Genomic DNA, 144179 nt, shown 5'->3' with positions numbered 1-144179 from the left:
CCGGGATGGGCGTGAGGTTCTGGGGGCGCTCCGTCTCTGGGCTGGGGCCCTGGCCGGGCCTCGGGGGCTTGAGTCCTGGTTGGTGTGTTGCCGGGGTTGTGGGCGGGTGGGTGCATGGGGGCCCATCCCTGGCGCAGGGTGCCGCCGATGCGTCGAGCCACCTGGGGGGCTCTTCAACTGGTGGGGGAGATTGTCACATCTTGCAGGAGCTTTCCTCTCTTCAGGAACTCCCTCTGCAGGAAGGGGAGATACAGGAGAGGTGGAGGAAGATCTCAGCCTGGGTGTCTATTGTCTTATGTAGTCTGGAAGATGAGTGGATGGTGGGGTGGGTGCAGTTTTCTCTGTGGTGGGGTTGGGTGGACTGTCCCGGGCTTTGTGGGGCCGGGAGGCGCTGCTGCACTGGGCCCCGGTCTGGATGGGCCTGGGCCCCCTTTCCCTGACGGATTGCGGAGTATGGGGTGCCTACTGGGGTCAGTGAGGGAGCTGGCCCCAGGGAGGGGTCACTTGCCCCTCCCTTCCTTCCCTCCCCATCTCCAGCTGCCTCCCTCTTCCCGCTCCACCACAACCACCCACACATGCAGGGCCTTGGAGTAGGGGTATGTCACCAGGGTGCAGAGGAGGCTACCCCCCGCCTCTGTCCCCTTCTGGCTGCCCCTGCCTCAATTTTATCCCACAACTTAGACATTCACATTACTCACACTCTCATTACACATACATATGCCATGATGCCATGATTCTAGCCTACGTCAAAGCGTCATGTGCGCCTTTTACATCCAACACAAAAACTGCAGTCGTGGTGCTTTCGATTGTACTCAGAACTCGGAAATTCTGCCTTCTGAATAGGAAGATGTAGGTAACACCAGACTGCAGATGAGCTGCATACATGGCTGGACTGGGACAGAAAATTGGCCCGGACATTTTGACTAGAGACTGGCCGCCATTATAGCAAAAATCATAAAGCCTTTGAATGAAAATAAACACTGTTGTGACAGTGATGTTCACTGTTTTGATGGTATATATGCATCAATCTATCAATTGTTTGTTGTAAGATTCAGATAATTATTTTTTAAAAGCTAGACATTTTAAATGAGAATAAGAAAGTATTTCTTTGTGCCCCCCTTTCCCTGTTAATGCCCTACCTGCCCCCTGGCAACACTTTGCTAGATCCGCACCTGCACAGTTACCAGCTGTCAGCTACATGAAAAAAGGATCCTGGGGTTATTTGTCTCTCAGAAACAGTTCATAACTTCCCTTCAACTCATTCATGTCACCTAAAAGGTAAACCTGTTTCTCCATCACCTGCTCAGCTCTGATGATCCAGTAAGGACATCTCCTGGTTTCATCTTCATGTTTCCCTCTCACCAGATATCCAAACCATATCATGACCAGCAGCTTTTTTTACAGCTGTGGCTCCAGCAAACATCAGCTGATACTAGAAATTAATGTTAAATAAATTCTAACAATAGCTGATCAAGCTTAAACGTGCTGCTGTTGTTTAACGCGACATCAGCTGGTTTCCTCTTTCTGGCGCAAAGTGGGCGATAAACAAACAAGAGAGCCGATCAGCTGATCATTGATCAGTTTCAGGATTGAAGTAGAAACGGGAGAGGGAGGGGAGAGGATGAAAGGAGAAGAGGCAGCTGTGCAGCAAAGACACAGAATAACTCCAGCTTTGTGTCTTTTTCATTGTAGCTGAATTACGGGACAAACTGTTCCTTTTCACCTCAATAAGAAACGTGTAATATTTTCTCTGAATACCAGACGGGACGGTTGGCAACTCTAATAACTTATGAACAAAATAAAGTGCAACATCAGTAACATCATAGCACCACCCAGCTGTATAGAAACTCCGTCATGCTATCTAGCATGCAGTACGAAAAATCAGCATAACGAAAATAAACTCCGCCTAAACTTGGTTTATATCTGACCCAGAGAGACTGCAGGTCATAACTTCTTACCTGAAGTTCGTTCACACTTGGACCGGCGGCCGCCTCGGGTCTCTTTTCCTTCTGCGTCCCTTTTCCTTCATCCACCTGCTGGCCTCCACCACTTGCTAATGTTACTGAATCTGTGGAAGCCACCACACGAAGTAACGAGTAACGACCCTATCTAAATCCCAGTAACAACTAACGCGTTCCTGATTTTGGCATAATAACTAGTTACCGTGCTCGTTACCACAATAATAACGTAGTTACTGTAACGCGTTACTTAATAACAATGAGCGGGTGGAGGGAGGTTTGGAGTCTTCTCTCTCTGGGGGGGGGGGGGGGGGGCTAGGAGGAGGAGTTGGCCGTCCAACTGCGGTCTGGAGTGTGGGGCCTCCCTGCTGCTGCGGAGTCGGGGCGGTCCGCCTCTCCCCACCGCAGGGAAAAGGGTAACACCACCTGGGTCTGGGTGCAGTTCCCCCCTCCAGGGGCAAGGGTACCTAGACCCGGTTCGTAGAGTACGCTTGGGGAGTGTGATTGTGTGTACAGTGTCTGTCTATGTCTGTCTCCACGTTGGTTGAGTGTGGAGTAAGTGCATATGAGAGCATGAGGGTGGGAATGGATGTTTGTATCTGTGTGTGCCTGTATGTCTGTGTCTATATGTCAGGTTGGGTATCAGACGCCACCTCTCTGGGGACATCTCAGGCCCTCCAAGGTTTGGAGGCCTATCTCCCCCCACCACCACTTCTCCTGCCAGTGGCAGACTCCCTCAGACATCGGTGCGTTGGTGGTTCTTTGTGTCTGGGGATGGGCATCCAGGTACACACCGGCTCACTCCTTGGCGGCCGCTTATCGGGGCCTGGAGCCTGGGGCTCGCTCGGGCCACTTCGGAGGTGGGGTGCCCCCGGCCTCTCGGCCTGGGGCTCGGTCACTCAGGCACAGCTGGCTGCTGGCAGAACTCACGGACGCGTCACTGCAACCCCCCCTGGCTTCTGCTCCGCGGCTGCTGAGTGAGCCCTCATCTGGGACTCTCCTCAGCTCTTTCTGGGACAGTGGCGCGGCTGCCCCTCTGTTGGTCTTCCTTGGTCTCTTGTGTTCTGGGGGCCTCTGGATGTCTGGAGTTTTGATCTCCTCCATACCTGCTTCATGCCCTGGAGGTCGGGGCTGTGGCCCCCCCACACCCTCTAGCAGATCATTACATGAAGGAACCTTTAAAAAAAAAAAAACAAGCGCGTCCATGCTCACAGGTGTACACACGGGTGATCACACCCACAAACTACACCCTTTTTGGCTCCTACCTCAAAGCACACTGTGTTCTGTTGATCTTATGTGCTGCACAATAATGTTTATATTTAGTATTTACTGTCATATTCCCATATATCATTGTGATGTTGTTTATTCTATTACTCTTGTTCTCTTCTGCTTCTTTTCTTTTTTCTTTCTCAACAGGTGATCCAGGTGATTGATATATGCATTTTTTTTTCTGCCCATTCTGTTGGTTTTTGTCTTTTGCCCTTCTCCCCCGTCCCTCTTCTCAGCTGTTTCTCTTTCCCTCTTTCTTTCTCCCCTTCTTTCCTCCAGTCCAGTCTGTCCCGTATTCAGCAAGTGAAAATAAAATAAACAATAAAAGGTGAATCAAATGGACCATTATGGCAAGGCTGGGATGGTCAATTTGGTAAAGTAAAGGTCATCTCATATATGATCCACCCGTTGAAGGGGGACAGAGGGCCTTAGGGGTAAGAAGAAATGAACCCTGCAACACTGGATTGCAAGGTGTAAGTGATCTCTTTAAAAAGAGATCAAAGGGGGAATTGTGAGATTATTATATTATCTTATGCCACGTTAGACCCCTAATTAAAGATTGTGAAATCATTATGTAGTTTTAATTTGCATTATTCTCCTGACTTAGAAGAGGTGATAACTATTACACTTATTAAACTGATTTGTATTACATTAGACTGCTGATTTATTGTGAATGAATGATATTGTTCTATGATGCATGATACTGCTGAGGTATAAGAAATACTGTTTTCAGAGAGTCATCACCTTATTTGTCTGATTAGAAAAGAACAGAACATACCGCACAGGAAGCCAAGGTCATAACTTAGGCTCACTGAGAGAGAGAAAGAACGTGAATGTTTAGGTTTCATGACTAGGTGGAGGGGGGGCTGAAGCTATAAGAATGTGAGGCACGCTCAGGGATTAGGCGGACACCCTCCCGCGCTCATCTCCCCTCCGGATGGTTTATGCTCATAAAGTGTTGAATTGTATGGAATAAAAGATTGTTGATTGAGCATTTATACACAGAGTCTTGTCCTTCCTTCAGCCCAAAGATCAAAAGAATTGGTAGTTGGTCCAGCAATGCATCTGGACCAACTACATAGACCTACCACCTCCACTGGAATATCATAGTGCTTGGTAGGCTTAATTACTCATGTAAATTAGCTGGCAGAATTTTATATTTCCGTGGTATAATATTGCAGTTGATTCATTTTAAACTTGCATTTTATAATTGTCAAAGTAGTAATTCTGATTCAGTATACATTTTTAACTTCTTACAGCTCTAGCATGAGCAGTGTCACATCAGCACCAACAACATTAATCCCACTCACGTGCCTGCCTAAAATACAAATCTCTAGCTAATCTGTCACAGTTTAATTACCTTGAATTGCCCATCTTTTGTTACAGAACTATGCTTATTGGCATAATATTTGCTGTGTTCTAGGATGGTTACCAAGCAAACCAGGCATCAAATTTCCAACGTTTCAAAATGTTAATTCCCTAAAAACATCTTTTACTGAAGCAACATCTTGTCATGGTCAGGGTGAGTGCAGTGTTTTTCCATAGAGCTGGGGCTCCACCTCAGGCCAGAGTCTCCATTAAGCCATCTCACCTGTCTGCAATCAAGCTACCCATATTTAAGACCAGCATACTCAGAAGTTCTCCACCAGATCTACAGCTAATCAGTGTTAGGCTGCCAAGCTAACTTGTGATTTCCTCAGTATTCTCGCTTATTGTGTTTTCTCTTTTCTTGTAACCTGGCTGGTCATCACGTTGCTTTTTTGAACAATACTCAGCTTGATTTTGGACGCCGGTCTTCCTCCAATCACACAGTCTGGTTACGTTCACTTCCCCGCTGCACTCCACCTGCCTGCCTCCCTGCCACAGCTTCTGGAACAGTACATCTTGGGTTCACTCAGGACTGAAACTTCACCCAAACCTTTGGACTGCGCCCCTTCCACACCGTACTCCACTTGCAACGTGTAAGCCATTAGAAACATTTCCCATCATACTTACCGTTAATCACTGGAACCTAGCAGACTCCCTGTTTACTCTCATTCTAGTGACTCTGCACTTCTCTGCCCGTGCCACAGCCCCTTCTTCCCCCATTGGATCACTTTCATGGACTTTTGAATTTAACATTAGTTCACAAATTACGCTTCTCGTTTCTGGTTTAGTCTCATAGTTCACAGTTCATCGTCGATACCTTAAAACTATTGTCATAGTTCACAGTTTATAGTTGTCACCTTAAAGTCTTGTCTCACTTTGTAAATAAAGCACTGTTTTCACATCTACTTGAGCCTCAGGCTACGTCCACACGTACCCGGGTATTTTTGAAAACGCAGATTTTTCTATGCATTTGCATCTTTCGTCCACACGTAAACGGTGTTTTCGGTCACTGAAAACAGAGATTTTTAAAAACTCCGGCCAGGGTGGATATTTTTGAAAACTCAGTTTTTGCATTTATGTGTGGACGACGAAAACGGAGAAAACGCAGCGTCAAAGGTGTGCGCCTTTTTTGACGTCACACTGTGCGCCACGTTATTGTTTCAGTGAAATGAATTTCTACAATACTGTTACTGTTAATTGTAGTCTCTGCAGTGTTTAAATGCTTACATATACACACACAGTTACTGTCCTTCCACACATACGACTCGGTTCTGCTTCTATGCCCCATCCTTGTTTACTATTTCCCACCGAGGCTTCTATTGGCCAACATTTCTACACGGTTAGGAATATATCGCCACCTGTTGCTTTGGCATGTTCCTAGCAGCGTTTTCCTTCATTTCTGCGTTTACGTGTGGACGGGATTATTTTTTTAAAATAATCCGAAAATCTCCATTTTCAAAAATACCCGTGTACGTGTGTACTTTTAAAAAGTCTGTGTCTGCTCTTTAAGTCCTTGCACCTAGTCTGACCTCTCAGTTGTGACATGTCTATCCTTTCCAAATTTCTAAGAGTTACTGCAAGACTATAATATCTGTGTCAAAATTCAATATAATGACTGACAATACTTTGGATCAGATAGTGTTCAAGATAAAAACTGAAAATCCAAATGATAGAGAAGTGATGCTGAGGCGAAGTCTGTGTTCTAAAAACATAGTGGTTCAAAGACAGCATGTAAGAGAGTCACTGTGGAGGGTGTTCTATCTACAGAAAAACTGCAATAGTGAGTTTGCTGTTCACGGTGCATGGTATGTTTCTTCAGTGCTCCAACAATAATCGAGCTGAAACCATTTACTGCAATTCTTGGACGATTTGGCAGACCCCTGCACATCAGGACTGATCATAGAGGAGAGAACCCTCAGATATGGAAGAACGTGTGAGCAAGCAGGGGTGAAGGCTCGGTCTTAATAGGAAGTTCTGTGCACAACTCGGATCGAGCATTTTAACCGACACTTAAACAGCAACTGCAGCCATATTTATGCACCTGTATTTTATGAATTTGAATAGCTTGGTACCCTACAGGGCAGGGATAGCTCAGTAGGTAGAGTGGTTGCCCCATGATCGGAAGGTCGGGGGTTCGATTCCCCTTAACAGCTACCCTGAGGTACCCCTGAGCAAGGTACCGTCCCTACACACTGCTCCCCGGGCGCCCAATGGCTGCCCACTGCTTCACTGAGTGAATGGGTTAAATGCAGAGAGCAATTTCCCCACGGGGCTCAATAAAGTACAATAATGTACACTCTTCTCAGATTTTCCTTCACTTTTACCAGGAAGAAACCAGGCTCAGGGAGCGGCAGCCATCTGCTGTGACTGGTTTAGTTAATTTACCTCTAACATAAAGCGTTTGTAACTGGTGTTTGTATTGCCATATTATGATGAGAGGAGCCTAATTAACATACTTGTGCAGGCATGGTACCAAACAAGCTATCCTGATTTTTGAGCTTGGGAAAAATCGGGTGATTTGTGAATGAAAAACACATCAGGGCCTTTGAAGAGCCAACCACCACTCACTTTTTTCTGGCTCTGTGATAATTAAAATGTTCATTTGTTTTCAAATACAAATATTTGTATGATCATGTATGTTGAAGTTACAATTATTAATAGTATTGCTGCAATTGAGCCAAGTGACTTGATGACTGACAAAAAAAAGTCATGTATTCTTCTTTTTCTTCCAGGCAGCAGTTTATGTGAAGAGAGTCAGTTGAGGCTTCTTTGCCTTCTTTGGAAAAAGCTTCCCTGCGTCAAACAGAAAGATTCATGTCAGCGAACACCGGGGCCCTGTGCCTGCGTCTGTGAATGGGCAAGAAGACCTCTATTATGAGCATACATTGCAGTTAATGAAATTGCTGGCTTATCACATTCACATGTTTTGTGCGTGGAAAATACGTTTTATTAGTAAATTATAGTCAGGAATATAAAATACATTTTTCACATTCATTTGGATAACGTCAGTCTAATTTGAAAATTTTTATGTTCATCATTACTCACCATTAATCATTGCCATTATTCATTTATTCGACATAAGGCATGATTTTTGCTTTAAATTCATGTATAACAATAGTTTTTCATGTTTTCATGGTAGTAATGTGGAAGTAAAATCCTCACATCAAAAATGAAAAAGAAGTGGCAGTTCCGATGGGATAAAGAGCCAAAATAAAGATGCCTGTATACTAGAGAAAACATGGAGTCAGAACGAGTCAAAAGGGAACATCTGTTTATTTTCTTGCAAGAGAATAACTCACAGGTTTCAATACAACCATGCATTTAATAGGAAAACACCAAGCAAGCCATTTAGATATGACACACTTTAACTGATATTTTCCTTTTTTATCTACATCAAGGCTTTTATTACATATTTGCTGTGATTGTTATGCCCCATACTGCCAGTAGCTGTTGAGCTTGAATAACTATGCTGTAACTCGTCAAAGCTTTTGAGGTTTTCATGCAAATGTAAGAAGGATAAATGTTAGTTATTTATTTTTTAAGACTTTTTGGGTGTCTAGAAATGTCATATATCATTTGATGGTATCCCAACGTCTAGGTTTCAGTATAAGGGTGTGGTTTGATGGTTGTACAAACAAAAACAGCTAAGGAATTGCAAGAGAAGATAACTCTATTTGCTGCTCTTTCTCACAGAAAACACTAAATATCCATTATAAATACTCATTACTTGCAGCCCAGCACAGACGTAAGATTAAGAGCTTACACAAATAGGCAACCTCACTTATGATACTATACTTTTACATATTGACATATCTGTTAGCATTATTTTGATGCTCATATTAATACATTGTGTTATTCCAAATAAATCAATTCATCAAATAAAGAAGCTTGAATTAAATATACAATAATTAATGTAAAGTTTGCACCAGCAGGGGGAAGCATAAAACAAACTATTTGGGCAGATATTTCACTCCATCTCAGTACTTCAAGCTCAATAACAGTTTAATCAATAAACATGCATTCAGAAAGAAAATCATTAAAGAATAGAAAAAATAATTTTACAATGAACTTTAACTTTAAATAAACTTTAAAATTATACATAAGAGTTAATTAAAATGTCAGCACAGTGTGAGAGTTAGTCAGACTAGTAGTTTCTTGTTTCGGTTGTTGAAGATGGAAAGAGTCCACTGATGTGTTTAATTCAGAGTGTTTGGTATTTTGCAGGTTTCTGGGTTTCAGCATTGTTCTTGCGCTTAATCTCCAGGAATCAGTTGTTGAATGAGTGATATCTCTGCTCTTTGACACCTTGTTACACTTCAGCATATTGGATAGTTGTTTCTGGCACTGCGAGGATCCAAAGTAGTAAAGCAGGGGATCCAGGAGGCAGTTCAGACTTCCCAAACACAGAAACACCAGATAGAGTGTGTAAGAGCCATCGGGTGCCTCCTGGCTCTTCTTGGGTTCTTCTTTTAATTGCAGGTAGTGTGCAAGCAGCAGACAGTTTGTAGGCATGAAACACAGTAGAAATATCACCAGCACAGTCAATGTCATCACCATTGCTCTTCTTCTCCTCTGTGATGTTCCTGGAACATCATGTTGGACTCTGCTCAATGACCAGATTATCTGAGCGTAGGACACCACTGTGATGAGCAGAGGCAGGAAGAAAAAAATGCAGCAGATGGTGAGGAAGTATGTCTTTAACCAGGTGATCTTATCTGTGGAGTGGACATCATGGCAGGTGGTGATGTTCAACTCACTGATGTGAAAAGTCTGGTCAGAAGAAACAAGAGGCACAGAGCCAGCGAAAGATAACACCCACATGGTTATGCAGGCTATGACTGTGGTCCGTGAGCTCCTCCAAGACAGAGCATTGATTGGATAAACTACAGCAAGCAGACGGTCCACACTGATGCAAGCTATGAGAAGAACAGAACAATACATGTTCCAGTAAAAGGCAGCAGTGACCACGCGGCACATGGACGGGCCAAATTTCCAGTCATTGCCTTCAAAGTGGTAGGAGATCTTGAAGGGGAGCATCAGTGCAAAGAGAAGATCGGCTAAGGCCAGGTTCAGCATATAGATTGCAGCTGGCTTCTTAGGACGGATCCCCCGAGCAAAAGCCAGCAGAGCACAGATGTTAATTGGCACACTGATGGAGCAGACCAGCGTGTAGAAGGAAGGTAAAAGGATGGTGGACACAGGGCCAGTTAGAAACTTCAGTGCCTCTTCTGAAAGTCCATCTTTTAAAAATGTTTCATTGGATTTATTAACTATGGTCTCATATGTCTGATATGTTAAACCTGCTCCAGATGCTCCGTCCGGTCCTCTAGTATTGTTTGAAGTGCCTAAAACGAAGAGAGAGATTTAAAGAAAAAAATGTGTCACTTTAACATATGTCAACTATGTAGCTTTAATATGGAAATTAAAGCTACATCATTGAGATTATTGGATAAAAGCTCTGTTAACAGAAGGTAAGAATGTTATTATGAAACTAGTGATTTAAGAAGTGAAATGAAATACAGATAATTTACTGGCTGATTTCAGGTGTAAATATCTGAATATTTATTATTATTTTATTTTTGTATTATTATTTATTTTTCCAGGTAAAAATCGAATTTCCAAGAGAGACCTGGCATCATGACAGGAAAAGTTTAAACATTGCAAATTTAACAACTGGTCACAAATGAACGACTTTCATTCTACAACTTATAAACAGGTTGTTAAGTGCGCTCTAAGTTTAACATATGATGAGTTAAAGCTTTCTTATAATTATTGCTTGCAGGAAAGATACACATGGTTAGTGTGTAAATACTTCTTTTTGCCTCTTTTTATATTATTCAATAGTCTTGATTTAGAAAATTGTTTATAAAAACTATGATAGTTGATCTTTATAATTTTTTTCACAGGTTACATGACAAATAGATTAGTTGAAGCTCTGAATCAGTAAAAAAGAAACATGCTAAATATTCTGTTTTGAACTTGTTGAACAAGATTTTAATGTTGCATATTTAACAATTAATGAAAATAGAGAGAATTGGGAGAACAAAATGAGAGACTGGCAGATAAAAACAAATTGTTTGTGTTATTTTTTCAATGGTTAACACATGCAGTAAAAAGTAAGTCCATCACAACTAGAAACAGAAAACTCACTTACCAGGAATGTTTGTTTGTTTTTTCTTTATTATTATTGTTATTTTCTTGTTATTTTCTTCTTAAATATAACTGCACACTTTCTATAGGCTCATGTAAAGCTGAGGAACACGAGCCAATGAATTTAATTATGAGTAAATGTGGCTACACTGTTTATCTGTATATGACAATAAAACTTCAACCGTGAAACTATTATTTCTGCTTGATAACTGTCAAAATTAAATTTGTTTTAGAAAAAACTATAATATTATGTAGATTGACAAAATTATAAAATAGTCTGATTTCATCTCTAACATATCCATCAATTGTTTACTAAAAGTGCCTGTGTTAATTTAACATTAAATAACTCAAAGCTTTCTTACCATTGTTGCCTGCAGGAAAGGCACATGCACACAACAGAACCCACAGAAAATGTTTCCGAGGCACTAAAACCGTGGCCATTAGGATAATGGTATTAAATTCAATTAATCTTCGTTCACGTTCCTACTGCTGGATGTTCAAGTAAATGAGCTCTGCCCAAAGTCCAACCAGTCTATTCCAAACGCGCTCCTCCACCAGTCAGAGCAAACTGCACTTAGAGACACTGTCTGCCTTTTCTCATTTCACAATCTCTACATCCTTGATATTCTCAGTGAGACTTCCCTCTTCACGTCCCTCCCTTTTAACAGCAAGAAACCTCTAGCTGAACCAGGCTCAGGGAGGGGCGGCCATTTGCCATGACCCGTAATTTACTCATAAATTATCATTTACTGATAAATTATAATGCACTCATGAATCACAATTTACTCATAAGAGTGAGGCCTTCATTGGAAAGACACACACACACAAACTGCAAAAACACAAAATTAATATCATATCACAGTAAGAGGTTGGGGAAATGGAAATGTTTATTTAAATATTTATTATGCTTACAGTATGAAGTCATACCATCTTCTTGATAGGCCAATTTAAATGCACTTAGCCTTGCTATAGTTAGGACAACTGTAATGTCTCTCTAATATGGGACAAATGAGAGAGGTCAATGAGCAAGGGGTCGTTGTACCAAACAATTCTTTAATTACAGTGCTTTTTCCAATTCTTCATTTAGTATTTCATTGTGACGCAAACAAATTTTGTCTTTTGGTAGTGGTAATGGCTTCCTTTAAATGCTTAATTTAGCAGTTTTGTGATTATTTTACAGTCATCTTGAGTTTCCACTTGGTGAATGTATATATTTTTTTAATTGTCTTTGTGACCAAGAACAGAGTAAAGGTTTCTCTAGCAGGCAACTGTGAGTTAATTATATACATGTAAAATGAATGTCAACCACTTCCTCAATCTGCCAGTGGTATATACCACGAAGGGGCTTGTCCTTCCATGATGGTTCCTCCTCTTCCTCCTTTTTCTTGGGTTTCTGCAGTCCGAGGTAACAGAAATTCTGACCTCTGGCTCATAATTCACCTAATCCTGTCAGTCCCAAGAATTACTTCCTGGAACCATGTCGCACAATCATGTCCCTGCCACTCAAGTTCATGTAACCTGTGCTAATCAGTGTTGGGACTAACGTGTTATTAAGTAACGCGTTACAGTAACTACGTTATTATTGTGGTAACGAGCACGGTAACTAGTTATTATTCCAAAATCAGGAACGCGTTAGTTGCTACTGGGATTTAGATAGGGTCGTTACTCGTTACTTCGTGTGGTGGCTATCGCGGAGCTTCCACAGATTCAATAACATTAGTAAGTGGTGGAGGCCAGCAGGTGGAGGAGGGAAAGGGGTCGCAGAAGGAAAAGAGACCCGAGGCGGCCGCCGGTCCAAGTGTAAAATTCAATTCAGGTAAGAAGTTATGACCTGCAGTCTCTCTGGGTCAGATATGAACCAAGTTTAGGTGGAGTTTATTTCCGTTATTCTGACTTTTTCCGTACTGCGTACTAGCTAGCATGACGGAGTTTCTATACAGCTGGGTGGGTGCTATGATGTTAACGATGTTAAACTTTATTTTGTTCATAAGTTATTAGAGTTGCCAACCGTCCCGTCTGGTATTCAGAGAAAATATTACACGTTTCTTATTGAGGTGAAAAGGAACAGTTTGTCCCGTAATTCAGCTACAATGAAAAAGACACAAAGCTGGAGTTATTCTGTGTCTTTGCTGCACAGCTGCCTCTTCTTCTTTCATTCTCCCCCCTCCCTCTCCTGTTTCTACTTCAATCATGAAACTGATCAATGATCAGCTGATCGGCTCTCTTGTTTGTTTATCGCCCACTTTGCGCCAGAAAGAGGAAACCGGCCGATGTCGCGTTAAACAACAGCAGCACGTTTAAGCTTGATCAGCTGTTGTTAGAATGTATTTAATATTAATTTCTACTATCAGCTGATGTTTGCTGGAGCCACAGCTGCAAAAAAGCTGCTGGTCATGATATGGTTTGGTTATCTGGTGAGAGGGAAACATGAAGATGAAACCAGGAGATGTCCTTACTGGATCATCAGAGCTGAACAGGTGATGGAGAAACAGGTTTATCTTTAGGTGACATGAATGAGTTGAAGGGAAGTTATGAACTGTTTCTGAGAGACAAATAACACCAGGATCCTTTTTTAGGTAGCTGACAGCTGGTAACTGTGCAGGTGCGGATATAGCAAAGTGTTTCCAGGGGGGCCAGGTAGGGCATTAATAGGGAGAGGGGGGCACAAAGAAATACTTTTCTTTCTTATTCTCATTTAAAATGTCTAGCTTTTAAAAAATAATTATCTGAATCTTACAACAAACGATTGATAGATTGATGCATATATACCATCAAGACAGTGAACATCACTGTCACAACAGCGTTTGTTGTGAGACTTTATGATTTTTCCTATAATGGTGGGCCGGTCTCTAGTCAAAATGCCCGTGCCAATTTTTTGTCCCAGTCCAGCCCTGTATGCAGCTCATCTGCAGTCTGGTGTTACCTACATTTTCCTATTCAGAAGGCAGAATTTCAGAGTTCTGAGTACAATCGAAAGCACCGCGACTTTCGTTTAGTTTTAGTTTTAGTTTAGTTTCTACATCTATAAATAGTATTGCCACACTGTTGTATATAGCCCCCTCACTCACTCCCATCTCATTAGTGTCTGTGTTCTCTCGTAAATTAATTAACGTCACACTTCGAGTACTTGTGTGTTGTATCTGCCCTTTTAGTCCACTCTGCCTGACAACCGGCATTGACAACAAGACTGGAATGAAACTCAAAGTTGGTTCTGTTCAACTTTTGTTTTCTGAAAACGCTACATCCAGATGAACCAAAGCAACTTTCGGAGATTTACTTACCTGGATGATTGAGCATGCATCAAGACGAAACTCAAAGTGTTGATCTACGTGATGGAGAACTGGTTAAGCACTAATGGAAAATAGGGATGGGTACTGGTATCCGGTGCCATTATGGTTCTGACATAAACGGTAGTAACCAGACCGAAAAGCAGCGCACATTTTGGTGCTTTATTTCGGTGCTTTTTTTTTTTCTGAGATGTCATACACTTTGTATTCTAGCCAATCATTTTACCTTTGCGAGCATAGTAGGCGGGCCCAGGTACGTACGTTCTTTTAGAGCAGAGCTACAGATTAAAAATGCCCAAAGCGAAGGGGTCAAAGTCTGGCTGTACTTCACAGCAAAAGATGCAAACTCAGCAGCCTGCAACAAGTGCTTTAAGGTGATACTGTGCAAAGGAGGTAACACCTCGAATCCAATGAAACACCTGGCGACGTATAGCATTTTGTTAAAAGCCGAGAAATGCACCATATTTGATAACTTGCTGCGAGACCTCACACCGAGCACATCTACTGCGCGTGGGTTGCCTGTTATCTGACCCGGAGCAACATCCCCCCAAAACCCGTAGAGGAGAGTCCTGGCCCCCAGCCCTGCCAGTGTAGCAGAAATGATGACGGATGATGATGGCAGCAGCAGCCGTTCTTCTCTGCGTGAGTAGCTTAATGTTGTTCGTGTGTAATTTACGTTGAGTAGGCTAACCACGTTATTACATTAATGCATATAAGGTGAACTAGCAAACACCGTCGTAGTTACATGCGGCTGTCTTCTTGTTTGATGGCAGATACTCCCTTCACCCTGGCCAAAAAGGCTAAAATGACCAAAGAAAAAGTGGAAAACAACTAAACATGAGAGGTTTTTGGACAAAGTTTGTTTTTTCCATTGTTTAAGCACTGCTTCCAGCCAAGAGTGATGTCATAAATCCCCTATAGCTGCAGAAAAGGCTAACATTGTTATCTTTTTACAAAAAAACAGCTGAACATGAGAGGTTTTTGGACCAATTTTGTGTTCTCCATTCTTTAAGCACTGGTTCGAGCACCGTTTGAGCACCGGCACCGTTTCAAAAGTACCGGTTTGGTACTGGTATCAGATAAAACCTAAACGATACCCATCCCTAATGGAAAACAGGAAACTAGAACCCTAGAAAAGAAGTCTCCTGAGCATCTGAACCATTAGCAAGGCAATTAAGGCAATTTGCCGAGAATTACTTTGTGTCCATGTTTGTTGACATATATGGGTAAGTCTTATATTACAGACTAAAATTTCCTGAAAACTATAAACAAACAATGGTGTAGTGGTGAAATAATGGCTAAATGGCTTTGCTAACCACATTCAATCACACCCAGGCCAGTTTGGTACTGGCCTGGGTGTTGTCCTGCTCGTGAGATAATTTCATATATCAATTCTTAATGGCCTGTTAGTATGTGGGAGACATATCTTCAGCTCTGCTGAGAATCCAGTCATTGGGTGGGACTTTATTTTTATGGGCACACCATACGTCAATCACATTGTGTGAAAGAAGGAAGGGGGGAGACCTTTCAGAGTGTAGTGGTATAGGGCAGGTACCGAGAGAGGTGGGGAACACCCTTGATTTAAATACAAGTGTTTCAGGAAAAAGTGAACAATGAACCTGCTGGATGTGGAGGTCCTGGGCTGGTGTGGTTACACGAGGTCTGCGGTTGTGAGGCCGGTTGGATGTGCTGCCATATTCTCTGAAACGCCTGTGGAGACGACTTATGGTTGAGAAATGAACATTCAATGCACGGGCGACAGATCTGGTTGACATTCCTGCTGTCAGCATGCCAATTGCACGCTCCCTCATTGCTTGTGGCATCTGTGGCATTTTGCTGTGAGACAAAACTGCACATTCCAGGGTGGCCTTTTGTTGTGGGCAGTCTGAGGTACATCTGTGCACTACTCGTGATGTCAGATCAGCATCCTGATGTGGCACACCTGTGAGGTGGGATGGATTATCTCAATATAGCAGATGTGCCCACTACCACACATTTGGACTGATTTGTGACCACTGTTTGGGAGGGATGGTTATATTGTGTATCTGGAATGAATTTTAGGTCTCTACGTTCATCCCATGGGGAATGGGAGCAGTAACAAAGGTGTTGCGTTTATATTTTTGTTGAGTGTATATCTCACTTCCTCTTTCCCCTAAAGTAAAAGAGGTTAACTTTAAAATTATAAATGAGGTTTATCCAACCAATGAATTCTTAAGACGGAAATTTAACTTAGATGTGAACGCCTGCACATTTAGTGAAAATGATATTGAAAGTCTGGATCACTTGTTTTTCTACTGTGAATCAGTGCACTCCTTCTGGATTGACATGTGGAGCTGGCTACAGTCCAGGAGAATTCAGTTATTTGACGGTGACAGTAATACAATTTGGAATACTTGCTGAGAATGCAGATTTTGACTTGATGATTAGGACGGTTTTGTTACTGGGAAAAAAATTTATTCACAAATGCAGATACTTTAAAGCTAAACCATGTATAAACAGATGGCTGAATGACTTTAAACTCTGGGCTAAATCGCTGAAACTTGTGAATAACAAGAAAGCTCAGAAACTTGTTAAATTATTTAACAAGTTTGATCTATGTTAAAAAGAAACCTCCCTATTTAATGATCATGATTGCCCCTTTCTTTGTTCATATTCCTTTTTTTGCCTTTGGTTTCAAACCCTTCAATGACTGTTCTTTCTTTTTTTTTGTTGACTCTTTTTGGCTTTGTGTTTATTGTTTTGTTTTTGCATTTTTCTTTTCTCGTTGTAACGCTCAATCGAGGATATAACATATTCAGATTAATGATGGTGCCTTGTATGTTATACTGTTGTTTATAAATAAAATTCACAAAAAAAAAGAAGAAAAAAAAGAGAGAGCTGTCGCTACCCAATCCGTACCGGAAACGGTACTACAGGAAATGCATTTTATATACCAGTTTCAGTTACTTTTGTTAACATGTTAACAGACTAAGTTCAAATTGTATTAAAAATAATACCATCAATATGTTATGTTACTGGACTACACTTACTGGACTTATGGCAGTAATTTGAGAACCATAAGAGACTCTTACAAATGTTTGAAAGAAAAGATTTTGTAATATAGATGGAGACTCATGTAGAAATATGAAGCAATATGAGTTTATAAAATTTGATTTCTGTCATGGTGTGCTGTGATAGGCAGGTTGTAGGACCCAAACTCAGGACTCTTACGTAGAATGAAACTTAAATCGGCAGCTTTTATTGCTGGAAAAACATTTTCATTAGAGATAAACGTCACAAAAAACAAACCAAAAACTCAAAACTCATATAACTGGACTCAAGAAACTAAAAACTAAGAAAAAAGAACTAGGAAAACAAGTCAGGAACTATGAATAAGAATTAACTAAAGAACACGAAGGGAAAAACAAAACACCCAGCCCACTGAAAACTACTGAAACCCCCAAAACATGAACAACAATCATCAAGGAATACATTTACATATTTACAGTTACTGGAACACCAATACTAGATCGCAGACCCAGTACGGTGACAATTTCAGTTTCAGTGTCAGTCAGTGTCTTTTGGTCTGCAACAACAGCAGAACAGACTTTTAAGTCTTTTGAAGAAGCCCTTTTTCTTCTTCCTCTTATTGATCTGAAGGTCTTTGGACTTCATACTGGATTCAGGTTCAGGAAAGTTCCTCACAGGGAACATCAGGCTCTGGCACACTTTCTGAAAGAGGTCCTTCGATCTTAAGGTCTTGAGAACTCAGACTTGATGCCCTTTCAGCAAGAAGTTCCTTACAGAGAACGTCAGGCGCTGGAACACTTTCTGGAAAAGACCCTTCGGCTGGTGGAACATTTGCCATTGAAAGACAGTCAGAGGAGGGTTCTTCATTTGTGTTCTTCACAACAGGAAGAGTTGAAGGAGGCTCAAACATTTCAGATATCTGGATCATTGCTACATCAGCAATGGTCTTCAGCAACACTGGCGCAAAGTTTGCAATTGTGATAGACAGAATTTCTTGAGGAAATTTCTGTCTGATCTCCATCAGGATGCTGTCGACCATATTGTCTCGGATGGAGTGGGTGAAGATGACCTGTGTTTCCATCGCTGTGAGACACGATCCAAAGTGGCCTTGGTGACACTCGTGGAGAGGATGCTTAGATTCTGGGAGGCCATGTTTAGGAGTGGACAAGGAGGAAGCTCCCAGAAGCCATGGAGAACGCGGGGAACTTCCTCGATCACTACCTCCTGCGCAGTGAGCAGTTTGGTGTTATGCTGTTCCAGCTGCTTCTTTTTCAGTGTAGTCCTTCACCATGCTGAGGAGTTTAGTTGTTCTGTAGAAAAACATTATAAGAATTATCTTTTAAACATATTCAAAGCATCACTTAAATATTGAAACACTGTAGCTGGACTGTTAACCCTATAATGCCCTTTGTATCATACTTGATACATGAGTTTCTGAGACCTCTGTCTCATCAACATGATCAATACTTGCCATAATTTCAAAATGTTATGGACAAAACTCTTTTTTTTGTCTAAAGTTAACATTGTTGTTAACAAAAAGTTGCTAAAAACATCCGATGCATCAAATGCGATACAAAAAATATAATAAATACATAATAAAAGTATATCATACACAACATGACATAGCAAGAAACAAATATGTGTATCTTGTTTAAAGGGTTAATAAACATCTCAGTTCCCCTCTCTGGAGGGGAGAGGGAGGGGAAACAGGAGGACAAAGGAGGGGGGGGACAAGCTGTAGTGTCATGGTCCCTGTGCCTCGCTGGCCGACCGTCTATTAGGCAATATGTTTGTGGTTTTTTCCTCTCTCGCTCTCTCTCTCTCGCCGCGGCGACGCTCATTGTGGGCTCCCGCTGCTGGCCCACGCACCTGCTCTCATCACCACACCGGCTGCTGATCCCAGCTGATTACTGCACTACTTAAGATGGCGAGTCTGCGCTAGTCTTCGGTGGATCGTTGAGCTATCAGCGTCAGTCAAACGTGTGTATCTGCCGACCTGAATCTTGAAAGCCCTTTGTTATTATCCTAACTAACCTGACCTTTTGTGTTTAGATCGTTTTTGGAACCGGATTCTGAGAGGAGTGACTGAGGAGGAGGAGGAGGAGCTTTTTGTACAGAAAGTGTGGCGCACCTTTTCCTCTAACCCTGTTTCCCACGGACCCTGGCGACCCGGACCCCTTTCCCCCCTGCACGTTGTATATAGCCACTTGGTGATTGTGTTCACCGTAAAGAAACGCACTGTTCTTCGCTGAAAGGAATACCCTGGCCTGCGCCTGAGTCTCTTTCGGAAACCTTATCATGTAGTGCCTTTTCACTGTGCAATACTTTTTGCTAATATTCAATGGTCTAATAGACTTCAATAATTGAAATGTGCAATTCCCTTGTATTCTTATTCCTATTTATTTTATTTATCCCTTTGGTATAATCTTTATTTATATATGTCTCTGTATTTATATATGTGTACATATAGTATTCTGCTCACATTCTGTAACTTCTGTCGGTGCTGTGCTATTTGGAAACCGAATTTCCCAGAGGAACCCACCCGAGGGATTAATAAAGTTTTATCTAATCTAATCGCAATCTAAAAATAAAAGGAGACATTTATTCACCACCACTCTTAGGTCCTCAGAAATTACCTGATATTTTCTGTCAGCTTTGGTTTGCATGAATCTGGGTCTTACCTGAGTCCTGTAGCCCAGAAGATGCCAGCAGATCTTTACAACTGTTTCATAAATCGAATCGGTGTGTTGAACAGCACCTGTCAAAGAAATAGCAATCTAGTCATTGTTACTTAAAATGATTTTTAAGTTTGTCAACTTTTAAAACTACATCAAATTCTTCAAATTATTGAAATGCAGTAAAAACAAAAACTGTTACATACCCTGATAGGTATGTAACAGGGTGGGCCATTTATATGGATACACCGTAAGGTTGGTGATATTAAAGTCCTGTTTGTGGCACATTATGGTAAATGGCCTGCATTTGTATAGCGCTTTTCTAGTCCCTAAGGACCCCAAAGCGCTTTACACTACATTCAGTCATTCACCCATTCACACACACATGTGTGTGAATGGGTGGCAAGCTACATTGTAGCCACAGCTGCCCTGGGGCGCACTGACAGAGGCGAGGCTGCCGGACACTGGCGCTACCGGGCCCTCTGACCACCACCAGTAGGCAAACACGGGGTTAGTATCTTGCCCAAGGATATTTGGCATGCAGCCAGGAGGCAGCCTGGGATCGAACCACCAACCTTCTGATTAGTGGCTGGCCTGCTCTGCCACCTGAGCTACAGTCAGTGCTCAGAGCTACATTAGTATATGTGAGGGGGCAAACTCCTCAATATGGGTGGTGACCATGGTGGCCATTTAGAAGTCGGCCATTTTGGATACAACTTTTTTTTTCTTCAATAGGAAGAGGGCCATGTGACACATCAAACTTATTGGTAATGTCACAAGAAAAACAATGGTGTGCTTGGTTTCAACGTAACTTTATTCTTTCATGACTTATTTACAAGTTTCTCTTTGTTCACAGCCATTGACATGTCGAAGAGGTTAACACGTGAGGAGCGGATCGAAATTGTGTTGATATCTTGGATCTCTCCAAGACTGTTGGAACAACAAAAGTGATGGTTTGGTGTGGTATATGGGATACAACGATAGTGGGTCCATTCTTCATATCTGAAATTGCTACATGATTATGTGTTTCCCTCTTTATGCACTGAAGCTGGCACGTTCCCTGAGTTTTTCCAGCAAGATGGTGCACCACCACATTATGGGTGCCAGGTCCGAGCATTCCTAGATGAACAGTTTCCTGGAAAGTGGATTGGTCATCGTGGGCCAGTTGAATGGCCCCCAAGGTCTCCCGATCTGACCCCCTTAGACTTTTATCTTTGGTGTCATCTGAAGGCAATTGTCTATGGTGTGAAGATACGAGATGTGCAGCACCTGAAACTACGGATACTGGATCCCTGTGCTGGCATTTCTCCTGTGGTGTTGCTTTCAGCATGTGAAAAGTGGGAGAAGAGGGTTGCATTGACAATCCAACACAATGGGCAGCATTGAACACATTTTATAAGTGGTCAGAAACTTGTAAATAACTCATGAAAGAATAAAGTTACGTTGAAACCAAGCACACCATTGTTTTTCTTGTGACATGATAATAATACAATAATACCCAAAATAATTAAGTCATTAATTACTAGGGTGCCTACTGACATGTTTTCTTAGTTAGTCATATTTAGAGAGGCCACATTCGTCATGCTTCACAGGAGTTCAGGATCAAAGTGATGCTACATTAGAGTCTGTCTCTGGACTGGTTGTTTGCTGCTCTACGAGTTCAGCAGGAGGAGGTGAACCCACAGCTGGGAGCGGTTCCCTAGTGGGCGGGAGGATCATACTTCAGGTTCAATATTATACTTATGTTCATCCTGGTCTAAACCTGGTCAGAAGAACTGACTTCACTTTTGAAAATTTAATACTAGTCTGATGTTATAAAAGGTAACCCCAAACTGTCTACAATGGTTGTTTTCTGTCCACCAAAGCAAATTTGATTGAAGAGGTCTGTGCAATATGTGAATAATAATAAATATTAATTCTCCTTCCTTTTCCATAAAAAGGGATGTCTCACATGCTCACTGCAGTTAAAGTAGTGTTACTAGAAATATTAAGACACAAATGGCAGTAATACTTTTTAAAAGGCCTAATGACTAAAATCAGGTAACTTAGGTACACCTGCTCAAATATCTAATCAGCCAGTCACATGACTGGAAATTGGTGCAGTAGTCATGCAGACCTAATCATGATGACCCTCTGAAGGTCAAACCTACTACCTTTAGGTGACTGAATGACATAAGACAACAACGTTCTGGTATTTGTAATTTTTCTGTGACCTTTGTCTCTGTGTTTGATCATCAGTCTGCAAAGGCAATGTGTCTTTTGGTACTGTGAAAATTTTACACATGTACTCTGCATACTGCAACAGAGCACTGATCTTTCCTGCTATTTTACATTTATTGTTCTTAGAGTGCAATATAAGATTTCCCATTTATAATATTTTCCATACTTAACCTTTTTGGATACTTTTATGTTGTTTGGCAGGATAATGCCATCACATTGAATTGTAGGTTTTAAAAATACACAGTGACTGATTTTCATGTCAACAAATAAATAAATATTCTGATGAAGAGCCACTAAAGGAAGTTTTTGGAGTAACTCTCAGCAGTAATTTGCACATGAAATAATTGGTAGACATGTTATTAACCCTATGAGAAAAATCTTTAGTTCTATTCAGGTAGAACAGGCCACACTCTTAATGAACATGGGCTATTAAGAGTGTGGCCTGTGTGTATCTATGACAAACAGCCTGGAACTGCTCAATTTCAGTCCACCAATCAGAGAGGCTAGTTCTGTCTGTTCCTCAGGCTGTGCACTTTTTCCTGTCAATACAGCTGCACCCCTTGCACACACAGACACAGACAGAGGCTTTCTGCAATGTATTTCCGACATGGAGCGTTAACATAACGTCTTAACAAAAATATTGTGACTTAACAGAAACATAATAACTTGTCACAAATACTAAATTTGGTGAGGAAACAGGAAACACGTGGGGAACATGGCTGGGGCTAGCAACACAACTAGACAGAACATGCAAAACTGAACATAACACATCAAACAAGAAACCTTCAACCTCTGTTGGTGTAGCGTTCACGTAGCTGCTCTGCTCTGTGTTGGTACAGGGCATTCAAGATTATAACAATGGGTGGATTATATTCTTAAACTTATTTACAGCATTTTCAGAAAGACATCTACTGTGATGAAGTCTATAATCAATTGTTGTAAATTTAAATGTTATCAGGAAATGATCAGAGAAGAAAGGGTTTTCAGGAAAAACTGTTAAATGTTCAGTTTCTATGCCATATAGTGTGACTGAAGTGGTGGGTGGGTTCTTTCACATTTTGAGAGAAGACAATTGAGCCTAACAACAGATAAAATGCTTTGTTGAGGCTGTCATTTTTACTATCTACATGCATGTTAAAATCACCCACAATAATTATTTTATCTGAGCTGAGCACTAAATCAGATAAAAAGTCTGAGAAATTAGAAACTCTGCGAAAGGCCCAGTTGGACGATAGGTGATCACAAATAAGACTGTTTTTTAAGTTTTGCAGCTAGGATGGACAAGGCTAAGCATCAAGCTTTCAAATGAATGAAAAGTCTGTCTTGGTCTTTGGTTGATTAATATGCAGGTGTAGAAAATTGCTGCCACACTGCCGCCTCCACCTGTGCTTCGAGCAAGGGTGTAGATTTGACATGTCCCCACCAATATCCAGCGATTATTGAATTATCCCCACCAATAATTTGATCTGTTCGAGTAAAGAAAAACAAAACCGATAGGCAGAAAAAAACGTAGCGGTGCAGAAAGAGTTAAATTACGTTCTCTAGTGGAGTCCTACCTCATGTGACAAATATGGCCAATGTGATTGGCTGTGCCTTTCAGGGAGCTCTGTTTAATTTTAGCAGTGGCAAGCCTGCGCTACGAAGACCCGCAAGGAGGAGAGGAGGATGGCAGCAAAAAAGAAGAACCTGGATATAAGCAGTGTTGGGTAAGTTACTTTAAATTAGTAACGTAGTTACATTACTAGTTACTTTGAAAGTAACGAGTTACTAGGGAAAGTAACTTTGGTTTTACTCAGAATTTTCTTGTTAATGTGTTGCTTCCATAACTTTGCCAGTCTTCTAGCTTGCTTACTTGCCACAAGTGCACTGTGCCACCTAACAATAGAAAGGAAAAGATAATGTGCATATTTCCACGAGAGAAATCCCACGCCTGGACCGTCATTGACCACCGCCATGATTCTAGCCTACGTCACAGTGTCATGTGCGCCTTTTACATCCAACACAAAAACCACAGTCATGGTGCTTTCGATTGTACTCAGAACTCTGAAATTCTGCCTTCTGAATAGGAAGATGTAGGCAACACCAGGCTGCAGATGAGCTGCATACAGGGCTGGACTGGGACAAAAAATTGGCCCGGGCATTTTGACTAGAGACTGGCCCGTCATTATAGGAAAAACCATAAAGCCTCCCAACAAACGCTGTTGTGACAGTGATGTTCACTGTCTTGATGGTATATATGTATCAATCTATCAATCGTTTGTTGTAAGATTCAGATAATTATTTTTTAAAAGCTAGACATTTTAAATGAGAATAAGAAAGAAAAGTATTTCTTTGTGCCCCCCTTTCCCTGTTAATGCCCTACCTGGCCCCCTGGCAACACTTTGCTAGACCCGCCCCTGCACAGTTACCAGCTGTCAGCTACGTAAAAAAGGATCCTGGTGTTATTTGTCTCTCAGTAACAGTTCATAACTTCCTTTCAACTAATTTATGTCACCTAAAAGGTAAAGCTGTTTCTCCATCACCTGTTCAGCTCTGATGATCCAGTAAGGACATCTCCTGGTTTCATCTTCATGTTTCCCTCTCACCAGATAACCAAACGATATCATGACCAGCAGCTTTTTTGCAGCTGTGGCTCCAGCAAACATCAGCTGATAGTAGAAATTAATATTAAATACATTCTAACAACAGCTGATCAAGCTTAAACGTGCTGCTGTTGTTTAACGCAACATCAGCTGGTTTCCTCTTTCTGGCGCAAAGTGGGCGATAAACAAACAAGAGAGCCGATCAGCTGATCATTGATCAGTTTCAGGATTGAAGTAGAAACGGGAGAGGGAGGGGGGAGAATGAAAGAAGAAGAGGCAGCTGTGCAGCAAAGACACAGAATAACTCCAGCTTTGTGCCTTTTTCATTGTAGCTGAATTACGGGACAAACTGTTCCTTTTCACCTTAATAAGAAACGCGTAATATTTTCTCTGAATACCAGACAGGACGGTTGGCAACTCTAATAACTTATGAACAAAATGTCATATGTCATATCATATACATCATTATATACCAGCTAGCCCAACTTCAGTAACCCAACAAACGTCACTGCTGTTTAGTTTCCTGTCTTCATTTATGCTGGAAGTGATAACAGAGCTGTACGTTTTAATTTGTTTCCAAAACCCCGCAGTCAGGACATGCTATATTGTATTTAGATAGAAGCTAGCGAGCTAACTTCCTGCTAACTTCTAACTCCCTTAAATGTCATAAATTCCATTTTTATGGATGCCTGGATGTTAAACTCAATTGTTACACCTGGTAGAGCAGAACGCTGATCATTTTATTAAAGATGAAAGACTTTAGACAGTTTTTCAACTCTCAGTAATGCCATAGTGATTGTTTGATATATGGGCCTGCTAGTGACGTCAGACTGAACAACCTGATAAGGCGTTAGTCCCAACACTGGATATAAGAAAGTAATTTTCAAAGAAACCTGTAAGTCACTTAAAGTCAAGTTCATTCATAAAATGTGTCCCTCATTATAATGTTACACGCTATGCTACACTACGCTATACATGCCAAATCTCCAAATTTTTTCCAGGAGAATCCCGAATTTCGGTGCCCCTCCCGATAATCTCCCAGAGCCACCATTCTCCCGAATTTCTTCCGTTTCTTCTGGACAACAAAATTGAAAAACCATGTCTCAGATTGGCTCAGCTAATTCCAGTTTCCAACAATTGCTAACACTACTGCAGCTCCTTAGTTTTAGTATTACTCTTATTACTCTTTCTGTGTCGCAAAATAAACATTTAACATATTTTCAGGCGAGAATGTAGCTGTGTAAACTTTAAATATCTGAGCCGGGGAGAACAGCAAGCTCCCGGCACATCGTTTTAGGCTTTGGCCCACATCAGTCTAAAATTGTATGTAACCATGAATAACGTGTTGCCATGTCCACCAGGAGAGGACAGTATAGATGTCAAAAAAATATGCCAGCAGTTTATCTCAGTTAACGAGAGGAGAAAGCATGTGTTTGGCTCCTTCACATAGTGGCCATTGGTTGTTGTGTCCATGACTGTTGCTGTAACAGTAGTTCATGTTTAGAATAAAAAAATCCCAGCTCACTGATTTGATCGGGGCAATAGTGTGCCTAAAATGTTGCATAATTTTGCTGAGAGATCTTTTACTTTGTGGTAATCTTAGATGAGTAGTTTTATGGACAAAAATCACCAGGTCATTCAGTTTTCCCTTAGTGCTAATGTATAAGAGATGTTGGTGTACTATAACTGAAGTAATGTTGTTAAGTCCTTAAAGTCATATTCTTTTACTGTCATGACTGTATTTGAAGCTATTTTTTTTTGTTTGATACCTGATTTATATGGAATATGGCTGAAGTAAACTAAAGTCTAAAATACTTAGTCATTTGTTTAGTAGTATTTAACATTATATAATTCACATATAAGACTATGAATTGTAATTTTAAATGGTTTAAAAGCATGTAGAATAGCATATGTAGGCAAGTATATTTCTCCTTTTTTTTTATCAAGAAGCAAAGACAAAAAGGAAAAAAAAGATACAGGGCAGGGTTTGGTGGTTGAATCATCCATCCCCATCAATGCCAAAACCAAATCTACGCCCTTGGCTTCGAGTATCCTGATAGTTTGAATGACTCGGGGGAGTTGATTCATTTAAACTAACATAATCATCCTGCTGTAATCAGGTTTCTGTAAGGCAGAGTAAATTGATTTTTTGAGCAATTATTAAGTCATGGAGACCAAAACAGCCAATCAGATTTTTTTGCATCCAAGTCTGTGATTGGCTGGTTTTGTGGCACAACTATAACGGTGTATAGAAAGAGTTGAGCGGAATGTTGAATGTTGAGAGCGCAAGCAACACATTGCGAGCAAGCGCAAATGCAAACACTGAGCGACAGCGGCTGCTATTGTGTGTGTATGGATAATAGCAAACACTGAAATACAGTTTTTGCACGCAGCAAAAAGTTCACTCAAATTTAGCTTTTCTTCGCTCAAAATAAATTTCTCCTCAAAATGCAACACTTGCACCTGCAAATTTTTTTACGTGCGCGCAAATTTATTTTACGTGCGCTCAGAACAGTGGCACAAAAATAACGCCATATAATTGGGCTTTCATCAGGTTAGCAAAGATGCACAGAAAAGAAGATCAGACACCAACTAGGAAGAATCAGAAATACAAACGCAACAATATAGTCATCCCCTGTGGGGCTGGATTATCAGAAAAAACCCAGGAGAGTCTCCAAGGACAACATGCCACTGTACTTCAGACCCAACCACACACTCAGACAAAAACTGTTTTATCCCAAAGACAAAACTCCTGAACACAAACTTAAGAACATATCCTGTATCCTGTTGCAAGGAATGCTCAGACATCTACATTCGAGAGACAAAACAGCCACTTGATAAATGCATGGTACAACGTGGAAGAGCCACCTCCACGGGACAAGACTCGACTGTCCATCTGCATCTAAAGGACAAAGGTCAATGTTCACATTTTGGACAGAGAAGACAGATGGTTTGAAAGCGGAGTGAAAGAAGCCATCTATGTTCACTGTGAACAACCGTCTTTGAACAGAGGTGGTGGCTTACGAGACCAACTGTCTGGCAAAAAATAATCCAGTTTTGAGATCCCTTCCCAGACATCCTGGCTCAACCTCAATAAATCACATGATATATTTGGGCAAGGTTTCACAATGGGTCCACCCGAAACCTTGGCTGATTGTGACCCACACCCGTTTTCACACCTTGGCTCGTGCGGACACTCCCATAGGGCTTCAAATCTGGGACTCTCCACTGATTGCATTTAGAATTGAATAAGCTTCTCGGATGAGAGGTGAAACGTCTTCAAGAAAAGAAAAGAAAGAAAAGAAGTCCAGATACTTTTCTTTCCAAGTGGTTTTGAATTCTTCCCTTGCAACAATATTTATAGTAATAATAATAAACACCTTTTATTAGTAACTTGATTTTGTGCTCACTTATGTTATCTTTTTTAATATTTACATTTATTTGATGATATGAAATATTTAAAAGTGATAAACATAGAAAAAAATAAACAAGAACAAGAAGGGGGCAAATACTTTTTCACACCATTGTATGTGACTCTTCCCTTACTGTTGTGTACTGTAACTTTTGAGCCTGGAAACCTTCCTCAATCCAATTCTTCTTCATCCTGATCCTGAGACAATCAAGCGAATTTATACGAGAGCAAAAGAAGAGACAGAAATGATTTCTTTCTGTTCAAATCTTAAACTTGCTCCCAAGCTATAGTAGAATGGCAAGCGTTATTTCAAAACACCTCTCTCTTCTCATTTCATGCCAATTTCATTTCCTGGTAAATGAAATTGTAGCCACTTTATTATTTTGGGTCCCACAGATCCCACTGCTGTGAAAACATGTAAAGATTATTAATCGTTTTGTATGCTTTGTGGACTGTGCGTGTACAATGCTTTCACTGACTTTCCACAAAATTAGTAAGTCATGTGCAAGTATATCATGGTGACAATACAAACTGGCATCTCTCTGTTTTCTTTTGTTTGTTTTTATAAGCAGTACTTCTAACTTGATTATTTTGATTCTCTTATTGCAAAAAGTGTTTTGTTGAAAATTTTAATTAGGTGCAGCCCAGCACAGAAGCATATACAAGCTCCTTAAAAGCAGCTTAAAAATAAAAGCATTTTGGGCCACATTCTCAGTTATTTTACAGTTTTGTAACACTACCTGCAAGAAACACAGAGGCAGGGATGCTGGTGCAAACTTAGCTTGAAAATATCACAAGGCTTCTCATGCATGTTAATATATTCCATAAATAAAACAAAAATTAGGTTTAAACAATGTATTATGAATGTTGTACATTCCATTTTTCTAACGAGAGTAAATACAACATTTAATTACTACATTTTGTAATACCGACATATCTTCTTTTTATATATGACACATTTAAATAAGCTTAAAATAAGCTCAATATGGCAAGAACATATTCAGGTTTTTCACATGGCATAATGTGCACAAGAGCTGTCCACCTAATTAGAAAGATACAACCACCAGTTGCTGGAAAAATGTGTATTCTCTACCACGGGTTGTGTCATGGTCCCTGTGATCAAGAGCTGATCCTGTATTAGGCAGCATGTGTTTTTGTTGTTTTGCTCTTTCTCTCTCTCCTGCTGGGGCAGTGCTCATTACGGGCTCCCACCCCTGGCCCATGCACCTGCCATCTCCACACCTGCCGCTCAGTAGTTTGAAAATCTGAATCTGAATCTGTGAGTTGCTTCCATCAGTTCGTCTCTAACTGAAGTTTTTGTGTGCAGATCTTTCCCGGACTTTTCCCTGCCTGCCTGTAATCCTGTGAACGAGTGTGTGGATGTGTGTGACCCAGTTACGGAGTGAGGAGAGTGATTTGGAGACCCTTTGGAGCGCGTTTGATCCCCTTCCTTTCCCTCACGGACCCTGGAGCCATGTACCCCACCCCCCCACCCCCCAGCATGTTGTATATATTATCACCTGGTGTTGTCTGTATAAATAAATTAACTGTCTTCTCTACAAGGATTCCTGATCTGCGCCTGAGTCCGTTAACAGGTTGACATTGAATACATAATGGGCTTGGATTTACAACATTATGAATGAAATGTGCTCTATTTGGAAGCAGCCACCCCCCTCCCCTTTCGACGGGTTGCGTGTGAAACTTTAAATCATCAAACTGTAAATTATAAATTTTAAATTGTTACTGATCCTTTTACCCCGAGTCCTAAAGTATATATTTATTTTCTTACTCTTCTTATATTTATTGTCTGTTTACTTGCACTGCTGTAACTGGAGCCACGTTGTCTCGTCTCTCTATATACTGTAGGGGAGACCGGGGATAGTTGTAACATTTTTGACATTTCTGTCTGTAAATTGGAGCTCGTTTAAGGTAGTGGATTCAAAATGTAATGCAAAGTATTTACATGTCTCTGCTATTAAATAGTGCAGCTATTTTCTCTGCAGCACAATTACCCATTGCATGGTATGGTCTCAAACACAAAGAGTGAAATGTTACAATTAACCCCATAGTCTGGGTTAGTTGTAACATATCCTGGGGTAAAATGTAACACAATGAAATAAGGGTACTAACAAAATATTAACATGTAATCTTTGTTTATTCAACACATGAATGCACTTAGAGCCATTTATGCAGTTATGTGTGTGTGTGACAGAATGCAGAAATCTAACTTTTGAACATATACCAACCCCCCAAAAAAGACAAATTATGGAATTTTCTGCAACTGAATATTTCATTAATTTTGGTTGGTCTTCCTTGCGTTTGGCCTCATTGGTCCAGTGGGCATTATAACCTACAACTCTTGCACCAATTTTGAACATAACAATGAAGCTGAAAAAATGTAGTTGTTCACCAGCATCACAATTCCATTACTTTTTATCATGGCTTACCTTGGTGTGGTTTGCAAAGTGCTTCAGAAAGATGAGGAAATCTGTTTCTTGCACCCATCCTGATTTATTTCCACTACCAAAACTTCCTACTGGTCCATCTCTGACACAGTGTGAGAATGTGTATGTGTGGGAACACAAACAGTGGAGGAATTGTGTTGCCAATGGCATTAACCGCATATACAAATGCGACCAGTGAACCTCTCTCTGCTGATGTCGTTGCCCCAACTTGTTTAATATAAGTTAAAGTAATAGTGTGGTAAGTTGTAACATCTGCATTATTGTTACAACTAACCCAGACTGTTGCTGTTACAACTGACCCAGACTCCTATAGCCATGAACTAGCTAACATTACAGCCAACGGCTAAAACATTAGCACTAAAGACTTACACAGAATATATCCCCATAGACATACAAATAACATAATTTAAGTTTGATGAGTTTAACTGCAAAGCAGATAATGCTATCACAAATTGAAATAAAGTAGAAAAACTTACTTTTTGGCATACAAATTACTTTTTTTCGTGTTAAATTGTTTGTGTTTGACAAAATGTGCTGATTTTTCACATGTGATAGCACAACTGAGTTGGGCATGCACAGGATTAATCACATCATTTGAAACTTAGCCCTGATTGGAGAAATTGGAAGTGTTACAACTGACCCACGTTACAACTATCCCCGGTCTCCCCTACTGTACTGTATGTAGCGGAGATGACAATAAAGTTTACTTTGACTTCAGCAGCGAGCAGGCGCACCGAGGGCTCTCGCGCTCACGTTTTGCATTTTTTTTTTGCATCCAAGAATTTCGAAAAAACATCAGTGCAAATTATAAGTCTGTATCATGATGTCTGGTCTTTTCGTGTTTGTTGGTTTGTTTTTTATTTTGTTTTATTTTGTGAGCTGGTAGATGCTGCTCCAGCCAGAGAATCCCCCGCAGCCCCGCCCTCTCCCAGCAAATGGGCGATAGAAAACCGATCGGTGCCTATGCCATTCCCACTATGCGCTGGCATGACGTCGGGGCAGCATGAATATGAGCAATTTTTTTTTTTGGCCGATACCGTGATGCCGCCCCCCACCACTATGCCGCCCCGGGCAACCACCCGTGTCGCCCGTATCAAAAACTGCTACTGCCCACCCAGGCAATGCAGTGATTAAGTTCGCAGATGGTGGGGCTCATCTCTGGTGGCGACGAGACAACATACTGAGCTGAGGTTCAGAGGCTGTCGGATTAGTGTGCAGACAACAACCTGGACCTCAATACAACCAAGACAAAAGAACTGGTAGTCGACTTCAGAAGGAGGAAATCTGAGGTGCAGCCTGTCAGGATCAATAGGGGAGAGTGTGGAAAGGGTGTCCAGTTTCAAGTTCCTGGGTGGGCACATAGACACACACCTCCAATGGAGCTCAAATACCTCAGCGGTTTTAAAGAAGGCCAACAGCTCCTCCACTTTCTGAGAATCCTCAGAAAAATGGAGCTGAAGAAGGAGCTGCTGATTGTCTTCTCCTCCATTGAAAGTGTGCTGACATACTGCATCTGTGTATGGTTCTCCAGCTGCACCATGGCACACAAAAAGGAACTTCAGTCATCAATATGGCCCAAAAAAATCATTGGACATCCTCTTCCCTCCCTGAAGGACCTGTACAGCACTCGCTGTCTCAAGAGGACACGCAGCATCCTACGGGACTGGACACACCTGGGACACCGGGGGTTTAAGCTGCTGATGTCTGGCAGGAGATTCAGCTACTGATGTTGGGGACAAACAGACTTAAGCACAGCTTTTACAACAGGGCAATAGCCATAATCAGTGCGAACAACCGAAGTAGTAGAGCAGGGGATCCAGGAGGCAGTTCAGACTTCCCAAACACAGAAACACCAGATAGAGTGCGTAAGAGCCATCAGGTGCCTCCTGGCTCTTCTTGGGTCCTTCATTTAATTGCAGGTAGTGTGCAAGCAGCAGACCGTTTGTAGGCATAAAGCACAGCAAAAATATCACCAGCACAGTGAAAGTCATTGTCACTGCTCTTCTTCTCCTATGTGATGTTTCTGGAACATCATGTTGGTCTCTGCTCAATCACCTGATTACTTTGGTGTAAGATACCACTGTGATGAGCAGAGGCAGGAAGAAGAGGAGGCAGCAGAGAGTGATGAAGTTGGTATTTTGTCAGATAATATTTTCTGTGGCGTGGACATCATGGCAGGTGGTGATGTTCAACTCACTAATGTTATAAGTCTGGACAGAGGTAACGAGAGGCAATGAACCAGTGAAAAATAACACCCACATGGTTATACAGGTTAGAACTGCAGTCCGTGAGTTCCTCCAAGCCATAGAGGAGAAAAAGAAAAATGGGGATTGTTTTGTTCCGAGAATTCAGGATAAAAACAGCAGCAGCTGACAATCACAGTGTATGACCTGAAATTTTTGTTCTACATCGCCACTGGTGAGGGAACCAGCCTGTCCTCAGCAATGGCAGGCCTGCTGCATCTCACAACTGCAGAACTGAGTACCCAGGGAATATTTCCAAATATTTCCAGATCACAGTTAGTTTAGGTGGCATTAAAAAAAATACCTTTTTCAGTTGACTTTAATCCAAACATCAAAAATTTTCTTTGGCTGATCATAGATAAATCAACAAATTGCCCATTTCATCACCAATGTACTCATCATCATTTTTTAACAGTGTAGTGGACAGTTTTCATATATGAAAGCCAAACAATCATATATGATTGTTTGGCTTTTCTCTGTATCTATGAAGCGCCTTGAGGCGACTTTTGTTGTGATTTGGCGCTATATAAATAAAATTGAATTGAAAATTGAATTGAATTGAATTTTCTTACCGTTATTGCCTGTGTGGGAGACAGCACACGTACATAACAGAACCAATAAAAAAGTTGAAACTGAAAACTTTCTGCAGGTGAGAAAAAAAGTAGCTAAATTAAATAGCGGAACAAAGCCAACACTTTGCTGTTATTCTCTTCACGTTCCTTTATGTATATGATTCCATGCCTCTCCTGCTCCCATTCATCATCAAGAAATATATAAGTGGATATAAATATGTAATCTGTTTGAAACGCACCCCTCCACACCAATCAGAGTGGTTTGCACATAGAGATGTTACACTCTTTTCTCATTTCACAGTTGCACATCATTTCCTCTCCTCACGTTTTAGTTCCTCCCACCAGGGAGTAGCAGAGGCGCCAATAAACAGATAGATGAAAAACAAGTAGAGACAACAGCAATTTACTGAAGTGAATCCTTGGAGTCTTATTTTATAGAGATATCAATTAGATATGAAGAGCCCTAACCCAGTCCTTCAACTGCTTCTTTTTGTAGAGCTTTGACAGCATTTCAAGGGCAGTATAATGTGATATATGCCATGGTATGAAGAGTCTAGGATCACTAATTGCAGATTTTATTATTATCATGATTATTTATTTATTTATTTAAGAAGATGACAAACATGACATGTTACGGGTTTTCACTGTTTATAAATAAGTGCTTAAAACTTATTGGCAATAATGTATAAACAATAATATATATTAAATAGAAAATGGTTTCCTGCAATTAAGTGTAATGGCTATATAATTACATATAGCTGTGCATGTTCTAGATTACTATCTGTGAAAAATGTCTTTAAATTATTATTATTTTTTTTATTCATTCACTCTAAAGACCTCTGCCATCACACATCTGTGGTATCTGCTGCTTTTGTTGGGCAGTATAAATAGCAATTCATCAAAACAGACATGAGTGAAATACAGCGAATAAAGCAAAAACAGTTTTTACAATTCTAACTAGCTTGAAAGTCAATATTTGGTATGACCACTTTTATTCTTCACCATGACTTGAACTTGTGAAAGCTTTCATGTAATTTGTTTAACTAGTCTTCAGGAATAGTTCTCAAGGCTTCTTGAGGGGCATTCAAAGCTCTTCTTTGGATGTTGTTTCCCTTTGTTCCATTCTCTGACAAGATGATGTCACACTGCTTGAGTAATGGTAAACGGACTGGTTCTGATCTACGCAGGCACTCAAACCACCTGGTATTTCCATCCAAGTTCTAACCAGGCCCAAACAAGCTTAATGAGCCCCTGTAGTCCCTGAACTATTGTGATACCTTGGGTTTATATTGGCAGTCATGTTCATAATTTTTTGAAGTACAAACAGCTTGGAGTGTTTTTTCAGACAAGCTGTACTACACTACATGTTTTCCATTGGCCATGTAGCCACCGACAACAAAGATTTAGCTAACAGGCTAACATGACTGGGACTTCTGTATTCAATGATAACCAGAGATGGGTCGAGTATCCAAAAATTGTACTCAAATAAGAGTAAAAAAGTACTTGGTGAAAAGACTACTCAAGTAGTGAGTAACTGTTTGAAATGTCCGATTTATTTTTTAAATAAATGCTATCAGACAAACAAAAATAAATAAATATACAAATTGTAGTATTTTCCAACAGGAATATATGTAAAAAGATCAACAAAATAAAGGCACAACAATTCTAATTTCCAGATTTCAGTTTTTCCACAACATAAAGCTTTTTTCACCAATACCTACAGTAAATAATATAAATATATAAACAGTGCAAACAATTTCTAGTGACAAGATATGCTGTAAACTTTATATTCATTTTGCTCCAAATGGCACAGCAGCCTCAGAGAAAACATTAGAACACGGCAACTTCAACATACAAGGCAGCTCAGTTTACCATAAGTTGTATGGGTGTGCATTTATTTCTGCATATTTAGCAAAAATGTGCCATTTCTTCACTCAGTGAAGTGATGGTTAAGCTTCAGCAGCAGTTTGCTCTCAAGGTTCTTTCTGTGAAGCTGTAACTGTTTAGCAGTGAACAGGAGTCCTGCCTGACTAAGAAGTCCTTCACAAGCTCCAGATGCATGAAGAGCTGTATTGATTTTGATCGACAGCTTCTTGATGTGAGGAACATCCCCCAAGAACCCGAAGAGGAGAGTCCTGGCCCCTAGCCCTGCCAGTGTAGCAGAAATGATGATGGATGATGACGGCAGCAGCAGCCGTTCTTCTCTGGGCGAGTAGCTTAATGTTGTTCGTGTGTAATTTACGTTGAGTAGGCTAACCACGTTATTACATTAATGCATGTAAGGTGAACTAGCAAACACCATCGTAATTACATGCGGCTGTCTTCTTGTTTGATGGCAGATGCTCCCTTCACCCTGGCCAAAAAGGCTAAAATGACCGAAGAAAAAGTGGAAAACAGCTAAACATGAGAGGTTTTTGGACAAAATTTTTTTTTTTCCCATTGATTAAGCACTACTTCCAGCCAAGAGTGATGTCATAAATCCCCTATAGCTGCAGAAAAGGCTAACATTGTTATCTTTTTACAAAAAAACAGCTGAACATGAGAGGTTTTTGGACCAATTTTGTGTTCTTCATTCTTTAAGCACCGGTTCGAGCACCGTTTAAGCACTGGCACCGTTTCAAAAGAACCGGTTTGGTACTGGTATCGGATAAAACCTAAACAATACCCATCCCTAGAAAACAGGCAACCCACCCGCAGTAGATGTGCTCGGTGTGAGGTCTCGCAGCAAGCTATCAAATACGGCGCATTTCTCGGCTTTTAACAAAATGCTATACGTCGCCAGGTGTTTCATCAGATTCGAGGAGTTACCTCCTTTGCACAGTATCACCTTAAAGCACTTGTTGCAGGCTGCTGAGTTTGCATCTTTTGCTGTTAAGTACAGCCAGAATTTGACCGCTTCGACTTGGGCATTTTTAATCTGTAGCTCTGCTCTAAAAGAACGTACGTACCTGGGCCCGCCTACTTACGCTCGCAAAGGTAAAATGATTGGCTAGAATCCAAAGTGCATGACATCTCAGGAAACAAAAACCGAAATAAAGCACCGAAATGTGCGCTGCGTTTCGGTCTGGTTACTACCGTTTATGCCACAATGGCACCGGATACCGGTACCCATCCCTACTCGTTACTACCCACCTCTGATGACAACATACTGTAGATTGTAATAAACTGCTCTGCCACCTAGCTGTAGCTCAGGTGGCAGAGCAGGTCAGCCACTAATCAGAAGGTCGGTGGTTCGATCCCAGGCTGCATCCTGGCTGCATGCCAAATATCCTTGGGCAAGATACTAACCCCATGTTTGCCTACTGGTGGTGGTCAGAGGGCCCGGTGGCGCCAGTGTCCGGCAGCCTCGCCTCTGTCAGTGCGCCCCAGGGTGGCTGTGGCTACAATGTAGCTTGCTATCGCCAGTGTGTGAATGTGTGGGTGAATGACTGAATGTAGTGTAAAGCGCTTTGGGGTCCTATGGACTAGAAAAGCGCTATACAAATGCAGGCCATTTACCATGTACTCAAAATGTTGATATAAATGAGTGCTGCACAAATGGTTAGGCACTAATGGAATCTAGGAAATTTGTGTCTTGATGTGAAGTCTCCTGAGAATCTTATCCATTAGCTGGGAAATGTAGATCATCTGCTTAGAATCAATCAGAATCAGAATCAGAATACTTTATTGATCCCTGGGGGAAATTATTTTTTGTTACAGTGCTCCATTTTAAACCAACATTAAGACAAGACAGACAATACACTAACTAAGAATAGTACAATATATACATATATATACATACATACATACATAAGTCACTCATAAATAAATAGTTGGAAAAGAAACATGTGTAGTTGTAGCAGCAAACAGTGTGTTAAGTGGATGCGTTGTACAGGGAGATGGCCACAGGCAGGAATGATTTCCTGTGTCGTTCAGTGGTGCTTTTCGGTAATCTCAGTCTCTCACTGAACGAGCTCCTGTGACTGACCAACATGTCATGGAGTGGGTGGGAGGTGTTATCCAACATTGTCTTTATCTTGGACAGCATCCGCCTCTCCGACACCACCTTGAGGGAGTCCAGCTCCATCCCCACAACATTGCTGGCCTTACGGATTAGTTTATTAAGTCTGTTGGCATCTGCGACCCTCAGCCTGCTCCCCCAGCATGCAACAGCATAGAGGATCGCACTGGCCACAACAGACTCATAGAAAATCCTCAGCATTTTCTGGCAGATGTTGAAGGACCTCAGTCGCCTCAACAAATAGAGACGACTCTGGCCCTTCCTGTAAAGTGCTGTGGTGTTTTTAGCCCAGTCCAGTTTATTGTCAATGTGTACTCCAAGGTATTTATAGTCCTCCACAATGTCAACACTGACCCCCTGAATTGAAACAGGGGTCAAGTGTTTCCTGGTCTTCCTGAAGTCCACGATCAGTTCCTTGGTCTTTGCCACGTTGAGCTGCAGATGATTCTGCTCACACCACGTGACAAAGGAGTCGACCACAGCCCGGTACTCTGTCTCATCATCCCTGCTGATGCATCCAACCACCGCAGAGTCATCAGAAAACTTCTGAAGATGGCATGTCTCTGTGCAGTGGCTGAAGTCTGTGGTGTAGAGGGTGAAGAGGAAGGGGGAGAGGACAGTCCCCTGTGGTGCCCCTGTGTTGCTGATCACCTTGTCAGACACACACTGTGGGAGACGTACATATTGTGGTCTTCCTGTCAGGTAATCAACAATCCAGGACACCAGAGAAGCATCCACCTGCATCGCTGCTAACTTATCACCCAGGAGGGTCGGCCTGATGGTGTTGAAAGCACTGGAAAAGTCAAAAAACATGACCCTCACAGTGCTCGCCGGCTGGTCCAGATGGGTGTAGACACGATTGAGCAGGTAGATGATGGCGTCCTCATCTCAACCTGCATCTCAACCTGGTATTGAGTGAAGGTGATGGGTGGGGGAGGGGTGTCAGGAATCTCACAGGAGGCAACAGCGCCATGTGAAGAGAGAGGCTGGCACAGTGGTGTGGTTCTGGATTCCAGGCTGACTACAGGTGAGGTTGTGGGGGTAGGAGCAGACACTGTGGTGTCGAATCTATTGAAAAACAGATTCAACTCATTGGCTCTATTCTCACCTCCCTCAGTTCCCCTGCTGTTGGTTGGCCTGAATCCAGTGATGGTCTTCATGCCCCTCCACACCTCTCTCATGCTGTTCTGCTGGAGTTTCCACTCCAGCTTCCTCCTGTAATTGTCCTTAGCCTCTCTGATCCTGTCCTTTAGTAACAAGATCACTTTGGGCAAGTAAGCTGAGTGTTATATTACTGACCAAAGTTTCCTGAAGACTATACATTTACAAACATTTATCTCCTCGGGGGTAAATGACTGGCAACATGGCTTTAATAGTCACATTCAACAGCCAGCTTGGTAATAAACTTAAAATGTCTAATTTCTCTGCAAGTAAAAAATATCCATTAAAATGTTTTATCTTTATTTGTGTTTTGTAATGCAAAAGAATACATTATCACCACAATGTGATCTGGTATCTTGTGATTTTGTGTTTATTATCATAAACTGTGCTCCTTGTACCTTCAACTGTAGCAGGCCTGGAGTACTTGGTATAGGTTTAATGCTGTGCAAACTGCAAAATACAAGATACAAAATGCATATAAAGGTGGTTAACATGAAAATAAAAGACAGAATTTCAAGCTAAGCGTGTCCAGAGGTCCGCTGGATCTCACTGTAAATGCTCTATTGTTTCAGCTTAATTTGTTAATGTCAGTGTTTAAATATACCTTTTTGCCACAGTGCTTTTCAAGGATAAATTACCTTTTTAGATTTTGTGGCTGAAACAGGCTGTACTAACATCTGTAATGACAACCTGATGACCGATTTTCACCTACAGCCAATTTAGAGTAACCAATCAAGTTATCTTACAAGTCTTCTTCTTCTCATAGATCTGATTGTTGTGAAATTACAGTACTTTTCAAAAGGTCCTAAGTAAGCCCTCATTTCTATAAATTTTGGTTTCAAGGAGCCCGATTTTTTTAGTCATTGTATAGGCCTTGTACAGAACTATGGACATTGGCTGCTTCTTTTTTTTCTTTCCATTTTCAGTGCAGCCATTGCACCTGTTTCCCTGAAACTACTCAGGGTGGCTGTCAAGAAGCCATTCTTAAGAAAGGGAAACAGGGAGAAAAGGTTGAGGTATGCCAGATTACACACAAACTAAACTAAAAGTCAGAAGGTTTTGTCAATACAGTTTGTGGCTGCATTTTAGCCAGTCGTATTGGGCAGCACGGTGGGATGCACAGCAAGAAAGTCCTGAGTTCAATTCCACCATAAGGCGGGGGGTCTTTCTGTGTGTAGTTTGCATGTGTTGGAGATCTTGTCAAACATTGATTGAATTATGAATGCAGTCCCATTCATACAAGACCATCTGGGAAGTGTCTGATTGGCAATTGATTTATTTTTCAGCATGGTAATTACCCAAATATATTGCCAATACATTTAAAGCATACCCAGATAGAAAAAAAAAACACAAAATAGACACTCACTTATGGGCCTCCCTGGAGCCCACACCTCAACATTATGGAAGCATCTTGACAGAGAAAAAAACAAACAAAAGGCAGCTAAAGAAGAGCTGTGGACTGTCCTTCAAATCTGTTTTGCCTTATGTAATATATTTTCATGCTCCTTTACACATATTTCCAATTTTACTAGGAAAATATAAAGAATATAAAGGGGTTACTCAAAACTGTATTTTATAGGAACAGTAGGTGAGTTATAGTTCCTGTGGGTTGTGTATAATTGTGCTCATCACTTCAAAGTTACACATGTCATGCTGATAATGGAAACTGGCATCTCTGTTTAAATGTCCACTTTGACCAGTAAATCTATCAGCAGTAACAGCTATTTCTTGTTTTGTTTTAAATATTTGGCTACATCCACCCACACCTCTGAATGAAAGATGAGGCAAAAGGAATATACAACTGCCTACTGGAGAGAAAAGGATATTGGTGCAGTAGGATGAACTGACACTCATCAATGCACACTCTCACCAACAGAGGGAGGCATGAAACAAACTATGAAGGGCTTTAAAATTATAGATGGCATTGAGACATGCTTGTAGTGTGAGTCAAAAATATTTATTCAGTGAAAAAATGCTGCAAAAAAATAAATAAAACTGGTATATGTAATAAAAACAAAAAGTCATAAGTAACTGCTTTTCACTGGTTATATATAAACACTTTAAAACAAGCAAACAGTTAAAAAAATGGATTGAATAATACTTACAGAACAGTGAGCCTTTATATATATAGGGTGCATAAAAATAATAGTATTTCATTTCAGTGTTGCTCTAAAAAGCAGTCTTATCTGAACTCCCTTCATCGTTTAAAAGGCATAATTAGGAATCCAAACAAAGCTAAACCCTATATATAGGCTTTAATTGTTGTTGTTGTTTCATAACTAAAAAAAAAAAAATCACATTTAAGGATTCAATTAAAATGTCAGCTCAGTGAGAGTTAGAGGAGTAGTTTCTTATATTGGCTGTCGGTGTTTTCTTGGAAAGAATCCACTTTAATTGAAGAGTTTATTTTTGAACTTTCTGTACAGCTGGATTTCAGCATTGGTCTGGTGCTGGATCTGCATGAAGCAGGCAATGAATTACTAATATCATTTCTCTTTGTAACCTTATGACACTTGAGCACGTTGGAGAGTTGTCTCTGGCATTGGGAGGATCCAAAGTAGTAGAGTAGGGGATCTAGGAGGCAGTTCAGACTTCCCAAACACAGAAACACCAGATAGAGTGCGTAAGAGCCATCAGGTGCCTCCTGGCTCTTCTCGGTGTTAAACTGCAGGTAGTGTGCAAGCAGCAGACAGTTTGTAGGCATGAAACACAGGACAAATATCAACAGAACTGTCAAAACCATCACTATTGCTCTTTTCCTTTTGTGTGAGCTTCCAGGGAGCCTTTTTTGGAGTTTGCTCAGCGACCAGATGACTCGAGTGTAGGACACCACTGTGATGAGCAGAGGCAGGAAGAAGAGGAGGCAGCAGAGAGTGACGAAGTATGTCTTTAACCAGACGATCTTATCTGTGGAGTGGACATCATGGCAGGTGGTGATATTCAACTCACTGATGTGAAAAGTCTGGTCCGATGTAACAAGAGGCACAGAGCCAGTCAAGGATAACACCCACATGGTTATGCAGGCTATGACTGTGTTCCTTGGCCTCCTCCAAGCCAGAGAGTCAATGGGATAAACAACAGCAAGCAGACGGTCCACACTGATGCAAGCTATGAGAAGAACAGAACAATACATGTTCCAGTAAAAGGCAGCAGTGACCACACGGCACATGGATGGGCCAAATTTCCAGTTGTTGCCTTCAAAGTGGTAGGAGATCTTGAAGGGGAGCATCAGTGCAAAGAGCAGATCAGCTAAGGCCAGGTTCAGCATATAGATTGCAGCTGGCTTCTTAGGACGGATCCCCCGAGCAAAGGCCAGCAGAGCACAGATGTTAATTGGCACACTGATGGAGCAGACCAGCGTGTAGAAGGAAGGTAAAAGGATGGTGGAAACAGGGCCAGTTAGAAACATCAGGGCCTGTTCCGAAAAAACTTTTCTGTCCTTGGGACCATTTGAAGAACGATTTAATGTTCCGTTATCATCATAATCTATTGGTTCATCCGTCACTGACTGGCGTAAGCCATACAAAAAGCCCCTTCCATGTGGAGCAGCTGGAGAAAGAGAGAAGGGGGGGGGGGGGGGGGGGGGGACAGTCTGATCAAAGGTAAAGGAAATGGAAAAGTTTTGGCTAATCCAACAGGAAGACAATCTTCATTTGGTATCAAACTGTTTAACAAACATATACCACATTTTACTAGGTCCATATTATGCATTTCTAATTTATCTAATTACCTTAATACCAGTTTTGTCCATTAAAGAAAAATCAATTTCAATTTTAACAATACTTACCAAATTTAAAATCGCTAATTAAATCATTTCTTAAAAACTTAAAAAGTGCTCTTAATTGCTACTGTTTTATTACTTCAGCTTGGAAGGGAAAACACTTCTTCAATGACTTTAAAATAAAAAAAAAGAAAACCATCAATTTTATGCCGACTAAATGTAGCTAAATCAACACATTTCCAGTGAAAGTTTTTTTAAACAGTGTGCAGGGAATGCCAGAGTTTTAAACACAGTAGAAACTTTTCTTACTTGCGTTTTCTCTTGCGTAGGCAGCACCGAAACACGACACAAGGCACAGAGAAACTAACAGAGACATCGGAAGCATTCTGCTCACCGGTGAAAAATAAAACCACTAAACGAGAATAAATTGATTAAATGCGCGACGTTAATACTCTCCGTTCCCAGTCGACCCAGAGTTCTTCTGCTGCCGCTCTTCTACAGAAGCACGTCAAATGTGGCTTGTTTACGCCCAAATTTCGGCTGGTCAGATCCTATCGCGCCCCTCCACCAATCAGAGAGGTCTGTTCCCAGACACATTCCTGTGGTGTGATGTCACCTTTCCAGTCACACAGCAAGGTCAACATCTAACCAAAGACATGCGAGCAGCATCGACCCCCCCTGCCTCCCCCCGCACACCCAAACCTCGTCAACAAATTAGGACCGTTTTAATTAATGATGTAAACGGTTAGAAGACAGTTCATAGATTTTTGTCTATTTTAAATTAGAAAAAACAAACAAACTATTTTTTAAAGTTCTCTAATGAAACCTTTTACCTGTCGTTTTAACACACGATGAAAAACAAAATTAGAGTGAGACGGGGCTTATAACGTAGCATATTTCAAAGAAAAAGGCACAATGTGTTTCAAATGGCACATTTAAAACAGTGTGGGTTTTTTTGTTTGTTTGTTTTCTTTAGACAGTGAAGTTAGATGAGCCTCATGCTTTTTTTTTCTTCTTTTTTTAAAAGCAAAAACTCTCCTCTCAACCCAGGAAGCGTGACTAACACTGCAGAAAGTTGTGTCCTTTTTCCGGACAGCACATTGAACTCTGCCTAAGAGCTGCATTCTATTTGATGAGTGATAAGAAACAATGATAATGAACCACAGTAACCTAGTAGTGAAGGGACAACAACAGCAATTTATTTATCACCACTTTAAATTGATCTTTCGTTCAGCTAAATATGAAACAGATTTTCTGTTCTTGGGATGTAAACATCCAGCAACACATTTCAAAGTATTAACTTCTGGGAAAATGCCTTGGAATAAACAATTTTGTTTGAAGTGATTTAACTTATCCCTGCAGACTCTTAACTGCTTCCTTTGTTTGTGACAGAGGGCAAATGGAAAGCTCTATAGGGTCATTAATTTTGGAACAAATATATTTTCAGACAACAAAAGCCAAACTTTTTTCCCTTTTCTTCTTTTTATTTTTTTTAACCCTTTGTGATGAGATAAGATGTTGCCATTACTTATTTTAGACATGTTCAAAAGGTGGCTGGTAAAATGATAAATGTGCCTTTACATCCTCCGTTCCTGGTAGCAAATTGCTCTCCAGATTTTTTCCCTTTTTTGTCTATGTGTCCTTACATTTTTGTTTACTTACTTATGTAAACTGTTTATCCAGATTGCAATTGCTTGTCTTTCCAGGAAGTTACATGACCACGGTACTTCCCACTGGTGAAAATGACCAAGAGACAACCAACACAATAACCAATCATACAAGTTAAAGTAAAGGGAGTTTTTATATTCATGTATCTGCTTTATAAAAGTCTATATTTATAAAGTGCTGGGATGAGAACAGAGGACAGTAAAACCACCAAAATGAAAGGCACCTTTGCCTTGAAATGTGCTGATTACATTTTCTCTGTGTAAGATGAAAAGAGACTTCCTGAGGGAGGGATGGGAGTAGGGATTGTCAGCAGCTGGACTTTTTCGCCTTGCTTTTTGCTTTCATGCTTTTATATTCACTCAAACTCAGAGAGGCAGACTAAACCCATTTCCTCCCAAAAATATTGGTCACAGTGAATTGTTTCTTATTTAAACATTCTTACATATTTAAACATAAAAAAAAATCATAACACAAATATAAAATCATATTTAAACATAAAATCTCTTTCTGCATTGGTGTTACTTAAAGCAATAGTTTAACATTTTGGGATAAATAAATTTGCTTTCTTGCTGAAGGTGCATATCTTGCACAACTATAAAGACCCAACCAGCATACTTGAGCATAAAGACTGGAAAGCAGGAAGTATATCTATTTATTTATTTTTATTTTTGGGGGGCCTTATTATGGTTTTATTTTTGATAGGGACAGCAAAGACTGACAGGAAAGTGGAGGAAAGAGAGAGGGGAAGACATGCAGCAAATAGCCGCGGGTCGGACTTGAACCCAGGCCGCCTGGCCGCTTTCATAAAGTCCACATATATCGCCTATCTATACAGAAAACTTCATTAATTATAGCCTACATTATTTTCTTCATTAGGACTTGAGTTTTAAATAAAATTGCTGACAATAGGGAGATTACATGGAAAGAAGTGGGTCTGCATATAGATAGTTAAAGCTTTTTTATGTTTATTGTGTTCCTCTTGTATGCCTTAGTGCATGACGATTAATCGATGCAAAACCTAAGGTATTTCAGTCATGATTGACAAGGTGTTGATCTTGTTACAGTTTTCATAGTCAAGCCTTCAGTTCTTGGGGTGGGGCAAAAAACCTGAGCAGTACTGGCAGCAAGTGTGTATTCTGGTGAATTCCGCATGTTGTAATCATAATGCTGTAAACTGAACTTTCTCATGACTTCCTCAGAATGACTGGTGACTTGGCCATTCTTTAACATATATAAATAACAAATAATAACTCGTAACAGAAAATTGGTTGGCTAAATGAAAGTCACAGTATTTACACAAATGTATTGAAGACATATAACATTTGATTTTCACCAAGAAGAAGCAGAATTTGAAGTTGATTATTTTGTTGATGTTATCTAGAAACTTCTACATACACGATACCACAAAACCACTTAACTCAGGGTCCATAATGAAACATGATGAAGTCCCAAGCAAGCTATGTTAGTTAGCCCCTGTTATGACACTTGAAATTCAACACCGCATTGCAGAATATAATTATATCCCCTGAAGGATGATCAATATACTTTAGGTAGCGCATTAGTGTTACTGCATTAGTATAGTGTTTTTGTACGAGGGTATCGTCTGAAATGAATTTCTACTTTGCTCTCTAGACACTCCCCAAGTTAGCTGCTGCTCTAGTGTTGGGCAGGAAGGAAGCATTATGCTTTCAAATACTTTTTTATTTCTTGAAACAATGAGTGCTGTAAAAATGATACTATAAGGCTCTGGGACTGGCAGTATAATTCTCTGGGTTAATGGCTGCCAGAAACTGTTTTCCTGAACATTTTTGTTGTGAGAAAAAGTACAGTTTGGTATGCACAGTAGAGGACATGTTGTTCCTGCAGCCTGCAAGGCTTGGGGAGTTTCTAAACTAACAAAAGTTCATTCGTGCAAATAGGAGGAGGAAGGATACAGACTGTGGGAGATTAGATCCAGAGCAATGTCACTGCCACGCTTCCTGCTTTCTGTTTTTTTAGCGCCTGTAACAGCTGAAACAAATGTCTTAATGTTGAAGACTTGAGCATGTTTTTCTTTCTGTTGGCAAGTGAATAGTGTATTACTGTTTTTTTTTTTTAAATTAATACAGCCATAACAATTTTATGTGCAAATACTCAGATATCTACTTTAGTCTAGTTCCAAGAAATACAGACCATATAAATATATATATGTATATTTGAAGAAATGTAACTGTTGGTGCTTACTTCTTTGAACTGAATTAGAGCAAATTCATGTAAGTCATTACATCAGCGCCTTTGAACAAATAGCATGTTCATGCCAGCCTATGCAACGCATGAGGGTTCTTGCACTTGATGCGTTTAAAGTGTATGTGTAAAGGAGTCATAGCACTTCATTTGTTCCAGATTTTGTCATGTTACAGCCTTATTCCAAAATGCATTAAAAAAAATTTCAACTTAAATTCTATGCACAGTACCCAATAATGAATAATGAATGGTGCAAATGAACATGAACATGAACAACAAAATGTGTAAAACTCAGATAATCAAATAAGATTCAACAGCATGTGATTCAGCATATTTGAAGGACTTGAACTTCTCTAAATTCATGTTTTCTCCAAACAAATCAACAGCAAACAGTGCAAATTTCTGAGCTCATAAATCCACCATCTTTTTATAATGTTCATGAGTTGCACAGTTTCTGTCAGTGAGAAGATTGGCATTGCATAGATTCAACCAGAGAGCTTTATGTAAGAGTGTATCCATGTAAGATTTTTATAGTTGTCTGGCTCCACCAAACTCCAGAAATGCTGAGAATGCTGCTGAAGTTTAAGGTGGACATCATTTTGGAGATTTATGATGTCCATCTCCAAAGGACCAACACTGAAAAGCTCAGTCATCTGCCCTGACAACTCACTAGTGTCAACATCTAGGAAGAGGTTAGCAATAAAAGTCTCAGCAGGCTCCAGTTTCTCAAAGCCATAGAATCTGTCTGAAAACTCCTGTCCCAGTTTGGACACCAGATCACAGAATCTGTGTCCATTAAATACCTTTTCTGCTCCTAAATGGGACTCCAGTATCTTTGCAACTGAGATGAAGTGCTTAAGTCTTTTATTTAGTATCTGCTGGATATAAAATGAGAATTTAGCTGTGAACACCTTCACAGCACTGATCATTTCACACACTGTTTACTCTCTGCCATGCAACTGCTAGATCAGCTGGTTAATTCTTTCAGTCACGTCCACTAGGAAAGCCAGATCTAACAGCCACTCAATATTTCTTTGTAATGTGGTATCCTCTCCTCTTACTCACATAGACATTCACTGTGTATGCTATTGCTTCCTTGCAAGTAAATAAACGCGTTGGGACACACTACTGTGTGTCTCACTTCATAAGATAATTTTTCTAACAGGTTTTCTGTTTTCTTTGTATTATTGTAGGGTCTTTACCTTACAATATAAAGCAGGTTGAGGCAACTGTTGTTGTGATTTGGTGCTATATAAATAAAATTCAACTGAATTGAATTGAAGTGAAAAATGTCCATCCATATTCAATTTCCAAGGCAGGCTTACTTGTTTGATAGGATTTAAGGGTTTCTTTTATTCCTCTCCGTGAGAGCAAGTGGCTACATGGGTAAGTAGTTCACATATCTAAACAAATTATCTCTGGTTTGAGTGTGAGAGGAGCCATTAATGCATTGACAGCTGTGTCAGGAAGACTATCTGTTGCAATACTCTGTCAAATCAACTATATGGTGACCCCTTGTAAATAAGGGAGTTGTAGCTAAAAGATGCTAAAGATCTTTAGGGGGTATTATATGAGAACTCATCTGTGTCTGAGCTGGTTCACAGGGATCCACACACTTTCTGCTGAACACAATCTGACTACTCATCCACTCTCCTTATTTTTATAAGGAGAATGTGTGTCTGAAAACTTATGTCAACTGCAGAGAGAGACACATATATCAGATTTTAGCATCTGTTGATCTACAGCTGTGAAATCCAAAAACAGTATAGATATAGATATAGAATATTCCAGCTTGAAAAGATTACAGAATGAGGAACTTATTTTTTTTAGACTTGCAGTCTGCTAAACTAAACTACACTACTAAATAAAATACAACATCTGCGACCAGAAAACAGGAAGATACACACAGCAAACATAAGAAAAGAGCTGAAAACCATGCAGACATTTATATTATTTGACAGTACAGTTTTGGCACATGACTGTGAACAGCACATTTTCCCTCACCTTGCCCTCTAGTGACAGTACACAGAATTCCATGGCAGCGGAGTATTGGGCTTACAAGATTTAAATGACACCTGCTGTATGATAGTGTAGTAGTTTGCACCTTTTTAACATCTGGTGTGAAAAATTTGATAAATAAAATATGCAAAACTACCCACTGTGGTAACCCCTTGTAAACAAGGGATACTACTACTACTAGTACTAGTAGTAGCTTCTCTTCTACTGTTATGTAGAAGAGTGCAGATAGACTTTTATATATTCTGTATTACTGGAAATTTTAACCTTTGCAGAAATAGGTGAAAGGTGTTATATTGCTAAAAATCCCTGGACGTCAGAGCCATGGGAAGGTACTTGAAGTTGAGGGTGCTGAAGTAAGAGCGTGCATGTGTTGGGTTGGGGGTACTAATTTCTGAGGTATAAAATATATATAATATATTCCATCTGACCCCACTGGACACAGCAGACAAGGTATTTTATGATACAGCAGCGCAGACACAGAATAATTTTGTTTGCGTACAGCTGACTAGAACCCATCTAAATATGGATATTATTTTAGCCAGCCCAAAAACCAGATTTAGACAGCATACAACATACCCAAGAACTCTTTTGCACTAAAGATCTACAGCTGTGAAATCCAAAAACAGTACTTAGATATAGAATATTTCAGCTTGAAAAGATTACAGAATGAGGAACTTATTTTTTTAGACTTGCAGTCTGCTAAACTAAACTAAACTACACTACTAAATAAAATACAACATCTGCGACCAGAAAACAGGAAGATACACACAGCAAACATAAGAAAAGAGCTGAAAACCATGCAGACGGCAGATATTTATATTATTTGACAGTTTAGTGTGAACCACAACTTCCTCCCAGAGGAATCTGACTAGAAACTCTTTGTAACTAAGAGTATGAGATCTGACAGAGAACACAACAGCAAAATGTCAGACGTCACTCAACTGAAAAAATAGGGATATTTCTTCTGTGCAACTGGACAAAATATTTTCTGTTTCTAGAAAGAGCATTGGTCCAGTGATTTAAAAGAAAAGAAGAGAAAAGTGCCCCCACCCCCACTCACTTTTCATTAACGCTTAAAAAAGATTGAGATAACAAAAAGTTCAGCATGTTCCTGTTAGCAAGCATACATCCACATGTACCTTGAATAAATATCCTTTCTTCTATCACAGATAGGATCAAGATGACAAAAACACAATCGCATAACTTTTTAGAGAGTCACATAAATGTCATCTTTCTTGTTTCAAGACTCTATTGACAATAATTAATTTCCTAGGTTGACCTTGATCAGACAAAAGTGCTGATGTCAAAGGAAATAGCCTGGAGTACTGATTTATTTTAGTATATTCAGTGTTTGAAAGTGTTCCTGTTTTTTTTTTATTCTTTGGCTGTATCATACCACACTTTTACTAACCAAGTAACTAAAGAGGAAGTTAGCAAGCACTTTCCCCCAAAAAATACACAATACAGTTTTGGCACATGACTGTGAACAGCACATTTTCCCTCACCTTGCCCTCTAGTGACAGTACACAGAATTCCATGGCAGCGGAGTATTGGGCTTACAAGATTTAAATGACACCTGCTGTATGATAGTGTAGTAGTTTGCACCTTTTTAACATCTGGTGTGAAAAATTTGATAAATAAAATATGCAAAACTACCCACTGTGGTAACCCCTTGTAAACAAGGGATACTACTACTACTAGTACTAGTAGTAGCTTCTCTTCTACTGTTATGTAGAAGAGTGCAGATAGACTTTTATATATTCTGTATTACTGGAAATTTTAACCTTTGCAGAAATAGGTGAAAGGTGTTATATTGCTAAAAATCCCTGGACGTCAGAGCCATGGGAAGGTACTTGAAGTTGAGGGTGCTGAAGTAAGAGCGTGCATGTGTTGGGTTGGGGGTACTAATTTCTGAGGTATAAAATATATATAATATATTCCATCTGACCCCACTGGACACAGCAGACAAGGTATTTTATGATACAGCAGCGCAGACACAGAATAATTTTGTTTGCGTACAGCTGACTAGAACCCATCTAAATATGGATATTATTTTAGCCAGCCCAAAAACCAGATTTAGACAGCATACAACATACCCAAGAACTCTTTTGCACTACAGATAGGAATGTGAAATTACAGCTTAATGATGTAGGTGGGTGGTTAAAACACAAACTTAATTTAATAATGGAGTTTGACTAAAGTTTTCTCTTGGGATGTTAGGGTGCCATTAAACATGTTCTTCGTTACTGTCTTTTGAATGTTCTTAATTTATGGTTGTAAGGTACATTTACCTAACGTTTCAAACATCCACCACAGGATGGCAACATCGGGAAGAACAATAGTTACTTCTTCCAGATGTTGCCAAGTGCATCTCTGTCTGTTTTTTGTTTTTTTTCTTTGTGCTGTTTGTTTTATTACACCAGACACAGAGTCTGCAGTCCATTCTCTAGAAAATCTTTAAAAACTAATACACCTACTGGTAGAAAAAAAATAATGAAAGGTCACTGATGAGGGCAGACGGAGCAAGAGACTGAGAGATGGATTGGGGGCATGGCTGCACTGATGCAGATGCAGTGATGCAGATGCTGTGCTGGTCCACCGTGGTGAAGAGAGAGCCAAGTATAAAAGATAAGCTCTCAATTTAGCAAGCTGGCTTGATTGCCGCTAATTCTACGATTAATTAACTTTCAGCGTCCATAGGGTCAGAGTTGAGAAGTAATAATGTACAAATGTGTTATACTTAGAATTTGGGGGTATCTGTACTTTACTTGAGTACTTCTTTTTCTCAAATTTTTTTTATGTTTACCCCCTACATGTTAACACAAATATCTGTACTTTCTACTCCTTACATTTTAAAAATGGGCTTGGTACTTCAGCTTCAACCCTTAAAGGGATGTAAGCCATCCTCATACAAGAATGCTACAGTACACAATGTGAAAACATTCCTACATGGATTACAGTCAGTTACTGCCTTTTCCCATTCTGACAACTCTGTCTGCCAAATATACAGCATAGCCCTACATATAACATACACATGTATGTTTATACTTAATTAACCAGCATCACTACATCCTTAAAAAATGCAAGGTTTTCTTATAACACTAGTTAAAGAAAACTAAATAAATTACAGTACGACCATTCTGGGAGTTTCAACATCCTGGCCATTCATCCATCCATTTTCTTCTTCTTATCCATGGGCCAAATTGTGGGAAGAGCAGCCTAAGCTTAACAGCCCAGACTTCCATCTCCTTCACTCCTTCCCCCTTCTTTACCTCATATGCGGGAACACTAACACATTCCCAGCATGATGTAAGCTTATAACCAGCTGTTATTGTTATAGCTGTCAGCTGTGTAGAGGATGAGATAATCCATTATATAAAATTTCAAGCACCTAAGCAATATTCTGTCCCTAGTGTCAAGTACAGAGGACTCCATTTCCTTTTATAAGTTGGAATGAGTGAAGAAGCAGCCAGCGCCCAAAGAAACTCTGGAGAACTATCAATTAAGATAATTTTAAAATATTTACAAGGTAGTCTGGCTATTGGAAGAAATATGTTAAGAAAGAGCTTGAATCCTCTACACAGCACTGTAATATGTGTTTATTGTAACGTTATGTGGTTTGATTCACTGCAATGGCCAATTTGTAAAAAGTACTTTTCATGAAAATCGTTGAAGGTAAATTAAGAATAAGACCATGAACAACTGGTAACACCAGGTCATGTATAGATAAACTTTATCATGAAATTCCTTTGCATAAATATAATATGTCATGATTATTAGTTTGCTGTAAATAAATCTTTTGTCCTTTTTTGTTTTGTCATATCAGATAAATGTGTCATATCTGACATATTATGGGCTCCAGCCCCCTGTAGCTCAAATTCTAATTCAAATTCAAATTCAAATTTTATTTGTCACGTACACAGTCATACACAGTACGATATGTAGTGAAATGCTTGGACAACTGCTCGTGACCTAAAGAGAACAAAAAAGGAAAAGGCTATGAATAAGATAGGAAATAAATATGAAAAATTAAAAAGGGTAAATTTAACTAGGAAGGAATAAAATATAAATTAAGGTTAAAAATGAAATAACTGTACAACACAAATTAGAATGAAGGGTAAATTTAACTGGGAAGAATAAGATAAAGATAAATATATAAATTAAAGTTGAAAATAAAATAACTGTACAACAAAATACACAATACACAATATAGAACTATATAAGAATGTATGAAGAAATCTAAATATAAATAAATATATACACAATAACAGCAGCTGTACAAGTATTAACCGGAAATGAAGAATATAGTGACCAGTGTTGTGCAAAACCAAAGTCCAGAAAGTCCAGTGTGTGTGTAAGAACCATATGTGTGGGTCAGTACTGTGTGGTGGTGTGATTGAGAGACCGTATCGCCTGCGGGAAGAAGCTCCTCCTCAGTCTCTCTGTGTTGGTCTTCAGGGAGCGGAATCGCTTTCCTGACCTCAACAGAGAGAACAGTCTGTTGTTGGGATGGCTGAGGTCCTTCACGATCTTCCTGGCCTTGGTCCAGCACCGCCTGCTGTAGATTGAGTGCAGGTCAGGGAGCTCGGAGCGGATGGTGCGCTCAGCTGACCGCACAACCCTCTGTAGAGCTCGTCTGTCCTGCATGGTGCTGTTCCCGAACCAGGTTAAGATGTTTCCCGCCAGGATGCTCTCTATGGTGCACGAGTAAAAGTTCCTGAGCACCTTGGAGGGCAGTTGGAAGTCTCTCAAGCGTCTGAGGTGGTAGAGACGCTGTCGGGCCTTTTTCACCACGGTGTTGATGTGACAGGACCATGACAGCTCTGACAAGGATGAGCGAAAGAGGATGGATGGATACTTTCAAGTCACACATTTCTTTCAGATATCTCTGACTGTTACTGAAACGTATGTTAAGCACAGCTCTTATCATATGGAAGGAACAAGTTAATGTTTTGGCTTCCTGATATTGGTCTCAGTTTGAGATATTTTGAGTAAAAGGATGTTGATATCATCTCTGCAGTTTGAGATATTTTGAGTAAAAGGATGTTGATATCACCTCTGCATGTTGTGAGTCTGAAGACTGGCATTGCATTGCTGAAACAATTGCACGACTGGAAGGAATGTGTAGAAATGTAGATTTGTACATTTCTATTTGAGGGAGAGAGGAACAAAATATGGGGAAGATACTTGTTTTACTTGTTTTTGCTCTCTGCATAAGCGGTACACAGCTGAAAAAAGGTAAGAGAATTTTATAAAAATTTAAGAGCAGATTTAAGTGTTTTTTCATGGAAATTGACAGTTAATCTGATAATTAAACTGCCACAGTTTCATTATTCAGATAAAAACACATGATTTTGCCATTGAATGGTTTATTATAGAATGGTTTTGAATAGTTAGCCAAACATTGCCTTGTGCAGCTCCGTCAGTTTGAAAACTTCCCGTATTTTCTGTCATGCATATTCATCTTTTTTTTTTTTTTTTTTCTTTTTTTTTTTTTTTAAATGACATCAGAAACAGCAGTATGCGACATTACGTGATGGCAGAGCTTCAGTTCATCCTTTGTCATTTTTTTTTTTTTTTTTTAAATAAATAGGACAGGGGGAATGAATGAGAGAGAGAGGGGGAGAGAAAGAAAGAAAACCAAAGAGGAGAAGAGACGGTGAGAAGGGGGGGGAAGAGAGAGAAAAAAAAAAAAGAACTCCTGGGTCACCTGTATGGAGAAAAAAAACAAACAAACAAACAAAAAAAACAAACAGAGGAGACAGCAAACAACAAAGAGCAACATAATAATAGAGAAAACAAAGCACCATCACAATAAACTAGCTAGTCATAGATATCAATATTTACTAAATAATAAACGATATTGTGCAGCACGAAAGATAGACAGCGCACAGTGTGCTTTGAGGCAGCAGCCAAGAAAGCTTTAGTCCGTGTCTGTGAATACCCATGTGTGCATACCTGTGTGGATCAGCATGCTTGCATTCCAAAGGTTTCTCCATGTAATGATCTGCTAGGGAGTGTGGGGGGGCCACAGCCCCGTCCTCCAGGGTGTGAAGCGGGTATGGAGGAGATCAAAACTCCAGACATCCAGAGGCCCCCAGAACACAAGAGACCATGGAAGACCAACAGAGGGGCAGCCGCGCCACTGTCCCAGTAAGAGCTGAGGAGAGTCCCAGATGAGGGCTCGCCCAGCAGCCGCGGAGCAGAAGTCAGGGGGAGTTGCAGTGACGCGCCCGTGAGCTCCGCCGGCCCCCAGCTGCGCCTGAGTGACCGAGCCCTAGGCCGAGAGGCCGGGGGCACCCCACCTCCAAAGGGGCCCGAGCGAGCCCCAGGCCCCAGGCCCCGACAAGCGGCCACCAAGGAGTGAGCCGGTGTGTACCCGGACGCCCACCCCCAGACACAAAGAACCACCAACACACCGACACCTGAGGGAGTCCGCCACCGGCAGGGGAAGTGGTGGTGGGTGGAGATAGGCCTCCAAACCTTGGAGGGCCTGAGGTGTCCCCAGAGAGGTGGCGTCTGATACCCAACCTGACATATAGACACAGACATACAGGCACACACAGACACAAACATCCATTCCCACCCTCATGCTCTCATATGCACTCACTCCACACTCAACCAACGTGGAGACAGACATAAAGAGACGCTGTACACACAATCACACTCCCCAAGCGTACTCTACAAACCGGGTCTAGGTACCCTTGCCCCTGGAGGGGGGAATTGCACCCAGACCCAGGTGGTGTTACCCTTTTCCCTGCGGTGGGGAGAGGCAGACCACCCCGACTCCGCAGCAGCAGGGAGGCCCCACACCCCAGACCGCAGTCGGACGGCCAACTCCTCCTACTAGCCCTCCCGCTCCAGCAGGCCGCAGAGAATGGGGGTGGGAGAAGACTCCAAACCTCCCTCCACCCGCTCATTGTAGTGTTGATGCATATGTGTTCTAAGGTGCAATTAAAACCCAGGAGGGCATGCATGCATATTCATCTTTGATTTCTCAAGCGCAGAAAAAACAAGCGTGGCACTGAAAACGGTTTTCTATTAACAAAATATATCAGTACATATGTTGGTACAAATATATTTGAAAATCATTTATATTTTGAATGTAACTTTCATTTTTGTATTGTTTTTTTGGTTTTTGTTTTTGTTTTTTGCAGGACAAAAGACACGGAGGGAGCAGAAAAACAGCTCTGAGGTTGTTTTTCCCATGCTCAGAAGATTTAAAGGGGCCCCAGTCATTAACATCCAGCCCTTCGTAAATGGGACTCAGGCTTCCTTTCTAAATTATTCCCCTCCAGCTCTGAACTTGCTCAACAATAGCACAGTGCGGTACCTCGGTGGTTCTCTGAGCACCCGAGTCATTTCCATTATTTACACGTTGGTGGTTACAGTTGGGATTCCAGCCAACGTCAGTATCTTGTGTTTGCTAGTGACTAAAATCCGAAAGGTGTCTTCTGCCATCCTCTACTGCAGCCTGGCTGTCTCCGACCTCTTCCTCCTCCTCTCCCTCTTCTTTCCTCTCCATTCCTGTACAAAAGTATGCCCAAGAGAATGTGCGCTGCCTGGGTGAGCCTGGCTCTGTGGGGGGTGTTTGGTGTCGCCATCATCCCAGAGCTCATCATCCAGCAGAGCTACTGGCTCCCTCAGCTCAACCGCACAACCTGCCATGATGTGTTGCCCCTGGATCACAGCTCTCACATGTTTCTGCTCTACTATCACCTGATTCTTATTGTCTTTTTTCTTGTGGTGCCTCTGGTTGTTATAGCTGTGTGTTTTGCCCGAATCATCAACAAGCTCACAAGGTCACATTTTGACTGGGTGACGTACATCAAAGCAAGCACACTGGTGTTTAGTATCTTCCTGGTGTGCTTTGTCCCCCCTGGAGTCCTACACTTTGTCCATTATGTCCAACTGTTTGTGGATGGAACAGAAACTTTGTATGTGTACTTTAATGTGGCAGTGTGTTTGTGCTGTGTCCATACCTGTCTGGATCCCTTCCTTTTCCTTTTCATGTCCAAGGCTGCACAGTCTAGGTTTCATTTTAAAACTTTCAAGAGAAAGACACTGAGCAGTGTCTTGTTAACACGTAACACGTAGACTAAGGGTTAGCAATAAGTAATTATGACTTTTTATTTTTGTAGCCAATCATGAGGAAAATGATTCTCCTTGGTTGCTATCCAAAGAGAAATCAAAAATACCTATTCTATTCATTTAAAACTTGCAGTTTACCTGAACCTGATTTTATCTTTGTTTAGTTTATGTGTGTGAGACACATATACAATTGGATATTAAAAAAGAAAGCACTAACAGGCCAATTTATTAAGAACAGCTTACTAGTACTGAAATTGACACCATTTTGCCTCCAGAACGCCTTTAATTCTTCATGTAATATGTTCTGCAAGGTGCTGAAAACATTCCTCAACAATTTTGCCTATATTGACATGAAAGCATTATGCCGTTGCTACAGATTTCTCAGCAGCACATCCATGATGCATGATGTGATTAGCCAAGAAGTTATCTATTGCTATTAAAAACTATCACAAATCAATCAACATGAGTGACCTAAATCTTGCTAAGAGTAAACCTAACTTGATAATATACTTGTTTTGTTGCATATATAATAAAGAAAATATCTGAAACGTTTATTCCAGAAAATAGTTTTTGTGGCATTTTCTTCTTTTCCCTCCACATTCTAAAGCTATGAAATCACAATGACATGAAGGGTTAGCTGCAATGTTGATCCTGGATGAACATTATTAGGATGGAATGCCACTGTGTGAAAACATGTGAACTGTAGTCTCAGTTGTACACACAATAAACACTGCTGTGTGATTAGATGTTAAGATAACACACTTATTTTGCAGGCAAAAATCAGCACACTTAAATTTCCTCTTGCTTACTTTGGCTCTATAACTAGCACATGATGTTTATTTTCTGAGTCTATAATACTAAAGGCCTTCCTGATGAACACTTCTGATGTCGCATTGAGGCTCATAGTTTAAAATTTGTACATTAAATTATGTGAAAAAGCATAATCTTTCTACATGTCGGTCTATAAATTGTGTTTAGGAGAAAAGGTTGTGGGAGTCACAAAAGCTGTTTGGGGGAACAAAAGTATAACAGCTGAAAAGGAGCAGCTCTACACCTTTAAACTAAACCTGGAGAGGAAAAGATTAAATGATGACCAAGGATTACTGAAGCAGGTCAGTAATCCTGACTGTGGTGTACCTGGGTCGTAGTACAGAAATCCTATTCCCAGCTCTTAGTATGCTGACGATACAAATAAATTGTTGTTTAACCTACAGTATTATATTCTAGAAATCACACCTTTGTTGTGGGTGTCCTGTGAGGACAATGTACATATAAAAAAAATCAGAAAAACAGGTCTACATCTTGAATTTTCAAAAAGTGTATTACAATACTAATAGAAAAATCCGATGAATTAAAAGGCTGGGTATTACATGCTGTCAACATGCATGGGGGCAATAAATATATGAATGAAAAATGAAAATGAAAGCTGCAAAACAGCTCAGGCAAGCTTATTATTATTAGGTAATATTATATTATTAATAATGAAATCGTAATATTATATTATATTATATTATATTATATTATATAAAATTACTTATATTATTAAGTAATTTCCATATTTGTTAATCTGAAAGTGCTGTGAGCGTGCACCTGATCAACATGCCTGTTTTATTAGACTAGACATGATCATATTATTATTATTATTATTATTAACTTTTTTTTTTCAAACTCCATCTTCTCTGCATCACAAATGTCGACCGAGGTGGTTAGCAAGACGAAATTGTCATGATGCTAAATCTCTAAAGCTCATTTAATTAATTGCTAACAACTGATGCCATAACTGTGAAAGCTGAGCTGGCCTCTCAGCTAGCCCAGCTTTGTTAACAGGACACGGACACGCCCTCAGAGAAAGAGAAGACTGCACTTTATTATGAGATGAAATAAGCGCAGCTTTCAACAGCAATAATCAATTGTGGCCACAAGTCAGCAATAATGTAAAAGATGACGACAGCGGGGTCTGAGATTAAAGGAGAGAGAGATCCCTTCATGTGAAGAAGGATAGCCTCCTGTGACAGACTGAATGTACTATCAAGCGAAAGCCAATCAGAGTGCTCCCTGCTGGCACGAGGAGACTACTAGTGGAAAGGGATCATGGTGGAAAGACTGTAGAGCAGGGATAGGCAACTCCAGGCCTCAAGTGCCGGTGTCCTCCAGGTTTTAGATCGCACCCTGGGTTAACACACCTGAATCAAATGATTAGTTCATTACCAGGCCTCTGGAGAACTTCAAGAAATGCTGAGGAGTCATTTAGCCCTTTAAATCAGCTGTGATGGATCATGGACACATCTAAAACCTCCAGGACACCGGCACTCGAGGCCCTACCCCTACTGTAGAGCTGAAGTGTTAGTTGGGGGGGGGGGGTTCATAAATTTTGTCCAGAATGTGTGCGTGCAGACAATCAGTAAATAAATTCATACTGTTTGCGTGATAGCATAGTTTGGTGCAACTTTCCACGTGGTCACTGTTGTTTATATTTGCGTCATCGGACAGTTTACTACTTTGTGTGCTGAGGTTTGAACAACCTCATATGAGTTGCACCGTTTGGTGAATACTTTGTGACTTTATTGTTGGTTCACTGTGTAGACATATAGAACTTTCTATATGTTAGTACATATAAATAGTATGTTTATTTTAAGTATTAATTTCTGGTGTTATGTTTGAGAAATAAGCAGTCAGAAAAATAAAATCATGTCCAAATAGACGTTACATTGCAGGTTTATACAGAAAATATTTATCTGTTTATTATTAGGTCATTTATTCCTTGTTACAGAACCACGCCCCTCTACATAGAAACAACAGCACAAGTAATTTATTTTTTATACTTAATTTCAGTAAGCTGCATTGTAACCAATGCCCCCTGGTGGCTACATTTTTTTATTTATCATTCACCAAATATATTCTTTAAATCTACTGCGGTACTTTAGTACGTCTAAAATTTAAGTTTATTTATAATGGCATTTTATAGATATTACCATGATTTTTTTGGCCACAAACTAGAGATGGACCGATCCGATATTACGTATCGGTATCGGTCCGATACTGACCTAAATTACTGGATCGGATATCGGAGAAAAATAAAAAATGTAATCCGATCCATTAAATATCACGAAAGCACCTCACAAAACTTGCAACACGCCGTAACTCACCTCAGAAGGTTAGCAGTCGGAGCAGTAGGCATCACGTGATAGAGCGGCTGTGGCATGCGGGACCTGTCTGTGGTCTGGATAGCATGTGGAGCTTCGCTAGCAACCCGGCATTTCATCTCCGACAAAGTTATCCCGAGAGAAGTAAAGCAAGTGTGTAAGTCCATCTCTGAATGTTTGTAAAGCATTCCTGCGTTAAGCTTAACAACTGATATATGGAGCGACTGCCTCTTCTGGCTGCTGCTTCAATCATGAAACTGCTTAATGATCAGCTGATCGGCTTTTCTGTCGCGAGTCCGTGTCTCTGGTTTGTTTTTGGCCCACTTTGCACCAGAAAGAGGAAACCAGCGGCTGAACAACAGCAGCACGTTTAACCTTGATCAGCTGTTGTTAGAATGTATTTAATATTACTTTCTACACCAGGATCTTTTTCTACGTAGCTGACGCTGGTAACTGAGCAGGGGCGGATCTAGCAAAGTTTAGCCAGGGGGGCCGATAGGGCATTAATGAATGAATAATGAATGAATGAATGAATATTCTTTATTGTCATTGTCACAAGTACAATGAAATTGAAAGATGTCTCCGGTCAGTGCAACATCACGAAAGATAAATACTTAAAAACTATAATAGATATGATATAAAAGATAGAAATACATATAAAATACAGTATTCTCATACAGTAAATACACCCAAGCAATCCAGGCCTAAGGCCCCATACAGACACTCAACATACGACCTAGTTGATATATCACTCAAACAATCAATCACTCAGTCAATTTGTTAGCGCATCCAACAAAACATGTCTGAAAGCATTCCAACATCAAGGGCACAAATGACAACAGGGGCAATGAAAGTCATCTACTTTTAGTAGCATTGAGACATGATATTGCAATTGGGTAGAAACTGTGTTTGAGTCTGTTAGTCCCTGTGTATGTTGTTCTATACCGTTTACCTGAAGGCAGCAGTTCGAACATGGAGTGTCCAGGGTGTGAGGTGTCCTTTATGATGTTATGGGCTCTTTTGAAGCAGCGGGAACTGTGTAGGTCTTTCAGTTTGAGGAGAGGGCAGCCGATTGTCCTTTGGGCAGCGTTGATTACTCCCTGGAGTGCTTTCCTCTGAGCCACTGTGCAGCTAGCGTACCATATGCCTATGCAGTACGTTAGTATGCTTTCGATGGACATACTTTTCTTTCTTATTCTCATTTAAAATGTCGAGCTTTCAATAAATAATTATCCGAATCTTACACCCAAAGTTTTAATTTGATGTAAAATGAATAGAAGTCAATTACTGTATATAGTGACTATTAAGTCTAATATATATACCCTAGTAAGCTATAGTACTTTTTCCTTTGGGAAGGTACCATCTGTGCAGTCTGCAATTTTGTTGAAGAAAGATGTTGAATCTATTTAATATTTCTTGAAAAATAATTGATTTCTGTGCATTTTTTTTCACACTGCATCAAATTAAGGTTGATTACATCGATTAAGCATCATGAGGTGGAGCGTGAGGGGTGGTTCCCTATTTTTTATTTATTTATTTTTGTTGTTGCTGGGAGTTGGAACCCTATTAGTTAGGTTGCTTAATATTTACGCTAAGTACTCTTTAAAATACCAGAATAGGGAGGATGGTGTAGGTTTAAGTTTATTAGATTGATCAGTATTGCTGAACTATGAAATATTTTTTTTTGCATATAGGTATAACAGAATAGCTTTAGTGTAGTTGTTGTTTTAAACTTGAGTATGAACTTATACAAAATGCAGCAAGATATTTAAAAAAAACAGTTTTGTTGATTAAAAAACACTATATCGGATTCATATCGGTATCGGCAGATATCCAAATTTATGATATCGGTATCGGTATCGGACATAAAAAAGTGGTATCGTGCCATCTCTACCACAAACAAATTTCTGATGTTGTCATATCCGTCTTACTTAAAAAATGAGTAGTCTGAGGGTTTGTGTGAACAAAGTGACTTAAAATCAAGTCATACTAATACACAACTATATTTTTATAACAAATCTAAAGGACTTTAAATAATTGGTTAATCAAATTATTAGTCTTTGAAATTATTCCTTTTAACAGCCCAATACGAGTAGGTGGGCATGTATTGTGTAGCTTCATGTTTACCATTCTCTTCATTATTTGAGCCTTCAAGGGTGCTGTTATGATTTGGCGCAAATACATGAAGGTTATAAATTCTTTGTTAGTTCTTTTCTGGAAGTTTTAAAGTTAAACTTTTTGTCATTAGAAAATAGAAACAGAAAGTAACACAATGCGACGACACAGGAAAGATGCAGTTATTTTAGGCATACCACTTGCACCACTTTTAAGAAAAGAAGGCGGGGGATCATGCTTAGTATGACTATGAAAAAAGCGATTTCTGCCTACGTCACCACTGTTCGTGGTAGACAAAATGGGTGATATTTAACTGGTCGCAAATGACTTGTAATGACTTGAGGAAGTATTCCTCTTCTGTCCCCTCACGGCCACTTGTGCCTCATGACACTCATGACACATGCATTTAGGTCCTTGGGGGTGGGCATGGTGTCCAGAGGGGGGGGTCTGTTCATTCAGCATCACCACTGGTGCTGGTGCCCACTTCTCAATTTTAAAACAGCCTGTAGACATCGAGGGTCACAGACACACACTATGTTGGTCGGCTGCTGCTTCTAAAAATATCTTGTGTTATTAGTACTGTGTGCTTTTCAGTAACAGTTATTATTTATTCTTTACTATTATTTATGCATATGTCGGTTGTCTCCCTTTCTGTCTCTATCCCTCTTCTTCTCCTCTATTTTTCTCTCCCTCTCCTTCTGTTAAATTCCTTCCCAACTTCTCTTTCTTCTTTTTTCCCATTCCCTAGTGTTGTCTGTTGTAACTATAATAATTCAAAATAAAAAATCCTAATAAAATTCTAATAAACTATGACTATCAAGTGGAACATTATGCAAAATATCATAATGATCCACTTGGGAAAGTAAATCTGTTGGGCCTTTTTTGGCCTTCAGATAACAATTCTGACTGACACACTGCCGGACAGGAGAAGAGGAAAAAAATGTAAAGAAATGTCTGTGAAGGTTCTCAGTCATCCAGGTCATCGTAGTCAAAGGAGCTTGCAAAGAAAAGCGTTTGGACTTCTTTAAGTTACTTGAAGACGTTTCACCTCTCATCCGAGAAGCTTCTTCAGTTCTAATGTAAAGAAATGTAATTAGTGGAGGATGGTCTCCGACTTTCACTGAAACATAGATTAAACATAACCTGTTAGTCCTCCTCAAGGTTGAAAAGAACATTCTAAAGTTTCCATTAAGTTGACTACAGTGGAGAACATTTGGTTGTCTCAGTTTGAGTCATCTGTGACATTTGGAGTTTGACGTCACAACAGGAAGTTGAGGTCACTGCTGGGGCACAACAGACCCTGATACTGATGTTACTTCTTCCCTCTGATAAAAATATACGCCGAAAACAAGGCCCGGGTCACATCTGTGATCAGCTGGATGTCTACAATAATAAATTATTCTTTGATAAAAGCAGAGAAAATACTCCAACAATCCTTCCACCAGCATGTGTCCTGATCTGTCTTACCCTGATCACTTTCAAGCATATTAAGTTTCCTGTAAATGTAAAAGTGAAATGTAAATAACATGTCAAAAACACAGAACTTAAACTGCAGTAACAGAAACCTTCTTAAAGGTTTCTGAACCAAAATGAGTAATGTTTTTAGTAAGCGTACCTGTACACAAATAGCTGCAGAAAAGGAAGGGAAGACAAAGCTGCTCGTGTTGAGGCAGGCTTATCATCTTCACACAGGCATTTCCTTGACTCACCAGTTTTTCCTTTTTCTGTGTGTTACCTCTCTTCATAGCTCCAAACTTAGGCATCATATAACTTGCAGCACTAGGAGAACTGTGTGAAAATGTATATCTGAACATTTCTATTTAAGACAGTGAAAATGATACACAATACACACGGGAAAAACTGCGCAGAAAGTTCTGAGTAAAGTACTGAGATATCAGGTAAAAAGTGGGTCAGTATTTGTTTTGGCAAAGATACAGCAACAATAAAATAGTTTTCAGACAAGACAGAGTAGGGAAGTGAAAACCATTGTCCTTCATATTCAAAACGAAAGCAAAGATATTTTGTTTTGATACTGTGTTGGGTGAACGTGTGATTTTTTTTTTTTTCTTACAAGGGTCGGCTTTCAAGTTCCTCCCACAGAGCTAACTGAGCGAAGCAGACTGGGGTGACAGGGAAAAGCAGTGATAACAAACAAAGAAGAGGCTTGCTAGTGACTCTTAAGCTGGGAGCCGATCAACAAGAAGAAAAATATGGGGAAACTACTCCTGGTTTTCTTCGTTTTTGTCCTCTGTATAAGCAGTACACAGCAGAAAAAAGGTAAGAGAAGCTTGTCAAAATTCAACAACAGCTTTAAGTAACAGTTTCATGGACTTGAGAGATAATCTAAAACATCTGGCGGTGTTGCTGAGGGTTGAATGACTGTTTGGTAAAAACTGGCTGAAACAGGATTTGAAGCAGATTCATGACCCTGAATTATTTATTATACATATATATACTTTGAATAGTTAATATTTCAATATCTTGACATCATATTCTCCAGCTATTTCAGTGAGAGGATTTTTTTTGTGTTTTCTGAGTTTCCTAATCATTATTTGTTCGTGGAATTTAAGTTAGATGAAAGTGTTTTGAGAGCATTTGGCTACAGATGAAACTAAATATCTAAATACCTAGCACATTGTATAGATACTTTGAACCAGTATATTTGAAATCTATGTTGGTACAAATATATTTGAAATTCATTTACATTTTGAATGACCTGCAGTAACTTTCATTTTTGTATTGTTTTTTGGTTTTGTTTTTTGTTTTTTGCAGGACAAAAGACATGGAGGGAGCAGAAAAACAGCTCTGAGGTTGTTTTTCCCATGCCCAGAACATTTAAAGGGGCCCCAGTCATTAACAATCAGCCCTGTGTAAATGGGACTCAGGCTTCCTTTCTAAATTATTCCCCTCCAGCTCTGAACTTGCTCAACAACAGCACAGTGCGGTACCTCGGTGGTTCTCTGAGCACCCGAGTCATTCCCATTATTTACATGTTGGTGGTTACAGTTGGGATTCCAGCCAACGTCAGTATCTTGTGTTTGCTAGTGACTAAAATCCGAAAGGTGTCTTCTGCCATCCTCTACTGCAGCCTGGCTGTCTCCGACCTCTTCCTCCTCCTCTCCCTCTTCTTTAAGGCTCACTACCATTTCCATGGAAACCACTGGGTTCTCGGAGAGACTGCTTGTCGAGTTGTTACGGCATGTTTCTACGGCAATCTCTACTGCTCGGCCATGACGCTGGCTTGCATCAGCATCAAGCGCTACCTTGCTGTGGTGTACCCATTCCTGTACAAAAGTATGCCCAAGAGAATGTGCGCTGCCTGGGTGAGCCTGGCTCTGTGGGGGGTGTTTGGTGTTGCCATCATCCCAGAGCTCATCGTCCAGCAGAGCTACTGGCTCCCTCAGCTCAACCGCACAACCTGCCATGATGTGTTGCCCCTGGATCACAGCTCTCACATGTTTCTACTCTACTATCACCTGATTCTTATCATCTTATTTCTTATGGTTCCACTTGTGGTTACAATTGTGTGTTTTGCCCGAATCATCAACGAGTTAACAAGATCACACTTTGACTGGAGAATGTACATCAAGGCCAGCTCACTGGTGTTTAGTATCTTTCTGGTGTGCTTTGTACCCTCTGGAGTCCTACACTTTGTCCATTATGTCCAACTGTTTGTGAATGGAACGGAAACCCTGTATATGTACTTTAATGTGGCAGTGTGTTTGTGCTGTGTCCATGCCTGTCTGGATCCTTTCCTTTTTCTTCTCATGTCCAAATCTGCAAGCTCCAGGCTTTACTTCATGTCTTTCAAAGGCAAGACGCTGAGCATATCTTTCTAATAGAAACCTGTTTAACAGTGTTAAAAAGTAAGTGATCATATTTCTTATTTTTGTGGATGATAATGAGAGAAATGTTCTCCTTGGCAGGAATCCAAAGAGAGATCAAAAGCACATGATTTTTCATTTAAAACTATAAATGGATTTCATCATTGTTGTATTAACCTTATTCTATGAGTCATAATTGTTGTTTTATTATAAAAGTTCTGTTTTTGTGACACCCACACACAAAACGTAACTCCTATATTTAAAAACTAGAAAACAATAAGAAACTTGAAAGTGTAAAAGAAAAAAGAAAAGAAATGTATACGTACATAATACATTTTCCTGTTTAATGACAGTAGTGGCAGCAAGATTTACAGCATGTAGGGTCATTTTATGCTTACTGTAATTCACAAGTTATTTGAAAAGATGCAGTGCAATGATACATAAAATATGAGTTTTAGTGTCTGCCATTTGGTTGCTATTATAATAGTATTTTAGTAAAGCTACTGTAATCGGCATAAACAATTCATTAGAGTAAAATGCATCTACATATGTTCATGTTCCCTGAATTTCATTTTTCTCTCTACAGTGTTTACAGTAATTTCCCTACTATCCTCTGTTGTGTAACTACCCTGAAGATTTGAACTGGAAGTTAATGTCATGATGGGCTTTAGCTAAAACATAGCTGTGTGTTTTTATGTCAATTTGTATATGTATATAGTATATGGATGTACATAGAAGATGAAAGGATGTATATTATTTTTTAAATTAAATAATAAATATAATTAATAAATGTGTCAAGTAAGAATACTATACATCTATACTTAAAAAAAAGATTTCATAACCTTTTTGAACTTTTACAGTAGTATATAACTATATTCTATACATTTCTGTATCTCCGGCTTTCCTGTGAACTTTTCAAAGATATCATCAGTTATTAAACTACTCTACTTCTCTCTGCTCTCTACCACTGACTTGGTATTTCCTAACCAGCCTTTGACAGGATGTAGAGTAAAGTGACACTGAGGAGTGGAAAAGTCTACTGTCCGTCCGTCACGTCACACTGGGGTAGTAAAAAAAGAAAGCACTATGTTAAAATTTTGTCTATGACTCACTTCTGGCTGTAATTGACATTAATGATAAGACAGTTTACTGAGATTAATCTTTATTCTTTATTAAAGATTCTTTGACTGTGTATTTGAATAAGGGCAGGCAGAGAGAGTTGCATGTTTTGGTAAATTTAGTATGAATGGCACCATCTGCTGGTAAAAATGAAAGTTCAACAGCTGCTCAAATGAAACTCTTTATTCAATATGTAGATACCAGAGGAATCCACCTTTACACTGTATTCACTAGAGCTTTTTATCAGCCTTATCAAAATAAATCATGTCAAGGTCAGATTTTTATCTTTACACACACACCTGCACATGTAGTTTGACAGCAGAGCTTTTCAAATCTGAAAGTCTCAATGGTGGCACTTTAATTCCTGCTCCAGTGACAATAATGACTAATCTAACTCGAAATCACCCGAAAAACAGATCTGACAACCCCTGCTGGAGGTCAGTTTGTAGTAAATACAATCATCTCATCACTAGCATGCCCCTTCACAATGACGCAGAAGAACAATTCAGTTTAAGGAACACCTGTCCACAACAAACCTGACAACACACGAGAATGATACATTCACCTTTAACCCGGGAATCACATCTGTTAACCTCCACAGAGGAACAGCAAAGACACCAAAATGGCATATAGCACACAAAACAGAGGGACTTAACAAACATGCAGGGTTTCAGTCTGGAAACTGTGATGTACAGTATAACAAGTTTGTTCAGCACAAGTGGAAGAGCGAAGGAGAAGCCACAAGGCAAGGCCGAGGACAGACAGAGATAAAGCATCAAACACAGGAAAGCAGATTCATATCTTGAAACAGCTGCAGTCCATTTATATTGGTAGAAAAAGGAAATAATTGGTCAATAATAGGTCCTTTACTACCAAAACTAAGATATATGTGAGAAACATAATATAACATTCAATAACAGTATCACCAAAGCTGACAAAAATTATGAAATTCCAATGATTTTTTGTATGATGGAACTAATGCAGAACAAACTACAAGTTTATGTTTTACAAATGACCTAATGTGTGTTAACATCAACTCATTAGCACTAAAGCAGGAGGTTGTTCAAGCATATAAGTCACAAAAAATAATGTTCTACAAATAACTTTTTTATTTATTTTATTAGATATCCCTCTCTGAGGTCACTGTAGTTTTGTTTGTGGTGCTCACAGTGCTGAAAAGTGTGATTTGTAAATATTTCCAAATATATAACATGTGTTTCCTTTGCAAATTAGGAAAGAAATACTGTTGAATCCGACTTCCATGGATTATTCAAAAATAACTAGCATTTCAGGATAAACTTTACTGTTGACTCCCCCCAGTGCTTGATTTTGGGATGACCAAAGGTGAACCAAAGTTAGGCCCAAAGTTGGTCCACTTTGGATCAAAGTGACTTCTTTGGTCCAGACTGAAATATCTCATTGTTCATGTTCCCCAGAGGATATATCCTACTTAATAAAGCAGTTCATTAATTTTTCTCCATATCTTTAATTAGCTAGATGGTTATTTTTGTCTTTTATGACATTCACCTCCAAAAGACACCATCCTTGTCTGCACTGCACTACAAAATATTTATGCTAGCACAGGAAACGCACATGCTAGCTTAGCCAGCATGATAGTGCAAGGCTGCAAAGGCTAAAGAGCCTTTAAAATCTTAAATAAGTGAGCATCACAAACAAATTGAATTTGCAATCTTACCATGTTTTTGTTTTTTTGTTTTGTTTTCTTGTTTTTTTAGAATTTGAGTGACTTGGCCTTTTACACATGGCTTTTAGTTTCAATTCATGATATAAATCAAAATGTAAAAACCTCAGTTCCTTGGTTTAAGAAAAAAATTAGAAAAAAATATCTGTCCACATAGTGTTAGTCTAGATATACATGCAATAAACTTACAGTCGTAGTCAAAAAGTTCTATATAGTCATCACAGGCATCAGTGTCATCTTGTGGGCTTTTAATGAGTTCTCTGAACTGTCCTTTTTTTTCCAGGATGTAATAATTGTGCAGCATACAATTCTTTAGTCCTTTAAAACACAAAGATTGGGCGCACAAGTTTGAATTTGTTTTGGATATTTGGTCAAATGTTTTTTAGCAAGTTATACCTCGACTAGAGGCCTTTGTTAGCCATGAACAAGCTTCTGTGGTTAAGAAATAAGTTAGAATGTTCAGGAAGTCTGAAATCAAAACTGCTGGAACACTAGCATCACTGTCCACATTGAAGCCAGTTTTATATCACCATGGCCTGAGAGGTTGTGGACCAAGAAAGAAAACCCCTGAACCAAAACTGACACCTTCAAGCTTGAAAGTTTTATGGTCAGATGAGACAAAGACTGAGCTGTTTTGCCACAATGACAAGAGGTATGTTTGGAGCAGTAAACATGAGGCTTTCAAACCTAAGAACACTGTACCAAATGGCAAGCATGGTGGTGGCATCATAATCCTCAGGGGTGGTTTTACTGCCAGTGTACTGATAGAGTGTGCGGTGGATGAAATAATAAAAAAGAGAGATTACCTCAAAATTCTTCAACTACAGCTGAGATCAATAGCTAGGTGGTTAAAACTGGGGGACAACTAGGTGTTCCAACAACATAATGACCCCAAACACACATCAGAGCTGGTTTTGGAACAGTTTAAGCTTGCTAACATTATTCTTCTGAAATGGCCTTCCCAACTAACCAATTTAGATGAACCCTGACACTTCTGCTAAGAACAGTGGTCAAATGTCCAACTAGAATTATGCCAGAAGCTTGTTGATGGTTACTAAAGTGGTTGATTGAGTTACAAATTGTTAACAGTCATTTAACCAATTTCAGGGGTGTATATAAATCTGTGTGGATTTGACAATAAAATAAATTCACCTCGTGTAGCCAATTCTTATTTTTAAAGTAAATAAAGACGTGTGCGGTACAATCATTCCAACCTGAAAAAAGAACCATTCAAAGAAATCATTAAAAGCCCAAATTCACCATGATATTCGTGGCCATGACGAGTGTATGCAACCTTCTGATCACAGCTGTACATACAGAGAGAGAGAGAGAAATACACACACACAGGTGTGCTCACTGCAGTATCAAGAGATAGGAATGAAAAAAGCAAGATAGAGCAGCAAAGCTTCCAGCAAGGTTTGGAAGGAGAGGTGGGCTTGACGGTAAGAGAGGCACAACATCTGAGAAAGGCCTTTGAGTTTCAGGCGGAGCAGCAGCAAGGCAGGAACAGAGTGAAAAGACAGACAAAGTGACACTATGAAGAAACCAGGACAATGAGACAGATAGAGAGGGGGAAAAGACTCTAAACATAATTTGATACCAACAGAAGTTTCCTACAGTATAAATTCTTTTTGGCAGATGAAATTAAAAGAAAGAGCAAAGCCCTTCATGGTGAACTAAACAATACCAACATGAGAGATGCAGAGAGGAAGCATTCAGACAAAAGGATTCCAGGCCCAAAAAAGTCTCTTACTGTAAAAAGCAGAAAATGTAAACTTCTTTTCACTTTAGAAATGTAGCTGCTGAAGTTGCCAGTTTGGACTAAACTACTATGTATATCATTATTGATTTTTATGGCCTTGTCATTTTTGCAAATTGCAGCAAAAGGCTTAAGTATCATCAACCTATTTTATCAATGGAGTGAAAATTGTAGGAGCAAAGTTCAAACACAGTAAATCGCCACCCAAAAAACAGAAAAGCACATTGGTAAAGCAATGAATGAGACATAAATTAATAAATAAATAATAAAACAGCCTGTCTAATTATAAACACTTAATAAATAATTTTTAAGCAAGCCAACATTGCCAACTTTCAAGTTTTGACTCAAAACAATACCTCTTTCCCCATCCTGGTGCTATATGTTGATCACAAATTTGCTTTAGGTTTATTTATGAAATTTAATGATTTTATAATGAACACTGAAGATCCTAACCATGTCCAATGATAACTGTACCTTATACCATTAAAAGTGTTTTCATTGTTACTGGTCATAGTTACTGTAATGACTATAGCATGAGATATGAGCAAATAATATCCCAAGGGGCCAATAAATAAATGGGGACTATTTTGGAGGCTTACATAAATAAGCTGAACTCAGTTATGCTCACAATTTAATTTTATATCTTTATAAACTCAACCCTTTACAAGAGGGTAACAGCTCCTATATGTAGTTAAGTCACGCATTGATACATGAAAAAGATTACTGCTACAGAAAGCAACTGTGGACAATATCTACAATAAATAAACAAATAAAAATAAAAACTTTAGAAAACAGATGAGACTTGTACACACAGTAAATTAAAAATGTCCTAATGGCTATAATAGAGAAGGCTAAACAAGTAATTAAACTGCAGCATGAAAACTGTGACTGTGTGTGACATTACCTGTCTGGAAAAAAGTAGAGGATAATATGCTGACAGATCTTTATCACTTGTGTGTCATGTTCATGAATGTTCATGCTCATATGGATCCTTCGGTTATATAACATTTACAAATTTAAGCAAAAAGTCAGTGGGAAGACTCCTATAAACAGCTGAAAGCAATAAACTGAACTCAATAAACTGAACTCCTGTGCTCAGCATTTTGTGCAGTCATTGTGCATGAAAGGTCTTCAGTTATTTTGGACTGTGTGTCCTTTTGCTGACTAAGGGCAAGCAAATTATTGACCAGCATGAGCCACACAAGGTAGAGCCTCAAAGCAAGTGTCTCATGCCAAAACCTTGACAGTTGGCAAACCTGAGCTGCTGCTGGTGGCTTCAAATGCACATGTAAACAAAAACGTCACACATTTCCTTTAATCAGCATACAACTGATTGGAACTCGGAAGGGGAAGGTTGCTAGAAACCCAAGCCTTTTGCAGCTTTGGCACATGCATTTGTGGGCTGCATGTGTGAAACCGCCCACTGTAGTGCTGAGCTGCAATGAGCTGCTGTTATAAAGACTTTAATCACCACTGATAAATTTAGCTTGCTTCTGAAAAGCTTTTTTTTCCTCCAAATTCCTGCAAGAATGCCAATAGCTCTGGTAAAAAGCCACTGGCATAACATTTGATATTCTAAATGAAGCTCCTCTGTACACCTACTGCTCTGCAAAACTGCATTTCATTATCCTAATTTACCAGGTATTTCTCTCAGAAATAACAGAATAATAAAACTCATCATGAATCTGAGTTTGTGAACATATTCCGCATATCTTATGGAAAAAAAGTAAATAAAAAACAAACTGCAAAGCGCATTTCAAAAATATTTTAACAAATCACTTTCTGTAAATATGTTGCTATTCAGTAAACTGAGAAAATACCTGGTAAACAACATACTGTTCTGTGGTGAGGTTTACATGAGGACATTGGCACGTGTGTCTGGCAGTCGGAGCCCCACTAGCCCGCCGCCAACCAACACGGATGATGCCAGCAGAATGGGAATGGCCTTGGTGATGCCAACCAGAGAGCCAAAGATCAGGTTGCCCAGCACCGCTGCCAGCTTACACATAGCATTACAGAAGCCAAATCCTGTGCCCCTACAGACAAAGAGGAGAAGAGGGTTACAAATGTACAGTAAGTATGTCTCATTTGTTTCTTAACAACGTGAAACACCATGTTTTCTTAAAAATGCTGCTGCAAATATCCCAAATGTGCAGAAATTTAATTTCTATTCAGTTCTTGCTGTAGTCAAGGGCACCAGAAGAACTTTTGATTACTAATACAAAATCAAATCTCCTGATTGCCACCAGTTTAGAGAGCCAGAAAAAGCTGTAGATAATACAGAAGCCTTGGCATGTTTTTTACTATAGTTCATAATAAAAACTGACATGAGCCCTGAAACACAGTTTCTGATGCAATTTCTGCACCGGGTGTTTTATATGCCTTTGCTGTGTCTAACGTCTTGACCTCCAAATATGGTCTATGCAGCTTGATGTGGCTTCTATGAAAAGCATGGCTATTTCAAGGGATGGAAAGTTGAGAGACACTTCTGACACACATCATGGTGCATCTCATAGATTTGCAAGTTTCGTCTTGAGTATGGGCTCTCCATTTAGGCTCACATTAGTTGGTTTTTGCAGTGACGGGAAATAATAACTCCCTTCTGATATCTTCAACCTAAAGTAATGAACCTGTTTTGAAAATTTAAGTAGTAAAAAGTAGAGGTATTTACTGTATGTTAAACTGTAGGGAGTACAAATGATAAGTTGTCAGAAAAATAAATGCTCAAATAAGGGTGCCTGAAAATTCAACTTAGTACAAATTACAAAGTATTTGTACTTCTTTATGTCCAACCTGTGTCTAGAATTAAACAGTCGACTGTCGTGACAAAAAAAAAAAAAACTTCCAGTACTGTGAAGTGACATTACAGTCTGTGAATGGGTCAGACTTTGGCTGTGAATGTCCTCAGTGTTTCACTAATAAAAGGTTTGAGGTTGCTACTTATCAAAGTAAATTTGAAATTATTTAACACTCCCAAAACTTCCCAACTTTGAAGCAGTGCTATAGCACAGCACTGCTTAGTTTTATTCAAAGATCAAAGCAAAACTTCCAAGCATGAGGAAAAACTCGATTTTTTGTTTTGTTGTTGTAATGTTTCTTGGCCTTAGGCCTCTGCAAGACTAGTTCTTGAAAAGTCTTGAAAAACAAGAAATAATAAAGACGTGTTCTTCTTTATCTTTCTTTCATATGGGGGAACTGACAAGACAAAATTTTGCACAAATATTGGTTTGCTCAGTGATAAAGCACAGAGCCACACTATTTCCTGTATTCTAAGTTAGTATATGCAGTAAGTGCACCACTCACCTCCTGTCTGTTGGGTATAGTTCAGTGGTGACCACATCCAGGGAGTTCCAGGCGGAGATACTGAGGCCGTTGTAGAGACAGAGCATGAAGATCATCATTGACTCGCTGGTGCCAAACCAAAGGAAGAAGCAGCTGATCCCTGATAGCACCATGGAACCTCCTGCAGAGCACAGCATGAGCTTTACATCTTAAACTTGAAATAACTTCATTCACGTCACTAGAGGTCACTGCAGGCACAAAAGCCAACTGCACATGACACTAGAACAACAAGGGGAAAAATTGCTATTCATATCCCACATCGAAAGGAAATCCTACCTAACATGCTTAGGCGTCCTATTTTGTCCATGAGGAGAGCAGAGACAATGTTTCCAGGAAGCACAGCCAACGTTCCCAGGAAGTTGACAAAATAGACCCAGTAGGCACTGTAATCGTCATCAAATGTCATCTGACAGCCTGTCTTGTTGTGGTGAAAAGAGCTGTTGATCACCCTTGAATTTGTCAACTTGGTGTCATCAATATCTGTAAATGTAGAAGATAAAAAGAAAGGTTTTACATGTTGACCCGGGATTAAAAGTTTGTATCTGACTGTCACCTTCTACTACCACTTGCTATTAACTCGAACAGTGGCAGACAAGACATTATGCATTGTAACATGGAAACCAACACCTAAGAGTATGTTCAAAAGCACAAAAGCACAAAAAAACACAAAGTGTTTTCTTTGTTATATCGAGACAAGAATGAGCTTTAATCTCAAATCTGATCATGACTCTTGGGCTCAAAACTACATAAAATACAACTAATTGAAAAAAGTGAACAATGTATATCCTAAGACCAGATGCAAGACGTGAAGAAGCAGACAGATAAATGTTAACATGGAGCTGACAAAAAGGGTAAACATAAAAATGACCCAAGAACACAAGAAAGTTAAAAAAAGAAGAAGATTATGAGTGTAACAAACAAGACATGATTCATTAATATGTTAGCTATTTGTTAGATTCAGATGTATTGATAGGCACATTTGATCAAAGCCATTCTTACTCCAGTCATGCCAGTTTAAACTAACTAGCAGAGGTGTGGACTCGAGTCACATGACTTGGACTCGAGTCAGACTCAAGTCATTAATTTTATGACTTTAGACTTGACTTGAAAAAATGTTCTAAGACTTGTGACTTGACTTGGACTTTTACACCAATGACTTGGGACTTGAATTGGACTTGAACCGGTTTACTTGAAAAGACTTGATATTTTACCCAAAATATAAAATTTAACATGCATATTATATAGAGATTGAAAATGTGATGTCATTCACGGGTAGAACCGCAAAGGATTCTGGGAACTCGTGGCAAGCGGTAGTAGCGCACGCAGGCTTTCAATTGAAATCAGTCACACAGCGATAAAAAGAAACACAAAAATGTCAAGAAGCCGTTGTATTATTAACTGCAATAGCCGGTCGCATAACAGCCACGGGAAGCCGACGGGTAAAGAGATCGGTTGTTATCGGATTACGTCGTTGAAGAGAAATTGTTCAAGCCATGTTTCCGAAGTAAGAAAGACGCGACGGATGGCCTGGATTGCAGCCATTCAAAGATCAAATATAACGTCCCAGAACCCTCCAGCTCACAGGTTAGTCTGCTCCAAGCATTTACACGAAGGTCAGTATTTTTTAGTAGTTAATACGTCATTTTCATAACATAATTAGTGATATAGGTTACAAGCAAGTCTGGCGCTGAACAGAAATTGTCGCGCTATGCTCCTTTATTTATTGTGCATAAATAGTGAATTGTCCTGACACAATATTGCGTTTCGCTTCTGTTATTATGGTACATTAACAAAAACATATACTTTTATTCACAGGATAAAACAGGTTTTTTGTATCACTAATTGCCCAGTACGATTACAGCATACAATATTGTTGTCACTGCTACATTTCTGTGATGGGTACCAGAAATTATTTCCACTACTAATTAATTACCCTTGAGCTCAAAGGTCCTATTAATAAACGGTTAACGAATATGTATTTATGACGACAATTTGTGAGACTGGTAAACTTATGATACGTACGATGGTCTTTCGTTCTACACGGTGCATTTCAAGGTCCTGCACCCATCTGTCGGTAAACTGTACCTGGGCTTGTTGCAGTGACCTGAAGTTACTAAACTTCATGAGTGTGTGCACTCAATCCAAGAACCGTATGATTATAAATATGCATATAAATATGCTACGATGAGATAGCTGACTTCATCTAACTAGCAAATGTTGTCCAGGCTACGTTGGTGATGCAGTTTTTTTTAATGTGTATGATATTTTTGTCATGCGATTTTAAAGCCGGTCCTACAACCGCATCCAAGAATAACATGCGGCTTATCTCAGAACTGTCGATGAAAATTATTCTTGGAGCTAGGTTTAATTGAGCTGCATTTTAAAGAGGTGCAATTTCACAATTTGTGTATATTTTCTAAGTTCACTATTTTGTCATGTGTTGAGAAAAACACAGATTTTAAAATTACATGGTCTAATATTTACATTTAGCATATAACTGCAACATTATTTTTTCGTTTTTTTTTTTAAAGACTCGAAAGGACTTGAAATTCAAAATTTCAGACTTGTGACTTGACTCGGACTTTTACACCAGTGACTTGAGACTCGACTCTGACTTGCCTGACATTACTTGAGACTTGACTTGAGACTTGAGGATAACTTGAGACTTACTTGAGACTTGCAAAACAATGACTTGGTCCCACCTCTGCTAACTAGCTCCTTACTGTAGCATGTTTTGCCTGCTAGCTGAGAAAACTATAATTTGGGATTTGCCTGGTTTATGTGGCTAACAGTTAATTTGCCTGTCATTGCTAATGTAATTTGCTAATTGCAAATTTTTGAATTTCATTGACATTCCATGATGTGTTTATAAGTTGCTAAATAACTGCTAGCTTCTTCCTGTCTGAACAACCCTTTACATACAGTCCTCTAAAAAGCTAACAGCACTTAGCTTGATGGCTATGATGCTATGCATCATTAGAATACTGACTGCCTAAAAAGTTTGCTTGGACAGGATAGGAAATGACACCACAGTCCATTTAACATTACTACAGAGAGCCAAAGTACTGCAGTACTACCAGAGTTAATGATAATAATGGATTGGATTTATATAGCGCTTTTCTAGGCACCCAAAGCGCTTTACAATACCACTATTCATTCACTCTCACATTCATACACTGGTGGAGGCAAGCTACAGTTGCAGCCACAGCTGCCCTGGGGCAGACTGACAGAAGCGAGGCTGCCATATCGCGCCATCGGCCCCTCTGGCCAACACCAGTAGGCAAGTAGGGTAAAGTGTCTTGCCCAAGGGCACAACGACCAGGACAGAGAGCCTGGGGATCGAACCGGCGACCTTCCGGTTACAGATGCGATTCCCAACCCCCTGAGCCACGGTCAGGGGTTTGTCTTCTCTGCAGGATAAAGGACTAAAGACTAAAAGACAGACAACAGCACAAATATAAACAACTACGATGCTGGTTCATGCTGTTTGAGTAAAATATCCATTGTGTGGCAGTTCTCTGGACAGAAACGCTTTGTTGATGCCAGAGGAGAGTGGCTAGACGATCTCAAGGTGACAGGAAGGGGGGAGTAACTCAAATAATCACTCGTTAAATCCAAGGTATGCAGAAGAGCATCTCTCAAACACACAATACGTGAAATTCTGCTCTCTAGAGACACATTTCCAATTGCAAAAAGATTTCACATCTCATGGAGCATTACTGGCAAACCCGACATGCCCATGCTGTTGCTATATTCAGCGCTTTCCTGAGTGCTGAAGGGGACTGATTTTCTACCATGTGCTCCCTCAAGGTCTGATTCAGCTCCAATTCTCTCAGACCATTTAAAACACCTCTCCTGCCTTTGCCTTTTGGTTCAACTTGTTTCTTTGTCGGCCTTAAAATAACTGGATTACACTTTCATAACTTAGATTTATTAACAGTACAGTTTGACACTTTTGGTGCTGCTGCAATTTTAAATTTGTTCCTGAAAAAGAAAACAGTAATCAGCAAGACCGCCTTAGTAAAGAAAAATCCACATGCACAGAGAAATATTTCTAAATAACTGTCTGACTGAACAATCACATAAGAAAATGTATCTCTGCAGGAGTCATCATGTGGTTACAAACTGCCATTTTCAGTCCTCCCAAGCACAGCTTGGCCCACTTTTTTGTTGTTAAATAAAGTCACAGTTAGTTCAGAGAGGCAATCTGTGCAGGGGGCACAGAGGTTAAGCAGTAATTTAGAGGCATAAAGCAGAGGTATAAAATGCTCAAAACCATTCTTTCTTCTCTGAGCAAGAAGTTTGGATCCATAATGAACTGCCAGACAGAGGCGGGGAGCCTGAGTGAGACTTATGTATAAGGCAACAAGAGCCTAATAGGATTTTCTGGGTTGGAGAGAAGTGCCTTTGTTCTGGAAAGGCAGAAGAGAAGTGCCCTGAATAAGTGTGCATTTTACAGATGTGGTTTACCTGTGTTGTAAAAGAAGGAGTCTACAAAGGTACAGTTCCTGAAAAGGGATCCTACTGAGGAGACATCTTCAAAGTAGCAGTTGAGAAAAGATGAGTCGATGAACGTGACTGCCTTAAATCTCATACTGATGAACCTAAAAAATAAAAATAAAAATAGGAAGTGGACAAGGATGGAGTTATTGCAAGAAAGAAGCACCTACTGACAGCGATATGCAACACATATTATTGACAATTAGGGTGATGGCAGATAATTTTCCTTCAAACCAGGGAAATGCAGAGTCACTATTTCAGTGTCTGCACAGACAACAAAGGCAGGGATGAATTGCTGAATGCAAACCAAACGGTCCAATTTCAAACTTCTTAAGATGGAATATTAGAAATTAGATGTAACAAAGGCTGCTAGATGGAAGTGAATAGCTGCATTTAACCTGATATAAAACCTCAGCAGAAATTTGAAATATTTCTACTAACATTTTTTTATTTTTGGAGATACAAGGCCTTTTACTTTTTACTGAATTAATTAGGCATTGAGGACATCTGTAACTGAACAGATAAAGCACTTAAAACCAGAATGTATGATATTCTTTATAATACTAATACTAATATAATAATAATACTGTCCACTTCCATTTGAGTGTCTCAAACTGGGGAACTATGGATACAAATAGCTGTAATTCTACAACAATTCAACAGTTAATGCAATACTTTTGTTGAGCCCCTCAAATTAAAGTTGAAAGCCAGCACTTTAATCACATGATGTATTGGTTTGATTTAAGATTCACTGTGGTGCTAAAAGAGGCAAAATTACAAAAACAAAAAAGGTCACTGTCCTCCAGCAGAACCAGGAATTTCCCACTTCAGTTCACCCTCCATTCTCCACATTTTTTTTTTATCATTCAGGAACAGCAAAAATAATAATAATAAATAAAAAAAATAATCCAAGTTGAATTTTATCGAAGTACTGGTCAGCATGACAGCATCAGGAAACTGTTTTTTTGTTGTTGTTTATTTTATCTTCAAAAAACATATTTATTCTGTTCAGTTCCACTCCATATTTTTCCATGGTCAGCTGCACCCCATCTACAGTGGATCTGTTCCCCACCAATGGTATATGTCCCACAGTTTGAAAACCACCAGCATCTCCTCCCTTCAGGATGTCTGGCCTTAGCAGTCAGTTATCTATGTGTGCTATTTCACACCACGATACACAGTACATGGTACTGTTTTTGATTTAATCTCTTATAATAAATGCATTCTGGTCTCCAGTGAGAAGGCAAAAAGAACAAAAACAGCATATCAATGTGTCTTCGCTCGGCTCTGTTTGTGAGAATTGTAACCAGGAGGAGGAGGAGGACCAGATGTGTGTATATGGGTGAGAGAGAGACCGTAAGAAAGAATAAGGAAGAGAGATAAGCTTTTTAATTTCCTGGTGGCAGACGAGAAAGAGGAAAGATTTATATTACCTGCAGTGGTGTGTTGTTTGTGGGAATGACAAATAGTACTGCTATCCCACAACAGGACAAGCAGCTTTAAACTCAACATTGTGCTAAAAGAGGCTTACAGGTTTAGATCACAATGTGTTACCCTGTAGCTAGTTTTAATAATTTCTCCCACTCTTGATATCGGTGTCTGAGAAAGCTGAAGATCACTGGAAAGTATTCAAATAGAAGTCAGTTTGTGCACCAAGCCTGGCGTACCTGTCATTTACAAAGACCCCATTTCTGTGGATCTGGTTCTCCAGGGTGAAGTTGAAAGTGAAGTCTTCAATGCGTTCATTGTTATGAATCTTCACTCTGGAGGCGTACTCGTCAGCTTGAAGGTGCTTGATGACATCTGGGAACCACACAGACAGCCCGTAGTACCTGAACACAGCAAAAGATTCTGTATTAAATTGCGTTACATATGGTCATTTTTAATAACCTCTAGTAATAGTCACTTTCTCTATTCTCCATCAACTTATTCTGCAGAATTGCGTTAAACAAACTGGTTAAAAGATCCACTGCTCTCTCTCATCTCCATACCTTCTCAGGTATCCCGTCTGGACCAACAGCTTTTCCATTCCGCATCCTTGTCATAGCTGACCACACTTTCTTTTTATTAATCCTCCACACTTGCTGATTCACCATCTTTGCTCCATCTCCACTTGTCTCTCTCTCTCATTTTCTTCAGTCATAAGCTCTTCGTAGTACTTCTGCCATCTTCTTAACACACTTTTTATACTTGCTAGCGCATTTCGATCTCAATCTTTAATCACCCTGACCTGCTGCACATCCTTTCTGGCTCTATCTCGCTGTCTAGCCAATCGATACGCGTTAGTTTCTCCTTCCTTAGTGCCCAGACTCACCTACAACTCAATATATGCTTTTTTTCATTTGCTTCTGTCTTTACCGTACAGCCAGGTTCCCAGTGCTCCTGTCTTTTTCTTTATTTTCTTTGCTAACATCTTTCTTTGAGTTGCTTTAGTCTTTCCATAAGGATCTATATTAAAAGAACATGAGTCAGATGCAACACTACTGCACAACATCTGCTGAGAAATATTTATCTGGGTGTACATATATGCAGATGGTTAGGTGGAAGGTAAAAGACATGAAACTGTCTTTGTTTAAATGATACTGCTTTGTCTAAATTGCCACAAAGTCATTAGGACAGTGCAGCGTTAACTGACCACAAGTTCAAAGCCATTGCCCTGATGTTGATGTTTTCTTGCAGAGGTAGAGTATGAGGTGTAATTGAATACCAGTTTTTTTAAACAAACAAACAAACAAACAAAAAAAACATTGTATTTGACTTGGGGTTTCAAATGGAAAAAATCCAGTCAATCATAGAAAGCTTGCAACAGAAAAACTGTCATAAATATGATGTAAAATAAAAGCAATAAAAGACACAAATTAAATGTAATCTAACTGACCACGGCTCATCAGGCAGATATAAGTGAGAGAACATCTACTTTGGTGCCAAGGGCATAACAGAAATCTATATTAGCTATGCATCATCCAGAGCAAAAAACAGCATATCTGAACATGATCAAAGCCAACAGTAACAACACATTCAAAGTGCAGAAGTAGAACTATATGGGATGTGTAATAACTGTCTTACCCAAAGGACAAAGTAAACCAGACTGCAGCCAGCTTCATAGTGTTTTCTTTCACTGGGTGGTTGAAACATTTCATGAATGTCAACCAGATCTGATATAAAAGAAAAAGGTTTTGGTGAATTTTATTCATAGCAACCATAAATATTGACTATAAAAGAAAATGCAGCAACAAAAGTGAAGGTTAACAAACAGGACATAAAGAGTCTCCTACTCCTCTGAGTTCAGCCCTGATCTTGAAGAGGACCTTGAGTACAGGGTTGGCTGACTCATTCTGCATCTCTACCAGCTCATCCAGCTGTTTGGGGATTTTTATCCTGTTCACCTGCAGGGGGAGACACTGATCAGTCATCTGCCAATGGCTTTGCAGCAGCAGGAATGATGGAGAGCAAAGCCCGGGGTGTACTCACAGTGAAGACTCTCTCTGGCTCTCCGCGGGCACGCATGTTCGTGTCATGGATGTGTTTGAGCACCATCCAGGCCTCGTCATGTTTACCCATCTGGGGAATAGTTATCATAATTTGGATATATATGCTGGATTTCAATATTAACACTCCACATACACAGTGAATAGCACATGTATGCAATTTATATATCTGTGTGTAAAGTCTATTTCATGTGTTGCACAGTGACCTTCACCTCTATGCCCCAACCCCAGCATCAGAATCTCCACACTGCTGTCCTAATAAGTAAGCTTATTAAGAAGAGCAGGCTGAAAATAAGCTTTTTGCTGTTCTCCTAGGAGAATGATTTTGTTTCATTTAATTTGTTCTTTTTGATAAAAGGATAATATAAAGCAATTATTGTACATAAACTTCAGTTTCATGCAAGGGCATCTAACAGATGGTATCCACTTTGTGAGAAAAAAAAAAAAGCTTCATTGTGTGCCAGTGATTTATTTTTTCTTTGCAGCTTTTTGTTAGGGAGGCAGCATCAGAGAGAGTGACTCTAAGAAACTGAAAAAACTGATAAAGGCTGGCTGAGCTCCATGGGGAATACTCTGAGGTCCATACATGTGTTGTGTAGAGAGGGAAGCACCACAAAGTGGTCAATGTAATGAAGAACACTGCACACTCTTGCTACACATCATACTAGTTGGACAACAGGCTCTGTCAGAGGCTCCTTTAGACTTTTAGTCCTCCAAGGTGGTATAAAAGTCTAAAAGTGGGAAGCATTTAATGCTCACTGCAATAGCCATCTGGAGTTTAGGATTCCACTGTGTGTAGGGAGACTAGACTTCTCCATTGGTAACACATAAAAATGCATACTCTTTGTAACATCTGCTTTTAAGTTTAAAATTATAATTCTTTTTCTTTATTACACCCCAGTGGAAGTCTTAGTAGTACACTTTGCATCTCCCTCTATGAATATTTTATGTGTAATAATAAATAATGATCAGAAATAATAGAGGATAAATACATCTTCATAAAGTTTCAAATTCACCTGTTACAGTTTTACTTTCCATTTTCATGTTCTTTATATACACTGCTACAGTAGTGAGTGTTTAAGTTTCAAATAATGAGGTCAGCATATGTACAAGTAATTACTGTGATTTTGAGTTTTAACTAAATTCATCGCTTGCCTAATAGGGCGCTAAAGCTCACCTACCTGTAGTTTAATATGTATCTTAGTGGGCAGCCAATCAGAAAAAAGTTGACTTAAAAAGTGACATCAAGATTGTTTTTCACTACGGTCTGATTTTGTCTGATATCTACAAGAATCATAATTATTCTTTTCTTTAAATAATAAGGCTAATGGTTCTCTGTAAGAGTGTCTTTTCTTTATAATGAGGAAGACATGTTACCCAGTCCATCAGTGTGGCTCACTAATGTGATTTTAATTGAGCTTTATGGCAAAGAAGAATGAACAAGTTGCAAGCAAGCGGGAACAGTTCATATACTAAACATCTCCTTTACCTCCAGGTAGAAACGGGGGCTTTCAGGCATAAAAGTGAGAGCTACCACAGCAGAGACACAGGGCAGCGCACACACCACCACAAACACTCGCCAGCTGTGGAACTGGTAGGCTGATCCCATGCTGAAACTCCAGCCTGCACAGAGAACCATGCACACACAAGGACAGTTAGAAATAATGTGGCATAGCATCACGTTGTGAGCTCAGTCCCCGTTGCACAAGAAGACATAAAACTTAAATTCAAGCACACATGTATACTTGCTGTAGCTTTTTTTTCTGTCCCTCAAGGTTGGACAGAAATGCAGTTAGTGGAATTATGTTAACTGCTAAATTCCCCATAGGTGTGAATGTGAGCGTGAATGGTTGTCTGTCTCTCTGTGTTAGCCCTGCATCAGCTTGGCAACCTGTCCACCCTATTGTAGCTGTGATAGGCTCCAAAACTGAGCATTGCATTAGTTCAGGTGGGCCATAAAGTCAAGTCTCTCAGCATTCCTGTCAGATCAGCTGATCTCACTGGCAGGCCACATGACTCTTTTCGACATCCAACTGGAAAATTTCTTAGGTGTGGTTATTTAAGCTGATTTAGCTGCTTTTACAAAACTGTGCCTGAAAAAAACAGTTTGTGGTGTCTAATGCACTGTATTCACAATTAAGAAAGATTTAATCCTCTACAAAATGTTATAATAATATTCTAGTAGAGATTCAACGAGTCCCCTTAGGATTTGGTCCCATAATAGAAAAAACAAAAGAGACAAAACATGATGTCTTTAAAATGATCTAATGAAAAAACAAAAATACTTTAATTATCACTTTCTAACGATATGTTGGTCACTATGTGTTCTGAAAAAGAACAGAGATCTTTTGACACTGGCTCCATCCCAGTACTAAAATCTGAAAAACATCAAATACAAAAGTACTCTGTGATTTCTCTAAAAGTTTCAAAAGCTCCAAAGGACATTCTGCAAAGACCATCAACAAGTTGTAGCAATATATGATGGAGTACCTATATGTTTGGAAGCCATCCTGTCTACTCACACAGCAAAGTCTGTATGCAAAAATTAACAATAGAAAAGTGTATTAGCATGGACATACAAGTGTGTGTGTGCGTGTGCGTGGCCTGTGGCGCTGCTCTAGCCTGTACCAGTACAAACCTCATTAGGGGGATTATGGCTATAATGGACTAGAGGAGATGGCTGACTGATTCAGACACTCAGCAAGATTTATGTCCCTCCTCTACAGTAAGTGAACACTGCTGAAATACACATACAGTACACCGACACACACACACACGCGCGCACACACACACACTGTCCTTGGCCATTGCTTAGTGGTATCACACAAATTTTAAAGCATGTACATAGGGTACGTGCATAAACACAGACACACTTGCACACACACAAGCATGCACAAAGACTCACAGACAGAAAAGTCTTAAAGAGACACATGTTGCACTGTGACACACATCACACTTGAACTGGCCATTTTTTATTGTGATTTATGTGCTTCTTTACTTTAACCCATTTTTAGCACCTTAAAAAGCTAAAATCACACTCTCACTCTCACACACACACACACACACACACACACACACACACACACACACACACAGTTATCTACAAGTCAATGGAAGCACTGCGGCAGAACTTATTACCCACACATTGCTGCATCTTGTAGAAAAAATGTGTTACAACACTGGCGTCTAATCAATTGACCTCAATTATAAGCCCTCTCACACTCAGTCGCTCCTGCACTCTGACGGCCACTGGAGAGCTTTAGAATGTAAGCTTCTATCTTTAGATTCTTAGGAGCCATTTATGACCTATAAGACAGAAATATCTTTCTGTGTATGCTTGTGAGCTTCACCGCACACTAATTTTTCTTCTTTTTTTCTCATTAAACAGTTACTTCTAATTTTTGGTACTTATACATAAGTAGTAGTACTTGCAGGAACAGAACACAATGCAACTATTTTTACCCGCTGACTCAGAGACATACTGAGTTTAGCTCTGTTTTACAATAACAGTATTCTACTGGCAAAATCGTTGTAAAGCATTTATGAGAAATCCCATGTATTTGTCACGGAGATGTCCATTTATTGCTGTATCACTTTAAAAATGTGTCGCAGAGGGTTCTGCGGCACCCACTGCTGGATAGTATATGGCCTGCGTGTCTATACAAATTCTTTAAGTTAAAAGTAAATAAATGAATACATACATTAAAGAAAATACATTTATGTTATGAATTTATTTGCAGATTATTTTTCACATTCTACTGATATTTTGATATCACTAAGAGTTTAATAGGAAAGCTAAGGTGCTTACTTGCCATGTGTAGTCAGTACTGTCATGGTCTTAAATTTTCTATTTGTATTTGCTGAGTCCTGGTCCCTGTTTTGATATTGTGTTGTCCAGTGTTTCTTTATAGTTACTTCCATCTGTCTTTTCTGTATTTTTGTTACCACTTCTTTCCTCCTTATTGCCATTTCCTGTTGTTTAGGTGCCTTTTCTCTAGTTTCACAGTAGTAGTTCCTAAAGGTAGATACTGTTACTTTACTTTACTGCATGGGTGCTGGGAATGGGAAAAAAGCTCAATGTGAACTATTTTCAAAAGTGTGAGCCCAAAATTCAAAATTTCTCCAAGTTCATTCAGTGTGAAATGAAATCAGAGGTAGTGTTTATGAAATGTGAAGCTGCACAGACTGAAGAAGTTTGCACTTCCTCAACATGTTTTCTTTACCTGCTTAAAAAGTTGGTGTTGTAGCTTCATTCTAAATAAAGAACACCACTTGGTGTAGGAACTTAATCAACCCTGTGCCCCCACACTATAGTGTCACACAGTCACAGAATAGTCTCCAGCAGAGACAACATCCTGATGGCCAGTGTCCAAGAGCAAACTCCATTATATCTGATCACCAGGACCATGGCAAACAAGAAGCTTTCCTCCTCCTCCTCCTCTCCTCCTCTGCTCCTCTGTTGTGTAACAGTTTCACTCTCTCACTCTGTCTTTGTTTTGCCTCCCTTTAGCCCTCTCCTGTATCCCTTCACCTTTTGATTATCCCCGATGCAGGCCTCATAAATCAGAGCCCTCTTCGCTTCTCTTTTGCCATGTCTTCCTAATCTATTTCTCTGCTCCTCTTTCTTTATCTGCAGCCCCCCATTCCTGATTGATTTCAGTTAGCTCATTTTTTGTTCATATGCTCTGACACACCTCCTCTCCTTCACTATATGAGATTAACTATATGAGTCAACTTTTTGCATTTTTTTCACAACCTCAAACAGTTTGTCATAAAATTCCAATAAATGAGCAAAACCATTGGTTTTCAATTATAGTCTCCTAAAAGGATTTGATTAAAAAGAATGCTCTTTTAAAATAAAAATGCTGTATGTCCAGATGAACCTTGCTTGCCTAACACAACTCTGTACATTTTAGTGCCCTTCATGTATATATTTATTGTGCAGACTGACAGACACTTTGTTGCTTTTTTGTGCTGCTGTTATTGCTGTGGTTTCCACCTACATCGCCACCTGCTATGTGTTTGTGTGCCCCCCTGATGGGTCTTGATTTCTAAATTAAGCCCCACGATGGGGGAATTATTTGCGAGGCTCACTGGATGTTATGTATCGTGTTGTGATGTGCATGCCTTACTACTGCAGGGGGTATCATCAAGAGTGGAGCAGTACCGCCAAGTCCGACGTTAATGCCTTTTCTTTTTGCAGTAATGTTCAAACTGGTGATGTGAGTCTCTCCTAACAGTGGGAAACCTCTCCACTTTGGAACCTGGGCCAGTAAAGTTGCGAGCACATTGCATCACTTTGCCCTTACTTTAAACGCAGCAATGTCAGCTTTTGCTTACACTTTGTGTTTCTTTCTCTGTGTGTGTGTGTGTGTGTGGGTGTGTGTGCATGTGTGTGTTCCTCATGTAAAAAGCAAAAAATAACATATATGATATAGATTGTTTTTTAGGTATGTAGCACTTTTTTACTCTGAGTACTTAAAGTCTCATTCTCCCAATCACACACACATTCACACAAACACCATATCTACAACTCACACACATACTCACACTCCAGTGGATGCATCAGGGGGACCTTGGAGTTGATCTAGCATACTTCGACACGCAATCCATCAACTCTTTTTTTTTTTTTTTGGTATTTAAAACTTTATATTCAGTCATGTATTTTTTTTTTTTTTTTGCATGTCCCATTTGGCTCTTTTGCCATCAGAATTATTGTCTAAAGGCGAAGAAAGATGCCCAACGGATTTACTTTACCAAATAGACCATCCCAGCCTTGCCGTAATGGTCTATTTGATTAACCTTTTATTGTTTATTTTATTTTATTTTATTTTCACTTGCTAAATACGGGACAGATTTGACTGGGGAAAAGAAAGGGGAAAAAGAAAGAAGGAAAGAAAAACAGCGGGGAAGAGGGACGGGGATAAAGGGCAAAAAACAAAAACCAACAAAATAAGCAGACAAAAAAGACATATATCAATCACCTGGATCACCTGTTGAGAAAGAAAAAAGAGAAAACAAGCAGAAGAAAAGAAAGAGCAACATAATAAACAACATCACGATGATATATGGGAATATAACAGTAAATACTAAATATTAAACATTATTGTGCAGCACGTAAGATCGACAGCGCACAGTGTGCTTTGAGGTAGGAGCCAAAAAAGGGTGTAGTTTGTGTGTGTGAGCACCCGTGTGTACACCTGTGAGCATGAACACGCTTGTTTTTAAAAGGTTCCTTCATGTAATGATCTGCTAGAGGGTGTGGAGAGCCATAGCCCCGTCCTCCAGGGCATGAAGCAGGTATGGAGGAGATCAAAACTCCAGACATCCAGAGGCCCTCAGAACACAAGAGACCAAGGAAGACCAACAGAGGGGCAGCCGCACCACTATCCCAGAAAGAGCTGAGGAGAGCCCCAGATGAGGGGTCACTCATCTGGGGCCCGTGAGCTCCGCCGGCAGCCAGCTGTGCCTATATGTATGTGTTATGAGAGTGTGAGTAATGTGAATGTCTAAGTTGTGGGATAAAATTTAGGCACAGGCAGCCAGAAGGGGACAGGGGGGGGGAAGCCTCCCCTGCACCCTGGTGACACACCTTTACCCCAAGGCCCTGCATGTGTGGGTGATTCATAGGTGATTCGCCCTACCTCTTGAGCCACAGCCGCCTCGTTATGCAAGGTGGAATTTAAAAGATGGATATGCCCACTACAACGTCTCACGCTGGTTAGTGAAAACCTTGAACTAGGTATTTTGTCATCACCATTTTGTGATAAGCAAGGGATGACACTCACTGTTAAGTTGAGAAATACTACGTAGCCATTGGTTAGAAAGTTGAAACTGACAAATTTTGAGGAACCTGTGTATCTTTATTTTATCCTGCTCTCTGACTCTAATAATTAATACTTATAATAGAGAGAACAAGATGACGCCGAGTATGGCAGCCTTGTCGCGAGCTCCCCCAAGCAACAGCTTTTTTCTGTGTTTAATTTTACTTTTCCTTCATTTTTTCACGAGTAGCACATGTCTCCTTGTGTACGACCGACAAACCTTACTGGACATAAAAGACGGTCTTTCTTATAACTTTCCGGAGTTCAAGTTTTGCAACACGGACGCTCCGTTTGCAGACCCCCCATTCATCTCACCTGAGACGCCTTTGTTCTCTGGCCCTGGAGGCCGCAAACGCCGACGCAGAGGGAGAAGATCTAGCGTTCTGGTTCGACTGAGACGGCGCACTAACAGACCACCATTACCCAGTTTATTACTGGCTAATGTGCAGTCTCTGGAGAACAAGCTGTGCGAGCTTCGGGCACGGATCTCATTCCAGCGAGAGATGCGGGACTGCTGCGTGATCTGCCTCACAGAAACCTGGCTATCGGACAAGCAATACAACTACCGGGGTTCTCCGTGCATCGCGCGGACAGGTCACAGGATCTTACTGGGAAAAGCAGAGGCGGTGGTGTGTGTTTCATGATCAACAACAGCTGGTGTGATTATGCGAACGTGCACCCGGTCAAATCCTTCTGCTCACCGGACCTGGAGTACCTGATGATTAAGTGCCGGCCATTCTGGCTACCGAGGGAATTTACAGCAGTGATTATTACGGCTGTTTACATTCCCCCACAAGCCGACACTGACCGAGCACTCAGGGAACTGTACAGCGCGATCAGCAGCGAGGAAACCGCACACCCAGAGGCGGCGTTTATCACAGCCGGAGACTTTAATAAGGGAAACCTGAAGAAAGTCTCACCCAAACTCCACCAACACATCCACTTTAACACTCGTGGAGATCGGCTACTCGACCACTGCTACACCTCTTTCCGGGATGCGTACAAAGCCCTCCCCCGCGCCCCATTCGGCCAATCAGATCACCGCTCCATCCTGCTCCTGCCCGCCTACAGGCAGAAGCTGAAACAGGAAGCTCCAACCCAGAGGGCGGTGCACTGTTGGACGGACCAATCGGAGTCTGCGCTGCGGGACTGTTTTGATCACGCGGACTGGGAAATGTTTCACGTGGCTGCTAGGGACATTGATGAATACACAGACTCAGTCTGCGGATTTATCAGGAAATGCGTGGAAGATGTCGTCCCATCCAGAACAGTTAAATCCTTCCCAAATCAAAAACCCTGGATTAACGGAGATGTTCGCGTGGCACTGGCGGCACGGAGCACCGCCTTTGCCTCCGCGAACACATCGGACTACAAACACGCACATTACCAACTCCGGAAGACGATCAAAGCAGCCAAACGTGAGTACAGGGACAAGGTGGAGCAACAGTTTGACAACCCTCGGAGTATGTGGCAGGGACTAAACACGATCACAGACTTTAGAGGGAAAACCAGCACACCGCAGACCACGGCCTCTCTGTGTGAGGATCTAAACGTATTCTACGCTAGATTCGACACAGCGAACACCATGAGACCGGACAGTGTGCGCACCGCGGATGACGTCAGTGCGCACACTGTGTCTGAGGAGGATGTGCGGAGGTGCTTCAGGAAGGTGAACGCACGCAAAGCTACTGGTCCGGACGGGATTCCCGGCCGCGTCCTCAAGTCATGCGCAGCTCAGCTGGCTGGAGTGTTCACGCACATCTTCAACCTTTCCCTCTCTCTGTCTGTAGTCCCAGCCTGCTTCAAAATGGCCACCATCGTCCCTGTACCCAAATCCTCCACCATCTCCTCATTGAACGACTGGCGACCTGTAGCCCTGACCCCCATCGTAAGCAAATGCTTCGAGAAGCTGGTCAGGGACTTCATCTGCTCTGCACTACCCGACTCACTGGACCCTCTACAGTTCGCATACCGCCACAACAGGTCCACTGATGATGCCATAGCCCTGACACTACACACTGCCCTGTCACACCTGGAGAAGAGAGACACGTATGTGAGAATGCTGTTTGTAGATTACAGCTCAGCATTCAATACCATCGTTCCCTCGAAGCTGGACAGGAAACTGCAGGATCTAGGACTGAGCAGCTCCCTCTGCAGCTGGATCCTTAGCTTCCTGTCTGACAGACGCCAAGTGGTCAGACTGGGCAGCATCACCTCATCCCCCATCACACTGAACACTGGTGCTCCACAGGGGTGTGTACTGAGCCCTCTCCTGTACTCACTCTACACCTACGACTGCACAGCCACTAACAACTCCAACATCATTGTGAAGTTTGCGGACGACACTACAGTGGTGGGTCTTATCACCAATGGTGATGAGACGGCTTACAGGGAGGAGGTCAGCGCCCTGACCCACTGGTGTCAAGACAACCATCTCACCCTCAACGTCGCAAAGACAAAGGAGTTGATAGTGGACTTCCGGAGGTGCAGAGAAGTACACACCCCCATCACCATCAACGGCGCTGCTCTGGAGAGAGTGAGCAGCTTCCGGTTCCTTGGTGTACATCTGGCTGAGGATCTTACGTGGTCAGTACACACAAACAAAATAGTGAAGAAGGCGCAGCAGCGCCTCTTCTTTCTCAGGAGACTGAAAAGATTCGGCATGAGCCCCCGCATCCTCAGGACCTTCTATCACTGTGCTATTGAGAGCATCCTCACTGGATGCATCACCACCTGGTATGGCAACAGCACCACCTACAACTGCAAAGCTCTCCAGCGAGTAGTGCGGTGCTCTGAACGGATAATTGGAGGTGAGCTTCCCTCCCTCCAAGACATCTACAGGAAGCGGTGCCTGAGGAAAGCGGGGAGGATCATCAAGGACTCCAGTCACCCCAGCCATAAACTGTTCAGACTACTTCCCTCAGGAAGGAGGTTCTGCAGCATCTGGTCCCGTACCAGCAGACTGAGAGACAGCTTTTTCCATCAGGCCATCAGACTGCTGAACACGTCATAGACACCTCACCTTCACTACTGGAACTTTAACATTATGCACTCCATACTGTACAGTAATGCCACTGTTTTGCACAATATATAATATACTATTATATATTGTACATATATTTATTAGTTTCAGATGTAGCCATTCTTGTATTTTGCTTGTTTACATTATTGTATTTTGCACAACTCTGTTGCTTGTGAAGCTCGCACACAAGAATTTCACTCACATGTGCTGTACCAATGTACCTGCACATGTGATGTGACAATAAAAGTGATTTGATTTGATTTGATAATAATTTCTAAAAGAATGTAATCAATATTAATTTAATTTAGCAATTGATACATAAACTTGTATACAACCTGTAATTTAAAAAAAAAAATTAGCAATCAAATTAAAACGGAGGGTAGGCAGAGGAAGTGGTGGTGGGATATACTGAATTAAATGTGATGTCAGCACGTTACATTCTAGCACATAAAATGTGTTATCCACATCGAAACTATTCTTTCACTTGAAAGAGTAGTTGATCTGAACTAACTAACAGATCATCTGCAAAAGAATGGCTTATTTGAAGAGTTTCAGTCAGATTTCAGAGCTCATCACAGTACAGAAACATGTTTAATGAAGGTTACAAATGACCTTCTTATTCCCTCTCACAGTGGACTCATCTCTGTGCTTGTCCTGCTAGAATTCAGTACAGCGTTCGATACTGTTGACCATAATATCCTATTAGCGCGATTAGAGCATGCTGTAGGTATTACAGGTACTGTGCTGCAGTGGTTTGTATCATATCTATCTAATAGACTCCATTTTGTTCATGTAAATGGAGAGTCCTCTTCACACACTAAGGTTAATTATGGAGTTCCACAGGGTTCAGTGCTAGGACCAATTCTGTTTACATTATACATGCTTCCCTGAATAATCAGTCCCCATCTTATCTTAATGACCTTATAGTACTATATCACCCATTAGAGCACTTTGCTCTCGCACTGCAGACTTACTTGTTGTTCATAGAGTATTTAAAAGTAGAATGGGAGGCAGAACCTTCAGTTTTCAGGCTCCACTTCTATGGATCCAGCTTCCAGTTTGGATTCAGGAGAAGACACTATCTCTATTTTAAGATTAGGCTTAAAACTTTCCTTTTTGCTAAAGCATATAGTTTTGGCTGGATCAGGTGACCCTGAATCCTCCCTTAGTTATGCTTTTATGCTTTAATCCCATGATGCACTGAGTATTTCTTCTTCAGTCACCTTTCTCACTCGCTATGTGTTAATAGACCTCTCTCCACTGAATCATACTTGTTATTAATGTCTGGCTCTCTTCCACAGCATGTCTTTTATCCTGTCTTCCTTCTCTCTCCCCAGCCAGTTGCAGAAGATGGCCGCCCCTCCCTGAGCCTGGTTCTGCCGGAGGTTTCTTCCTGTTAAAGTTTTTCCTTCCCGCTGTTACCAAAGTGCTTGCTCATAGGGTGTCATATGATTGTTGGGGTTTTTTTTCTTTATGTATTATTGTTTGGTCTAGGTTGCAATATAAAGTGCTTTGAGACGATGCTGTTGTGATTTGCCATGGTATAAATAAAATTGAATTGAACTGAATTGTTAAAACAGAACTGAACAGAAATGAAGTTGATGACGAATACCTGGACAATAACATCGTAGTTACTGGCAGGTTTTAGGTATGTTAACAGATGGTTTCATTTAACCACCTGCAAAATATGTGTTTTAAGTAATTGCCTGCTGGTGAAAAATATGAAATATTATGCAAAATATTACAAAGCATCTACATAGTTAACCTTACTGGCTATTTTCCAGTCTCAAGGCCCGTTAGAGGGTAGCTTATCTTTTGTTTGTCTGTGAAGGTTCTCAGTCATCCAGGTCATCGTAGTCTAAGGAGCTTGGAAAGAAAAGCGTCTGGACTTCTTTAAGTTGCTTGAAGACGTTTCACCTCTCATCCGAGAAGCTTCTTCAGTTCTAAAGGTCAAATGGTGGAAAGACCCAGATTTAAACCCAGTGGGAGTGACCCCCCACAGAAGGACAAAGGACCCCCTGATGATCCTCTACCGGACTTTGGTAAGTTCACCAGTGAAGACACAAAGGATAACTGTTTGCCTTTCCTGGACTATGCTGTGCACATAGAAGAGAATGGCAACCTCAACATTGAAGTTTACCGGAAGCCCACACACACGGACCAGTAACTCCTCTTTGACTCCCATCACCCTCTGGAACACAAACTTGGAGTAATTAGGACCCTACACCACCGGGCAGAAAAATGTTCCCTTTAAGCCTGAAGGGAAAAAGAAGGAACACACACATGTAAAGGAAGCACTCAAAACATGCGGTTATCCTAATTGGGCGTTTATAAAGTTAGCAAAGAGGCACAGAAAAGAAGATCAGACACCAGCTAGGGAGGATAAGAAAGACAGACTCAATAACATTGTCATCCCCTATGCTGCCAGTGTATCAGAAAAACTGAGGAGAGTTTTCTCCAAGCACGACATCCCAGTGTATTTCAGACCCAGCAACACACTCAGACAGAAACTTATTCACCCGAAAGGCAAAACCCCAAAACACAAACTTAACAATGTGGTGTATGCTGTACAGTGTAACGAGGAATGCCCAGACCTCTACATTGGAGAGACCAAACAGCCACTTCACAAACGCATGGCACAACACAGAAGAGCCACCTCCACAGGACAAGACTCAGCAGTCCACCTGCATCTTAAGGATAAAGGACACTCTTTCGAGGATGCAAATGTTCACATTTTGGACAGAGAGGACAGTGGTTTGAAAGAGGAGTGAAAGAAGCCATCTATGTCCACTGTGAGCAACCATCTTTGAACAGAGGCGGGGGTTTACGACACCGACTGTCTGCCATCTATAATCCAGTTTTGAGATCCCTTCCCATATGCCTTAATGCCCACTCACACCCTGGGCCATCTGACCTCAGGAAATCAGATGATAGGGCTTTGGAGTTGACGCTGCACGCTGCAATGTATTGTGGGAGCGCGGTGGCATTTTCCGGGTCCACAAATCAAAACAAACACACAGTGTTGGAACGACGACAAGAAATATGCGTAAAAGCAGCTCAAAAGAAAACGGAGGGTATAGAGACCGATTGCGTCCAGAGGCGAAGCAGCGGTACTTGAAAAAAAAAAGTAGAGTGCATCGCAAATGTGGACCCATATGAAATACGGCAGTGGAGTAAAGACCCAGACGACTTACTGCCACTGTCCTACCCCAATATCTTCACGTATCTTGTTAACCTTAACCATCACGTTCGCATTTCTGAGTGCCCCATGTGTAACGTTGGTACCCAGTCTGGATTTGTTTGATCCATTTCATAGGCAGGCTTCCCTACAGTTGTGCGAAAGAATTAGCAAATCGTTACGTAGCACTGGGGCCCGGCCGGGCACAGCCCGAAGAGGAGACATGGGCCCATCCTCCCGCAGGCCCACCACCCGCAGGAGGCGCCATAGGGGTCGGGTGCATTGTGTGCCGGGTGGCGGCCAGGAGCGGAGGCCCTGGCGGACTGACCCCCGGCTGCCAAGACTGGCAATAGGGACATGGAATGTAACCTCACTGGTGGGGAAGGAGCCTGAGTTAGTGCGTGAGGTTGAGAGGTACCGGCTAGATATAGTCGGGCTCACCTCTACACATGGCTTGGGCTCTGGAACCAGTCTCCTGGAGAGGGGCTGGACTCTGTCTCAGTCTGGAGTTGCCCCTGGTGAGAGGCGGCGGGCTGGGGTGGGTATCCTAATATCCCCTCGGCTTGCTGCCGGTACGTTGGGGTTTTTCCCGGTGGACGAGAGGGTTTGTTCCCTGCGCCTTAGGGTCGGGGAACGGGTCCTGACTGTCATCTGTGCTTATGCGCCGAGTGGCAGTTCAGAGTACCCAGCCTTCTTAGAGTCCCTGGGGGGGGTGCTGGAGGGTGCTCCACCTGGAGACTCTGTTGTCCTGCTGGGAGACTTCAATGCTCACGTGGGTAACGACAGCGAGACCTGGAGGGGCGTGATTGGGAGGAACGGCCTCCCTGATCTGAACCCGAGCGGTGCTCTGTTATTGGACTTCTGTGCTAATCACAGTTTGGCCATAACGAACACCCTGTTCGAACATAAGAGTGTCCATAAGTGCACGTGGCACCAGGATGCTCTAGGCCGTAGGTCGATGATCGATTTTGTAATCGTATCAGCAGACCTGCGACCATATGTTCTGGACACTCGGGTAAAGAGACGGGCTGAGCTGTCAACTGATCACCACCTGGTGGTGAGTTGGATCAGGTGGCGGGGGAAGACGCTGGACAGACCTGGTGCACCTAAACGCGTAGTGAGGGTGTGCTGGGAACGTCTAGCAGAGGCCCCAGTCCGCGAGATCTTCAACGCACACCTCCGGCAGAGCTTCAACAGCATTCCGAGGGAGACTGGGGACATTGAGTCCGAATGGACCATGTTCAGCGTCTCCATTGCCGAAGCTGCTGCATTGAGCTGCGGTCGCAAGGTGGTTGGTGCCTGCCGTGGTGGTAATCCCCGAACCAAATGGTGGACACCAGAGGTGAAGGGAGCCACCAGGCTGAAGAAGGAGTCCTATCGGGCTTGGTTAGCCTGTGGGACTCCGGAGGCAGCCGACAGGTATCGACAGGCCAAGCGGAATGCGGCTCGGGCAGTGGCTGAAGCAAAAACTCGGGTGTGGGAGGAGTTCGGAGAGGCCATGGAAAAAGACTTTCGGGCTGCCTCGAAGAGATTCTGGCAAACCGTCAGACGTCTCAGGAGGGGAAAGCGGTGCTCTACCTGCACTGTGTATAGTGCTGGCGGAGCGCTGCTGACGTCGACTGAGAAAATTGTCGGGCGGTGGAAGGAATACTTCGAGGACCTCCTTAATCCCACTGACACGTCTTCCGAGGAGGAAGCAGAGTCTGGGGATGAGGGGAATGACCCGCCAATTTCCGGGGGCGAGGTCACTGAGGCAGTTAAACAACTCCTTGGTGGCAGAGCCCCTGGTGTTGATGAGGTCCGCCCCGAATTCCTGAAGGCTCTGGACGTTGTAGGGCTGTCCTGGTTGACACGCCTCTGCAATGTTGCGTGGAGATCAGGGGCAGTACCTGTGGACTGGCAGACCGGGGTGGTGGTCCCCATCTTCAAGAAAGGGGACCGGAGGGTGTGTTCCAACTACAGGGGGATCACACTCCTCAGCCTCCCTGGGAAAGTCTATGCCAGGGTGCTGGAAAGGAGAGTTCGTCCGCTAGTCGAACCTCGGATACAGGAGGAACAATGCGGTTTTCGTCCTGGTCGCGGAACACTGGACCAGCTCTTTATCCTCTCCAGGATACTTGAGGGTGCATGGGAGTTTGCCCAACCAGTCTACATGTGTTTTGTGGACTTGGAGAAGGCATTCGACCGTGTCCCTCGGGGTGTCCTGTGGGAGGTGTTGCGGGAATATGGGTGTCTGGCCCATTGCTACGGGCCATTCGATCCCTACACGACCGTTGCAAGAGCTTGGTTCGCATTGCCGGCAATAAGTCGGACTCATTCCCGGTGGGTGATGGGCTCCGCCAGGGCTGCCCTTTGTCTCCGGTTCTGTTCATAATTTTTATGGACAGGATTTCTAGGCGCAGCCAAGCTTTCGCTTTGGTGGCCTCAGAATCTCATCTCTGATTTTTGCAGATGATGTGGCTCTGTTGGCTTCATCGGGTGAGGGCCTCCAGCTCGCACTGGAGCGGTTCGCAGCCGAGTGTGAAGCAGCGGGAATGAGGATCAGCACCTCCAAATCTGAGGCCATGGTTCTCAGCCGGAAAAGGGTGGAGTGCCCACTCCGGGTCGGGGATGAGTTCCTGCCCCAAGTGGAGGAGTTCAAGTATCTCGGGGTCTTGTTCGCGAGTGATGGGAGAAGGGAGCCGGAGATCGACAGACGGATTGGGGCTGCAGCTGCAGTAATGCGGACGCTGCACTGGTCCATCGTGGTGAAGAGGGAGCTGAGTGTAAAAGCGAAGCTCTCAATTTACCGGTCGATCTACGTCCCTACCCTCACCTATGGCCACAAGCTGTGGGTAGTGACCGAAAGAACGAGATCGCGGATACAAGCGGCAGAAATGAGCTTCCTCCGAAGGGTGGCTGGCCTCTCCCTTAGAGATAGGGTGAGAAGTTCGGCCATCCGGGAGGGGCTCAGAGTAGAGCAGCTGCTGCTCCACATCGAAAGGAGCCAGCTGAGGTGGTTCGGGCATCTGACAAGGATGCCCCCTGGGCGCCTCCTGGGTGAGGTGTTCCAGGCATGTCCCACCGGGAGGAGGCCCCGGGGCAGACCCAGGACACGCTGGAGAGATTATATCTCTCGGCTGGCCTGGGAACGCCTTGGTATTCCCCCGGATAAGCTGGAGGAGGTGGCTGGGGAGAGGGAGGTCTGGGCCTCTTTGCTTAGGCTGCTGCCCCCGCGACCCGGCCCCGGACAAAGCGGATGAAAATGGATGGATGGATGGATGGGTTACGTAGCACGTATGTCTGCACAGTCACTCAATTCTATGTTTGTTCGCAATTTCTAAAACCTCGAGAGCCCCAACAATAATATTATTAAGCTATAAAGAGTGATATGAACATATATAGAACCGGAGTGAAAATGTCTGGAGAACACCAACAGATATCTGGAGATGGAAGCGAACTGGATATCAGCTCATCTCACGGCTGCTATCCAGGCTAGACGCCTTCATTTTTTAAGGTCCGCCATATAAGCTCCCTCATGTTGCTTTCAGGTTGGGAAAGAATAAAAAGACAAACCCTTTTTAAGCTCATTCCCGTGCCGGTCATGCGATCGAACATTGCAGCCGACCACACAGCAAGGACGAACCTGTTGTGTGTGCCTTCGCTCCTTTTTCGCTTGCGCTTTGTTTGGACCCGGAAAATGGTGCATCAGGCCAAAATCCTTTCCACGCCCACCCCTGTGACATCACACTCCAAAGCCCTATAGGGTGGGTCCAGGTTTCACAATGAGCTCACCCGAAACCCTGGCTGATTGTGACCCACACCCATTTTCAAACCTTGGCTCATGTGATTTGGTAGAGGATCATCAGGGGGTCCTTTGTCCCTCTTTGGGGGGAAACTCCCACTGGGTTTAAATCTGGGTCTCTCCACCATTTGACTTTTAGAACTGAAGAAGCTTCTCAGATGAGAGGTGAAACATCTTCAAGCAACTTAAAGAAGTCCAGACGCTTTTCTTTCCAAGCTCCTTAGACCTTATCTTTTGTTTGCTGTAATCTCTACATCTGATTGGCTAAAGTTAGCCCGTAGTGGGCTACAAGGATGACTTCAAAGGATGTCCTATATAACAAGAAATCTGCCATGTCAAGATGCAAATGTCTATAATTACCTCACATGTCTGTTCCAGTTCCAGTGCAGCCTTGTTTCATTCAACAGAGGCACAATCAATTGGTGTTCTCAATCCAAGATCGTCGACACCCTTATCCCCTCCTCATATGATGAGCATTAGACACTTTATTCTGTTCTTAGCAGTGGAACAAAACATCCACAGACTATAGCTTGCATAGAAAACGTTACTGCCAGGCACAGGCTTTCACTGATGTACTCCAGTGATTTAGCATTACATGCTTGTGTTACAGGGTAGCAGAGTAGTTTCGTCCCTAGCATGAGTCTCCATTAAACTTCAGTGCATAGTTTTTTGAGTATTTCTCATAACACACCTTGGCAGCATTATTTCAATATATATTCTGTCCATGATGAACACCCACATAGGTTATACCACTTGTCCCTGATTTTTAATAACATTTTTATTATACATTTGGTGACACAGTACTTTTAACATTATTGGTCCTTTTTCTACCATCAGGATTATTTTTCACAGGCTCAGGAAACAGCAGTCACAATCAGCCAGGAGTGAGGGGAAGATAGATGTGAAAGATAGATGATAAATAGAAGCACTTTTACATCATCCCCTGGTTTTTGAAGTCTCATGTTAAGGCCTTGAACACCTTATTGGTGTTTTGAAAATAGATGTGATAAGAGAATAGTGAATCATAAAGCACTGCGTGCTCATACATTACTGGCTTCTCATTCACAGAGTAGGTTTAGGTAATAACGTCATGTTGTATTCAGTAACAGTGTAAACTAGCAATTGAGACCATAAACTCATTATGAAAGTGTTCATTTAAGGTAGATTAAGGAAGACAAGGGCTGTTTTCTTTCTACGTCTGTACAATCGTTTCATTTTGGCAACCAGAGCATTCGCCCTCTGCTGGCCATTGAAACAAATCCCAGTTCAGGGTATTTCCACATTGGACTCAATGTTAAAACATCTGGCCTTTCTTCACTGCGATCATCTCACCTAACTTCTGTCCTGTCTCCTTCCCTCTTCCCAGAACCAGTCACATGATGACTGCCTCCTGTTAAAAGGGAGTTTTTCCATCCAACCTTCGTTAAGTGGTCAGAGGGTCGTCTAATTGTTGGGATTTTCTCTGTACTATTGACACAGTCTCTACCTTACAATATAAAAGACCTTGAGATAACTGAATTGAATTGCATTGAATTGGAATGACTTCCTAAATCTGGTTGGGTTATCTGTTCATTGTAAACTCTACTAACTTGATAATATAAAAAAAAAAAGCAAAAATATAAAATAAAGGAGCAATATTATGAGGTGGGAAAATGTAATAATACACTTTAACATTTTTATGACAAATTTCTTCGATCATTTTAATGATTTCCCTTTAGTGCTGCTTTGCTGTCATGTTAATGTAACCTTTTTTAGAAGTGGTACATCATGTCACTCACCATAGTGTGGGATGATAGCCCAGGCCATGGCTGAGGCATAAATTCCTCCAATCATCCAGAACATGCACAGCCAGCTCAGATGCTCTCCTCTCTTCTCGCGAGCCAACACCTCCGCAAAGTATGAGAATACTATCGGTACTGCTCCACCGATCCTGTAAATACAGCTTGTTGTAATTAGCTATGCATGCTCAAAAAGGCAATCCTCATTTGCCTCATCAGCGCTTGCAACAATGAACATTTATCACAATATGAAACTGATTTATTGTTACAGAAAACATTTCTTCATTTGTCACTGTGAATTGTACAAACGTCTGAAACTTTTTTTTAGAACATGTCTTCGCACATTTTTTGTTCATTCATGTCACAAAGCAGATTCTACACTATTCTGGCTTATTTTCTGAGTCTTACCAGATCATCAGGAGGCAACGGCACTATCCACTGCAGCTTAGTATTTATTTGCACAAACTATACTGTCATCTTCTTGACCAAAGAAAATGAAAAATCACCACACTGTAGCACACAGGATATTACAGTCTTTGAGCCATCTTTGCTGCTTTCTATCAAACTTGCTTATTATATCATTTTCCAGAATCACAGGTTGTGTGGCCTTTAAATTTAACATAGTGAACATGTCTCAAATTGCATTGTTCCATATTAGTACGTTGTTGTATCTTGTGTTGATGTGAGGGATAGGTGCACTGAACTGAACCCTTTCAGTGAGGTGTCAGTAGAGTCAGAAGGAGCCCATCTGTGACTGCAGTGACAGTGCCCATTTTTTTCATAGCCTCAGAGTGTCGTACATATTTGAAGAGGAAAAAAACCAAATGGCAAATCTTACTAGTGTATCTCTTAAAATTAGAATATCATCAAAAAGGTTTTTTTTTTCATAATTTATTTCAGAAAGTTACATTTTCATGTAATCATTCAACACGAAGCCTTTTTGTTTTAATTTTGATGATAATGGCTCATAGTTCATGAAAATACAGTATCTGATAATGTATTAGTTATTTCTACAGATCAATAAAAAAAGCTTTAACAATACAAAAACTTCTGAAAGGAATGTTCATCTATGCACAACTTTTTGAGATGCACTGGTTTTACTGTCAGTTTTATGGTTGACTACAGTGTTGCAAATGAGAGGCAGATAAAGAGCAATCAGCATTTCTTTTATTATTATACATTTGTTTCTGATTCATTTCAACATTAATTAGCTGAATTTAATATGGATAGATGGCTTTGGAGAAAAACAAAGATAGCATGTATTGAAAATGTTGAACTTCTCCTTTAAAGTCTGATCTGAGCTGTAGCTGTTATATCCCAAATTTCTCACTTGAGCAGCCATCTGTGACATTTTAATTTCTCACTACATGTAGAAACTAAGCGCTAACTCATGAGGAACAAGTAAAGAATCTGCATTGCCATATGCTTTGTATTACCTGAAAGATGCCAATATTAGATAATCCATCCATTTATTCATAAATTTTTCAAAGTGCTTATATGTCTAAGATGAGGTGATAGAGCCTGTCCTAACACTTAATTAGAGGTGGGGTACACCCCTTTCCATTTAAGATAAAGTAAATAAAACAAAATCAAAACCTTTTCAGATCATCAACATTACATATTCATAGAAACTGCGTAACTGCAAAAAGGCTTAAAGCAAATGAAAATGTATATGGCTTGTTTTCAATTCTCAAAAACAAAAAAACCAACCATGTATAAAGTATCCAGTAAATATTCAAGATTGTGGTGACACCCGAGAATCTGATGAGATTGGGTTGTGCCTTTTGTCCTGCTTCCTTCATGTCTGCGTGGGAGAAACTTACAGTAAGAGGTTATATATGTATGAAAATAATTGTCTATGATATTCATTCTAAAAATGTCAAAACCTGTTTAAGGTTTTGCCAGAGGAGTGACTGATATGACAAACTGGTTTAGAACATTAAGTAAAATTGCACTAAAACTTAATCTGTGTGAATTCTTTTTTTTTTTTTTATTATGGCACTGTGCTGTGAATGTCTTTTCCTATTTGCTGAGACAGCTTCTGATAGCAATGCTAATAAGGTAGGAAAAATTCAATGAAAGGAACAGTGAAACACACAGCACTGGATGCCAGATCGTATTTCTGCCAGAATGAGGATGGAAAACAAAACAGAAGATCTCAGTGACCCCTTACAAAGCAATGCCTCTTTGCTGTTATTCCCAAAGGTATATGTACAATCATAGATACCATCCCACACCATAGACTACTTTCTGCATACAGATTGACAACTAGTGGTGACATAAAAGCTAAAGCTGCTAATGAAATTTTAAAGCCATTAAGGCAGAAGCTGTTTTTCAGATGATGTGAGGTTTACTGGTTGCTTACAGAACTGTAATTAAATGCACAAGAGCTGAGTGCAGCTCAGGTAAACCAATCATGAATGCCCTCAGGCACTGTGGCCCATTCTGATTTGAATATCCATTTTGGTCTAGTCATGAAGCAGCACCAGCTTAAGCCATCACAACTTGATCTAAATGTTCATACACTATACAATCTAAAAAGGATATCATGTCACTGAGATGGGAGGGCTGTCAAGGATCTGTGCAGCCAAGCAGACCATGCTAGCATTAAAACACCCAGATGTTCATTTACACTACTAGCTGATTTCTGCAGACCTTTCTCTTTTGCTTTATTTCTTCTATACCCCTGGGTATGAGGAAGAGCGGATGCCTGGCAGTTAGTATAACCTCTTGTCATGTGTTTTGAATTTGGAGGAGGAGAGACAGCAGAGGAAGTGGTGGGAAGATAGATCAGAGGGTCTGCAGGAGCATGAGAAGAGGAAAGTTAAACAAACTTACCCGAAGCCAGACACCATGCGGCAGAAGAGGAACATACTGTAGCCCTGGACAAAGGAGGAAAGGAAGGCAAAGAAGCCGTTGACTGACATGGATATAAGCAGGCACTGTCTGCGGCCCACTTTGTCTGAGAGGCCACCCCAGAAAAAGGCTCCAAACATCATCCCCAGATACACAATGCTGCCTGGAGGAGGGGAGACAGGGGGAAAGACAGTGGTAGATAGAGAGAGAGAAAGAGGGAGAGCTATAAATGATCACAACCATCTGGAGTCAAGTGTTTGTTACTGAAACCGCTGAGTAAACAAAATCCATTTTACATTTTGGAATATAAGAAGACAGTTTCAGCAATTTATTCATGCATCCTCACAACACACACAGCTTTTAAGCTAGAGTTCATAGATAACAAAAACTCCATCACTAAAACTGACTTAACTTATAGTCTGTACTTAAACTACAGACTTTAAATAATCCCATAATCTAACATCCAATTATTGCTTTACTTTTTTTTCTATAACACATGGAAGAAAATGAGAAAAAATTGAATACAAAATAGATTTTGTTTTTGTTTAGACACAAAAAACAAAAACAGATTTCTTTGATATTTCTTATGTCTAGTTATTTGTTTTTACTCACTTACGCTCTGCTCAGCTAGATGGGCATATGTTAGGTACTTCTAGTCTTAAATGCATTAAATTACAAGAGCTGCTCAGTGTCCTAACAACATGTTAGACTGTTCAGCGCTCACACACAATAATGTCGTTCAAAAACTTCGGCTTAGAATATTTATCTATTCAATGGGATCTCATAATGTGGTAACTCAAGATTTTTTTTTCTTCTTTTTTTGCTGAAAGCCTAATATTGTACATTTTGCGGTGTAATGAAGATTTGACCATATATTAAATTTCTCCAAATCAAATCACTGTCTGACAACTGATATTTCTTAAAGTGTCTCTAGGAAAAATAGAGCAGCAGTTGACTTTGTGGCTCTGTTTCTTTGTACTGCTGCTTACCTGTGCAAGGTTGGGGTCATTTCTCTTCCCATGCAGTAAAGACATTGGGTGGCAGTGGTGGAGAGGGGTTAGGGTTGTCCTGTAAACAACCCACTTTTCTCCCTATGTTCTAATAAAAATGATAATTTGCGGAGGAAGGCGTTTGACATGGCAGCACCTGAAATAATCCTGGCAGATGATAGGAAGCAGCACCCCCCCCCCCCCCCCCACCTCCCCCCCTCCCCCCATGTTTGCGGTGATGGGACAGATACGCTGAAAGTGGAGGGCCTTATCAAGCTGGGCAGACATGATGGTGAGAGGTAGTGATTCATTACAGGTGACAGCCCCTAGATCTATGCACTTCAGCTGCAGAGAAGGCTCTCCTATAGGTAGTAGGATATAAAGGTGAAGCTTCACTCGAGCTGGCTTACAAATATCAAACTGAATATCAAAAGTGCTGCATTCTGCACAAACTGTTGACACTTTTTGATTTGTGTAGCTACATCTGAACGTGTGTACTGAAGAAGATGCTATCTGGGAGCACTAGCTCATTTGTTTTATGGCTTCACTCACGCTGAGTTTGTATCTGTAATAAAGGGGGAGGGTGATGGGGCATCTGAGAGGCATTCTGAGATTGGATTTGTGATTTCCTGCTGGGTTCAAACTCAGGTCAGACCTTAAGGGCCTTTATGCAAATTAGCAAGGGTCAGTTAGAGGCACTGAAGCACATGGGGGAAAAGGTTTTAAGTGCTTTTCTCAAGCAGGAAACCATACATACAAATGCATTTTAAAATCCCAGTGGTATAAATACTCCCACATAAAAGAAATTAGTAAGTGAGACTGCTTAACAACAGCATGACCAAGGATATTGAAAACAGTGCATCCATCCAGTAGTGCTTGCAGTAGAGCCCCATGAATCTTCATGTAGATACTGACGTTGTAACTGAAGGCCACTAATTGCTAGTTTCACCGTACTATGAATAGTGACATTAAATATAATTTATTCTGTCATGGTCCTGGGTCGGTGACCCAGCGCTTTTAGTTATCATTTTCTAGTTTATGATGATGATGATTATTATTGTTTGAGTTCTGTGTGTTATATTTGGTCTGCCTTTGAGTCTGTGTCTCTGTCTATGGTGTCACCCCATCTGTTTGTGAATCTGTCTGTTTAGTTCAATGTCTTGTCTGGTTCCATGTGTCTGAGTTTCCTGTTTTATTGTGAAGGTCTGTGTCGTATGTGAGTGTGCTCAGTTTACGTTTCCCCTGTCTCGTCAGCTGTGATTTCTCCCAGGTGTGTTCCCCTCCTGTCTCTCATCCCTTGATTACTGCCATCTGTGTATTTAAGCCCTGTGTTTCTCTGTGTCAGTGTCGCGTCGTACCCTCATCTAGCTGTGTGTTCTGCTTCTATGTTCCTAGTGTTTGGTCTCCTGCTCCAGTTTAGTGTTTCTTTCCAGTGTTTCAGTCCTTGGTTCCTCTGTTCTGACTTTTGGTTTTCTTTTGGTGAGTTTAGTTTGTACGAGGTTTTTCCCAGCAATAAAGCTGCGCCTTAAGTTTCACTTCCGTGTCTGAGTTCTGCATTTTGGGTCCACCACTCCTGCTTGCCTACCACACAGCGGTTCATGACATATTCATTCTAAGAAAACAGCAAAACATGTAATAGATACGCCATTTGATTATGTCTATTTCACGCTTTGCCTATCCAAAGTGTGAAAAGGACACACTTGCAGTAAGTTGCAGTAAACTGCAGTAACAGCAGAGTGAGATATTTTATTTCAAGCCAACATGAAAATAATGGGGGGGTTTAAATAGACATTATTAACACATTTGCATGTACATACAAATCAGCCGCCTAGCTTAATCGTTTCTGACAATTACGGATCCTGGAATGCACTTCATACGTTTTTTGCTCACTACCGACTTCGTGGTTATATTATTTCCCCTTGCTGGTAATGCTATTTCTGCATGCGTGCCCATTTCACGTTTTGGATAGGCAAAGCGGGAAATGGACACGGTGGATCAGCATATACATACTTGCTTTGCCGTGATACTGGGTTGGACACTGGATAGACACAACTATCCACTACTGTCACGGTCGCAGTGGCAGACCGTGTGGAGAGTGTGTTGAGGACCCAGGTGCGAACACAAGTGAGGATACGGGAGTGCACTTAAACAAAAGCGAGCCTTTTATTGTGACTGATGATCACGAAAGAAACAAGAATGAGGGCAGCACAAGAGCAGTAACTAAACAAACCTAAACTGGGAACAATCTATGCTATGGCTGGGGATACAAAAGACTGGGCATGGAAACACGGAGGGTGGGAACACAGACGACGCGACTCAGACTACATGAAACACAGAGACTAAATACACAAGAGGGATGATCAGGGGAAGTGGCCACACATGGGAGCACAGCTGACACAGATAAACATAACAAGACATGGCAGGAGTAAACAACACTGAAGGGAGACTGTCAAAGTAAAACAGGAAGTACACAGAGGTGCAGACAGGAGGAGAGAGAGAGCACGGGCATAGTGGGCTGGGGAAACATGGAATGAAACACAAGGAGGGGAGACGAGGGCTCACAGATACATAGAGGGGCACACAGGGGATAAAAGTCACAAGGGGAAATCAAATAAGGAACAATACACGAAAAGACATGAATACTAAGACTGCTGGGCCAACATGGCCCAGGATCATGACATCACCCCCCCCCCCCCCCCCCCCCAAGGGCTGGCTCCCGACAGCCCAAACCCGAGAACCAAAACACAAGACAAACAGAGAACAACCCACCCAGGGCGGGAGGCGGGGGACCCGGACAGAGGGAACGAAACCAAACAAAAGATGAGGAGCATGAACCAAAACTGAGTCCAAAGACACAAAAACAGTTCAAAACAGGGAGGCAAATGTCCAAAGAGGTCAGAAGGTCAACCCGGGGGGCGACAGCACAAAAGTTCACAATTCAGCTGTTCCGGGGCCGGCCACGTGAAAAAGTGGCAGTGGCGGCAGAACAGATCCGGAGGCCGGCCGCGTGGAAGACGGCGGCGGCTACAGAGCGGGTCCGGAGGCCGGCCGCGTGGAAGATGGCGGCGGCTACAGAGCGGGTCCGGAGGCCGGCCGCGTGGAAGATGGCGGCGGCTACAGAGCGGGTCCGGAGGCCGGCCGCGTGGAAGACGGCGGCGGCGGCGATGACGTAGAGACAGGTCAGGGGGCCGACCGCGTGGAAGGCAATGGCGGCGACTCAGGCGAAGGCGGTCTGGGGGCCGACCACGACGGCGATGACGTCCGGCTAGAGGCCCAGAAACTGGCCGACGATGCCGAGGTGCTGGATGTACTTTGGATGGGGGTGTAACAATCGCTGGACCAGGCGTGGAGGACAAAGGCTCGGAGGCCGGACCAGGCGTGGCAGAAGCAGAGGCCGCGGCTGGACCAGACGACGCAGAAGTAGATGGTGGCTGGACGGGCTCCCCGGGCCCTCCAGCTGACGTGGCTTGAGGCTGAACGGGCCCCTCGGACCCTCCAGCAGAGACGGGAGGCTGAACGGGCCCCTTGGACCCTCCAGCGGAGACAGGAGGCTGAACGGGCCCCTCGGACCCTCCAGCTGACGCGGAGAGAGGCTGAACGGGCCCCTCGGGCCCTCCAGCTGACGCAGTGGCAGGACCAGTAGGTGCAGAGACTACTGGCTGAACAGAAGGCTGAGCAGGTGATGGAACAAATGACTGAGCTAAACACTGGGGAGCTGGCTGAGCTGCACAGTGGGCTAAGGGCTGAGCTAACGGAAACACAGGAAAATGAACTATGGACTGGGCTGCTAACAGAGCTAATGACTGAGCTATAGACTGAAAAGCATGCAGTAGTGATGGTGGTGATGGTTGTGGACTGAACTCTCCTGAGCCTCTGGAACACAGGGAGGACTGCTGGGCGGGGTTGCCTGAGCCTTCAGCAGAAACAAGAATGGGTGCAGGCACCTGCCGGACACTAGCCGCTCCCACCCGAGGAGTAGGTACAGGTGCAGAGATGGGCTGTATCCTGGCTGACCTCACCCTGGGGACCGGCATGGGTGCAGGGGTGGACTGGTTCACAGCCCCCCTCACCCTGGAAGCCGGGACAGGCACCGGCAACGGCTGGGCAATTGCCCTTCTCACCCGAGGAGCTGGTACGGGTGCAGAAACTGACAGAGCCTCAGCCGGCCTGGAAACCAGAGCAGGGACCAACTGGACCTCAGCCTCCCTCACCCGAGGAACTGGTACGGGTGCAGGGGTACGCTGGGCCCGAGCTACCTCGGGAGCAGGAACACAAGCAGGCATTTTTCCCACCCTGTTTTACAGTCTTTGTTTTAGCAGGTTTTGACGTCCTCGGGTTAATAGTCTTAGAGTGAGCTGACTTAGGGATGACTGAGCCAGACTTGACAAAACCTGAACTGACAGACCCTGAACTGAGTGTTTTAGACCTGGTGACATTGCTCACAGTTTTTCCTTTAAAAGCATTTGCAGCCTTTGGCGAGTGCTTATTGTCTTTGATTTCTCCCTGTTCAAAGGGAGCAAAATGAAAAAACTTTTCCCAGTCTATGTCATCATCCAAAAGGGAGACTCCAACAGTGTCTGGGGTGAGTTTATTGTCCTTTTCAGTTATGGCTTCAGGTGGGATGTGTGAAAGGCAGTCATTATAACTCACCCCCGGGAGTGACGAGACAAGGGAAGCAAAACTAGAAACACTCACATGAGACATGGACCTTCAAAGTAAAACAGGAAACACTGACTGAATTCTAAACATGCAAACTTAACAGCAACTGGGGAGACAGAACATAGGAACCTGAAACATGGTACAAAAACGTCACAGTGGACATAACATGGAACACAGGGAAGCCATATGACAAAGCCAAAGAACTAAACCTATGATAACCATAACAGACCTAGGGAAACAAGAAACAGTACAACAAAGGACTCAAAACATAAACCATAATATAAAAACACAAGATCTCTTCAAAATAAAATAGGAAACATAATGAGACGCAGACATGACAACCAGAACTTGACAACGTAAGACACAGACATGAAACACATGAAGAGCAGGGGAGACTTAACATGGGTTGGAAACACAAGGGGGAACTAATAAGCAAATGAACCTAGGAGACCTAATGAGCTTAAACATACTATAAACATCAAAATGAACTAAAACTCAAAACACTGGGTCATAAGACCCAGGATCGTGACAACTACTGCTAAGCCACAGTACCTGCAATGGCAGCATGGCAATACAAAGTTGACTCCATGCTGACCCCAGTTAAGCAGCCAGAGCCTGACCTTTACGGTTAAGAAAAGCAGAGATAGCAGTCTAAATTGTCTTTTTCAACTTCTATCCATACCCGTTTCTACAGAATCTCTTTGGCAATCACTGTAAAGTTCTCTTTGAGATGGTTTTAAGCTTTCTTTCAGTTTTATGTTCACACTTGTGCTTATTAGAATAAGGATTTAGATTTGGATGGATTTAAATGATAAATGTGTGGCAGCGCATCTGGGCACATGTTATTGAGTAATACAGAAGTAACAAGTAATCTAATATTTCTCCAGGAATGTAATGTCCATCCATCCATCCATCTTCATCCGCTTTATCCGAGGCCGGGTCGCGGGGGCAGCAGCCTAAGCAAAGAGGCCCAGACCTCTCTCTCCCCAGCCACCTCCTCCAGCTTATCCGGGGGAATACCAAGGCGTTCCCAGGCCAGCCGAGAGATATAATCTCTCCAGCGTGTCCTGGGTCTGCCCCGGGGCCTCCTCCCGGTGGGGCATGCCTGGAACACCTCACCCAGGAGGCGCCCAGGGGGCATTCTTGTCAGATGCCCGAACCACCTCAGCTGGCTCCTTTTGATGTGGAGCAGCAGCTGCTCTACTCCGAGCCCCTCCCGGATGGCCGAACTTCTCACCCTATCACTAAGGGAGAGGCCAGCCACCCTTCGGAGGAAGCTCATTTCTGCCGCTTGTATCCGCGATCTTGTTCTTTCGGTCACTACCCACAGCTCGTGGCCATAGGTGAGGGTAGGGACGTAGATCGACCGGTAAATTGAGAGCTTCGCTTTTACACTCAGCTCCCTCTTCACCACGATGGACCAGTGCAGCGTCTGCATTACTGCAGCTGCAGCCCCAATCCGTCTGTCGATCTCCGGCTCCCTTCTCCCATCACTCGCGAACAAGACCCCGAGATACTTGAACTCCTCCACTTGGGGCAGGAACTCATCCCCGACCCGGAGTGGGCACTCCACCCTTTTCCAGCTGAGAACCATGGCCTCAGATTTGGAGGTGCTGATCCTCATTCCCGCTGCTTCACACTCGGCTGCGAACTGTTCCAGTGCGAGCTGGAGGCCCTCACCCGATGAAGCCAACAGAACCACATCATCTGCAAAAAGCAGAGATGAGATTCTGAGGCCACCAAAGCGAAAGCCCTCCGCCACTTGGCTGCGCCTAGAAATCCTGTCCATAAAAATTATGAACAGAACCGGAGACAAAGGGCAGCCCTGGCGGAGCACATCACCCACCGGGAACGAGTCCGACTTATTGCCGGCAATGCGAACCAAGCTCTTGCAACGGTCGTATAGGGATCGAATGGCCCGTAGCAATGGGCCAGACACCCCATACTCCCGCAACACCTCCCACAGGACACCCCGAGGGACACGGTCGAATGCCTTCTCCAAGTCCACAAAACACATGTAGACTGGTTGGGCAAACTCCCATGCACCCTCAAGTATCCTCGAGAGGATAAAGAGCTGGTCCAGTGTTCCACAACCAGGACGAAAACCGCATTGTTCCTCCTGTATCCGAGGTTCGACTAGCGGACGAACTCTCCTTTCCAGCACCCTGGCATAGACTTTCCCAGGGAGGCTGAGGAGTGTGATCCCCCTGTAGTTGGAACACACCCTCCGGTCCCCCTTCTTAAAGATGGGGACCACCACCCCGGTCTGCCAGTCCATAGGTACTGCCCCTGATCTCCACGCAACATTGCAGAGGCGTGTCAACCAAGAAAGCCCTACAACGTCCAGAGCCTTCAGGAACTCGGGGCGGACCTCATCAACACCAGGGGCTCTGCCACCAAGGAGTTGTTTAACTGCCTCAGTGACCTCGCCCCCGGAAATTGGCGGGTCATTCCCCTCATCCCTAGACTCTGCTTCCTCCTCGGAAGACGTGTCAGTGGGATTAAGGAGGTCCTCACCAGGTGGTGATCAGTTGACAGCTCAGCCCCTCTCTTTACCCGAGTGTCCAGAACATATGGTCGCAGGTCTAGTGATACGATTACAAAATCGATCATCGACCTACGGCCTAGAGCGTCCTGGTGCCACGTGCACTTATGGACACTCTTATGTTCGAACAGGGTGTTCGTTATGGCCAAACTGTGACTAGCACAGAAGTCCAATAACAAAACACCGCTCGGGTTCAGATCAGGGAGGCCATTCCTCCCAATCACGCCCCTCCAGGTCTCGCTGTCGTTACCCACGTGAGCATTGAAGTCTCCCAGCAGGACAACAGAGTCTCCAGGTGGAGCACCTTCCAGCACCCCCCCCCCCCCCCCCCCCCCCAGGGACTCTAAGAAGGCTGGGTACTCTGAACTGCCACTCGGCGCATAAGCGCAGATGACAGTCAGGACCCGTTCCCCGACCCTAAGGCGCAGGGAACAAACCCTCTCGTCCACCGGGAAAAACCCCAACGAAACGGCAGCAAGCCGAGGGGATATTAGAATACCCACCCCAGCCCGCCGCCTCTCACCAGGGGCAACTCCAGACTGAGACAGAGTCCAGCCCCTCTCCAGGAGACTGGTTCCAGAGCCCAAGCCATGCGTAGAGGTGAGCCCGACTATATCTAGCCGGTACCTCTCAACCTCACGCACTAACTCAGGCTCCTTCCCCACCAGAGAGGTGACATTCCATGTCCCTATTGCCAGTCTTGGCAGCCGGGGGTCAGTCCGCCAGGGCCTCCGCTCCTGGCCGCCACCCGACACACAATGCACCCAACCCCTATGGCGCCTCCTGCGGGTGGTGGGCCTGCGGGAGGATGGGCCCATGTCTCCTCTTCGGGCTGTGCCCGGCCGGGCCCCATGGACTAAGGCCCGGCCACCAGACGCTCGCCCTCGGGCACCCTCCCCGGGCCTGGCTCCAGGGCGGGGCCCCGGTAACCCTATCCCGGGCACGGTAAACTGTTCCCTCGATATCCTTTTCATAAGGGTCTTCTGAATCGCTCTTTGTCTGGTCCCTCACCCAGGACCAATTTGCCATGGGAGACCCTACCAGGGGGCAAAAGCCCCCAGACAACATAGCCCCTGGGATCCCTGGGACACACAAACCCCTCCACCACGATAAGGTAGCGATTCAAGGAGGAGTTTAATGTAAAATGAATAAATACATAAATAAAACAGCCTTAGATTACTTGTTACTTTTACAAATGTAAAGATAAAGGACTGCTTTTTTGACCAGATCCCTCTTGTAAAACAGCCTGTGTTCTCAATAAGTCTAACACATGACTTTTTTGTGAGTTACAATTCCAACCCTGATTACCAACTACCGAAGAAACCAACAAAGTTTCCATTTCATCAGTGTTACTTGACTGTGCACATTGTCAGCATGACAAACTGATCAGTTATTAGATCATTAATATGAAAATAAAATGACATGATTGTGATAGTTCACTTGATGGATGTTATTTGAGATAGTTTACAAGATTAGAAACCTATTGGTATTGCAGTAAAATCAAATACTGTATCATAAATAAGTGATTTATGCATGAATCATACTCAATGGTTAAAACAAATAGATATTTAAGCCCCCAAAACATGCAATGGTCAATCAGCCCTGGCACCAGAGTGATTTTTTTTGTCAGATATTGCAATTCAACAGTGTATTCAAATTTTATAGTTCCATATTTACACTGATAAGGCATAATATTATGACCACTTAGAAATGTAGCAAATAACACTGACTATCTCTTCATCACGGCCACTGTTAGTGGGTGGGATATATTAGGGAATAAGTGAACATTTTCTCCTCAAAGACCTTAAAGTCCTGGACAAGATACTGAACCCCAAGTTGCTCTCTGGTGTGTTCATCAGTATGTGAATATTAAAATATTCACATTAAAATTAAGAAATTTGGATGTAGACTGGATTAGCTTGGATGAATATTGGTGAATGTGGAATTTCATAAATAAAAAAAATAAAAAAATAAAAAAAGCTTGAGTAGAAAAGTACACCATACCACTGCATTTTTAGCCACCTAGATGGATTTGGAAGTTTATTCAGTGTGTGTTTAGATAAAAACATCTAAATGACAAAATTATATATTGTCCGTAAAAAGTTCTAAAAGGATGACATTGTACAGCAACGTCTTTCACAGAGTATCACAGCCATGGTCAACCACCCTAAACACATATAAGGGTTATGACTTGCCTCCATTTCTCAAACACTTGTAGTCACAGGACCTCAGAAGTGCAAAGTAAACCTTACTAAAGTTGTTCTGAAAACACCTGAACTGTTAAGTATGAAGTGTTAATCTTCTTCTTAAGTAAGACCAGACAGTGTCTGCTTCTAATGTTACACTGTGTAGCTTTTGTTGCATCCAGTGGGATTATTTCAGCAGTGGAGTCTCAGCAGTCTGCATGCATGCCACTTACTTTTCCACAGTAATTAGCTCTTATGTGCAAGTGTAATTCTCTTGACACATTTCTGCTCTGTTTTCTCATCCTGTCACCATGCAATGTCCTGGCATGGATGAGAGGAGAGCTTCAGGATTTCAACAGATGAGGGGATTCCCTGAAGACCACCTGTGATTGACAGGTGGTTGCTGCAGGGAATCATACAAACAGTTTGTTTCAGGGAGGGAGGAGGAGAAGACCCCTGGGAGCAACACACATTCTGGCATTAATTAGTGGTTCCCAAACATTTTTTGGTAGGACCCCCTTTGTTTTACAAGAAAAATGTTTGCGCACACGCACGCACACATCCTCCAACCACATACACCCATATTTTGCTCCATTGCGGTTTATTTCAGACCTCAAACATTTAGCAAGCAATTAAGCAAATACAAGTAATCTGCAATAAATTACAGGTAGTAAGGAAATAAACTACTAACTCTTTTACGCTAAGTCCACACCTACACGGGTATTTTTGAAAACGCAGCTGTTTCGTCCACACGTAAACGCCGTTTTGAATCACCGAAAACGGAGATTTTTTTAAAACTCCTTTTTTGCGTTTACCTGTGGACGAGGAATACAGAGTTCATCACGCAACGTCAAAGGTATGTGCCAAGGTATAAAGTAACACTTTATGTACACTCTGGGTTTTAATAGGATATGACGTCTTTCAACAACCACAGCTATCGTTCATTGGTGGCCTCTAAAAAGATTCCAGATTTAAGACACTTCCAGGTTGGATTCAATTATCAGATCAGGAGGCTAAATTCATCTTTTATGCTGTCTGAGTGTTTCCTCTCTTCGCTTCATGTAGTGATGATGAACTCTGAAGGCAAGAAGTATACATCATTCCACACTGAGACTTTGGGCCATTATGAATACACCATGTGGGTACCTGTGGAGCATTTCATGTAGCTGTATGTACTCAGAATAATAAGTGTAAGTGTGGAAATATGCAATTTGATTATTGATCCTGCTTTGACCAACAATTTTAGCCTTGCTAGCTTTAACAGGTTGTGGTTCGCACTGCATAAGTTTTCAAATTGCTTGTGTGAAATTATTTACCCAGTCAGCTGATTATAATTCCAGTCAAAACAACGATTTCACTCAGATCCTTATTTTCTCACACATAGCAGTGCAAGTGCTAAGTGTACAAGCTGGAACAATTCACATGTGACACATGGACTTTTTTCCACTTCAGATATTCTCAATAATAAAGTATGCTAAGCTCTTAGTCTCTCGTGTATTTAAGTAATATCTCCTAGGATGCATAATCGGTGATGTTTCCTGGGTTCATCAGATGTTTTGGGTATCTCAACAGCAAACATCCTCACCCAGGTGACCCTCTGTATCTTTGCTCACAGATTGAATGGGCATCCTCTAAGCCATTCCTGTAATGTCCAACCATTTAAGAACTTTGCAGAATGAGCCCTTTTGGGGCTGTTTTTCTGCCAAGGGGACAGGACGACTGATCCGTGTTAAGGACAGAATGAATGGGGCCATGTATCGTGAGATTTTGAGCCAAAACCTCCTTCCATCAGTGAGAACTTTGAAGATGAAACGAGGCTGGGTCTTCCAACATGACAATAATCCAAAACACACCGCCCGGGCAACAAAGGAGTGGCATTTGAAAGTCCTGGAGTGGCCTAGCCAGTCTCCAGACCTCAACCCCATAGAAAATCTGTGGCGGGAGTTGAAAGTCCGTGTTGCTCGGCGACAGCCCCAAAACATCACTGCTCTCGAGAAGATCTGCATGGAGGAATGGGCCAAAATACCAGCTACTGTGTGTGCAAACCTGGTAAAGACCTATAGTAAACGTTTGACCTCTGTTATTGCCAACAAAGGTTATGTTACAAAGTATTGAGTTGTATTTTTGTTATTGACCAAATACTTATTTTCCACCCTGATTTACGAATAAATTCTTTACAAATCCTACCATGTGGATTCATGGATTTTTTTTTTTCACATTCTGTCTCTCACAGTTGAAGTGTACCTCTGGTGCAAATTACTGACCTCTGTCATCATTTTAGGTGGGGGAACTTGCACAATCGGTGGCTGACTAAATACTTTTTTGCCCCACTGTACGTCTATTGCACCATAACTAAGGGAGGATTCAGGGTCACCTGGTCCAGCCCTAACTATATGCTTTAGCAAAAAAGGAAAGTTTTAAGCCTAATCTTGAAAGTAGAGATAGTGTCTGTCTCCCGAATCCAAACTGGAAGCTGGTTCCACAGAAGAGGAGCCTGAAAACTGAAGGCTCTCCCTCCCATTCTACTTTTAAATACTCTAGAAACAACAGGTAGGCCTGCAGTGCGAGAGCGAAGTGCTCTAATAGGGTGATATGGTACTACAAGGTCATTAAGATAAGATGGGGCCTGATTATTTAAGACCTTGTATGTGAGGAGCAGGATTTTGAATTCAATTCTGGATTTAACAGGAAGCCAATGAAGGGAAGCCAATACAGGAGAAATCTGCTTTCTCTTTCTAGTCCCTGTCAGGACTCTTGCTGCAGCGTTTTGGATTAGCTGAAGGCTTTTCAGCGAGTTTTTTGGACATCCTGATAATAATGAATTACAGTAGTCCAGCCTGGAAGTAATAAATGCATGAACTAGTTTTTCAGCGTCACTCTGGGACAGGATATTTCTAACGTTAGAGATGTTGCGCAAATGGAAGAAAGCAGTCTGACTCCAAGGTTCCTCACAGCGTTACTGGAAGCCAAGGTAATGCCATCCAGAGTAAGAATCCGGTTAGATACCATATTTCTAAGATTTTCAGGGCCGAGTACAATAACCTCAGTTTTATCTGAATTAAGAAGCAGAAAGTTAGCAGCCATCCAGGTCTTTATGTCTTTAAGACATTCCTGCAGTTTAACTAATTGGTGTGTATTATCTGGCTTCATGGACAGATAGAGCTGTGTGTCATCTAAATTTGTGACACACCATTTCTTCTCCAGCTTACGAGTCATCTGCTTTAGGCTACGTGTTTGAGAATTATACCACAGAGTCAGGTACTTCTGATTTGAGGCCTTAGTTTTCACTGGAGCTACAGTATCCAGAGTAGTACGTAGTGAGGAGGTAAAATTATTAACAAGATAATCGACCTCTGTTGGAGTAGCGTTCAGGTAGCTGCTCTGCTCTATGTTGGTACAGGGCATTGAAGATGATAACCGTGGGTGTATTATATTCTTAAACTTAGTTACAGCGCTTTCAGAAAGACATTGACTGTGATAAAGTTTACTCTCCACCGCTGTGTAATAGATTATTGTAAATGTAAATGTTATCAGGAAATGATCAGACAGGAGAGGGTTTTCAGGAAACACTGTTAAATGTTCAGTTTCTATGCCATATGTTAACACAAGATCGAGAGTGTGAATAAAGTGGTGGGTGGGTTCTTTTACATTTTGAGAGAAACCAATTGAGTCTAATAACAGATTAAATGCCATGTTGAGGCTGTCATTTTTAGCATCTACATGGATGTTAAAATCACCCATAATAATTATTTTATCTGAGCTCAGAACTAAATCAGATAAAATGTCTGAGAAATCAGACAGAAACTCTGTGTAAGGCCCAGGTGGACGATAGATGATAACAAGCAAGACTGGTTTCTGAGTTTCACAGCTGGGGTGGAGACAAGGTTAAGCATCAGGCTTTCAAATGAATTAAAAGTGTCACGGCGGGGTGCGCCGATGTGAGTGAAAACAGGACCCAAAAGCAGATGATGACGAGTAGTGTAAGTTTAAACAGAAAGTGATCCTTTATTAGATGACGGCAGGAGTAAACCAGGAAACCAAAATAAACTGACAAGACACTAAGAAACAAAATACTAAACGGTACTGAGATTGGAGACCACAGACTGGGACACATTGAAGGCTGCTTCTAACAGCTTGGACGAGTTTACGGACACTGTCACCTCCTATATCCACTTCTGTGAGGACAGCATTGTGCCATCACGCACCAGGGTGAGTTATAACAATGACAAACCCTGGTTTACTCCTAAACTCAAAAAGCTGTGGCTGGAAAAGAGAAAGGCGTTCAGAAGCGGAGACAGGGACTGCTACAGAGAGGCCAAGTACAGGTTCACTAAAGAAGTGGACATTGCTAAACATCAGCACTCTGAGAAGATGCAGCAGCAGATCTCAGAGAATGACTCGGCCTCTGTGTGGAAAGGTTTGAGGAATATTACAAACTACAAGCCTAAAACCCCCCACTCCACTGATGACTTGCTCTTAGCCAACACCCTTAACGACTTCTACTGCCGTTTTGACGAGCCATCAGGCAGCCTTCACACCTCCAACGGCCCCAACAATAGAGGCACTTTGGACACTAATTCCCCCACCTCTCCCCCCTCCATAGAGCCATCACCACCTTCAAACTGTTCACCTACAACACCCCCCTCCTCACCCCACACAAAAGAGGATTTCACACCACCTCCTCCCACCACAACTCTTCATATTCATGAAGCAGATGTGAGGAAGCAGTTTAAGAACCTGAATGCTCGGAAAGCTCCCGGCCCAGACGGCGTGTCTCCTGCCACCCTCAGACACTGTGCAAACGAGCTGGCCCCAGTGTTTTCTGGCATTTTCAACTCCTCACTGCAGGCATGCCATGTGCCTGCCTGCTTCAAGTCCTCCACCATAATCCCTGTCCCCAAGAAACCTAGGATCATTGGACTAAATGACTACAGACCCGTGGCTCTGACATCTGTGGTCATGAAGTCTTTTGAGCGCCTAGTTCTCTCCCATCTCAGGACCCTCACGGCCCCCCTCCTGGACCCCCTGCAGTTTGCATATAGAGCCAACAGGTCTGTAGACGACGCCACCAACATGGCCCTACACTTCATCCTGCAGCATCTGGACTCCCCAGGAACCTACGCCAGGATCCTGTTTGTGGACTTCAGCTCTGCCTTCAACACCATCCTTCCAGACCATCTCCGAGACAAGCTCTCCCAGATGAATGTGCCTGATCCCATCTGCCGGTGGATCACTGACTTCCTGACGGACAGGAAGCAGCATGTGAGGCTGGGAAAGAATGTCTCGGACTCCCGGACCATCAGCACCGGCTCCCCTCAGGGCTGTGTTCTTTCTCCTCTGCTCTTCTCCCTGTACACCAACTGCTGCACCTCCACCCACCAGTCTGTCAAGCTAATCAAGTTTGCAGATGACACCACCGTTATTGGGCTCATCTCTGACGGGGATGAGTCTGCCTACAGGAGGGGGGTTGAACGTCTGGTGTCCTGGTGCAGCCACAACAACCTGGTGCTGAATGCCCAGAAGACAGTGGAGATTATTGTGGACTTCAGGAAGCACACAGCCCCACTCCCCCCCATCATCCTGACTGACACCCCCATCACCTCTGTGGACTCATTCCGCTTCCTGGGTACCACCATCACCCAGGACCTGAAGTGGGAGCCCACCATCACCTCCGTCATCAAGAAAGCCCAGCAGAGGATGTACTTCCTGAGGCAGCTGAAGAAATTCAACCTGCCAACACGGACGATGATGCAGTTCTACACTGCAATCATCGAGTCCATTCTCACCTCCTCCATCACCGTGTGGTACGCTGGAGCCACTATCAGGGACAAACAGAGACTGCAGCGTGTTGTGCGCTCTGCTGAGAAGGTGACTGGCTGCAGACTCCCATCTTTGCAGGACCTGTACACCTCCAGGACATTGCGGCGTGCAGCTCGGATCTCAGCTGACCCTTCTCACCCTGGACACAGTCTGTTTGACCTGCTCCCCTCAGGCAGGAGGCTCCGGTCCATTCGCACCAGAACCTCTCGCCATAAGAACAGTTTCTTCCCCTCTGCTGTTGGACACATGAACAATAACCATATGACTGTTCCCGCCACTAACACATGACCCTACGCTGTGTTCACTGCATCATTCCATGTTTGGCACTGATCACCACCTGCACTCATGTATATATCTTTCAACGTAGCACTCTTAATTCTTATTCTCATGTATATATCCCATGTATATCTCATGCACATATCTTTCTACGTAGCACTTTTAATTCTTATCCCTACTTTTATTTTTTTTTCATGTCTATTTAAGTGCTATTTATGACACTATGTTTGCACTGAAGCACCGCAGCAATTTCCTAATGTTGTAAACCTGCTCAACATTTGGCAATAAACCCCTTTCTGATTCTGATTCTGATTCTGAGACCAAAACCTAAACTATGACTGTGGTGGAAAATAACAAGCAAAGACCATGACTAAGACTAATAATACATAACAGACGAAAACCGTAACTAAGACTGAGGTCAAATAAACAGACGAACCGATCAAGGCAAGCAGAAAACAAAAGGCTTAAATACACACATGAGGTGATCCAGGGAAGTGGAGACACATGAGGAAACAGCTGACTGACATGAATCTAATGACAGGACCAGGAGGAGTGAAACTAAATACAATGACCAAAGAACACATGACACTGTCAGAATAAAACAGGAAACACTAAAAACTAAACATGACAACACAATAAGACAGACCTAATACGTGATGAATGAATACAAAACCCCAAACATAAAAAAACCCAGGAACAATCATCAATAACTGCCCAAACTAAAGGCAAAATAGGAAATAACACAAAAACTAATAACATATCAAAAAATGAGAAAAATACAAAGAGAACTCAGAGTGCTGGGTCGGAGACCCAGCCTGTGACAAAAAGTCTGTCTTGGTCTTTGGTTGATTAATAGGCTGGTGTGAAAAATTGCTGCCACACCGCCCCCTCGGCCTGTGCTTCGAGATTTCTGGTAGTTAGAATGACTTGGGGGTGTTGATTCATTTAAACTAGCATAATCCTCCTGCTGCAACCAGGTTTCTGTAAGGCAGAGTAAATCGATTTGTTGATCAATTATTAAGTCATGTACTAACAGAGACTCGGAGGAGAGAGACCTAATATTTAATAATCCACATTTCACTGTTTTACTCTTTGGTTCAGATGTGGATACTGTATTGTTCTTTCTTTGTAATTTTTTTTAATGTTTAAGTTGTCTATTGCTGGTTATTAGTTTGTTTTTTGTCTGTTTGGCAGCTGACACAGTCTCAGTGGAAATGGGTTTGTTTTTTTTTGGGGGGGGGGGGGGGGGGGTAGCAGGAGGACAGAGGACAGAGAGGCGTGTTAGACTGCAACTCTGCTTCCTGGTCCCAACTCTGGATAGTCATATTTTGGGGGGTTTAATAAATTTGTCCATATTTCTAGAAATGAGAGCTGCTCCATACAAAGTGGGATGGATGGCGTCTCTCCTAACAAGACCAGGTTTCCTCCAGAAAGTTTGCCAATTATCTATGAAGCCCACATCGTTTAAGTGGGTGATTAGCTAACAATGCTGTCCTTGGTTGTGAAGAGGACATGTTTAGCCTAGGTTTTTAATTTGCTAACCTCAAGCTGCACAGAGCCTATTTATCACTCTGCTGTGCTGATAAACTTCAGGTGTCTGTGGTGATTGTGACTCTATAAGTACGTAACCACAGCATGCAAAGGTGATAGACTTAACAAATATCAGCTGGCCAAAATCCCCTTTAAAGTCTTCTTAATACACTACACCTGCAGCATGGTTTCATCTGAGCAAGCACACATTTGAACTAAAACAGTCAAAAAGGGTGATTGTGATGCAGGAAAACACCGGCAGACAAATTAAAGCCATATGTGGTGGAGGAGAAAAGGAGAAGAGGACATTTAGAGGAAGTGTGTAAAATCTCAGCCTCTCTCCTTTTCTCCCGGGAGGTACGTGAGCCAGTCTACCATAGCTAAACTGCGGTGAAGCACAATGCTGCAGAGATTAACTCTGGCCCATATCTTCAGATCGCCAGTGAGGCTATGAAACACAAAGAGGTTGTGTTAGAGCGTAAGAGCAGGATTACAGCAGGGTAACAGAAAAGACAGGGAGTTAAAAAAAAAGTGGACCATCCCACATCAAGATAGCATTTCACCTTTTACGTTATATTAAAGGGAAAGAAAGTATTTGGAGTAGATCAGGGACAGAAATATAAAAATGAGATAATTCCTTTATATAAATAATAAATATATTCATGTTAGTAAGGCTTTGATCTGGGACTACCCAGACTTTTCATAGGTGTGCATTGAATAGCAGCAAGTAATCAATGATAATATATGTGCTGCTTATTTAGGCATAAGCATTGAGTATTTCTTCTTCAGTCACCTTTCTCACTCACTATGTGTTAATAGACCTCTCTGCATTTAATCATACCTGTTATTAATCTCTGGCTCTCTTCTACAGCATGTGTTTTATCCTGTCTTCTTTCTCTCTCCCCAACCAGTCGTGGCAGAAGGCTGCCCCTCCCTTAGTCAGGTTTCTTCCTGTTGAAAGGGAGTTTTTCCTTCCGACAGCAGTGTCCTGGCAGTGATTATATATGTATTTATTATTGGTGTTATTTAGTTTGTATTAAGCTATTCTATCTAAAATACTGTGATAAAATTAAATATATCATAATTATGCATGATAAACTTCATTTCCTGAGTTATGGCCAAAAACAAGTTCAGTGAGGTCACCTTCCCCTTTGGACTTTTATCCACTCAATTTTAATCTGTTTGTCTCTTGACTAAATTTACTGAAACATGTTCTCAAAGATGTGAACCTAAAACTAAATGTGTCCAGGAAGTTGCCAATATTATAAGGCTGTGAGATATCTTTAATCTGAAGCTGGTGAGGGGAGAGGCAAAGATTTTTTAAGTCATATCACATATAGATATGTATTCACTCAGTCAGACCTCACAAACACTAATGTACGAGCTGGGATTAGTGTTTTAATCAAATATAAGCAGATGTCTCTATCATTTTAACATTGTTTTTCCTTTTAACAAGATGTCCACTGAAACTTATCTTACTGACCACTTCAAGAGTCACTGACCTTCACAGAGAATCTGTGATAAAAATAACTAATGAGTGCTACTGTGCTACTGTTCTTTTAAGCATATCTGCAAGTGAGCACATATATGCATCGTCTATTTATGCAGGGTGTGACAAGTTGGTGAAATGACTCATTCTTTCTATTCTTTCCCTCCTGTCTCCCACCGAGGGATGAGTCAGAATACAGGAGGAATCTGGGTGAATAATAAACCATCTTGCTCCCCCAAACATGAAATAAGATTAGTACTCTCTTCTACATGTACTTCTGGTAATAAAGCCACACTAAGATAATGTAATAAGAGACAAGGATGACTTTTTGTCTCAGAATCTTATTAAGTGACAAAAACTTTCATTTAGCACAAACACACTGAGAAAAATATCAGTGCCAAGCTAGTATTTTTATAGTTGTGTTAGAAATGATAAAGCCAAATCACACACCATCCACATTTAAACATACAGATACATATTGGCACACAAACAGACAACTTTTCCCTAGAGTGGGAGAGATCCATCTAGCTTAACACACCTCCTACTCATCTATCCAAATACCTGGTGCCATGACAACCCACTGGCAATTCCTAAAGCAATGAGATTATGGCTAAAAGTGTCACACACCACTTAGTTTCTCTGCATATCAAATGTCATTAAAAGCACAAATCTTGTGAAAGTTAGGATCATGAGATTAATTCTGTCAACACTCTAATACTTCTACCAGTCTATAAGTGTCATATAAATCTTAACTTAATTTATGAGCATCAATAAGATTATGCTCCATGTCTACAAAGCTGACTTTACAGAAGCATTAATGTCTCCTGATAGCAATGTTAGATGACTTTTAGATGGTTCATTAGAGCGCTTCAAAATAGGAGTCTACTTGTAACTTGTTGTAACAAATTGCCTTACACAAAAAGTAAGGCAATTTGTTTTTGGTCATTTATTTCTTTTGTTTATTTTTTGCCAATATGAATTGTTACAACAAAGTAATAATTATCCAAACACCGATTTCAATATTGCTCAGATGCTGACTCAGCTATATGAGGTATGGGTGGCAATGAATTAATCTACATGGCAAATCTATTCAATGTAATTCCATTTAGGCTACGTCCACACCTACATGGGTATTTTTGAAAACTGAGATTTTCCGTTTTTGTTATTTTTTTTAAATTCCGTTCACATGTAAACCCAAAAACGAAGGAAAACGTTGCTAGGAACATGCCAAAGCAACAGGTGGCGATATATTCCTAACCGTGTAGAAATGTTGGCCAATCAGAACTCTAAAAGACTGGGTGGGAAAGAGTAAACAAAGATGGTGCATATACGCAGAACTGAGTCCTATGTATGGAGGGACAGAAACTGTGTTGTATATGGAGAGCATGAATGGCATGGGAGGAGCTGAAGAATGTCACATTAGCTATGTCCTTTATACTCTCTATGTCAATGACTCTCACACTGAGCTGAAATGAAACAAGTCACACACAAAAATTGGTGAATTAAACAAATCGCAAAGAATTGCTTAACTTTATAAAAAAAATCATATGTTTTATCTAAAAAAAAGTTAAGAAAGTAATGTTTGTCTATTGTTGTCTTAAAGATGAAGACATTTTATTATTTTATGTGTATAAATTATTGCCATGCTATCATTGCCATTAGCTCAAAGTACTAAAGTAAAGCAACTCAATCCCGTTGCTTAACTAAAGTGCAATAAAAATCACTTTTTAAAAAAATCTGAATCTTACTTCAAAATAATGAGTAAAACAAGATTAAAAACACACCTGTTAAGTTGAATAATGAAAACTGGACCCTGGTCACTTAATTGAACAATCTGACTAAAAAATGGCTATAAAAAGTTCTTCTGGAATAGCAAACTGATATTTAACAGCTGTCTCTAATTGGCTCGGAATGGCCCAGTCAGTTTTCATACCCAACAGTGAAAAGTATATTGTATGCAGTAAAATTAATAGCCAGAGAACTAGACATACACTAAACACATTTTCTTTGCTAGGAGGACTTCGATAGAGTTCCTCATTTGTTTTTTTTCTTTTTGTTTCAATTCATTTATTTATAGTATTATTCACATTAGTATATTCACAGCCAGAGCTGACAGGTGTGGAGGGGTAGGAGAAAAGTGAGAGAGAATGAGTTGTAATTCTGTGCAAATTTGGATTTGGTTCTTCCTTCATAGACTGGAACAAAACACTACAAAGCTCTCCAAATGCATGTGTTAAGACAAAAGCTTCAGTCTGCACAAGGGCACCAAGCTCGGTGGCCTACTCTCCCCTTCACTTCTTGTTGTCTTCACTGAGCCAGTAGCAGTAGCAATCCAAAAAAATAAAGATATTAAAAAGATATTAATAAAGTGGAACCCCGACTTACGAATACCCCATTTAACGAAAAATTCAAGTTACGAAGGCACTTAACGGCAAAATGCCCGAGTAACAAAATCCGTTGGCTCTGATTGGCTGAGCCCAGAATGCCTACAATGCCTTCCGAATCATGTGACAACCCCCTTGGCTTTCGTACTTGCGCTTCGCTGTTCCACTTGAACGATGTATTGTTGTTGCAGTTAGCAATTAGCCTATAGCCTATCGTTCACTCAAAAGGCGCAATGGGTGCTTCGACTTACAAAAATTTTCGACTTACGAAAGACCCCCGGGAACGAATTAATTTCTTAAGTTGGGGTTCCACTGTACTTTAGGATAAGCCTTTTACTGATGATGTATTACTTTTCCTTGGCAATTCACAAACCTCTTTTCTGAAGACTGTCACATTAACAGATGAATCGTCAGATCTATGTAGTAACTAATGCCATAACGCAAATGTCGAACCCTATTTTAACCCTATGCTGCAACCTTCTTTTTTTTTAAAATATTTGACTGACATTTGCCCTATATTGAATAGAGACAATAGAGATGGACAAGAAAGCAGGACTCAAACCCCTGCTGCTTTCTGGTGGCCATGTCATCGCCTGCTCACACGCTGAGCTAAGCTGAAACACAAACTTGACTACATGTCAGGTCAACACATACCACAACAACTTGAGTGACGGGAAGATGTAGGGATAAAAGGAGTTTCTGGTTATGTCAATTAGACATAGATTTCCCGCAAAAGTCTATGTCAAGTTTTATAGATAAGGTCACATCTATATCAGACTACTCCATGGAATGGTGTTTGGCTCTTAATTGTTATTTTCAAAATACCTCCAGCAGGCCACAGTCAGGTAACATTAGATATTTAGGTGTAAATCTCCTATTTCAGGTATTTCAGGTAGTCCCACTTCCATAGGTGTATAAAATCCAGTTCCTAGCCATGCAGTTTACTTTTACAAACATTTGTGAAAGAATTGATGGTTCTAAAGAGCTCATTAAAATTGAGTGTGGTACTCTAATAAGATGACACTATTGCAACAAGTTATCTCGTGATATTTCTTCCCTATTAGCTATTCTACAATCAACTGTAAGGAGAAGCACCTACAGCAACTCAGCCATGAAGTGGCAGACTACATAAACAGAGCTCCTGTAAACCCGACTGTTCAAAACACTGCTGACTCAATAACGGCATGGGCCCAAACCTCCTCTGGCATTAGCATGAGCACAAACACTGCATGACTGGAGCTTCATAACATGGGTTTCCATGGCTGAGCAGCTCTTGTAGTTGTCATTTTGTAGTTGTCCATTACCTTTGTCCATATTGTGTAGCTATATTTAAGCTCAGTCTTGATGTTTACATGTATTTTATTTGAGTATCTCCATTTTGTGGTAACTCTTTTTCATGTTCCTCATTGATGGTAGGGTGATATCAGTGGTGAAACAGTAATATTCTTACTCTGCAAGGTAATTTTTGTAAAAAATGCAGACTTCTTTGAAGACCGAGGAAAACTCTTTGGACGTCAAAACCATTCAGTGAATAATATCAAAAATGTAATATTTTTCTTAATATAACATCTTTTTCAAAGAAAAAAACCTTACCAAGCCATCCAGCACCAGAGTTGGGAACACACATGTCTGTCTCAGCGCTGGGCAGGACAAAGCCCACTACAAACACCTCCACTCCATCGGACATAAGTGCCAGACCTAGAACAAAGAACAGCTGCCACTGGAATCTCCCATGGCCACACTCCTGCATGATCAACTCGTACTGCTGGGCCAGCTCTTCCTCATCTGCTTGTCTCTCATTTTCTAGTTCCTTGCGGCTCTTTAGGCTGTCAGACACTGGCTGGCCCAGAGCAACCTGACCATCCCGTGGCTTCCCATCATTGTATCCAGGCACTCCTTGGTACTCCCCCTCATAGATCTCATCTTCATCATCGTGACCCTCCGTGGCATCACTAGAGGCCCCGTCCTCTTCATTGGTTGCATTGTCGGCATAAAGACCATCTTGTTGAGTATAACTGTTGTAGTTGTTCTCTTCTTCATCCTCATTTTGGAAACGATTGTAGCTGCGCTGGGATGAGTATTCATCAGAGGCTCGATCAACAGCTTTGCTGAAATTTTTGGCAGCTTGCCTTTTGGCTTCCTTAGCGATGTCCTTGGCACCTCTGACCAAGGAAGTCCTGTTGTTATGCGTTTCCTCCATCTTGGCACGAGGGTAACAAGCACTAAATTCAGCTTTAGTCCACTTTTATTCCACCAGCTGCAATAAATATAAGTTACTTAGTTGTTTTTCTATCTTCTATTCCCAGACAGAGCAAGATTTATGCTAATTTATTACCCCTGAAATACCACCCAACTGCCAGAAGACTAGCAATTAAGTAATGGTGTCTAATTCCATTGGATTGCAGTAACTAGACAGTGCTGAAGAGAAGACAGTTGATCTCAGACTGGCAAGATTCAAAGTCCAGTGACCACTCAGGAGAGGAAACCTGCAGGGACAGACAGAAAAAAGCAAGTTTAGCTTGATTAAAGACTGCCAGTCACAAATACCTGCCTGCAGTATTTCTTGGCACACTCCAAAAGAAAATTTTTACACAGAGACAGCCACACTCCCCACTGATGTTGACAGAAAGCGCAGTCTACTAATGAGATGAAAATGATGTACTAGGAAGTAAAAGTCACAGAGGCCAAATTTTGCAGGTTTGAAGTTGTTAGCTGAAAGTAGCATTGATGATTTAAAGAAACTCTACATACCGGGACTTAGACATGTTCTGTTATGCTCATAAACATAGCTGTAATATAAATCTACTGGCATAAAATAAATATTAGTCAGTAGACTAGCTATGGATAAAATATAAAGTAAAAGTGTTACTGGCCAAATTTTCTGATATTCCTGAATACAAAATATCCCAAACCTACACTACTGTTGTACTCTCAGTCTGGCTGAAATATGCTCCTATTTATGGTTTGAACTACATAGCAAAAAAAAAAAAAGCTATTTGTATGAGCCCATCAAGAAACCAATGTCCAAGCAAGTGCACAAATAAGCAATACAGTAAGTATAGTGGTATGCTTGCTGTCAGAGTTTCATTTAATTACAACTCAGGTCCTTGAAGTATTTCTAGAGTATATTGTATAGTGCTTTGTACTCAGTTCTCGGACATGATCTGTTCACACATTATTAGTTTGTTGATGGCATGACAGCAGTAGTCTAAACATAATTAATGACCAACCCATGAAGTATGATGTGTTGACATCAGTGGCTAGAAAACTGTAACTAGGTGTTTGTGGTCCCTGCACTTACACTAAATGACAAAGTACAGGGCCACATACACATTACACCTGTAGGATTTGCTTGGCCATAGAAAGTATGTTGAAGTTTCCAGCTGTTGTGCTGACGTTAATGCCAGAGGAATTTTTGGAGTGAATCAGCTGTGTTGGTGAATTTATGCATGTCTCTGTGCTTGGTGACTTTACATGACCTGCTACTTCATGCCCATGTTGATGTAATTCCTAAATATTTCCAAGACATGTCACAAACTAACTTGTTGGAGTGGCAGCATCCCACAATCAAATTCGGTGAGCTTTTTGAAACCAAAGCCATGCAGTCTGCCTGTCCATAGGTGCTTAATTTTATACATCTGAACTCAAAGCTTAAGAAATGTGGCTCAATATTTTTGCCCATATTGCGTATTTCAGAAAATGTGAAACAATTTATTAAATTTATATGCAGCATTGCTCGGACATCTCCAATTTGCATAAAAATGTTATGGCCCAAAGTTTGACTATATAAAATGACTGATGTGAAGTTTTATTTTCATATATTAAATAGTTTTTAAGATTTTTTTTCTTTTTTGAAAAATGGCCAGAGGACAGATTGAATGTGAATGAATATCTAAAAAACTATTAAAGATAAAAGCCCAATTTTCACTGGTCACTCTTACCGTCAAAATAAATCAGGGTTTGTAACTTGGGACAGATATATAAAAAATATCTGATAATTGGCTTGTTAAAATATGAAAAAAAATGATTTGAGATGGAATGACTCCCTTGTGTGTCAGAATCTTGGCTACTAGCAGCAGACCTTTTCCATCATGGATGTCATGGGTGGACTGAAATCTGGGGGAATTTGAACACCAGGTTATTGCCTTGGGCTCTTTGTGATGTTCCTCGAGCCATTTATGAGCAGATTTCGCAGTTTGCTGGTATGCACTGCCCTCCTTACAGAGGCCACTGTCATTAAAGAGTCTCACTGCCGTATGGGTGTGGGCTTGATTTGCGACAATATTTCAGTGGGTGTGGATATGACAAAGTGGAATTTGGCACATCTACATGCATCCAGGAGCTCAAGGTTTCCACTGCAGAACACTGCACTGAAATGAGACTGTCAATTTCATTCACTGCACCTGTCAGTGGCTTTAATGCGGTGGCTGATTAATGTATATCTTGAGCATTATTGATACTTTCTTTGCATGGCGCTGTAAATGGTAAATGGCCTGCATTTGTATAGCACTTTTTCTAGTCCCTAAGGACCCCAAAGCGCTTCACACTACATTCAGTCATTCACACACTGGCGATGGCAAGCTACATTGTAGCCACAGCTGCCCTGGGGCGCACTGACAGAGGCTGTGATTTGATTGATCAAAAATTTATTTTTAAGCCTGTTTTGTTTTGTTGGCATTAACATGTTAGAATTATAATTTCACAATGCTGAGTGCATATTGCATTTCAGCACCACGTCTGTTGCATTGTTTTCTGTTCTGTATGTCAGGTTTGCTTTGTATTTAGTATATGTTTTTATACATGCGGTTTACATTTTTGTTAAGTCAGAATAAACTTTATTGTTCTGAAAAGATATCCATAACTATATGTATTTCTGTTATGCATTCAAAAATAATACATCCTTGAAAATGTGGCTTTTGCTGCTCTGTTTTATGTCAAATGTGATTTGTTTCTGGCTCATGTTTCTAGGCTGGAATTACATGTCAGCTAGTATGACTGACTCTCCTTAGGGGACTCTGTACTATGACACTGGTGGGGCATTTCAGAAGACCTGTCAACCCACAAGGCCAAGCCATATGAGCACCCAGCAGTCACTGTACCCAAACACTGCTGCAAGAGAAACACGAGAAAGCCTCTGGGCCATCACTTTCCATTCCAAAGCCACTTTAGCATCACTATATGCTGTAGAGTGCACACTGAACAAATGGTCAAGTGGTGTTTGACAAGCCAGGTATGTGAGAAAGAAGGCTCATCGACTGAGTTTGTTTAATGGTAAATAAATCCTCGATTAATCAAATACTGCTTTATTTTTCTTAACTTCAATGCTGGCCTCGAGAAAAAGAGCAGTCACTGGCATCTCCTTAACAAAAATACTAGTAATCGCAAACAACCTGAAAGAGTAATTTATCTGGCTACACTCTTTTTATTTTAATTAGAAGCATTAGAAGCAAATTGTAAGTACTTCCTTGTAGATTCTAGTACGCATATCAGTAAGACAATACATTGCAGTCACACAGTAATGTGAAATGATTTTGTCTAAGAGCAGATGAAAACCTTAACACACTTCTGCATTTCTGTGTGAAATCTCTTGGGTGGAAAGCATACAGTGATGTGTTAAGACTGGGTGAAGTACCCTATTGACCATGGCAGGTTGATGTATTGTGCTTCTACCACCTTTGCTCTGCAGCATTAGATAAAGCATCAGTCGGACTCTGTCATTTGAACACAAGCGCCGGAGCTCCACAACGACGTGAAGCAGATTTTGGTGCAATGCAGCAGTCAAATGATGTGGCGAAAGTGCCCTAACTAACTTTGTGCACAGGCAGGTGATTACCCCCCCCCCAACAATTCCCAAAGATACAGCACTAATTCTGTGGCTACAGGACAACTACATAATTTACACTGCTTCCATGTGTCCTACAGTAAAAAACAAACAGATGGATTACAACCTGAAGTGGGAAGTGAAAAATTCTACAAGGTTAGATGTTGGAATATCTAATCTATCTGATGAATCGGTCCTCACAGTTTCAGGCTCAGGTATGTTACTGTTTTGTGTAGACATGTGTTATGGCAAATATTACGTAGACCAGATGTAGACTCAATGTCCCAACATACCTATCACCCAGACTTAGCCTGAGTCAACATAGTCATTCAAACCTATAGATCGATAGTCGATTTGGTTTGGGCCAGACATCCATTACTCGCTGGATCAGCAATGTATTTTTAGTCTTTGGAGAGAACTTTTGTAAATGTAATTTGTCCCATTTGAGGTGGGAAGCAGGAAATTCCAAATTCACAGTCAGAATTTTCAGCTAGAAGCCCCCATTAAGTTGGTCTTACTACCAAAACACTGTACTACCACTGCTGTGTATTAGTAACTTGTTTAACACACCACATACAGAGCACTGGACAGGTTCTATCTATAAACTTGCTGAAGCATTCTTTTTGAGCCCAAAAAACAAATACTGCATTGTACTCTTGATAATGCAAGCAAAACATTGGCTTTTTTTCTTACTATTATTATTGGAACACTGCAAACTCGGGCTTGACGTTGTTCTCAGTTCCAACATTTGACTTCTGAGGTAAAAGATGGTGGCAAGCTAAACTAATGTACCTAGCTACTGAAGTAGTAGATGCAGGGTGCATTTCAAAATAACAAAACTAGTTTAGCCATAACTAGAAATATCTAGGGGCAGATCACAATGTGGTTTGAAACAGATTACGTAGATTATCTTGTCAGACCTTAGCATCCTGTTTAATAACTAAATAACTACATATTTAGTTATTTATATAAGATCCCTATATAAATCAAACAAGATACTATATAGTGAAGGACTTCATAGTAACACTCGGATTTACAGTATACATCAAACATTATTGGTCAAATATGACATTCTGTGCTTTTATAATGCACAAAAGAGCTTCCATTGAGCATACCGCTGTGAGTACAGAAGCACATTCCTCCTTCCAAACTTCCCCTCATTTTTAACCACACTGCTCCTCCAAACTGAGAACTTGATGCCTCTGACTAAAGGTCTAAATGTGTGATAAACCTCATGATATGCTCTGAGAGTTTCCACACCCAATGGTCAAGAAGAAAATAACCAATCAACTAACTGTCCAGCAATGCTCAGAGAACTTTTTATAAAAGAGGGAAATGGATAATTTTGTATAACAGACACCTGGGTCTGCGTGTACTCCCTGGTCTCCATGCTAATCTCTACTTTCCTTTCGCTCTGGCTCTCAATCTCTCTTCACCTCCTCCTTTTTTCTCCCTCTCTTTCCCTCTTCCATCTCTCATCTCGCTTATCCAAGTGCGCCAAGAATTTCAAAGTCATCATCTTGATGGTAATGCAGAATATGAAACGTATGCCTCTTCTGTTGACATTTCATTATTCACGATAGGCTAACCGTTCTCCTCCTTATGCAAATGGCCATTAATGCTGACATTTAGAAGTCTTTCAATATAGTTTGGGCTACAGAGATAATTCTTAAAAGTCCGGTCCAAATGTCCAGTCTCTTTTTGAAGCAATCTTTAATCCATTTCCTCACATACACATATTGCTGATGTCAGAAATTACCCATGGTTATACAATAAGTCACCACACTTCAACCAACAACCTTGGCATTTCCTCCAATAAACAGCTAATATCGCTTATGGTCACTTCTATTTTCTTTCTGATGGCGACTCATGCCTTCTGCTGTGACGCAGTTATTGGGGTTATTATTACAACAACTCTCATGTTGTGATTTTAGCAATCAGCAAAATTCCTGCAAGTTCTGAATCAGCAGTCCGCGGAGGGTGAAGAAATGATTTCCTTGCAGTCGAGCTGTCATGGCCTGCTGACGCCATCCAGCAACATTCATTAATCACTGGCAAACACGCACGAAAACACAAGATGCCTGCAAGCACACACAGGTCCACTTTGGAGGTGCTTGCTATGAGACTCAGTAAGGCATATTCTTATGACACAAGGTAAAAGGAAGAAGCTATTTTCAGCAGTATATTATTCAATTTGAAACTATAATTCATTGTTGATAATATCAAAATCAGCAACATTTTGTTGAGCATAAGATCCAGTGAGTGCATGCGACATGCTGGCTGACAATATGTGAGTGTAAGCGGTATGTGCAAAGCCCTACAGGCTCTCTACGGTGCCCACAGATGGCTGCAGTGAACATTTGTTCATGCACATCATGTGAATAAAATAACATGCCAAGCTCTGCAGATGCTTCACAAGAGAAGTTTAAATTTTGACAGAAATACTTCAGAACCTCCCATGTGGTTCCACATGTAGACATGCAATATGAGTACTTTTATAGTGGTACGATGGGTAGGTAAAGTAAGCCTTGAATTTGGATTTGCTGCCTGTAGGAGACAGAGATTAAAAACTGTAACTGTATTGCATGAAAGGTGTATGAAGCTTAGCAAAGCCTGAAGGAAACCTCACAACTGTCGCCAAAGCATAAAAAGAAGAAGGTATAAAACGTTTCGATCCCTATTGATCTCAGAAAATTATGAAACATTATGCCATGTTCTAGCACACCTCTTATCTATGTGTACATTTAACACCTGGTTGTTTTCTAATAGAACGTTAGAGGGATATCTTTCCGTTGTAGTTTCCCTAAAATTGACACAAAAGATGTAGTGTGATCAAACCACTACATAGCAAATTTTAGAGGCCACAAGTGAGTATTTGCCACAGAACACAGAGGGAGTGGAAATAACTAAAAACTTACAAGCAAACCCCACTTGACTGCTTTGATCAGAATCCCAATAGGCCAGTTGACAGTTGTGAAGGTTTACTGACTGCTTGGCCAGCTGCTGTAGAGGTCCCTCTGTAGAAGTTTGAATCGTGTGTGTCTGTTGTCATGATCAGTGCAATGCTCAGTTGAACTTTCTGTATTTTTAGGCTTTGTCAACATGTCAGAATCCACCACTTTATATTTGTTTGTCTCTCTCCTTATGCTGCTCAAAAAGGGGACACTGGAACACCCTTTAACTTTTTAGTGGGATTTTTTAATCCAGCCCTCAGTGGATGGATGATGACTGCTGTTGCATCATTTTGTTCTCAGCAAATTGCACAGTGCCTCTCAGAAAAAAATTTCCAACTTAAATATTCACTTTCAACAAGCCAGTGAAGTTCAAAGCAACAGACCGGGTGTGAGTGTGTTTGTTCAGCTCAGCTTCTGAATAAAGTCAGATCTCTATAGTCACTCCAGTTCTTCCTGGTATCTTGCTGTTGTACCTTCTTGTGCTATATGAAACAAATTCATTGTCCTATACGTGACACATTAATTAGGCCAGGGATACTAGAAAACATTTCGTCAGGTGGAAACATTTTAACTCATTATGATTTCAATTAACCTCCACACAGTAAAACGATGAGCTGCTGAAGCATAAGACATGAAGGTGGCTTCACATCACTGATCTCAGCAAATGAAGCGAATTTTACAAAGGACTCTCCCACCTTTGTTGGCATACTGAACACTGAATCCAGTTAAAAGAAGACATAGTCATGAAGCGCTACTAAATAATTGAGGGAGACATTCTTCACTTATGTCCACATATGAATCGCTTGATGTTACCTGCCCTGCTCTCTACAGGCTGGTGACCGCCTGACAGATTGTATCCTGACTTTCTGCCCCCACCATCTGTGAGACGTGTGCCGCAGACATGCAAGCCAAACCCTCCTTTGTGCGTACTGTCCTCAAACAGAGATGAAAATTGAGATTAACAAAGAAGTGAAAACGACTGATGTGAATAGATGAATGGATGTTTTCATTGCCATCTCGCGTGCTAAACCAAACACGGAGGCACACGGGCCTAAGGCAAACATCAATTTACTGACTTGGGTGTTTGACAAATATCTATTCAAATGGAACATTTATCCGGTCAAGAGAACTGCCTCGAAGCGAACACCTGGTCACAATTTCCAGAAGGATGAATGGGGAAGTTTGGGAAAGCTTTATGCAAAACTCATCTGTCACTTTCCTCTTAATTTGTTCCACTTGCAGCGTTTTTACTACTGCGGCTTCTACGCGGCGGCGCCACCGGGTGAGTATAGCGCAGAGCACGAGCGGGAAGGAACATCAATCACCGCGCGGCCCTCTGACGCAACTGGCGTCCCATAATTAGATTTCGGGCAGTCCTTTCAATGTTCCCTTGCGAGACGACGTCGCACTACGCTGTACAGTTAGATTGCTCTCCTCACACCGCATCGAGCACTGACTCCTGATTAATGGATGAACCTATCTCCCCCCCTCCCCTCGTCGTCTCTCTCTCTGTGCGCATCTTACTGCAGATTTCACTCCGGCTGCTCGTGCGCGCTAAGCGGAGGGGGAAGCTCGGGGTTGCCTCGCCGTGCGTGCACCGACTCGCTTTTTCTATGACCAATGATCGCGTCAGGATGGTAGCACCCCCTACCCCATCACCCTTTCCATGGACACACACACGCATAGCAAAAAGTCGCAGCATTGCTCCACGATGAAAAAAGACTAGACACAAAAATATATTTTAAAATAATAATAATAATCAATAAAACTTTGGCAGCAGGCAAAAGCTGACACACGCCTCAGAATCTGCTCTGATCATCAAGAAAATGAGGAGCTACTCTGATCAAACACAGTTCTGTGGTGTGGATTTCTAATTCTAAGCACAGCTTAAGATGCTCGCGCTGGACGACTTCGAAAGTTGCCCAACTTTCCCGTCAATCATGAGCGCGGAGCATTTTATTTTTTCTACTGCAATTTTTTTAAGCAGCAGGTGAATACGAAATTTCCTCTTACCGTTAATGACAGTTATCCAGACTAAAGCGTGGGTGATGGAGGAGATGAACTTATAGTTGCTGATATTCAGTGAGACAAATGAATAAATGCTTACAATTTCTAGTGCATCGAAACGAACTCGAAGACTCTGAAGTGTCCGTTCCTTGATTTGCGTCTCTACACGGCCACGGAGGTAGTGAGCAACGAATTAATTCTTTCTTTCTTTTTTCTTTTTTCTATTTTTTTTCTCCTCTTGTCTTCTTCGATGCAGCGGTTTCTCTGCTGCAGTCCAAGAAAGCCCAGGGATGCTGATGGGAGGTAGGAAGCGTGAGTGAGTGTGTGAGTGTATGTGTGTGTCTGTGATGGGGAGCGAGGGGGAGAGGGAGGGTGCATGAGCAATAGGCAGACTGAGATCAATAGTGGCTTTGCATCCTACGGACAATAGTGAGCTTTTCCGTATAATAGTCCACGGTACGTATCCGGCGAAGGTTCCGTGACGTGCTACAATCACAAGCTGCTGGGTTTAGACGTAAGATGAGAGTAAGGGAGGGCTGAAATTTGGCTCCCGGGGAGAAGTTTGAAAAGAAGCTGCTGGTTAAAGCTGCAACTTCACTAAAAAACAGTTGTGCTGTGCCTAAATCCTCTGAAGTGCTAATGTACAAAAGCAGCTTCTGTTAAGACTGCAAAATACACCCCAGGTTTATTTTTTTCATGACTTGACCTGTAAAATGTGAGAAAATTATGAGTATACTCTCACCAGCCAATTCATTAGTCATACCTTGATAGTTACTATTGGTTTTGGCTACATAACTGCCTTAATTCCTGATAGTTTTTGGTCCTTTCTGACATGACTTTGTGAAGCCTCCAGGTCTCATCTCCCTCCACCGATTTTCATTTATTTATTTATTTATTTATTTATTGGACTGATGTCTGGAGACAGCACCAAAGAATAATATTTCTACCTCCGTGCTTAACCATGGGGATGGTATTTTTTAGCTCATACTCACCATTTCTCTTTCTCCAAAAGGGTGGCTTAAGTTGATGCCAAAAAGCTTGATTTCGGTTTCATCTGACCAAAATAACTTCGCTAAATAATTTAGAAGTTCACTGACAAACAGGTGCTTCAGTCCATCACAGCGTTGTTTTACAGAAGGTGTTCTTAGTGTTTGTGGTCCCAGCTGCCTTAAGATCATTACCAAGCTCATCTTGTGTCCTTTTAGTCTGATCGACCACCTTTCTCATGATCATCCTCACCCCAAACATGAGCTAAACATGAGCTAAACATGAGAGGTTTTATGACAAAGTTTGTGTTTTGCATTGTTTAAGCACCGGTTCCAACCAAAGGAGGTATGTTGTATCAACAAAAAAGGTTAACTTGGTTATCATTTTGCAGAAAAAAAGAGACTGCTCCAAATAAAAACATAAGAGGTTTGTGGACAAAGTTTGTGTTCTCCATTCTTTATTAAGCACCGGTTCAAGCACCGTTTAAGCACCGGCACCGTTTCAAAAGTTCTGGTTTGGCACCGGTATCGGATGAAACCTAAACGATACCCATCCCTACACAAGACCATCTTTTTGATCTTGCCATGGTGATGGAGGCTTGATTGTGAAAATAACTTCATCCACAACACAAGGTTAGTGTTTAATATGTTGCTGCATGGCTTTAATTACTTGTCTTAGGTCCATACTGAAATTTTACTTAGCCATGGAGGCATTCCTTTTTGAGGTGCCTCTGAAAGCACCTTCACCAGCACTTGACCTGAGGCTAGTTTTTCCTGTACTAGATCAGTTATTATGTTAACAGAGATAGCCTAAGGTGAACAAATGAAACTACTTTCTACCATGGGTGTCTGACATTGCACTGGAGCCATCAATCCCACAAACTTAACAGTATTTTGTTTCTTATTAAGAGCATTACAGTCAGCTATGAAATCACCTGGCTTTTTATCATAAAAACAGATCATTCAGAGTTCCCACTGCTAGCATTCAGAGCTTTTATAATTGACCTTGAAGAAACAGAACCTTTCTGGCTAATTTTAGAATACAGTACGAGAGAAAACATAGCTTTTAGTTTCATGTTTGTCACTGAGAGCTACTTTATCAACCGCCACAGGAACATAATTTCTAAATTCCTCAGTAAAAATTCAAATGGCTGTTTTAACAACCTTGTTGGGGGGTTCTTTTCCTGGACACATAGCAACAATGATGTTCAAGCATATTTAGGCCATTCTAAAGGTTTTGATACACACTCAAAATGGGAAAGTATCTTTCCACATCCTTTTCAAAAAAAATCTTGTGAACACATGGACAGATCTTCTGGTGCCTGAACCTTTGTTTGTTCCATCTTGCTATTAAATCACATAAAAGACCTCAATTTCACCTTCTCAACAGACTGACTATTTATATTCATATCTCATTTTTCCTATGAGAACTAGACCAGTTTCAGTGTGGCGTTGCTCTGCAAAGCCACAAGCTGTACTTTGGTTCAGCAAAAAAAAAAATTCTGTTGTTAAAGTTTCATAGAACTTCTCAATTTTTGCCAATATAAAACAGGTGACTACAACAAAACTTACAACTTCCTGTTGAGGCAACACAAACCACCTCTCCTTTGATAAGCTTTTAACACATCCACAGAGACACCAAAGCACACAAACACAGAACTGGTTTTATGTTACCAACATTTACCTGCACAAAGCCAAGAGTAAGCAACCGAAGATAGTTAGCACCCGTAGCAGTTACTCAAGACTGTTTTATACCACAGAGTTTATATATGATTAGGACCATTGCTACCTTGACACTAGCAAATAAAATTCAAAGACTAAACACTAATTATCTTACAACACTAAAGTACACTACACTACACTTATATTGATGAACATTAAGCTTCTCCTGCAAACAGAATGTGTTAGGCTAATCATGTTAGAATACCTGGGTCGTTGACCCAGAGTTTTGAAGTTTTGCATGATTATTTAACTTTGATTTTGTCATTATTTATCATTTCTAGTCTTTTGGGTTCAATGTTAGAGTTTTTAGTCTTCTGGTTTCTGTCTTTGTTCCATAGTTGCTCCGTCTGCCCCTGTCTGCTCGTCAAATCCGTGTCTCTGTGTTATGTTTCCTGTTTTACTTTGAAAGTCTGTGTCTCACGTCAGTGTTTTTAGATTGCTTCCCTTGTCTTGTTAGGCATGATTTGTCCCAGCTGTGTTTCCCTCCTGTCCCCCATTCCCTGTTTGCTCCCTCTGTGTATTTAAACCCTGTGTTTTTCTTGGTCTATGTTGTGATTTGCATCATACCTCACTGTGTGTTCCATCTGTCTGCCTTAGTTTATTTGTATTCTTCAGTTTAGTTAGTTTTCCTTGTGTCCAGTATTAAAACTGTATTTTGAGTTCACCTTTTTTGCCTCCGTTAGTCTGCACTTTTGGGTTCAGCATTCCTACCTGCACAGAGTACATGACAAATCAAGTCTCATAGTGTGGTATTTTTTATATCACAGGTTCATGTATAGAGTTTTCTCATCAGAGTAACTCAATAAGCAAATGCATTTGACAACACGGTAAAGATGTTGGTGGTTTCCTGTCTTATCTTAGATGTAATAGAAGAATATTGGCTTTCAGCATAACATCTATTCATTCAGCAAAAGTTGTTTTGTCTCTTTTTGCTTCTATATTTCACAGCTGACTGCACTTTTTGATTACTATGTTTTTTCTTTCAAATCATTAAAGACGTTACTTTTAAATGATTTATCATATAAGTTCTTTATGTTTTAAAATGTGTATTTAAATAAATGTTGGTGTTTCTTGGGTGAATAATTTAGAGTAATCAATAACTTTTGCAGTTCAAATGGTTAATGAAGAATATGTGTTTATGGCTGCAAGGATGTGTTTGTTTGTTTGTTTGTTTGTTTGTTTGTTTGTTTGTTTGTTTGTTTGTTTGTTTGTTTGTTTGTTTGTTTGTTTGTTTGTTTGTTTGTTTTAGGGAGCTGGCTCTTGGCTACATTAGCCCCAGCATAAAGCAGAAGAGCCATTTTGAAGTAATAAAAATCCAAGTCACAGATTTAAGGCAATCAATAACTTCTTATATTTTTAGTTTATTCATTTTTTTGTATTACAGAGACAGTAACAAAGGCATATGTGTAAGGGAATAGGAAAAGGGAAATAAATAATTAATATGAGCTAAAATAAGATAATTGTCTGCTTGACTTTACATTACTTTACATTTTAATCACACTGTGTGCTTGTCTATATGTGCTTGCACAGCTTTTTTGCATGTCTACACTCAGTATTATATGACATACATATCCAGGAATTACATATATCTTTCTTCCATCTGATGCACATGAAGAACCCAATGCCTCTGAGTGGCTTGTTGGTTGGATTTAGCCATAAGGACTAGTGACTGGACCAGTGTATGACTATCAGGATAAACCAAGCAGAAGAGACGGTGGGTCACAACTTGGCAATGCAATGAAAAAGAAATATTCTCTGCTGCCTACCCATACTTTACATTTACTTTAAATAACAGCATGAATGTATGCATTTTTATTTGATTATCAGTGTGAACGTTGACAAACAATCTAGGTAAATCTGTTAGGCACCCAGTTGTCCTCCTTAACTAAAACTTCAAAATATATTGAAAGCGCTTTTTAAGGGCTGGACTTCATAAATTATAAAATTATAAATTACCAACATATGCCAGGTGTTGACATTATAGGACTAATACAATTTCCTAATGTTTTTAATCTTATAATTGTGACATATTCATGGTTATACTGTGATTTTCAAATCAGGTCTACAAAGAGAAAGCTTATAAAAGAAAAAAAAATGGTCCACAGACTTGCATGGTGAGAGAATGGTCCAATTTTCATATACTGAGAGCAAAATATGCAACAAATGTCCTCACTGGAGGAACTTGATTGAACTTAATGGAAGAGCAGTCTTATGTGTCACTGTTTATAACACTGGACACTTATCCTTTCCTGGATGGTCTGCCTAAAACAAAAATATTCATGGTTTGAGTTCAGAGCATACCCACTTCTTCAGAAAGTGCCACTCCTCCTCCTCTGTCTGCACTCAGCGTCTTTATATCTGTTCCTTTTAAAAGGTGTCAGTGACTCATGATTCTCCAAAAAACGTTGGAGGGTAAAAGAGTTCAATGCAAGTCTGGGCAGAGAGAATAAGCAATCCCCAAAAACTCATCCTATTCTGCACAGCTAGAGAAGGGCCATTATGAACTTCAGTGAATGAGCACTCCTCTCCTCAGCTTTTAGAAATAACCATTATGGTAGAAATCTCATTGAGCAAGGAAGAAGCTTGGAAGGACATCCCTCTTAGTCAAATAAAAATGCAGATGCATTTGCATTTCTATCCAGCAGCTGTTGTTTAATGTAAGGGTTGAAGTGAATAAAAATAAAAAAATCTAATATCAAGACACACACACACATGTACACACAACACCTGTCACCTGTAGTAACATCATGAGCTGTGTTCAGAAATCATCATGTAGGTATATAAAGTCATACATTTTACCATGATTATCATCTCACCTTTTCTCTTATGTTCCCTTTTTCTTTTCATGAGCGTCACCAAGTCATTGATCAATCAAAAACAATGCTAATATGCAGGGTGAGAGGTGAGTGGGTGGAAACAGTGAATGGAGAAATAGTAAGAGGACAGATGAAGAGATTTCTGTCCTGTGTGCCACTGCGTGAATAATAAACTGATTGTAATACCAACCATAACTCCTTTCAAGTGCTCTACTATGGCTTTACCATCAAGGATTTAACTTTCTGACTGAGGCCTGTAGAGGCTGAAATGTAGCTGTTAGCCTTTTAGCAGTTTCCTTGAGCATTGCACAGTCGTGCACTGCATGTTCTCTCCAGCAAATTGCCAAAATGTCTGCCTTTATAAAGGCTTCTTTATTCACTTGCTCATAATCAGTTAGTCAAGTGCATTTGCTTAGCTCTGAACTTCTTTTTCGTTTTTCACAGGACTGCATAAAATCCCCATAAAGCTTCTTTTTTGACATGATTGTATTTCTTTTTTAGATCTAGAGATGGTAAATGGTAAATGGCCTGTATTTGTATAGCACTTTACTTAGTCCCTAAGGACCCCAAAGCGCTTGACACTACAGAGAGGATATAAAGGTGTCTGAAGTCTAAGAACATAGCTTCACTAAGCTAGTATTAGTTCTAGGATTCCAGAGAGGCATTATGAGCCAGCAAATGGGCAGATCTCAATGCCCAAGTCAACAATTTCCTTGTATGACCAAGCACACAACAGCTGGATGGTCACAGAACAGTCCTATGCCACCAAATATAAAGTACTGGTAGAATAACAAGATTGCAGATGTGGACAGCAAGTCTGTGTAAAACTACATTCTCCTACAAGAAAATCAGATTAACCACCTCCAGTTCACAAATAAATGTAGCTTAGTTAATATATGTACGAATTCAAAAGTCTTACAGGGCTCTCACAGATTCATATGACATGAGTTATTTGTAAAACTTGACAAAATTCTAAGTCAGAGCTTCTATATAGCAAATTTGGTGAAAGATGCCAAGAATCATCCAATTTGGGTATTATTTGGGTGCCCAGAAAGAAATCTATGAAGCTGCATTATTAAAATTAAAATCGGGTGTCCTTGGTCTTTTTGGATCATACACCACATTGCAGACTCATTTTTCATCATATCAATTTCAACTCATACTTATGACCTCACTCTGTCAGCCCAAGATTCTGTGCAATGTAATCTTGTAATTAGCTGCTTCAGCGTTAAAAGAAATGAATCCAGAGACAATTTCGAGAGGATCAACCAAGCAGCATCACCATGTCAACATGCTGTGTCACTTGAGTACTCAGTGCTAATGGCTCAAACCAAACTGGTCTTGAAACTCTGAATTCCACACACCTTAGTGTATCTTTCATCTTGGCAATATTTTCTTGATAAAACAAGCATCCATGTACCAGCCAAAGTACAGTACACAAACCACCACGTTGCCATCACATATGATGGCAGATAGACAGACGCATAATATGACAACTATACTAGCTGCACTGTAAGCATGCATTAAAAAGTGTTTTTGTGTGCGTTCAAATGCATCTGTATGGCAGCACAACCACAATGGTTTAGTGAAATACTGTAAACTCTCATTTATATAGGGCTTAAAATGTGCAAATAAGTGTTCTCAAAGGCTCTTCTAAATGTACTTCACTTTTTTGCAATCTTCTCCAAAACTGTCAATATTACACCCTTGGGCTGTACACTTCGATAATACACTGCAAAATTGTTCTGAGTAATTTAGTTGGATGTGTGATATGGAGTTTAATTGATTTCTAATTATACGCCCTGGTGGGTGCATAATTTTATAGGTAAAAAAAACAAAGCAGGTTGTTAGCAAGGTCTACTTTAGAATGCATCAGGATGCACTGCTTTGTATTCCGTGTAATTACACACTCCACTCAAAATCCTGCTCTTACTTAACACATACACACCTCTGAAAAATGTATTTTGAGAGGTAGATAATTGCTTGGTTTTGCTTTAACTTCCAAACTACTGAATAAGTACTTCGAAACAAGACCAATTGATTCATGAAAACTAATAATTGTGTGGCAGTTTGGAATTAACATGACTAAAATTTGTTGAAAATTATAAATTTTACTAGTTTTGATTATGATTTTTAGATTAGAATTAAAACATTAATTTTAACAGAACTTATTACTGATTTCAAACCTGCTAAAAAAGCAGTGTCAGATCATTTCTAGCACCCAATGAGAGTGAATGGAGAATTCCCTTCCGATAAAAATTCCAAGAATTTGGCCACCATCTAAAAACTTGGTTTAATTTTGGAATTTTCAACACACAGCTTTTTTTTGTTTGAGTTATTTCTGACTCCCCCCCCCCCCCATCTTCTCATCAAGCAGCATCAAAAGCTCAAGGTATCGCTGAGGGATATTAAGGAACAGGAGGAAGGGCCTGTGGAATAATAGGTTAAAACAAGGTTAATTACATTTCTTACCACACAGGGGTAAAGTGCTGGAGACAAGGAGGTGACTGAAAGACTGTGAGATGAAGGGAATAAGCTCAAAGTGGTAGAAAGGAGGGGTTAAGAGGCATTTTTAATGTTGTGAATCCCACCAGGATTTACTCTATGTCTGAAAAAAAAAATGGCCTCTTCCTAATAAATTACTGGAATATATGCATTTCTTGATGTTCCCTGCAACAGCAGTGTGAGATGTCTTTTGTCAGTTGTTAAACAGATAATCATATAAATGCAGTCAGTGAGGCAGATAAAATGCTATTTTTGATACCTATTCATTTTGCCTAACCTGCAAAGTTCCATGACAACAGCCTGATTTACCTTGGCCCTGTGATCTTTTGTGCGTCACATGGTCAAGCCCCAAGGAGAGCAGATACTTTTGTCTACAAACCTTCTGCAAATGCCAAAGTGTCAAGTCACTTTGCCCCTTGGAGGAAAAAAAATGACGCACGCATTCATATTGAGGCAGGAGAGTTTGATATTTTATTTATTTATGTTAGCTTCATAGATGATCTGATTTGAACAAATTCACATTATGTTTTGTTTCATGTGCGTATTACCTGGTCCTTTAATGCAGAGTTTACAAGCAAACTTCACAGCAGTATTTATCCATTATGACACTTGGCTGTTTAAGTGTTGTTATATTGGAGATTGATTGCATAGAGGAACTGAAAACTTAGAAGCAGAAAGCAACATGAATCTGATGATGATGATGATGATGCTGAAAAATGCTTTGGGGCTCCACCTTTATCTATTCTTTCATGTCTTCCCATCACAGGAATAAATGGAAGACCAGTGATTATCAAAGAGGAAAATAACGTCTTTGAAGCTCTCTACTCTCCACAAACCTGCCTGTGTACTAATTATAAGCACTGCTAATGACATGTGCGCATGTGTAGGTGTAAAGATGCTGTCGAGTGGATGTGTGAGTAAGTGTCATTTGAAACTTAATGCACTGAGACAAGTGTGGGCGAA

The 144179-nt window shown here is 41.2% G+C and overlaps 5 protein-coding genes and 1 pseudogene across 6 annotated transcripts; 2 read left to right on the top strand and 4 right to left on the bottom strand.

Annotated features, from left to right (window-relative positions):
* Nucleotides 1–8705: 8705 nt before the first annotated feature.
* LOC309711805 (proteinase-activated receptor 1-like) lies at nt 8706–12224 on the bottom strand (the record flags this gene model as incomplete). The annotated part of the gene is made up of 3 exons (XM_082542274.1): nt 8706–9940; nt 11108–11116; nt 12212–12224. 3 exons carry the CDS (start codon nt 12222–12224, stop codon nt 8706–8708), a joined length of 1257 nt encoding a protein of 418 aa, XP_082398400.1.
* Nucleotides 12225–39629: 27405 nt separating this feature from the next.
* On the bottom strand, nt 39630–42642 carry LOC309711003 (proteinase-activated receptor 1-like). The gene is made up of 2 exons (XM_082540948.1): nt 42402–42642; nt 39630–41920 (listed from the first exon to the last, which is right to left on the bottom strand). Exons 1-2 carry the CDS (start codon nt 42475–42477, stop codon nt 40707–40709), a joined length of 1290 nt encoding a protein of 429 aa, XP_082397074.1. The 5' UTR covers nt 42478–42642; the 3' UTR covers nt 39630–40706.
* A 9678-nt stretch (nt 42643–52320) lies between these two features.
* LOC309711617 (uncharacterized protein) lies at nt 52321–55008 on the bottom strand. Its single transcript, XM_082542034.1, has 2 exons — nt 53961–55008; nt 52321–52825 (listed from the first exon to the last, which is right to left on the bottom strand). Exons 1-2 carry the CDS (start codon nt 53974–53976, stop codon nt 52377–52379), a joined length of 465 nt encoding a protein of 154 aa, XP_082398160.1. The 5' UTR covers nt 53977–55008; the 3' UTR covers nt 52321–52376.
* On the top strand, nt 53114–56111 carry LOC309711620 (proteinase-activated receptor 3-like; annotated as a pseudogene). Its single transcript has 2 exons — nt 53114–53240; nt 55160–56111. The product of its transcript is annotated as a proteinase-activated receptor 3-like (transcript).
* A 7334-nt stretch (nt 56112–63445) lies between these two features.
* LOC309710004 (proteinase-activated receptor 3-like) lies at nt 63446–66085 on the top strand. The gene is made up of 2 exons (XM_082539089.1): nt 63446–63628; nt 64124–66085. The coding sequence occupies exons 1-2, from the start codon at nt 63562–63564 to the stop codon at nt 65188–65190; spliced, it is 1134 nt and encodes a 377-aa protein (XP_082395215.1). The 5' UTR covers nt 63446–63561; the 3' UTR covers nt 65191–66085.
* A 377-nt stretch (nt 66086–66462) lies between these two features.
* Nucleotides 66463–135705, bottom strand: LOC309711614 (synaptic vesicle glycoprotein 2C-like). The gene is made up of 13 exons (XM_082542031.1): nt 135288–135705; nt 125999–126891; nt 102510–102690; nt 99672–99823; nt 82575–82708; nt 81069–81158; nt 80873–80983; nt 80664–80752; nt 79265–79429; nt 77568–77701; nt 73374–73577; nt 73059–73218; nt 66463–71791 (listed from the first exon to the last, which is right to left on the bottom strand). Exons 2-13 carry the CDS (start codon nt 126603–126605, stop codon nt 71608–71610), a joined length of 2211 nt encoding a protein of 736 aa, XP_082398157.1. The 5' UTR covers nt 126606–126891; nt 135288–135705; the 3' UTR covers nt 66463–71607.
* Between the last annotated feature and the right edge of the window lie 8474 nt (nt 135706–144179).

Source organism: Aulonocara stuartgranti (assembly GCF_965226115.1).
Source record: "Aulonocara stuartgranti genome assembly, chromosome: 7".
Taxonomy (NCBI): Eukaryota; Metazoa; Chordata; class Actinopteri; order Cichliformes; family Cichlidae; genus Aulonocara; species Aulonocara stuartgranti.
Note: the sequence above shows the minus strand (reverse complement) of the source record. Positions and strands in the feature narration are given on the sequence as shown.

Bases quoted from the DNA above. Each gene is read 5' to 3' on its own strand.
- LOC309710004 (XM_082539089.1), top strand. From the start codon at position 63,562: ATGGGGAAACTACTCCTGGTTTTCTTCGTTTTTGTCCTCTGTATAAGC. The intron at 63,629-64,123 runs GTAAGAGAAGCT...TGTTTTTTGCAG, and splicing joins CAGTACACAGCAGAAAAAAG to GACAAAAGACATGGAGGGAG.
- LOC309711614 (XM_082542031.1), bottom strand. From the start codon at position 126,605: ATGGAGGAAACGCATAACAACAGGACTTCCTTGGTCAGAGGTGCCAAG. The intron at 81,159-82,574 runs GTAAAGGAGATG...ACTATTCCCCAG, and splicing joins GCCCCCGTTTCTACCTGGAG to ATGGGTAAACATGACGAGGC. The intron at 80,753-80,872 runs GTAGGAGACTCT...CTTTTATATCAG, and splicing joins TCAGGGCTGAACTCAGAGGA to ATCTGGTTGACATTCATGAA.
- LOC309711003 (XM_082540948.1), bottom strand. From the start codon at position 42,477: ATGCTTCCGATGTCTCTGTTAGTTTCTCTGTGCCTTGTGTCGTGTTTC. The intron at 41,921-42,401 runs GTAAGAAAAGTT...CTCTTTCTCCAG, and splicing joins CTACGCAAGAGAAAACGCAA to CTGCTCCACATGGAAGGGGC.